Source organism: Centropristis striata, chromosome 20, assembly GCF_030273125.1.
Source record: "Centropristis striata isolate RG_2023a ecotype Rhode Island chromosome 20, C.striata_1.0, whole genome shotgun sequence".
Lineage (NCBI taxonomy): Eukaryota > Metazoa > Chordata > Actinopteri > Perciformes > Serranidae > Centropristis > Centropristis striata.
The window spans coordinates 10,024,702-10,142,240 of NC_081536.1; the positions used below are offsets into that span (position 1 = coordinate 10,024,702).

Below are 117,539 nucleotides of genomic sequence, written 5' to 3' on the forward strand. Positions count from 1 at the left end.
CAAGACATGTGGCATTGTGCCTTACTTATCTTCTCAGCCAGCGATTGTTCTGTTCTCTGATAAAAAAGTTACTACACTAGTGTTTGTTGTTAAACAACTTATGAATACTTTCACTGTAATGCTTGGAACATAGGCTGCAAAACGTTGCATGAATGCCTGTACAATATGAGCAGTCAACTATATTTGCCCTGCATCAATATGATGCCTATCATTTTTTTGACAGAGTATCGGAGAAATACAGATGCATCTCAATACATTAGAATATCATGGAAAAGTCCTTTTCCAGTAGTTCAAGTCAAATAGCCCCAACCAAGTATTGAGTCAAATAGATGGACATACTTTTCAGAGGCTGACATTTCCATATTAAACAATTGTTTTTTTGTAATATTAAAAAAAAATGAGACAATGAATTTTAGTTTTCATTAAATGTAAGCCATAATCATTATAATTAGAAGAAAATAAATAAATGAAGAAATTAAATGTTTCATTCTGTGTGTACTGGATCTATATAATGTGTGTTTTCCAGTTTTTGAATTGAATTACTGACATAAATAAACTTTTCTATGATATTCTAATTTATTGAGATGCACCTGTACATCATTTTCTGCACAACTGTAGCTTACTTTCCAGAAATGGCAAAAAAAAACTGTGCACCTGCACAGAGGCTGGACCCGGTTTTAAATGCGAGGTGCCAAACCCATAAGAGTGTTCTGTTCACCAGCAGCTATAAGAAGCAATTTGTTTCCCTTTCACCAACTGTGAGGACTTCCCGATTGGCTGAGGAAGATGAGAAAGGCGCGGTGCCACATGGCTTGCAGTGGGCTAAGTGAAGAGTGTCACACCACTGTCGACAGCCTTGGAGGAAGCAGCTGTCTTCCAGTCACTTGGGAAACAAAAGTTCCTTCCAGATGTTCAGGCGCTCAGAGCTCAGTCTGAACTAAAGACATTTGAATATGAATTGGGGAAATGGGCTGTAATTGTGTCTAAGTTGGTTAATTTCAGTAATTGTCACATTCAATTTCAAGTATTTACTTTCAATTTCAAATTGCTGTATTCAAGAAAAATTGAATTCAGCTGCTCAGTGTAAGCTTGATTAATTCATATTTATGCAGTTTGAATCCAATCTGTGCTCACACTGATCTCTGTTCATAGTGAACAAAGTGTCAAATCACATCATATCGTATAAACAGAGAGCGTTTTATTAAAGCAGGCAGCAGTTTCATACAGACTGCTGTGCAGAGCAGAGATTCATCCATATACAACAGCCAAGACACACTCAGGATACATGCAGTGTAATACACTTGAGAATTTTAATTAGTGTTAATTGGCTTGAGTCTTGCAAAAATGTAATAGAATTCAATTAAGTTGTTGCGTTCAAGTTTTCATACTAGATGTGTTCTTTTAGATCGAATGCTTAAATGAAGGTGTTATTGGATTAAAGAATGAAGAGAGAAGTCTATCTAGAATGGGTAGTGACAAAAAGATCAAATAAAAAAAATATAATCAGTTTACATTAAAGAAATCTTATTCTTATACTGCCTCCTTTAAGACAAGTTTGTAATTTCCACCACTGTTGTATGTAACCAGTCTGTAATCTGCACAACATGTTTTAATTTTCTGCTTTCCTGCAGCAAAACACTCACCCTTAACCTGCATTGGTATTTTTCCCATAATGCTCTTTAATAGCCTCCAGAATGGGCACAGACTGCATGGCATTGAGCCACAGGTTATCTCCGTGGGTGGCGATTAGAACAGAGATACCGAAAACATACTGAAAGAGAGCAAGAGAGCAAGAATGTTTCCAAGTAGTGAGCTTTGAAATGTAACACACGGCTCAAGGCTACATTCCATGATTGTTTATTGGTTGTGGCTACTTTTGGAATTAACTCTTATTAATGTAGTTATAATGAACTCTTCCTATTCAACAGTTGATTCTTGCCTGCATCATTGCTGAAGACTATCACAGTGTGTTTTAAACAGTAATATATCTTCTATATTTGTCAGGTTTTCAAACATGGCATTAACCATTTACAGTTGTTTTTTTATATTTTGCAACTACAATTCCAAAAAAATGACACTGTGGAAATCATAAATAAAAGCAGGATAAATTGTCAGGACTCAGATGGGGAATCAAGAGCAGATCCAAATAACTTGCAGTGAAAAAACAGGACAGTCCAGAAGACAAAAACAGAGTCCAGGTACAGGCAGACACAGGCAGATAATCCAGACATGACAGACAGATAACTTCCGAAACCAGCAGGATTCAACACCAAACAAAAAGTTTCTTAAATCTCTCCAATATAAACTTAAACTAAGCACTAGTCTCACTTATGTGGATTTAAGGCAACATACAGTTCACACTGTGACTAACTCAACTAAAAAGACAGGGTTTAAATAATCGAACTGATTGGCACAAATGAGGGACAGGTGAACAGAGAAAATGGCGGGAAAAGAACAATGGCAGGAAATACCAAACAAGGACATGGGCGAGGCCCCGGGCACATGACTAAAACACATGGCACTATAAACAAAAACAAAGTTCAGAACTGTCATACTTTACAACATAAATGTCCAAGTGGGAATCCTGACATAAAGTCAGAGTTCAGAGTGTATATTTACAAACATGTACTGTACTCAATTAAATATAGGTTGAAAAAGATTTGAAGATCATTGCATTCTGTTTTTTATTTACGTTTTAAACACTGTGCAATCTTTCGTGGAATTTAGGTGTATGTTCAACTCATTTGTACATAGAAAGTATTTTATAAAATACACTTTATGTTTGGCTACTTATGCCCAAGATTGGGAAAAAACAACAACAAAAAAATGGCTGTTGATTATTTACAATAGAGCTTTAAAGTACACATTTTAGGTTTTTAGGTCAGAATTGCATGTAATGCGCTTTGGGAACGCCACTGTAATGAGAGAAGACTTTGTTTCCGTACATTGTACATTATACAGTACGTTTGTATAATGATGGGTGAATCATGAGCTAAAAGTATCCGCTCAGCAGGTCATCTGTCAGGGTTGCTGACAGTACCAGCTGTCCTGTTCTGGCTGCCAGGGGTACAGGCAGGTTAGAGGGTGGGCCTCCCACAATCACGGTTCTCCTTTTTATATCAGGGGCTGGAAACACAGCCAAGCCTTGGGTTGTGGTGTGCCGTCCTCCAGAACAACAGCATAATTGATCCAAAAAAAAACAACAGAAGGAAAGGAGGAGCAGATTGCCCACGCAGCCATTCATGTCCAGCACATTACTGCAGGTCCCGAGTTCAAAGTGGGTCAAGGATGAAATATCAGAATCACCAAGGCTACAAGATCAAAGGTGTGCAAGTGTGTGTATTAGTGTGCACGCATTAGCCAGTGAAGGTATCAGTCAAAATGATGAAAGCGTGGAGATGATAAAAAATTGAAAGCCTCCTGGACATTACTGGCAGGCAGAAGAGTGTGTTTATGGGTTTTTATCTGATTGGTTATCTGTGAATATGTCCTCAAATAGTCCCTGATATCAGCATGTGTGGCACAGCAGGACTCTAAAAAATGAGTGTGTGACATAAACAAAGTTCGCTATTAAAGAGAAAAGCAGGTCAAAGAGGAAAAATAACTTTTTAAAGATGAAGGTGCCTCACTTCTGCTGACAAATGACAAATAAAGTCAAGCTACAGTTGTAACCTGTGACAAGAAGCTGACATTTACAAAGCACATTGTGAGAACTAGCAGGTAAACCAAAATAATGACTTTAAAGATAAAATAGTATTTAATCAAACACAAGCCAATTGTGAGTTCCTTTCCATCTCCAAATCTATCCATCCATCCATCCATTATCGTTAACCGCTTATCTCCAAATCTAGTAGCCTAGATATTGCATTTTATATGTGTAGCATCCCTGGCTGAATGAGGGTCGACTCTAACTGATGTTTCACAAGATTTATTTATTCAACCGTAGCTCCACCACAAGACCTACAAGGGAAAATAGCCAACATTAACATTAGCAAATAAACACTTTTACAATAATAATAATTACAGAAATAGCCACTAATAAACATGCCATAATAAAATACTTTTAAATAAACATTGTGCCCCTGTCAGCCAGTCACTATTGAAGCCTTTTGAGACTTTATATGAATTTTTGGATTACGAAGCACCCCTTATTATCCACCGCTCATTTTTCATTTCACGTTCTACCGTTTTACCTGTCACTACCTTTCAAAATAAAAGGCTATGGGGTGGTCCGTAGCGTAGTGGGTTACACAGGCGCCCCATGTGCAGAGGCTACAGTCCTCGCTGCGGCGGAGCCGGATTCGAATCCGGCCTGAGCTCCCTTTGCCGCATGTCCTCCCCTCTGTCACCCCCTTTCTATCTGTCTCACTATCAATAAAGCCTTGAAAATGGCCAAAAAAATATCTTAAAAAAAATAAATAATAAAAGGCCATATATATGGCAAAAAAATAGGCCATATATTAAAAATACACCACAAAGAACCTTGCTAAAGGTAATTTACAATATGTGTTTTACTATGATAAAGGCCTCAAGTTTATTTTAAAAATGTGCTTATTCAGGAAACTTGCTTATGCACTTTTTTTTCTTCCAGGTTTTTTTTAGCTCAACAAAGAGAGGAGTCATATCACTCACAGGTTTATGTATTTAGTACAGAGCTGGAGCAAGCAGCAATTCTGAGTCTGAAAAGTGACGCCACTGCCTTATACTTGCATTCTTTTTAATGACCAGCAGGGGTCGACTACACTGGCTGCAAAAAGAAGTCAGATTGTATGAAAGTTAATGAGAAAATGACTGTACTTCTTACTTGATTTATGAGTTCAGTAAACATTGTCCAAATGAATTCATGATCACAATCATTTTCAAATCCTTGTCATGCATTAGTAAAATAGTAGATTAAACAGGGAATGCCTCTCTGCATCTGTGTCCCAGTCTGTAGGCTAGCACCAATTACTGGGCACCCTAGACAATAAAACTCATAAATAAAAGCACAGCACTTCTTTTTAATATTTTTCATTATTTTTACAGTTCACTTTATATCTATGTTCTATCTGTTTTACCTTACTTCCCGTCTTTATGCCAAGCTAAACTAATCACCCCCTGGCTCTAGCTTCATATTTAACACAGACACAAAAGAGATCCCCTCACTCTTTGAAATACATTTTCAACGGTCACATCACTATTAAGCAACTTTATTAACTCCCTGCACATTCATCTGTTTAACCAGGCCTCTGGACAGAAAAATTTAAACTATATAGTGAAAATGTACATGTTAATTTCTCAGTGATATGTGAAAGGATTTCTTTCCTCTCTTCAGAAATTAAATTATAATGAGCCAAGTACGTTAACCTAAAACCCTATCAAGTCAAAATTACATCTTTAAAGCAGAAGTCACAGCCAAATCTAACACCTTGAAGGAGGGCATGATTAAGTGTGTCCAAAAGTAAGGCTCTAATTTTCCAAGATAATTACCCGCCCTCAGACACTTTCTGGAAGATTTAAGGGCTGACAATTAACTTTCTGATGTAACGACTCCCGTTATTAGCTTCAGTATCAGAGGATTCTCTCAATAGATAATTTTTAGAAATAGAATAATCATGTCAAGCACTTTCTAGGTAAAACCAGCGGCAAGTGAAATCGTCGAGCCGATCAGGGAGGCTGGAGTTTATTTTGGCAGCGTACCTCTGCATCCCAGCAGCGCTGAGGGTGAGAAGCCAAGCAGTCAGCTGTGAGGAGAGCCCAGGTAAAAACTGCGGATGCATCATTAATTTATCCCAGTTTACGTTGTGGCAGAGAGTTCAAAGCTTGCTTTTTTGTTTCTCTGTGTGTGTCCTCTGTCTTCCCTCTGGTCCTGACCAGCCTGGCCTTTTGGACACTGGAGGCAGGTGGAGTAGTAGGTCAGGACAGAAGAGAAAGCAGCATGGATCCTGCCAGTCACACAGGGCCCAGAAGACTGAGTGGCCAGGCCCTGCAGGACCAACTGGCAGATGGCTGCCTCAGGATAATGACCAGGTGACATCTGCAGAGTGAACAAGCCATCAGGCTAACAGACTCACCTTGACCCACCAGGGAAGCCAAGCTGCCCATTCTCAACCTCCTCCTCCTTCTGCAATTCCCTCAGGTTACACCCACAAACCAAGAAGAGTAACAGAAGTTTATTGATTTACTAAGTTTCTTAACTCCCCGAAAAAAGAGGTGTGAGAAAGTACTGAAAAAACATTAACAGATTTCGTGTGGGTGTTTGAATTGAGTTTTCTTTTATTCACTAGAGATTCAGTCGCTGCCTCTATCAATGCCAAATAACTTGGAGTAAATTTGTCTCTTCTTTTTTCTTTCCTGTAACCAAAACTCCTTCACATACCAAAATATTGTCAGACAAAACTGACTCCGTATAACTTCTGGAATATCGTCAACTCGTACAAAATAAAATAGCTTGTTCTTTTTAAATTATTTTGCCCACAGTGTTGCTATCGACAAATGGTTTTGAAAAGGCGAGGTCTGTGCCGTGTCTAAAGACTCCAACGCATACACATTGACTACGTGATGCTGTGCACAAAGGTCATCTTTTGACAGCGCTGAGATCAGGAAAAGGTCAGACTCCTTGTGCCATTTGGAAAAGAGGCAGTGTGATACCAACCTGCCAATATAATTTCAGCATGTCTTTTTCATCTGAGTGTTAACACCATACATTGTTTGCTAAATAGTTTACTGTGGCTGTATGACTGCTGCCGGTAAACTGATGTCAGGGATGATGTTCGGAAAACTTTGGAGGCGGAAAAGAAAAAGGGGTGCAGTGTTGAATGAAAATGAATCGAAAATAGCATCGTAGCTGCACAATAAGTGAAAATGAAACACGGCGTTTCTGTGTATTGTGTTCTAGTGTTGAACAGTAAGTAAGAAAGTTACAAAGTAAGTAAACAATGCATATGGTGAAGGAGAAAGGAGATTCATGGAAGCTGTACTGGGCCCCTGGGGGGACCCCTTGAATAACTTACATACAAACATAGGCACAGCACAGTGCAAGACTGTGTTATTTTGCTGCAGCCAAATACACCTGGATGAATCAGATAACGTACAGAACGATGTGCATTATGGAAATGTGTTTTGTAAACTTTTTTCCAGGATATGAACCTCAATTTTAAATCAATTAGAGTCACTCTCTTAATAACTTGCAGTAGATAAAAAGAACATTAGAACAAAGTGTAATAGAGGGGAACGCTCTGCATACTAAGTGCACTGATTACTTATTGGCTACATTGTTTTGTGACATGCATACAAATACATACAGTTCTATGAATGTGAAAGCATCCAAAGGATGAAGAAGGTAGTTGGATTACTAACTCAACTGGACTTCACCAAGACTTAACTCTGAATCAGTGTAGTTCTTTGAGCAAAGAGTCCTGATCCACACATTTTATGGTTTTCTTTATACACTGGAACACATTTGTAGCAACAAAGGTTACAGATATGAACTGAATTTTATTGCACAAGGCCTCTTTTTCCTCGATGTGTGTATATAGGTGATTAATTATATTATGTGAAGCATAGGTTAGTTAAGACAATGAAGTTGTGCTGCGTTATCTGATCAGCTGTTTCCATCATTTATTACAATCACTGACTCATTTATCAACCGTTAGACAAGACAATGTCCAATTATAATCATGCAGGTGTACGGCATTGTGTAGATTTTATGTTGTGTCGTGTCATGTCGTGTTGTGTTGTGTCGTGTCATGTCAACGAACACAACATAGCATGTCATGTCATGCTATGTTGTGTTCGTTATGTTATGTCATGTCGTGCCATGTTATGTTGTGTTGATGTTATGTTATTCTAGCCTGGGTATACCCATACTGCCTTGCACGTTCGATTTCATTTCGAACTGCACGACAGTCTGGTGTCTATGGCCGTTTCTTAGCCCTGTTTTAGGGATCCAATCACAGAACGGGGAGGGACAGCAAGACGATGGCGCATACTATTCAACAGATGGAAGCTTGTAGTTTTGTAGTTTTCTTACAGATCCAACATGGCTGCAGCAGACGCGAAGCTCTCTTTGGATCTAGCTGTAGACAGTGTTCTAGATAGTTTAGAGCCAAAGTTTATTTAAAAAAAAAGAACAATGTTTGACTTTAAACTCCTGTTTCACCACGAAAAAGGATGTTTTAGCCTTGCTTCCAACAGGATTTGGCAAAAGCCTAATCTACCAACTAGCCTCGCTACTGCTCACTGGGGGGTTCGGAGCCGCCGAGAGACCCGCAGCAGCTTGTCTATTGCCTATAAAATCAGTGGATGTGTGTGGCTGAATGACATGAGGGGGGAATAAGGCGTAAAAATAAATAATCTTGCAGAAAGCGAGAACTGGAGACGCAAAGCAGCAAGCAACACACTCTCACAGACACACACACACACCAACACTGCTGGTAGACTGTGAGCTGAAACTACAGAGCAGCCAGAGTTAGAACATGCTGCAGAAAACGTTCCGCAGAAGCAGAATTGAGCATTTTAGTCTCAAAGTAGAGATGGGCTAGTCTGGCTATGTAAACATCAATTTCTGTCGCTCTACATACGTCATCTGGTATAACTGATACGATTGGCTAAGAGCTACCTGCAGACACTTATGATAGACATTCGTAGCGCCCAATAAACGGCTCTGGAGAATCGTAATCCTCTATGGAAAAATGAATTGGTGGTAGCCAGACTATATCTCATTTGTGATATAGTCTGGCATTAGCCAGGCTAATAGTATTCATTCATGATCCTTAACTGCGTAACTAATCCCAGCTGACATTGGGCGAGAGGCGGGGTACACCTGGACAGGTCGCCAGACTATCACAGGGCTGACACATAGAGACAGACAATCACGCTCTCATTCACACCTACGGGCAATTTAGAGTCACCAATTAAACCTGAGCTTCATGTTTTTGAACTGTGGGAGGAAGCCGGACTACCCGGAGAGAACCCACGCTGACAACATGCAACTCCACACAGAAGAGCTGCAGGAGTCGACCCGGCGACCCTCTTGCTGTGAGCCCATGTTATATTAATTTATGTTATGTTATATTGTGTTATGTCATGTCATGTCATGTCACGTCATATCATTTTATGGAATATAATGTAATTTCATGTTATATTATGCTACGTTGTGTTTGTTATGTCATGTTATGTCATGTTTTGTTGTTGATGTAATATTATATGTTATGTTGTCATGTCATGTTGTGTTGTGTTATGTTATGTTGTGTGACGCTATGACTCATGTTTTTTCGCCTGTGCTCTATCATTGTCCCTTTTGTTCTTTTGTTCTTTTGTTGTTCTTCTTCTTCAGTCAATTATTTTCTTTCCTCTTTTCTCATTTTGCTTTGGTATTTTCAATGTGAACACTGGCTCTTCTGGTCTGCGTGCTGTATATCGTTTGTATGATTTTACAGTGAATCAGACTGATGTAAGGCATAAAGAATAAGTCTATAGAAATGGCCAATCTTGCCTCTACTTGTTTTGTGTCAGTTGTCTCCAGTCTGATGCAGTGAATCCTCCACCTATCAGCTAAGTGGTAGACAGTGTACTCATACATGAAATGGAAGAAGCCATCATCTCACACATATCTCAGCCAATTAAACCCATCTGCGGTCCAAATTGGTTCCAAAGAGATCTTGTGACTGCATTCAAATGATGATGGATTGTTTAGGGTTCCTTTGCACCAATAATGCGAGAGCAGCCAGTTGAATATAAATGGCTCAGCAAATGCAATGCTTACTGTACTTCATATGGACAAGATAAAGAACTGTAAAGAAAGATCTCAGTATGTGGGTTGTTGACAGTTAAACAATCTTTCTTAGACTTGATCATCTGCAGGAAACAGTAAAAGATACAGCATGCATCAGAATTTGACAGTTGTTATTTGTTTTTGTTTTTAGCCAATACCAACTTACATTATAGAGTCACAGTTGAACCTAATATTCATGCTTTGTTTTTAAGATTCCAAATAATTTTTGAAAGGTGTAGCATAATATTATTCATTGCTGTCTGGCTTACTTTCTAATCCTGCTCAGTCATATGTAGCTGCTGAAGTGCTAATATTGATTAAAAATCCACAGAATCTCAGATTTCTCTCTCCGCTCAGTCCGTCAAGAGCTGGCCGTATTTGTGCCGTTCACTCTCAAACTGTGAAGAACCACTAAACGACTTTCCCTCCCAAAGTCTCCCTAGCTTCCGTAAGCTCCTCTAGCTTATGCACACTGCTTAGGAGGCATTTTCAAGTAGTTAGCCCACTTTCTGTTCTTGCTTATAGAAAAAACATCCTTCTGGGGTTTCAATGACTTTTGTATCCAAGCGTGGCGTCTCAAGACTCTCTGAAAAAGCTGAAAAGACTCAGACAATGCAAACAGCATTTACATAAACATCCATGGTTGCCTTTGAGAATGGGCGTTGTTGGATGGGTTGCTGTAGTCGTGATGAAGCTGTAATTGGAGGTTTCCCCAACCTGGGACCTTTCTGGAAAAACAGCCAGGCTGTTCATATGAATTACGACATTTGTATTTATGTCAGGATTAGGTCAACCCATAAAGATGCAAACATACACCATATCATAACCTTAACATTTGATTGATGGAAAACTTTGGCTTAGGTTAATACTGTATATATGTAAGCGTGGGCTCTGTGCCATTAAGATGCATTCAGGGACTCAGGGATGTTGCGCCTTTGCTGACCCATCTCTGATATTCTCATATATGAGCTAAGCCTCAATCACAGGCAAATATAGCAAAGACAAGCTCTGCGAAAATCTGGAGCCGATCCAGATCCATCCAAACAAAAATACTCTCTCATTACCATCTCTGCAGGGATGTGGAGAGCAGCACTCTGATCCACTGGCATGGTTTAAATCCATTTCTTTCATGTTTCACCGACTTGTTGTTTTGCTCTTTTGCATCATTTATTCAAGTGCTAGCGCCTTACAGGATTCGTTTAGCCAATAACACAGTATTTTATTTAGACTAAAACACAACAGGTGCATGAGTGACAACTGTGTACATGCAGAGCAGACAGGATTAGGAGAGTTTGCTGAAGCGTGCTTTAAAATGAATACGATGAAGCATGCCACATGTTCTGACACTTCAGTCCTTAAGCTGGTAAACACAACCACCAGTTTGTTGAAGATTATTCAAAACGGTAAAATCAGTTGGAGCCTTTTGTGTTTTCATTACTCCAATAAAATCAGTACACACACTGAGTCTGTAGGATGTGGGCAGCAGGAAAAGGCTATGATGCAATGATAATAAGTTGAAAAGAAAAACTGAACACTACACTGAACCATACTTGGTTACTTAGACATCATATCATATGGACTTCTTATCAAAAGGGAATGTTTGGGAAAAAACAGGGGACACTATATAAATAACAAAATACACAACATCTACAAATCCTTCACCCAAATCAATACTGAATGTCATTAAGAAAATCCAGCACAAGTGACAATATTGATCTGACGTCTGACATACTCTATGTGTATTTTTGGGTGACAGCTCAGGAGATATCTTAATCTCACTCGAGACCTTCAAATGCCAAGATTCATTTCACTCTGCTCCCTTTGGAATGATGTTATTATGGTTGGGGAGATGACAGTTGTATCAATTATGCATAAGGTGAGGGTGTGTGGAAGGCATCTATGCAAATCAAGTTCACCCCATGGACGGCAGTGAAATAAATGAAAATGCTCATTTCAAAGTGGTGAGGTCGGGTAAGTTCCAGTCAGGCTCCGAAAAAGTGAAACAACCACAAAGGAACAGACACTATGGAAGTTTTCACTCATTTCAGCTGATTGTATCTCAGCTATCAATTCTTTATAGCTCTGGGGACTCATTACTGCCATTCTGAAGGACATTCTGCTACAACAAAACTAGGCGGCAAACTGAAAAGTGAAGCTCACTTGGAAGTGCCTTAAACCTGCATTCTTTGTAATGGCCAGCAGGGGGCGACTACACTGGTTGCAAAAACAAGTCCAGTTGCATAAGAATATATGACAAAATGAACTTCTCACTTGATTTATTACCTCAGTAAACATTTTCCTAATGAGTATATGGTCAAATGCCAATTTCAAGTCTTCTTCAACACAAAATGATGTTCATTCATGTAAATTATATTCACCTATCTATCTATCTATCTATCTATCTATCTATCTATCTATCTATCTATCTATCTATCTATCTATCTATCTATCTATCTATCTATCTATCTATCTATCTATCTATCTGTCTATCTATCTGTCTGTCTGTCTACTCACACATACAGGCTAGTGCACACATACATATTTACATCCATATGTTGTTTGTCTATAGGTGACAGGTGTGTGTAGAGGCTGTATGTGTGTAAGCAGAGGGGAGTGGTTGTATAGGATGGATGATCTAGTGGGATGTTCTCTCGCTTGTATCCTTCCCTGTTCCTCCATATCCCTTTCTCCTCCTAATCCTCTCACTCTTTGTCTCAAAATCTCTCTTAAAATCTCTCTCCCTGCTCCTGCCTCCTGTGCTGCACATTCTCATATCAACAGCTCCACCAACAGGTGGAAAAATGCCCACCTCAGGTTTACACCACACTCCTTCAGTGCAAGGCGCTGTCTACATTTCCCCCCTGACAGTGAAATGCAACACCACATATTTTCAAGGTCCATGCTTTAAATTTCCTGTTAACTGAGAGCTGTTATTTATTGGCATTCAACAAACAGCAGTGCTGAATCAACAGAGTCACAAGAGAAAAGAGTAAGGACACTGCACGTTTGGCAAAAAGCTGCTCTCATCCTTGCCGATGTATAAGTCAACCAACACAACATCTAGGAAATGCTCAGTATATCAGCTCCTCAACAGTATCTGTTATACTTGGTGTCTTCATACTGCCTTTCATCTGCAGTTCTGCATGAAGTCTTTAGGAAATTATGGCGTGACACCTCTATGCATTTAGCACACACACACGGATACAATTAAACTTCCATATCCGTCCACTGGGAGGCGGAGATGAGGCAGTCTGTCTTTGTTTTGTGCCTACGTGATCTGGAAACCTCTCTTAAGCATTTCACCTCAAAACGAGCCAACTGCTTTCGGCAAGCTGTGGTCTGCTTTCAAAAGCAGCTTTATGAGAATTATTCTCAGCATATGAGGATGTTGTTGGGTTTAGCAAGACACAGAAAACTGTATTTCACCTGTGATATGTGGCTCTCAAAAGATCTCTGAATATTGACAATACTGACCTTCTTCATCACCTAGAATGCTGTGTCTATAGTCCTGAAACGATCAGATACCATCAATTGCTATATTTGTTATTTGGCAATCTACATTCAGTTATCTTATGTATTATGCAATAGAATTCAGTATAGTTTCATATCATATTCCCAGAAGGTTAAAGAGACACATTTATATATTTTGGGCTCCTTGCTCACAACATGAACATGGAATAACCTGCTGTTCAGACTTCACACACATTTTATAATAGCTTGTACTATATTAATTATAAAATGTTTATTGTTCATTGTTCAAAGCCAGAAAAATACTCGAGAGTGTTGTTGCATGCAAACAGGCTTTGACTTTGAAAATGGCTTAAAAAAGACATACCAACTATAAATGAGGGAACTGATTTAGTTTACAGTAGTTGTAGTAGTAGTAGTACAAATTTATTTTTCCCTTATGTAATTAATTTTAATGTCACAGAAATTCTTTATAGCGTATAATATACAGGTATAAATATGGTACAGGTATAAAAGTGTACAAAGCCGGAACAGCCTCTGCTGGGTGGTTGAAGTCAAATATTTATGTTAGTAGGGTTACATTGTACTGTTTTTGCTTTTTAATAATTCAGTTCAGAATAATATATATACACATTCATTAAAAACTAACCAACCATATTAACTAGTCTGACAAAAAAATGTTATTATGAAGGCCAAAATCTCAAAATTGACTAGTGTATACTGCCCTACAAAGCCTAACTGCAGTAACTACGCAAAGGGTAAAACTGAAAGAAAAAAAACTGCTTTAAAGTGTTTTAACATGTTTTAACTGGCCAGCCAAATGAGTTATAGGTAGATAAGTGACGATTTATTTGACCTTTGTCCCCAAAAATGTAGTTACTGCAGTCTGGTTTTGCATTGCTGTAAAAGGTTCTTATTGTAATGCTTAAACAGAGTGCAGTAACTACAATGTTGTTGTCTCCCTTCAACTTCTATATTTTGTTTTCAGTGAATAAACAAGAATAATAGAAATTATAAGTTTATTTGATAGGGAAATTATTATCTAGATAGAGATTTAGTAAAAAAAAAAGTGAGATAATATATGTCTTAATATAATTAAGTAATAATTTAATTTTAAGTCTAAAATAACCAAATCTTTTTTTTTAAAGAGTTGTTTACCACTTTTGATTTAATTTATAACAAAATAATTTGAAAATGTCTTCACTATTCAACACAATGAAGAAATCCAAGGCTGCACTGTATCACAGTCAAAGTGAAGTTACTGCTTTGGTTTTGAGTTGGATTTTGTCGTTATTGCAATTTTTATATAATTTCTCTGAAAGAAAGCAAAATTAAAATCTAAAACTTTGTCACAAGATAAAAAAGACATCAATGAGTTAATTTATAATTATAACTCAATTTCAACCAAAAATGGAATTACTGCAGTTATGCTTTGTAGGGCAGTATAAAACACCGAGGCTTTTTCCTGCAGTGTCCCGATTTATTCGTTATTTTTTAATTATTATCATTTAGTTTGGGTGGTTGGTTGGCTGATTTTTGTTGGTGTAAAACTATTTCAATACCCCGCGTCGCCGCCAGAGGGCGCTGCTGTTATTTCAGCTCAACACTCAACCGGAACACGACGTGGCAAGTACACAGATCACTTCCTGTATTATTTTGTGCTGTGTTGACATCCGTCTCATACAGACATATCTTACGTCTGTCAAGCAGGACTTCCTGGGACTTTATTAGCAGCTTTTAATTCACTACTCAGGCCGTTGGCAGTGTGAGGTGAGCGGGCTGCTTTCTTACATGAGGAGCGGTCTGTAGGCGCTCAGCAGCCGGACAGGAGAGATGGAGGCTGGGCAGCTGCTACTGGTGTTTCTCGGGGGGCTGCTGGAGGTCTGCAACGGCGTCGCCACAAACAGAGGAGGGTATCCCTCCTTTACTGACGAAATCCCCTTTAAAATCAGCTGGCCAGGACCTGAATTCACGCTGGTATGTCTCTTTTTTTTACAGCAAGGAAACAAATGTACTATAACAGTCTGGGAAGACTGTCACCTGTGTATGTTCAGTTAGTTACAAACGTTTGTCTGTGGATTGCAGCCAGCTACCGGGGTGCTGTACAAGGAGGACGACTTTGTTATCATGACAACAACGGAGAAGGAGAAGTATAAATGTCTGCTGCCTTCCCTGACATCTGGAGATGAGGTAACAGTTTGTACTGCTTCCGCAGCTATTAGTTAAAATCCAGTGGTGGAATTTAACTAAGAACATTTACTCAATGACTGAACTTAAGTTCAATTTTGAGATACTTGTACTTGTGCTTGAGTATTTCCACATATCGTCACCCTGTTAAAATAATCGCCTAACTATTTTTTTCAGGTTTTGCATGAAACACAAAAAACTTCACCAAAAGTGTAAAATATGACATTTATTGATCATTTCACTCACAAGGATGTAACAAAGGATTGCTATTGGCATAGTAATAACACTGTGTGTAAATTATGTAACTTAAGACGAATAAATGACTTAGGCAATTTTTTTGACATGACACTTTGAAGTAACATTAATGCTCATGATACTTGTCATGTCATGTTTCTGACAGGCTTGTGTGACTCTTATGTAGACACCTTCAAAATAAAGTGTTACCATATCTTGCTTAAGTCACAAAGGCATGTTCAAAAATTGCCTAAGTCACATTTTATTTTGACTTAGGCATAATAAATCTGCTTAAGCCACACACTTGACATAGGCCATTATCTTAAAGGGGTAAAATCACATGATCTGATCAACTGAGGATGTAGGTGATTTTTACCATAGGTGGCCGGCGTCATGAGGAGATGATTTAGGCAAAAAAAAACAATTTTGACAAAAAGGCGGTTATTTTAACAGTGTGACGTTATGTAACTTTCCACTTCTTCACTACATTTTAGAGGCAAATATTTATACTGTAGTATACTTTTTACTATACTACATTTTGCTGACAGCTTTAGTTACTTTTCAGGACAAGGTTTAACATGTAAAAATATGATAAATTTAAGATTATTATGCATGTTTATAAATTGGACTACATAATAGCATACATAAATGCATAAATGATAAAACAATAATATATATATATATAATTTGGCCTAATGAGTACTTTTACTTTTGATACTTTAGTACATTTTGATGCTGATACTTTTGTACTTTTGCTGAAGGAAGTTTTGAATGCAGGACTTTACTTTCAGTAGAGTAGTTCTGCAGTGTGGTATTAGTACTTTTACTTAAGTACGGATCTGAATACTTTTTCCACCACTGTTGAAATAACATTATAGCTAATATGGCACATGCTGTTGAAAATATCAGGCATAGCAGCTAAACTTGGTGCAAATTGTGGGCAATTGTATGTACACTTTTGCACACACACATTTGATTGAATAAATGAGAAATTAAAAAAAAAGTATCTTGTAAACAGCAAACATTTTAATTATTAATTTAAAAACAAACCCTAAGCTCCAGATCTCCCTCGCTCCTAATGCATTTGTTTGGTGTCATTTGTTGACTTAGGATGACGAGAAGGACTACACTGGGCCCAGCCCAGCCGATCTGCTGGAGCCGCTATTCAAACGAAGCAGCTGCTCGTACCGGGTGAGACTTTTCAAGTTTCACTTTCAATCTAATTTCCCTCCTGCTCGCAGCGGAAAAGATGTACAGATAAGCTTCATTAGCAGAGTCATAACTAAAACACTGGTGTTATTTCTGCTGCGGCGCTGAGGGTGTGTGGTGAATTCTATAATCTTAAACTTGCTCTTGGCTTGCCAACATTGCAGATTGAGTCATACTGGACATATGAAGTATGCCATGGGAAGCATATAAGGCAGTACCATGAAGAGAAGGAGACCGGCCAGGTCAGTGTTTCGAGAAGGTTACATAACTTACAGTTGACATGCATGAAATGCCTGCAATTAGTGAAATATGTACTGAAGCTAGTCATGTGTGTTTCCACAGAAAGTTAGTGTTCAAGAGTACTTTCTGGGGAACATGGCACAGAAGAGCCAGTCAACAGAGACGGGTGAGTTTATTAGGGAATATTTGCATGTGTTTTAGTCTTTTCCTTATTGTGCTAAAACATTTTTTTTTTTCAGATAAAGGAGAAGAGGCAGCCGAAACCGTCAAACCAGCAGTTGAAACTGAAGTAAGTATAATAAGGGTTCGTACGGGTGCTTGAAATCCTTGAAAATAAATATAAATAAATTTAAATGTTGTATTTTCAAGGTTTAAAAAGTGCTTGGATTTTGGATAAAGTGCTTGTAAATGCTTGAAATTCTTACTGTATTTCTCTTGCAATCTGACTACATCCATCTATAGACTATAGATAATCACATGTTCAACGTAAAAAAATAATGAGTAGCCTATCAGAAATGATGACCGTTCCTCCTAAAAGTGTAATACCAACGCTGTTGGTATGGTTAAGTGAAATCTCCCCCTTTTAGTATGTAAGTACTCATCTAAAACATGCAATTTATAACCGGTGTAAGGTACTGGAAAAGCTTGACTTGAAAAATGCTTGCATTTGACCACTGCTAAAGTGTACAAGCCCTGTATATTAAATAAAACTGCGATAACTAACCATATTTGCCAGGCTAGGTGTTAGTTCTCACATTTGTCATCTCATTTGTGTCCAGGTGCCTACTAAGAATATAGAGGGTCAGCTGACTCCCTACTTCTCGTTGGAGATGGGGAATGGGACTCCCTGCGTGCTGAAACAGAACGAGGCTCGCTCCACAGCCGTGCTGTACGTCTGCCACCCAGAGGCCAGGCATGAGATCCTGTCTGTCGCCGAGGTTACCACCTGTGAATACGAGGTGGTGGTGCTGACACCGCTGCTCTGCGCACACCCCAAATACAGGTACGTCTGTCAACATAATAGAATTTTTAGGTTAAGATTACATGTTGATTGAGTATTACCTGTTGCCTCTTTTCTTTTGTTTTCAGTTATTTTGTTATTTGTTTTATTCTTTTATTTATTTATGTCTTTTATGATGATTTTATTTTTATGAGGGGTAAGGGGGATAAAAGGGGAATATTACTGTTGAGAATCTATGGTACTGTTTCATCATTTGTGCAGACTATCTAATAAAGTTAGGTTATAAAAATAATTTAAAAGATAATACTATACAAACAATGGTGGAAAAAGTATTCAGATCCCTTACTTAAGTAAAAGTACAAAAGTATCTGCATCAAAATGTACTGAAAGTATCAAAAAGTAAAAGTACTCGTCATGCAGAATGGATCCTCTCAGATTGTTAATTGTAATGTTATTCAAAATGTATTATTAGATTATTATTATTATTATTATTATTAATAATGCATTTATGTAATTTTAATTTGATAAAGATACGGCTCATTTTAACTACTTAATATTCTATTAATATCAATATACTGATGTTTAATTTAACTGTTGCATTTTGTCTATTCACTTTAAATTGATCATGTTTTTCATGTTAAATCCTGACTTGATAATTACTAAAGCTGTCAGCTAAATGTTGTTGAATAGAAGTATGAAGATACATAAAATGGAAAAACTCAAGTAAAGCAAACTACCTCCAAATTGTACTTAAGTACAGTACTTAAGTAATGTCACTGTAATGAGACACTGTTCGGCTAAGATTCTATCAAAATTTCACATTAACTACTAATATAAATGATCATGTTATGCTTCCAGTTAATTAAATGGTGTCAAACTAAAGTCTAACTTCTTATCTTTCAAACCAAATATTGTTTTAACCGTGTACGTTAAACGTTAAAAAAGGTTTACCAGAGTTGGCAAAAAGACGCTAACGCCGGGGAATTAGCCGTGCGCTAACTGTATCCCAAACCGCACACTTGGATCTCCTCGCTGTAAAACAATGTGGGCTGCTGAGTTTTTCGGGGGATAAATATCACCGTTATTAACACACCCGGACTGTACTTCTGTTCACAATAAAATACAGTACAGTAAAAATACAGTGTCGCCCAAGCGTTCTTACTGCTTTCTCACATCAGATTTACTTTCGTATTGTAATTAAATATGTAAATCTTCATGTACATTAATGAAATTTCACACGTAGATTGCTTAATATGTTTAAATCAATACCTACACTGGTAATGGCGATCTCATTCGAAATTACCCTGGAACACCGGAAAGTGTCCGATTAGGGATATAAGCGCCAAATGATGTCCGATTTAGGATACAGTCTCTATAAATGTACTCAGTTACATTCTACCAATGAATATAAATAAAAACCCCTCTATTGCTCGACTGAAGTGCATTTTTCTAATCGGTTTCTAAAGTTGACATATATTCTTTGCAGGTTCAAGTCGTCCCCGGTGAATGCCATCTTCTGCCAGGCTCTGGCCGGCTCCCCTTTGCGGCCCTTGCGGCTCGCCCAGTTGGACAAGGAGCAAGAGGAGCAGCTTAAACCGCCTTTCACCGCCACCACGGAGACCAGAGAGGTGAGACATGCACAGAAATGACAGAGGGGGAATACATGGGAAGGGCGTGTACAAGATGACACATGGCTCATTTATATCTTTGACATATTACAGGAGGAGACCAACCAACCGGTGAGAGAGGAAGCCTTCACCTCCACTCACAAACCCATGGCTGTGGGAGGGCAGGCGCAGGTCACTGTCGGCACCACTCACATCTCTCGTTTGACGGACGACCAGCTAATTAAGGAGTTCCTCAGTGGCTCGTACTGTCTGCATGGGGTGAGGCATTCTCCATCTGCATCACATGTGCAGTGTTTCATAAACCATTCAGTGACTTATAATCATCTTAATGTGTGTGTTTCAGGGGGTTGGGTGGTGGAAATATGAATTCTGTTACGGAAAACATGTCCATCAGTACCATGAGGTAAGAGTCCCTCCTTGCTGGTTTGAGTTTGTGCCTTCCCTGACTTTCTCTGTTGCCTATAATCACCTGTCAAACTGATGAAATGTAATCCAAAGGAAGTGACGTTTATGCTTTACGTGAGCCCTACCTCAAGTTAATTCACAGAAAATGTGTAATTTCAGAAGATATGATAGATACTGATATGGTGGCGATATATAGCATTTTTTTTTTTAGCTTTAATGAAAATAGACTTAATTTTATGTGGACTGTGCACCAATTTTTCCCCACTCTGCAAATGTACCAATAGAGCTACTTTTTCAAACATAAAACTTTATTAAATAATGTTTAACATTATTATACATCAGGTATCTGTGGGGTCTTAAAAAGTCTTAAAACGTCTAAAATCCAATCGTTTTCATTTAAGGCCTTAAAATGTCTAAAATTCTCTTAAAATCTCATAAAATGTCTTAAATACAATTTTGAAAGGTCTTAAAAATGTATTAACGTTACTTTTATTTAAAACAAATACATAAACTTCAGTGTCGCTTTTAAATGTTTTGTACTTTTGTGCCAGTATGGATGTGAAATGGGTCTTAGATTGTAGATAGATTCATTATGGTCTTAAAAAAAATTCTTTAAAAGTCTTAAAATTGACTTATTGAGACCTCCATTAGACAAACAATGTATTACATTGTCAGTCATTTCTATAAATGATAACTGAGAAAATAAAAATAAATTATTTATGAAATTATAAAATAAATGGCTAAATAAACATGAATACTGTTCAGTCTATTGCTGACTATTTATAAACAAGAATAAAAAAATAAACAGCTAAAAATAAACAGCTATTTTAGAAAAAATAAAAAGCTTTTGTGTAAAAAAACGTTTCATAACAAAACATATCGGTCAGCATATTCAGTCATGGAAAAATTATTAGACCATTCTTTTCTTACATTTCTTGTGTATTTTAATGCCCGGTACAACTTAAGGTACATTTGTTTGGACAAATATAATGAGAGCAACAAAAATAGCTCATAAGAGTTTAATTTTAGAGCTGATATCTGACATTTTCCATGTTATCATTATATTTGTCCAAACAAATGTACCTTTAGTTGCACCGGGCATTAAAATACACAAGACAGCAAGGAGAAAACAAGAGTGGTCTAATAATTTTTTCCATGACTGTACACCGATACAGGACTTTGATACCGATACCTTGAAACCGATATATCTGTCAGGCTCTAATTGCTACATTAGATTGCACTTGTACAGTGATGAAAATGTTCCTTGGTGCTCCAGGATAAAGAGCAAGGAAAGAACATTGTCGTGGTGGGGAACTGGAACGCCGTGGAGCACACCGAGTGGGCCAAGAAGAACGTCGCCCGATCCTACCAGCTCAAAGACGACGGAGTGCAGAAAGTCAAGTAGGCCATTAATACTGTATTTCTGAAGCCAAACCTAGAAGCAAATGAAGCTGCGATTGTTGCTGATTTTTTTTCTCTCTGCTCCACGACAGGCTGGTCTCCCACTTCTACGGCCACGGGGATGTGTGTGATCTGACAGGGAAGCCCAGACAGGTCATTGTCAAGCTCAAGTGAGTGAACAGTCACAGGGCGGGGGTGGAACCGTAGTTGAGTGTCGCTGTCCCTGAGTCGACACATGAGTAAGACAATACCCCGATGCTTCCCGGTTGATTCGCTCATCTCATGTCTCTTCTCTCTGTCAGATGTAAGGAGTCTGAGTCTCCCCATGCTGTCACTGTCTATATGCTGGAGCCTCAGACTTGTCAGTACATCCTTGGGGTAAGTTGTCTAGTAACCAGTGAGTCACAGTCACCAAAAAAGACACATGCTTAGTAAGGGTAGATCAGACAGCATTATTTAGCAGTTTTGGGTGGCTATTTGTAATTGTTTTCAATGTAAAGCTTGATCCTGGCTGCTTTTGCAGAGCTCAACTGGTTCTTAATACCCATCCCTGGTTATTTTTTTTGCAGTATCAAAATGTTTTGGCTCGTAAAGAATGCATGACAGAAGAAAGCTGCTCCAGCTTGTCAGTCTATGAAGTAGTTTTTCAAGAAAAGCCCTGAAAATGAATGGGAAGTTTAGACGTTCTAATACAGGTGCATCTCAATAAGTTAGAATATCATAGAAAAGTTTATTTATGTCAGTAATTCAATTCAAAAAGTGGAAATAACACATTATATTGTTCCACTACACAGAATAAAACATTTCATGTCTTAATTGATCTAATTTCTTCTAATTATAATGATTATGGCTTACATTTAATGAAGACCTAAAATTCTGTGTCTCAAAAAAATATATATTACAAAAGACCAATTTGTGTTGTGTGTTTAATATGGAAATGTTGGCCTCTGAAAAGTTTCTCCATCTATATGCACTTAATATTTGGTTGGGGCTATTTGACTTGAACTACTGGAAATGGACGTTTCCATGATATTCTAATGTATTGAGATGCACCTGTATGTTACTACTCTGTCTGTGTGTAGATGATTTGGACCAAATTCAAGGTGATTGACATCTGTTTTTTTTTCCTTCTAGGTTGAGTCTCCAGTCATATGCAGGATTCTTGACACTGCTGATGAATTTGGACTTCTGTCAATCTCCAGCTAGGCTAACAAAGGTCGTATGACGGCAACGGCTCATGAAGGACAAAGAGAGGACGGACAGATGGAGGCGCACTTGAAAAGAGAGAATATTTATCATAAAAAAGAAGGCTATTTGGTGGAGGACGATGAATGCCCGTGGCACTGCGCTAAAAGCCAAAATCAAGGTTTAACTGAGGTTAAACTCGCTCCTGAGGCTGGACTTCACGTAGCCTCGGAGCCCAGCCTCAGCTTGTGCCGCGATCTGGGCCACATCATCCAGGTACATCGCAGCCTAATTCAGCAGGCTAGCTCAGACTTGAAAACACAGAGAAGGCAGTGGATTTATTGCCTCTACTCCATATCTATGCTTCACTTTGTGTTGATTAATTGCAAGCAAAGGAGTGATGAATCAGGGGATTCGTAATCATCAGGGGAATCACGTTGTTCATGGTGGTTTTAATGTCTTTAAAGTTTATTTGTGCTTATGTGTGTTTGGTATGAAAATGAGTAGCTGCTTGATTGCTGCACTTTGTACTTATAGAAAGGGGGGGAAGAGCAAGTGTGAAAATGTTGTGCAGCTGTGAGAATGTGTGCTGTGTTCATTTATTGGATGCGTGAGTGTAAGTTATGCATTAGAGGCTGCCGTGGAATCGTAAAAAAAGTGAGTGGTTGATTAAAGTTTCCTTTAGGTTTGTTGGATGTACAGAATGTCTGTGGGTTCCTGTAAGAGGTATTCTGTGGTTTTATGAAGATGCACACTGGGATCCTGATTACTGCTGTATCACAGGGATACAAACCAATGCATTTGCAGCAAAGAATAAAACTCAAACGTGAAACCTCATTCATAGTGTTGCATTAATGCACAAAAAAAAAGTTTTACCTGACTGAGATATAAGGATACCATGGCAATAGACACCTCTTCTTGAATATATATATATACATGTCTAGTAAGTTGACATCACCTTCACAAATATTGTAATTTAATTTAGTGTAATAAGACTATTTTTCATACATTTAGTATGTTGACCTTCCGTTGATGAACATCTATTATAGTATGGTAACTTTCCATTGTACATTAAAGGCCACCAGGGGGTGCTGTTGCTACACATATAGTATAATCTTCCATTATTGAAAACCTTTTCTTTCTTTCTTTTTTTTAGTTTAACCAAATGAGTGTGCCTGTAAAAGAAGATCATGATTTAAGGCCCACTTTACACGGTGGTATAGAACAGCCGTCACTGCAGTTATTTGTATTCCTAATCTTAGTCATTTTTATTAAATAGCAGCCACTGCAAAGCTTCATCTGTGACTGTATAATGTGAAGAATACCAGTTCAATACTAATACCCTCTAAAGCAGATGTGCAGTTAAAACACTTTTATATGAATACAATCAGAAGAAGATCATTAGATTAGATTGTTTTCTTGTCATTTACCAAATTTTGAAGGTATCGTCTTTAGAGTTGGAGTGCTCAAAGCACCCTAAAAATGTCTCCCAAGCTTTCACGACAAAAGGTAAGAGAGAAAAATATGTTTTTTTGGTTTTGAGGTGAACTGTCCCTTTAACATCAGCGCAATGACCCCAGGAGTTCAACCCCAAAACACATGAGGCCTGAATTACTGTCAAGCAACCAGCATTATAATAATTTAATTAGCCAAAAATAGAGCTAGTGCTGCAACTAACCATTATTTTTGTTATCAAATAATATACATTATTTTCTTGATGAATTATTCTGTGCTCCTTATTTTACAAGAGCCCATGCTCAAATGTATTTTGTGTGACTGACATTAAAAGCCAAATATATTAAGTTTAGGATCATGTACAACAAAGAAAAGCATTAAATGCTCAAGTGTGACATTTTTGCTTGCAAAATGACAAAAATAGTTGCAGGTTATTTTTCTGTCAAAAAGTGAAAAGCACAGATTCACTGCACTTGCCAAACATTTATTGTGTTGAAAAGTCTATGAGGTTCACAAACACATTTCTCTTAAGAAGCAAAAGTTCATCAAAGTGCAACCACATGCCATCGCCAGCCTTGTGTGTGTGGGCCTGTGCAGGGTTCCATAGCAGCCCGACACTACAGCAGCATATATCAGCGCTCAGCAACTTCAGCCAGAGAATAAACAGCAGTGATGTAGCAACTGCAGTCTTTGGCTGCAATGAAAACCTACAAAGTATTGAGTTATAACGGCACATGCGTGTGCAACACTGGGGCAGATTTATGTGAAAATGCAGTATCTGTAAAAGAAAAAAAACATTCAATCCAATAACATGAAATAACTTTTTGGAACATACAATTTCATAACAAACTATTGCTTGTTTTTAGTTTCATGGCAAGGCTTATAATACTGGTTCTTTAATTTTTCCACTCAAGAAAACTTAACATGTATTTCCACGGTAGAAGAGAACAAAAGGTTAATACAGATTCCAAATACATGAAATGGGCTGTTTTTTATGTTCCTCTTTTAATTCACATTTGATTTAAAGCCATAGCGAGATTGTCCAAACCTTTATGGTTTAGCAGCTCTTTGATTAGACTGAGGGAATGGGAATCTGGTGCACTGAGGTGCTTTCAAAGTCTTGTAGTGCATCTTGGTGAGTGTGGTAGTGCATGGCTACATAGGACTTTGCAAATGCAAATGTCTGAGAGCTGACAGGTTGCAGGCTGGTGGGGGAGCTGGGCCCTGCAGAGGGGCTGCTGTTGTATATACTGTAGTAGGGCTCAATGCGGGTGTTGATAGGTGTCGAGGTACTCGGGGGGCGAGGTTTGCGTGCACCTGTGGCCCTTGGACTGCCAGCACAATCCCTGGAGTGACTGGGCCCGCAAGCCTGGTCTACCAGCCTCCTCTGTGGCTTGGGTGACAGTACATAGGCTGAGTTGGTCTCATGATGGGAGGATTTATTGCGATTGACTTCCAGGCTGCCCTTCCCCATCGCGTGCAGGCGAGTCTTTTGCTTGCAACAGAGAAAGCCCAGTGCCGCCCACTGAACACAGCATAGCACGCGGCGGCGGAGGCCTGCACTGTTGCGGGAGTACACAAAGGGATTGATGCCCGACTTGAGAAAAATGAGCACAAAGCCGCACAGTTCAAACTGGTAATGTGCAAAGCTACTTTCTGGTGACAAAACATCCTGCGCCAGTGAAACTCCCATCGGCAAGCAGCAAAGCAGCACAGAAAACACTATGACAACACAGGTGACAACTGCCTTGGAGTCTTTGGCTGTGGCCAAGTTGACTGTAGACACAAGCTGACAGCAGGTGGCTCCTTGGGCAGCTCCTGGAACCAGAGGCTGGCTGGTCTTGTTGACATAAGAGTGTGTCTGAACATTCTGCAGTTTGTTATAAGTCTGGTTACGGTACAGAGGGGGGCCTTGAACAGCACACTGCATGCTCTCAAAGCCTGCTGCAATGAGAGGTGGTGGGGGAGGAGGGCACGTGGCATCTACAGTGATGACAGGACATTTCCTTACTTGTGCGTTCTTCCTCAGTGTTTGAGCAATCATCAGATAGGACACTGACACCACGGCTACACAAAAGGCAAAGTCCGCCAGGTAGACATACAACACAACCCTGGCCTGTCCACCTCCCAGGCCAAAGTGGGGCAGGCAGGGTCCATCTCGACGTGGGTACGCTCGCATGGTAAGGAGGGCAGCCATAGTGAAACTGGATGTCCACAGCAGGGCAGTGAGGGCCAGCGTGCAGGGGAAGGAGGCGGTGCGGTTGGGTTGCTGCCCCAAAACCATGCGCAGTCTGTGCAAAGCGATGACAGCTACCGTCTCCAGGGACATGATGATGAAGCCCGAGCTGGTCAGGTGGAAGGCAAAGCAGAAACTCTTTGACACGCCATCCCCTCCGCCTGCATCCAGGAAGAGCACCAGTGCAAACATGGGAGCAGTCACACAGCAAATAAACAAGTCACAGAAGGACAGGTTGAGTATCATGAAGTCAAAGTTGGTGCGGAACTTGCGAAACACTGGGTCGAAAAATGACAGGAACACCACGAGGTTCCCATAAGAGCCCAGACAGAAGATGAAGATGAGGAGGAGGGAGCAAAAGGTCAGCGTGGCAGTGTGGATCACGGCCCAACCTGATGGGGTCTGTGTGCCCAGGGTGCCATTGAAGTTCTGCTGTCTTGGCACATCCACCAGGTCTGATGGCGTAACAGTGGTGTTCATTGTACTATTAACAATTTATAAGGATCCCACAGTCATCAATTTCAGCATTATTCCTCTATAGGGAAGGAGTACATGATGATCACGGTGTCTGCTGCTTGCGCCATTGCTGCCACCTTGGTAGAGTGCTACAAAGGATACAAAGTGATTAATTATGTTGTGCAGTAGATCACAGTGAGTACATTCATAGTTGATGAAAGGGGGCTAATTTACCATGGATCCATTTTTAATAAGAAGCTATGATGCACTACAAGCTACAGTGGGCTTTAACTATGCACCACTGCATTTGGCCAATTATACCTTACTCCCCCCCCCCCTCCCAACACACACACAGCGTCTACTGAAATCCGGAGGAAATAATGTGTACATCAGTTTTTCTGATGTAGCCTATACACATTAGGAATGGCTTGGATATTCTACACGATGAGAAAAAACAACCTACCGTCTGTAATCGATCGTGCGTCCATCATCATCATCACCATTTGCTACAGCCCATCTTGATTTAAAAGCAATTTAATAGTAAGTGAACGCACCGCGGCTTTGAAAAGAAAAAAAAACGGATTTCAACAGCAACTCGACCAAAACAGAGCAGTCCATTGACAGACACCGATATAAAACACGTCCCTGTAGACGTCTGTGGTCCTTCCAAAACGCGTTTACAGCGCAAATAGATTATAGCATATTCGTTTTCTTGGCGATATATCCATTCTTACACAGGAGCGACGGCCACTGGACGTGCACTGAAAAATGAGTATGAAGTCACTGCCTACGTATCTGGGCATGAGCATAACCACTGCATTCAAGTAGACTATCTGTAAAGACTCACCTCATTTCTCCCTTTTTATCATTATTTAGCAATGGAAATACCGTTTTTCCAATTTGAATGTCATGTCTAAAGATTTGAAAAAGACCGTTTACGATTCTGACACGTCAGATTTAGCCTATACCACCGCAGCAAACGGGTTTTTTTTCTTTTCACCATGGCAACATACTGTAGCTCTTACGAAAAATGGTGGCCCCATAATATTAGAAATGGGTAAATTACAGGGTAAGTTTACACTCATTTTACAACGTCTGAGAGACCTTTGGTTCAATATTTATTCTTAAAATATTACAAATAATTTTAGTTCCGGTTTCCCGCTTTTAAAGCGCCCGGAATAAATTTGTAAAATAATAAAAATAAAAATAAATCACATCAATACCGTAAAACTGTTCCCTGTAGATTTTAACATGCAAAAACGTAAATGTCTCATGAAAATAATTTCCTTAACATCTAGAGGAAAATATAGTGATTCATTTTAGTTTCTTTATTAACTATAAACAAAAATATTGAGAAACAACTTCAATTTAAAAAGGGAAAACAATTCAAACGCGGCTTTTGTTACAAACAATTTATTGACATCTCATTCGATAAGCAAACAGTACATCTAAAAAAAAAAAATCACTTCAGTTTTGGCACTACACTATACATAAGTGAGGTACTAAATGCTTCAATGCTTGGACTGATTTCAAGTCATCAGGGGAAAAGCAAAACAAAGTCATTTCATTTCATCCCAGTGGGCTTTAGAAAAAAAGTAAATAGTACCAGGGATAAGAGGTCACAATTATGGACAGGCGGTTTGGTTATTTTCTTGCACCGAGACACATGAAATGCTCATCAAACTGTTCTTAGGTCCTCACAGCAAACGCATCACACAGCACAGCAGTGGGGAGCTTGCCCTCTCCCTTTCTTTGCAAAAGTAGATAACAAAAGGCTCCATTGCTAAAAGCTCAGCCATCTACTCTATCTCAGTAATACCTTCTATGAAAAAAAAATTAAAACGCAGCACTTCAAAAAAGTAAAATAAATAAATAAATATGTTTGTGCCCATTTGCTATACCATGATAAACACATACATGATGCATATAATCATATATAGATCAAACAGTCACACAAACACTGTGTGTTGCAGGTTTAAGTCTAATCAAAAGTGACCATTTTTCAATAGTCAGTTCTCTGTGGCTCATAACCTAACACTTCACTATTGGGGGATAGTAAAGAGCATGTCCTACACTGGACATTGTGTTGGCTCAGAGTTGATACTTGGGACAGAATCCTGAGAAATGTGTGGGACACTGGCAGATGTCTTCAAGCATCCCATAAACACTCACACGCATACACCCGTGCACATGCACACAAACAAACCAAAAAAAAAAAAAGAAGAAATAAAACTGTACAGTAATGTTACAACTGCAGGTCATTCATCCCTGCTATGATTGATCCTTAAATATTAAGTATAGTAGAAATGTAAATGAGCTAAATACATGAATACACAACTTTTCAATCCTTCCCGTGTGCCACAACTCAGTTGCTTTGTGTGCCACTCTTCCTCCAGGGTGATGCTGTCTGTCATCAGTCACGAACTGGAGCCTCCTCCCCAATGCAGGCTGGTATCTGTACAGTCTGTGGTTGTCCCAAACTGATACAAATGAACGACAAACAAAAATGATAGTAAAAATGTGGCTCAAGGAGTTTTCTATTATCCCTATGAAATGATCCCTTCAGCAGCTTTGTTTGACCCTATTCAGTAGTGAATAATAATCAAGTCATATGTCAGTAAAACTGTGTTTTAAGAACAGTTAGTCAAAGGTTTTTACCAGGTTTTAGGCATAGTAACAGGGGGAGACCAGCAAGTCAGTCAGGACCAGCAGCTGGTCATCTGTGAACTGCTGCTTATGCTGCTGCCAGTTATCATGGTGAGTCCGTCGGAAGTTTGACAGAGTTTTCTTCACAGTCATCTGGAACACAAACACAAATTATGGCTGTTGTTAACTCCATATTCAGTTAAATAACTAAATATATAAATAAATGAATGACATTGCACAGGTTTTGTTGACAAAAAGAGCTTGGTAAAGTTAAAAAAAATAACAAGGTTGAAAAATCATCCCAGTGCAGCAGTCTATAGTGATAAATAGGTGATTACACATACTTCAATTGGTTGTGTGTCATTCAGGTGAGCACTCAGGTCCATCAACAGCTGGGGCATCCACGTGGGCACGTCATATGGGCTGGAGAGAATACACGCGCTCAACCCCAGAACACCTGCATGGCGCCGCACCAGGTCTACAAAATCACAACAGGAGGGATTCCATTAAAATGGGAGGAAACAGAATATGGAGTGTATTTTTCACATATTCTAGACAAGCTCCTTACCAGCAGAGGGTATAGTGTCCACTATAGAGCCGAGCTCCCTCTTCCTCTTCTTAGGCAAGCAAGTCTTGCATAGAGCCTCAAAATGTGCCTGCATGGGGGCGTCCATGGACAGGAAATTGCACTGAAGGAAGCCGCTGAGGGTAGTGGCGGCCATTTCTCTTACCTAGAAAACAAAGGCAGAAAGGTCTCACTACAGGGCAGTATTAATTACAACATGGACTACAATGGTGCAACCAAGTACATCAAACTTTATTTCTTTAGCACCTTTCATAACATTAAATGCAGAACAATGTTCTTTACAATTAATAACAGGTATTACAGTCCAAACAGGACAAGAACAATAATACAATAATAAACACAATAATTAATTCCTTAAAAAATGTATTTTTTAAATATACAAAAATAAAATAAATCAAATACTACTAATAAAAACAGGTTGATTATGGTATAAACAATGTTTAAATAATAATATTAATATTATATATATTTATTTTTGATTTTCTAAGTCCATCACGGCATAATCTAACTAGCGTAGCATCTCTGTCTTGTCTTTTTACTGCCCATACTAAGACCCAAGCCCCACCATCTTGCTTTCTGCACTGTATCAGACATACCATAGCAACAATGTCATTAAGCACGGTGTTTCACTGGTGTGTACACTGGCCAGCTGGATGGAAATAGCAGCCAGCTGGGGACTGGGGGTGGATATGTGTATGTGTGTACGGGGATGCTCCTCTGTAATGTCAACTAAAATGGTCCATTGAACATTTTATACCTCTTTTGTCAGTGAAATTCTCAGCAGGAAAGGTAAACTTTTAAATAGATGTGCAGATTTTTTAAGCAGCGTTCCCCAGAGAAAGACTGTATAGATTCAATAGTACCACAAGGGCTAATAGCTTACAGTGTTCCCCTTTGGTGCACTTAGGCTACAACATTTTGTATAAATAATATGACAGATTTTTTTCTATTAAATGGGATGGTGGATTACTTGTAAAGATTCCTTGTAAAGCTGGTGTTTTGTATGACGTGGGTTACTCAGAAAGGGGTCATTGAATGCGTCTTGGCACCACTGTCAGCTACACAAATTCTTTAAACATATATGTCTAGTTAAAGTGATCCTGAAGAAATGACAGCATTAACAGTGTCACGTAGCTAAGGCCTATAAAATCAGGCTTAGGTTAGCTTAAGAGGCCAAATAAAAATGGCTACTTCCATCCATCCCCCACTTCTCCTTTGTCTCTACTCCATCCCTCTCCCTCTCATCCTCCTTCAATCTGAACGTTATCTCCATAGCAACAGATTACTGCAGCCTGTGGTTTCCATAGCAACAGCTCGAGGACTGGAAGGGGGGGGAGTGGAGAGCCAGGAGGAGAGTGCTGAATCACTACAGTGAAGCTGAAAGACAGTGAGACTGCCTGCTAGCATAAACAAGCATGTACTGGCCAATAGCCTTGCGATATAATCAGACCATATGTTTGTTCATCTTTCAGTGACGGTTATGCCAGGCTGACATGTTTCAGCTTTGCATCTTTAATGATATTAATGTCAAACCGTTGTTTTTTACCTCCAGCTGCTCGTCCTCCAGCAGTCGTATCACCAGTGCGCGGACGTCATTCACTGCTTTCTGGTCACTCATGAAGGTGAACAGGTTGTAGAAAACCATGATCTGGAGGTATGTGAGCACCGTGTAGCGAGCGTGCCAGGAGCTGCTGCCAGCAATCTGCAACAAACAACAATAAAGCCATCCCACATCAGTAACATACTCTGAGCATTTTGTTTCACGGGGGGAGGAGACCATGTCCTGGATCAGTCTTTCGTTTAGGTTTTTGTAATGGAAATGAACAGTTTAATCAGAATTTGTGAGTATGAACAAGTCAGTCTTTGCATACTGTCATACCAGTTTACAACTAAGTAAATTGGCATATTATCTTTGTTACTTCTCTTAATTTAGTTGCCAGTTGTCAGAGAATCCTCCAGAATACTGTCACATATACCACATATGAGCCACATATGTCACATAAATATATATATACATATATTTCTTCATGTTCTCTCATGTATTATCCAGGTAGCTGCACACAACTGTACTGACACAATATATTATGTAACAGATTCATTTAACAATGAATATTCAGCAGGGCAGATGCAAAAATGTCATTCCGTTGTCATTCCCTTTGAACCATTCATCTTTTTGCTTATTAACCTTATAGGTTACAAGATGTGAGAGCCTGTAAAAAGCCCAGTCATGCGTGATGCAGGTGAAAAGTGGAATAACAGCCACAGTTGCCAGATGACTCACCTCCTGCAGGGCACTGAGGACCATGGGGATCTGTTCTGTGTAAAGGAGTCCCTGAGACATCAGAGACAGACATGTCTTTGCATCCCTCTTCAGTTCATCGTAACTGTCATCATTCTCAACTGGAGCGATCTGGAACAGAGGACAGAGACCGCTTAATAGGAAGGCAGTAGTCATTTTAATTCCCAGTTAATTTACGTTAATCTAAAGTCGGTAGTGACAAAACTAGGAGATCAAAGCTGTGAATCAATGAGTATTTCACCTTGAAGAGCAGCGGAAGCAACCGTAGTTGTTCTGAGACAGCAGTGGAGAAAGAGCGACCAGCACTTGCAATCAGCCACTTCAGCACTGCAGACATTTGAAGACAGGAATTATGAATTTATGTTTAAAGAATGAGCTTCTGCTTTAATTGTGGGTGCTTGACAAAAAGAGATTCATTTTCTGCTTAAAACTACTTCCAAACTGTTCCTAAAATAACCAGTACTCATTGTGACGGTTACTGACCCACCTGTTTTTAGTAGTTTGATAGCTTGCGTCCTCTCATCCTGCTCTCCCACCTCATTCTCTTCAATCACGTGGTTCTGGATCTCCTCATCACCTTCGGTTAGAGGCTTCAGCTGCAACAGAATTCGCTCGGTGAAGTCCGAGATGCGCGGGGAAGTGGTTGGCTGAGTGTATGGCAAGTTGACATCAATCATGAAGATGTAGGTGAGCACACTGGAAGGAGAGCAAATCAGAGGGGATGAGATAAAACACACAATAACAGAAGTTAAAAATTGCAGATAGTACATTCATGTTTACTCAAGGTTGTAAAAAAGGACCTCACCTGCCGATGCGTTCCCGAACATTCTTGTACACCTGTGTGAGTTTGGGCTCCAGGTATTGCAGCAGCCTGTGAAGGAGCTCCGGAACACGCCACTCCTGCTGAGCGAGGCCTCCCTGCAGCACGTAGAGACGACTGGAAGAGGAAAAAAGAAGCGCAATCATCACAGTTTGTCAGTCACATCAACATCTGCTTCAGGCAGCAGCCTTTCTACTCACCAGGCGTCGACAAAGGAGCCCCCCTCTCCGTTGACTGGAGACTCCATGAGCATCTCAAACAGCCAGTAGAGCTTGCGTGGGTCTCTACTCTCCTGTACAAGACAGAAACAATGGAAGGAAGGATGAGTGACACATGTTTAACAAATGTAAGGATAACGACAAGATGGATGTAAATGAGCAAAAGCTTACACAGGCTGTAGCAATGCAGGTGCCCCAGTCTGCATACGTTTCTATTGTGATGTTGGACAGGGCAGTACGGAGCAGCGGACACAACACCTCCCAAAGGTTCTCGACCTGTAAAAAAAACAAAACACGTTTATGTACTAACAAATTTTTATATTTGATTCTGATTGTTTATAAAATCGGGGTCATCGAGATAAACTGACTATTATCTGCATCGTGTTTTGTCTTGTATTATAAGTCAAGCACACCCCGCCCTCCCCCTGACAGGGTTATTGACTGGAATATGATGAATAAAGTTGAAAATATTTTTAAATATATGAGTAAGCATTTTCAGTAGGTTATTTAAGTGCACTTCAACTTTCTTTTTTTTAACTCTTTGTTTTGTTTTACAGTTGAATTCCATTTAAAGTTCAACAAAAGTTTTTTTTTTTTTTAAATTCAATTAAAGCATGATGTGATCTCAATATGGACTAATATAATTGTGATTATGTTTTCTGACAAATCAAGCAGCCTTAGTATGTACAGGTTTGTTCATGTTGTAGGATTTATGATTTAAAAAAGGACGCTACCACAATTATATGCAGTATGTTTATGACATTTTTACTTAAATAAATCCTGGTATCTTTTGTAGTGTGGGAAATCTCACTAAGTGAAAGTTTCAGTCCCATACCTTTGAGTAGCTCCAGTGCTTGCAGCCTCTGATCAGTCCAGAGATGATCTCCGCAACACAACGCTGCTTGCTCTCGTGGGAGTCGGCCACAAGGCGCTCCATGTGTGGTTGCAGCAGGGGAAGAAAGACATCGCTGAAATTGCGGAACAATCCCTTGAGAGAGCAGGAGAAGTTAGCAAATTAAATTATGTTTTGGCTGACTTGAGTTGCTTTCTGCATTAAACAGCGCTCTCTGAGGAATCTCACCTTGAACAAACAGAACCTGCGAGGACTGAACTTGTCTTTGCCCTTTCGGTCCTCAAGAGAGAGGAACACGATGAACTGGTTGATGAAGACTGGGTCTGAGAAGTGGTCATAGATGATCTGTTCCCGCTGTTCAAAGGACATCAAAATGTATTTTACTACATGCAGTTGACATTATTTTAAATTACTAAATGTGTTACATATTTTTCCTCACACACCTCTGTCATTTCCTCTCTGGTCAGGTTCTGTTTGGGTTGCTCCTCCAGTGGTGCATACATCATCAGTTTTCTAAACAACAATAATAAGACGATTGTAAATAAAACTGAGGTGAAACATGTAATACACACATAAATACACCAAGACAGCAAAAGAAAGGAAAGAAAATAAATGCAATATAAAATGACAACCTTGGCCAGCTGTAGTATCCCCAGTGGGTCTTTTCCACAAACACACAGCCGTCCCAGTCCTGCTGTGTGCGTGGCAGGCTGCTGCTGTTGTACTGGAGCCACTGGTTGTCTAGACGATCTCCTGCCACAATACCTTTTAGCTCCTTCCCTCCACCTGAAGATATTTGAGATGAGTAACAGAAACTATAATTAGGGACAGAATTATGTTCATACACACGAACAATAAACAAACAAAACCTTATGGTGCTTACAAAGCTCAGAGGGGCTGACAGGGACTTTCTTATGTGGCCTCTTTATTTGTTTCATTATCCCTGCCACAGCTGATATCGCCACCTAATGGACAAAATAACACATTGCAAACAAAATGCACAGTAAAGACTAGAATGCATCCACATGCTGGAGAATCACAGCACTGCTGCTACATGTCTCATTATTTGCGTATACCACACCTTGCGGACGTAGAGGGAATCGTGGTTGAGGCTTTTGACAAAGAACGTAACAGCAGCTGGTGGGAGTTCGTGGTCATCTCTCAGCAGCAATGACAGGAAGCCAATTGCGATGTGTTCAAACTTCCAAGGCCTGGAATGTTAAACGAAGCAGGTGTTTATTACGGACTAATAAATAAATATAAACAGGGGTTTGATGAAGTAAATATTAATTTAACCTACATGTTCCTGTTGTCGAGGAAGTCCAGCAGATCACCAATAAGCTGCTTGTATTTCCTACAAAAATGTAGAACAGTATTAACATTTGCACCTGTTATGTAAACCAAGTCTATCTTGTTCACATTAAGGTTGTATGCGAAGTAAGCTCATGATCCTAACAGATGGATTAGGCGTCAGTATCTCTAAGTGTTTTTTGTAGGGCTAAAAGACCGTGTTGCAAACTGGAGACTGCAAGTTAAGCCATTTCATATCAAAGTAGTTGTTCAAAGAGAATGAGCCAAATTCAAGTGAAGCTCCTTGGTTTGGTGATGATTCTTTGTCTTGTTCCTGATGTGAACTTACACAACAGACTCTGCGTTCTTGAGCGCCTGCTTTTTCAAAGCCTCTGCTTCTTCTTCCTCTGAAGGAATAGGCTCCTTGGGAACAGGATTTCCAGCGATCATCAGTTGTTTGGCCACAGCAGAGCACTCATCTGGGATCTAAAGGGACAGAAAAGATAAAACATACAGTATAAGACATCATTTGCAGAAAGGTTGGTGACTTATTAAATACTGGCTTTACTTGCATAGCGAGGTTGGGAGTGGAAGAGAGCAGAGAGTAATATGGGGGGGGGATTGACTATTTTGTAACTACTTTTGTGGTAGAGAAGTGCTGAATCACTGTTAAATCATCTTTTAAATAACTCTAAAGGCCCTTTACAACCTTTGATGTGAGAGATTGTTCACACTTGACAGTCGTAAAGATAAGAATGCCTCAGGGTGTCTCCATTTCTTCATATATGCTTATTAAAAACTGGTTTTGACTAGATTTTCTAGACAACGAGATAACTATGAGGAGCCAGAAACGCCCCTCTTCCTGTTTATGACCTTGTTTTCTTTGCAGCTTTGTTATTACTAGGCTGGTGGGGGACGGGAATTAATAAAGTGACTATGCAGCCTCTGATGTATGAGGCCTGTTTCACGGTACCAGAACTTTTAATACATGTATTTTTTTAAGGACCAGTGTTTATGAGTAACGGAGCAAGTTTTAGGTTTGTAAGGTAAAAGTTTCCTGCAGTTCTGAAAACAAAAACTCTGGTAGCTTCAATAAGTTTCTCCTGAGTAAAAGGTAAAGGGTATAAAAAGACATAAAAAAAGAAAAACAAATTGTGTGGGATAAACTATATATGTGTTGTGCATCCAAATTTTATTTTTCACTGTGGCTTAATATTTCAGAATCAACAGAATTTTACCACATATTTCCAAACCGGAAATGTAAATTATAGGATACTGATCTTTGATATACCGGTAGATTAAATCACTCAGAGCTAACCCACAATTTTAATATATCCGTTTTTGAGTTATTGAGCTTCTTCTATGAGGTAGACCACTATCACAATTGCCTTTGATTCTGTGATCCATTTGTTGAATTTTGTGAAATGTTCTTACAGAGAAGTCGACGCCGATGGTCTCATACTGGCGATGGATCTTGTCTGCGAGGTCATCAAAGAGCCGCACAATGGAGGGCTTCTCCAGAGACATGGCTGAGCTGAGGCCGGAGCGTACAATAGCGGGCCATGTCAGAGCGATGCACTCCCAGTCGTGCAAATTGGCCAGGCACACTCCACTGTGATTCCCCAGGAGACAGTACAAGGCACCCTGGAGACGTACACAGATTGTTAATGTGAAACTTTGTGAGTGTTGTAGAGCAGGACACAGAAGTGCCAGAGAGGACTGTCATACTTTGAACTGCTGCTGTGTGACGCTGCTGTTGTCCGGGTTGAGAAACTGGAGGACGTGGGGGATCAGATCTCTGCAGCAGAAATTGTATGTTCCCAGAGCAGCGTACAACACATTTTGAGCTCTGCTGCGTACCTGGACAGGAATAAAAAGTATTAGTTACGTTAACAATCACTCCAGATGTATTTTTGTGATGTGCATACCTAATCTGTAATGTCAAAAAGGTAGCCTTCACATAATAATGCATTGGTGTGAGTGTCAGGTGGAACTCACTTGACTGTAGGTGCTTGTGGAAAGCCTCAACAGATCTCTCATCAGCTCCTGGTGAATGCTCCTGTACTGACATCCCTCCACTGTCAGCTTTCGCAGCTAAAGAACACAAAGATTCAAAGTTATAAAGGGTAAAACACAACGATGCCCAACAAGGTAATTCCTAAATTAAGGACTTACCTCATGCTGGAGCATGACTCTGTCTATTAGCAGAGCTCTAATGTGCTGCTTTCTGCCATGAAGCTGCAAATACAACAGCAAGGCATTACACACTTTACAGTGTTTTTTGTTTACAGTCAGTTTTAAACATAGCATGTACTATTAGTATCACTAATGTATCTAATACAAGCATTGGGGAGAGTGAGTGCATCGTTTTCCTTTCCCAGGATAACAGTAGATAACAGTAGTACAAATGTAACAGTGCTACAATAAAATGTTAGATTTCTCACTCTGTTCTCCATTGATTTCTTCACAAGGTTGAAGCTCTTCCAGCGAGAGTCAAACTCATGTTTGTGTGAACCTTTGAACTGCAACAGGTCGCTGATAATCTGAAAGATATCAAAGACAAAATATTGACTATTCTTGGACATTAAGATCAATACATGAGCTACTGCCAATAGCCTATAGAATATTCGAGCAATTCAGCATAATTCAAATCAGTTTAATGATAACCTATGCCTACACATTGTCCCCCTTTGGTCTTCAAAAAGCTGGTATATTTTTGTGTAAATGATAGGTTACTAAATGGTGCACAGCAGTTCTGAGCCAGATATAACTTTTAAAAATGTTGGTAAGGGGTTGCCGAAATACGACAAATTTGCTCTGTAGCCTGAACCCTGATATCGACATACAATTCAACACAAACAAAGAGGCTATCATGTAACTGCCTGCCTACCTTGATGACAGAGAAAAGGGACTTGGTGTCATCTTCAGAGTGCTCCAGGATGTAATCTGCAAGAAGAGGTTAGAAACGTCAGTTGGCAAACCTGCAGTACATTTTGAGCTTGCATGTTTACCTCAATGTGACAACAACTTGGCTGTAGAACAAAAAACGTCCACAAGACTAAAAAAAGAGAGAGAGAGAGAACACTTACGCAGCAGCTGTCTCATCACTTTGCAGACAGCATCTCTGTAGTTTTCTCTGGACTCATCTGCAGACAGAGATATTATTACAGTGTCAGATTATACTCCAATAAACCCTATGATTTACATGTACTATGCACAGAACTTTTATCATCCAACAGTTCTTAAAAAGTGATTTGCCTACCGTACTCCACTCCTGTGTAGAGGGTGGTCTCATCTAGATTCACCATACTGTGGACCCTGGGAGAAAAAGCAGGTTTGAAGCCATGTTACAACTTAAATTTCAAGTCTGAAAACGTATGAAATAAAAATAGGCCTCAAAACATCTGTCTAATATTGATGTAATCACAGTGCTTAACAATGCTACAATTTGTCATTTGTTTTTCTCTTGGTCAGACAGATTTAATAAGTGAATGCAACTACTCACAATTCAGGGATGTGCTCTCCTTTCAGTGGAGGCATCAGACTCCCAGCTCCGAGGAGGCAGTGCTGAACAATGGTCAGGCTCTGTAGGACGTCATCTCTGAAAAACACAAAATTAACGCACATCATAAACATGCATGACAGAGCCAGAAAAAATAAGCAAAAATGGACTGAATCCAGTCCACACCTTGTGACTACAGTGGAAATCTAGAAATAATTCTGTAGGAGGGACAAGTGAAGATTCAGACTTGTTCCTTCGTACCTGTTCATATCCTGTTCTCCCTGTGCAAATCTCTGAAGGCGCTGAAGTTCAGGCTGGAGGATGAGGTCCAGTAAATAAAAAACAAAGGAGTTCTCTTCGACACTGGGCACATGCCACCGGATATCCAAGTTCCACAGATCCCCTGGTCGACCCCAGTCCTGCACAGAATGAAGACAATGAGCAAAGAAATATTCATACCACCTGATAGAAATGAACACAGTTTTTGTTTGTTTTGTGGCATAACTGAGATATCCATTTTAAATGTGAAATTAAAAAAAACACATGGATTTGTTTTTTTCATATCTGGTTCATATGTGGAAATAGACCAAATTGAATCCAAATATCTGTAAATAAATACAACTTTAATCTCAACAACAAACTTACCAGTTGGACCTTGTATTTGGTAAAAAAGAAACAAGAAAAAGAAAACAGTCGTCCTCAACACGTAGAGGGCATCAACAATGATTTAAAAAACAGCGTCTCTATCAACACCATTGTTTGTGTGTTTAGTGGCCATGGCAAATGTATGACTTTTAACGCCGTAAGATATAAAGAATGCCAATGCATAAACATGATTTAGAAGAAATCCAAAAAGTATTAACATTAAAAATAAAATAAGCGTAAAATATCCCCTTTAAAGACTGAAACAACACATTAAACATCCCAGATAACAACCACAAGTGAGACATTGAATCTCTCTGGTGGAAGAGACAGTAATCCAACAAAGTGATCTACTATCCATGTCTTCACCAAGGAAGCGACTTAATTGGATCAAAGTACGGTGTGTCTTCACCGACTAACTGTCTGAAGAGAGGATCGGACAATTAATGAAACAAGGTCACAGTGACTGCAGCAGAGTTGTATGGCTTAGAACAAATGTCTGTTACTGCAGGTGTTTTGTTTTTAAATATAATCTCTCACTGATTTGGGGGATGAAGACTTGTACAACAAAACAACACACATTTCGTCATGAAGTCTCAAACATAAATAGAAGTAGCAGATATGTGGGGAAAAGTAAGATTATTGTTGGCTACAAGTTAAAAAAAATGTTGCACTGATTTGATTAAGCTTCTGATATGTTCAACAAATCATTATCAGTACCTTGATGGGCAAGTAGTCACTGATTGGTTGGTGGAAGCCCCCTGGCACACTGCAGTACTCTGTGGGGTAGATGAGGGCTGTGGAGCGAAGGATGTGGTGCAGCAGGTTGCAAGCTAGAGTGTAGCCCTGCTTACACTTGAGGTGAAGCGTCAACTGCAAGATTTGGACCAAGTTGGAACGGTAGGGCAGGACCTTGTCCCCATCCACCCGGGTGACCTGAGGTGCACAAGACAAACAGGAAGAAATATAGTGAAATACAGATTTACGGATGGGAGAAGCTGTTAAATACAGGAACTTCAGGTTTGAAGTAGTAAATCACCTCCGACAGCAGCTGGAGATTCCACAACAACTCCTTGTCAAGCTCCTCGTCATTCAACACTTCCTCGTCTGTTAAAAACAAAGTGTGGGTCAGGCGAATAACAAAGACTCATGGAAGAAAACACGAGTAATGAGTCGTAAACCTCTTCTAGAGGAGCTTATTCCTGTGTGGTAGGTACTTACTGACAGCGATTTGGTTTATGGCATTGCAGCAGTGTGGCACAAACACCTTTAGTGACTCTGCAGGGTGACACTGAAAACAGAAGCACAGTGAGGATGATGATAGTACACTATTAAACTACAAGAAAGCTGATGCTTAGAGACCACATGAAGAGTCTGAGTGGACTCACTTTGGAAGCAGCTCTGCACATGTCCGCCACCATTCTCCCAGCTACACGCGTCTCAAAGATGTTGGTGGTTGCAAAGTTAAACACCTTTTCCAGAGCCACCTGTTAAAACAATGTGACAAATGTGTTCAATATAGTACATAGAGTATATCAATGGAAAGGTGTAATATGTGGAATGACGTGTGTGTGTGAAAAGTCTTAACCTTGAAAATGTCCAAGGAGCACTGTGTGAGGATGGTGCTGAAGGTGGAAGACAAGCCAAGCTCTACCAGACTCTCCAAATGAGTCATTTTCTCTGTTTCCGTTTCCTCACGAGTTTGTTCCAGAGTGCTGCTGTCTATCAGGGCAAAGCATCTGTGCAGAAAAAGTGAACAGAGAAAATACTGGTGCTTATGAGGCCTCATCAACGAATGCATTTCTCAATAATGCTGTAAAATCAATACTTCCAATTTGTCAGGTTCAGTTAACTGGACTTTTGCCCCTTAGTTTATGTAGATGGGCGTCAATAAGTTTACCTAACGAATCCCTCCAATCACAACTGCATTACAGAAAGCAACTGCTCATGAATGACCCGTCTTTTAATGTTCGTCTTGAAATCTTAACATACCTGTCCATGAACTGAAGCACAAAGTCTTCGAACTCAGCTGAGGCTGAGCACATCTCTCTTTCCACCTGAAAGTCATACAGAAATATTAAAAAAGCTATACACAGGGAGCTTTTAACACCTTGTATTTATATGAGAAAAACAATTCACCTCTGTCAAGTCCGTTCTTTCATGTAGGGCAGACGAACAGTCCACCAAAGGCACAAGAGTCACAAACGTAGCAATGAATTGGAATGTGATCTGTGGGGACAGGAACGTTTATCAGATTTAAGAAGTTTAATAAAAATGAAAAACACCAAAAATACAGTCAAGAGTGTATTTCATGAGTGTGAAGATATTGTTAATAATACTAGAGCGCACCATGCACTTGCTGAAGTCATTTGGGTCAACACCCGGCAAAGCCCTCATGAGTAGGGGCAGCATGTGAGTGGGCCCCTCAGGAAAGCGCTGCCCACCTGACACTAGGCTCCGTGCCACACCAATCATGCAGCTCAGAGTGGCTGTCAGCTGGTGGGGCTCTGTTAGAGTCTCCAGAGCAGGGTATGTTCTGTGATAGAGACAGAGAACAATTAGCCCTTTGTGTTCATTCAAAATGTGGCCTTGTCTCCTATCGAAAGCAGAAAACTTGCAACAGTGCTCCAGATTCCTGACCCCTTTAAAAAAAAAAAAGCTGCTCTGATAAAAAAAATTCCCACATAAAATTGTATTAAATTCCACATTCATCAAGTTCAATATTTTAACCAGATTCTGTCCTGATCATAGCTACCAAATATTCACTCATTTTCACAATTTTAAGCCTTTAAATGCAGGCTTGTTTACACAACGCCACTGTTGATATGAACTCCAGATTAGGCTCTAGATTGAAGGCATGATATAACAGAATGCATGATTTAAGCTTTAATGGGGTTTTAATGGCTTTCATAGGGGCATTTTTGTCCTCAAGGCTCTGTGTGTCTGTATTTTGGCGACATTGTTTATTATAGACTTATTAAAGGAGCTAAAGTAAAAACATTTATGCCAAAGCATTTACACAGCTAACATCAAAAAAATTGAAGAGCCAAAAATGTTCCTAGTGAAGTACAAGAGTTCGAACTCGGGTCAAAGACTTATCTAAATTCTCCATTTCAGTACAGACTTACTTCTCCAGCACAGGGGGAATGACCAACTCTGGCCTCATTAGAGCCAGGTTTTGCAGGGCCTGGGCTGCGTCGAGACTGCCCGTCTTGCTGAACATTGCCAGCAGCACCGGCTGCATCATACTGTCCACAAAGTCTGTGATATCCTCCTCTGTGAGCTTGTGACTGTCCGGTATTGGTGTTAGCCATGTGGGCTTTCTGTAGCGCTCTCGGTGCAGCCGCCGTACCACGCTGGCTGGGAGACGTTGCAACAGCTTCATGAGCTTCATCTGGGCACGAGGACAGAGGGACAGAAAGACAGGTACATTACAAAGGGGCGACACACAGGTGGAGCGTGTGCCTTCAAGTAGTTTGGACGAATGGAGAAGTAGATGGTGCATCGAGCATCCGGAAAAAATGTCTACTTGGCTCTTGAGTTAAATAAGTGAAATGGCATCAGGCAAAGAATAAAACTCATTCTGTTAAACAGTGATATGAAGGTTATAATTTCCACTTTTCCTCCAATGAATGGCTAATCATGGAATGCCATTTAAGTCTATATTAACGAAATCCATGAGATAAAAATATAAATACATGTGTTTATGAAAAAATAAATATAGTTAAAAAATAAACAATATTAATAATAGTGACATTTTTCAAAGGGCAACTTTTATTTATTTTAGGGGACTTACTTTGATGTATGTGCCACAATTATTTCACTGTTTGTCTTACCATTTTGTTTATTAAAAAAGTATGCAGTGGTTATCTCAGATTCAGACAAAAGCAATGAGCTTGCACACTTTGCATTCCTTCCGCCTCATTCACTGCTGCGCAGACTACTAAATGCAGAATTATGAAATAAAGTCCTCCTTAATTAAATAAATGTGAAATTATGAAATAAAGGTCCCCGAAAATAAATAGATGTGGAATTATGAAATGTCTCCTGAAATAAATAAAAGTAATCCTAAAATAACATTTTTTTAAATTAAATCAATGCATTAATTTTTGAATCATGTTAACTCGTCTACATATATTTTTAGATATTCATTAATTGTCTCATTTATGTATTTCCATTTAATTTAATTATATATTTTTATTTATTTATTGCCTTATTTAGTTTATTTCACAGCCATGTTTATATATTTATGTATTTATTTAATAATGACCTAAATATCATTCCATGCTAAAAATCTGAAAAGAAATTAACTATAAATCATAAACTGACCTCAGTATTTACTTTTTTTATTTATTCTTAGTTGATTGCAAAACACTGTTTACACAGGTAAGTGGATGACCCTCTCACATGTATCCAAGCAACAGCCTAGAATACACACAAACTCATGCCCCTGCCAAAAATAAAGGTTTGTGTATGAGGACATGCTGCTGCCAGTGGTGCTTCAAATCTAGTAGATGGGGAACCTCAAAACAGAAAGGCATTTGGCCCTGCTTCAGTGACCTTTAATAGCATTGCAGCCATCTCAATCACATGTCCTCTTGTTATTTCTGAACTTGATACAAAGATTCAGGAAGCTTCCTAGAAATATGATGATGAGTGTTACGCACTTTGTCATTGTGCTGCCGCTGAGTGTCATGGAATGAACATGGTGTTGGAATTGTGCTTGGAACAAACTGGCTGAGTGATGTATCTAAACTCACTGGTAGCAGTCAAACCATCAGGCCTCATGTCTATATTATCGTTCTATATTTTATGTTTTCTGTGCTACTTATTAGTTTGAATTGGGTAAACTTCAGTTGGAGAAATATGATGTCATACATTTCTGTGCACCAATCAGAGCATTGCTACATAAATCAAAATGACAACTGTGTTGTTGCTTGCTTATGTTGCTGCCACCGACACCGAATCAAATCTAATCAAACAACACTTACACAGTTCTGATTAAGCAGATAAGTAGTTTGGGAGTGTTAATCTCTTAATTAATAATAGTACATATTTAATGCTATGTAGAGATAATTCAGATTCTTTTTTTTAAAGTCCCTTTTACTCTATTTATCAGCTATTATTGTACCATTTGCTAACCAAAGATAAATAGATCTATGTCTGACCTGGTGACCCAATTAGGTCACTGAAAAAGTTGTTGATGCAGAGCTGAACTACTGTTCGAGAACTCTCTAATTGACTGTGAAATTAAGCAATCCCCATCCTTTAAGGTTTCTTCTATTCCACAGTCATCCGAAAGAAATGAAAAAGTTACTCACCAACCAGCGGCCATGGTTTGATGGGTGGAAGAAGGATGTAATACTGTTGAAAAGGCCACTGAGTTGTGCTTGAGCCTGCTTGCTGGGTCCTCCCTGAAATTCACATGGTAACAGTCAATTTGACAATACTCTTAACACTAACTGTGGCTGCATCCATTTACTAAAGACAAAATTTATGAACAATGAACTAACCAGGAGGGATGAGACCCAAAGAACCACATGGCTGATGTCGTAGGCATTCGTGACATAGCGTGGTACCATCATCTGACTGGTCCCCACAGGGAGATTCAAGCTCCTCAAAATTCTTGTGAAAATCTGAAATGTGAAAAAACAAAACAATTTGGGTCAAATATCCATCACATCATTTTGATGTGGACTTATTTGTTGTATAACTGACAAAAAATACATGTTACATTTAATTTGGCTTAGCAGGTCAGGAATATGTTTATCATATGCTTGCGTTGTCAAAAAGCATGGATCAAAACATTCACTATGTTGAAATGCAAGCATGATGCAAGTCTGTTCCCTTCAGTGACCAAGAGCAACAAGGAAACATGATAGTTTGTTTCTCTGACAAGCAGCACTCACAGGCTGTGAAATGCACACCATGAGCTAAAATCATAAAGCAGGTGACACAAAACTCCACACAAACAAGTACTGAACTGCGTAGTGGGTAGTTGAAAGAAAAAAATAACAACAAACCTTAGGGATGTAAGGGTCCCAGTCAATGTAACCAATGTTGTCATTGGCCAAGCGAGCAAAGATGTTGACCAGATGCTGTAAAGACGGAGGAAAACATGTTACACAGGGTAAAGAAATACTGACAACTTTCCATTCAGATATCTTTTGAACAAATTAATCTACTCACCACTTCCCAGCTTGGAAGATTTTGCACGGACAACCATAAGCTGATCAACTCATCGAACCACAACCTGTCAAACAAACAAATGGTTAAAAAAAAAAGCAGAAGACAGCTCTACTAATAACATACATGTGACATCTAACAGACAGGCGTCATAGGGAAGTTTCAGTTCAAGAGCTAATGTCATTTACTTCAACAGGCCTTTACAATAGTTTTTCTCTCATTTACACTGCTCACATGTGTAAAACAAGTTGAGGTAGAACTTTATTTTGAAAAGGTCCATATGTTTCATTTACATACCATGCTATTTCATTTACTTTAAAAGCTTAGGAGCGTGTATTTAGGTTTATCAGACACGCATACTGATGCTGTCAGCAGTCACTCATTTGAAATGCAAGCATGATGCAAGACACCTCCCATGAGTGACCAAGAGTGCTTGATTAATTGATGATTAATTAATAATTAACATGAATTAATTGCTAGTTTAAGATAGATTGCACAAGTCAGGTGAACATAATAAAAAAAATGGACTGCCATAATATTCAACAAATATAGGCATTTCCCAGGAAACGTATTAATAAATGATGGACCTGTAAAGTAAAGAGTTACCCAGTTTAGTAGTACCTAGATTTTGCCCAGTGCACAGTTTTTGCCCAGCATTCTTGCTGCCCAAGCCAAAGGAGCTCTATTGGGTTGAGATTTGAAAAAATACACTGAAGACACTGTCATGATCCTGGAAAAAATCTTGGTGTATTAATTTAATTTGTTCCCCTGGTGTAACTGTATGCTTTAGGGGGACGGACAGTGGTCATAAAGGGAAGCATCTGGTCAGCAGTTTGCATTATGTTAAGGCATTAGGTAGGCGGTGAGATTTAAGGGATGCTCCGGCAGGATTAAGGAGCCTAAGAAATCACTCACCACATCTCTACACCATAGTGTGATGAGGTGGGAGGAATGGAAAGCCAGACAATATGTTAATGAATACAAAAATGTCTTTATCAGGAATCGATGTGGGTGTTATACTTGAACAGGTTAGGAAAACATAGGAAACAAGAACTGGATCTTGGTTCTCTTTCATTGCACTTGTTTCAATGTCTCACTGCGTGTTACACCCCCTCACATATTCAGAGGCACTTTTTTCATTATGCCAGCCCTGAGCATCTGGCAGTCATAATGTTTCAGTCGGGACCCTGTGCCTTTATGTATGGCTGACACAGCTTTGCTCATCCTTTATTTTATACATCTTTTCACGCTGCAGAGGCCTAGCCATTCTTTACTAGATCTCAAGGCTAACTATCTGTCTTTAGACTAGAGCAATCTTGGATCTCAACCATATGTAGGACACAATGTGAAGTTTCTTACTTGAACCCCTTGTGGTGCAGCTCTGGAGGCAGCGTCGTGGGTAGAAAGAGTTCAAAGTAGCTGATTGCTCTTTGCATGGTGACATCAAAGGGACAGAGGAGTGGTCTCCACTCATCCAGCATCTCCTGAGTAGCAGATTCTGAAAAGTATCTGTATGAACAGAGACATAATAACAATTAGATTTTTGTACAAGTAAGCATGTGGTAACAGGAATACTATTAATATCATTTACCAGCTTATGAATATGTATATATGGACACTTGAAGCATCCCGAGCTGCTTAGAGAACACGACAAAGATGCACAAGCCTCTTAGGACCTTGACAAATCACATCCTCACACAGCAGAACATGCACACACACGAGATGCTCAAGGCTGATAACCAGACTTTACTGTCAGACTTTAATAAAACTAAGGCTACATTCATATAAAAATATGGTTTCAAAGCAATAGCATACAACTGTTATGTATACAATCGGGGTTCTTAAAGCTATTTTAGAGTAAAATTTAAGCAAGCACCATCCAAAAAGATTTTCAATGTACCTACATCAAACATTTTCAGACGTTCAAAGCATTTATCATTACATCTACATCATCTTTCCAGAGTAAGTGATCAACACAGAACTTGATCTAGCGGTTACTGTAGCTAACTGAGCATGTCCAACATGAGACACCCAGACACTGGGGTTGTGTCATTTCAAATGCTTGAAGATATTTTGTTGGAATACTAAAATTTCAGTTACTGCTGGGTCATGTGTGTTTCAATTTTGGAGCACAATGTTCGTGAGAGTACAAGTTATACACCTGGCACATTTTTAGCTGTTAGGGTAAATCCTGTGGTTTCTCTTGGCTCAGAGGGGGGATTTTCATGGGTCATTATGTGCTTGTATAAACCCTGGAGGTTATTTCAGGTCACATAGCCTCTTCAGCGATTCCACATCTATTGGGTGCCGTGAAAAAAAAACAACACTTCCAGCCAAAAATACTTCCTTCTGCTGATCCACAGCGTCTCAGCAGCTGACCAGACATCACTCTCTCTTCTCACAGTGACAGGAAATTTTCACACAAGACAGAATTAGATGAGATAATAGGATTAGCTGCCTAAGCACAAACTGAGGGACGAGTCCGAGGGCTTTCCTAAGATATCTGCACGCGCAACGAGGGTGAAAACATTCAGCGACCAGCTGTTAATAGCAAAGCTTTGGAAGGATGAAGCAATTCAGCAAAATCTAATGCACAGTACTCAGATTTTTCATCCACTACAGCATCTAGAATATAACCAACACTTGGAGGTCTTCTTTCCTGTCAGCTCAGCTTTATAAAAGAGATCCCTGTTTTGTCAATTTACCAAAATCAATATTGATGCAATCAATTATTTCTCTCTGATATACCTCCAATTAAAAAATAATAATAATAATTTACCAGTTCTTAATAATACCCTCCAAAACCCTAAATTTAAGAAGAGACAGTCAAATACATGACATAATGACTGAGATGTACTTACGGTCTGCAGCTTTTCACAAGTGTTTTCAACACGCCTTCCACAGAGCTGTGAAGAAAATGAAAGGGGAATGTCATGTCATGTCAAAACAACCACTGAAACACTGATGTTAGACAATCTTCACACCAATGCAACTTGACTTTGATTGCATGCACACAGAAACTTCTTTACACGCCTGACTTGTGTACGGTGAATGACAAAATCTTACGATCTGGTGTGCAGTGACGAAACTGAAATAAAACATTGTTAACAAACTGGCATCACTTCACTGAAAATAAACACGCTATTTGTTGTCAACCATAGTTGACCTTCCTGACTGGCCTCATGCCAATATATAGATTTATAGGTTTCACTGACTCATTCACAACTCGTCCCTTGGAATTCAATCAGTGCTTTAACACTTTGTTTGTGGTGGCTGTGAATTGGCAACTAATAATAAAATGTCTTGCACATCACAAACTCCTGACATGATTATCTTCACATATAGGCTGCATAAGCAGGACTGTGGTCACATAACAGTGTTGAAAGCTCGAGACCGATATAACCACAGCTTTTGAGCTCCCCTCCCACAATCCCACCGATCTGCTCGCATGCAAGCTCAAGCCATGCCTTGTTGGAAATGCCCTACCAATCCCACTCAACAACTGGTCAGTTATCTCTTCATCATCCAAGTCTTTTTGTAGCTGACTTACTCCACATTTAATAATACTTTTACAACGGCTGAATTATGGGCGACACTTACTGGTGCAAGCCAAACTGCACCTACCTAAATGGTTCTAGCCCAGTGTTTAGTGCTGTAAGCCCACAACAAACAGGCCACAGACCAGGGTCAAACTCATGCACTGCGGATCCAACAACAAGAACACGTCAAACTGAGTGTCTCATTACAAAGTGCTCAGACACTCAGGCAGAAGGTACCCCAGACTACACTTTTTGACCTTTGTATCTGAGTTGAAGTGAACCCTCACATTCACCCCAACGCATTCCAGGAGGGGAGGAAACGTGACAAGAGCTTGCGCTCCTCCATGACTCCTGAAAATGCTGAGTAGTAGTGCATGGCTAAACGGGGATAACTTACAGCAAGAACTCTCTTGAACATGGCCCAAAATATAGGGAATTGTTGAGAGATCTTTAATTCTAGCACTAATGACACCGCTAAGCTAAAGAGTAGGCCAATACATGTTATATCTGTCATATAAAACAGAAACTATTTTACTTCCTAATATGGTCATCGTCATCTTCTTTTTTCTATATTGCTGCCACATAATCCACTATAGATAGGAAGGAACTACACATTTTTTTGTCACTCTCTCATGGTTGATATGGGGCATAGGAGGAGGGTAAAAAATCTGTTAGCTGCAGTGCGACAGTCTCCAGTATGAGTGAAATGTAAACATTGCCCAAGTCTTGATTTTTTTCCTCTGTCACAATGTGGGGTGTCCAGTTTTTTGTTTTGACATGCAATGTATTGAAAAAATAATAAAACAAAAACAAGTAAGTGCCTCAAAGGATGAATTCAAAGTAAAACACAAAGAGAAGTATTGTCCTTACCACCTCTGAACCAATTTTAGCATTATGAGTTTAGAGGATGAACGAGGCCGTGGAGAACTGAATGTGAAAGGAGACAAAGGCATAAAGAACACATTCAGCACACGACAAAGTGCCAATCACTCAAAAATATGAACATACTATGCATCATCTTATACAATTTATTATCAGAGTATCCTGTTTTGTATGCATTAGTATAGTTTTGAAAGAGGTGAGCTGGCAATCAGCCAAAGCAGCTTGTTTTCATCAGCTGTAATGTAAAAGTGATGTGCTAGCAAGGCAATTATGTGAAAAACATACAATGTTCCCATAGCACCATAAAAGAGCACCTCGCACTGCTTGCTACTTCACTGGGAATTTCTAAGGGTGTTGAATGGAATAAACCCACTCAAAGTGAACATTGATTCTTGTAAAAAAAAATAAAAATAAAAGTACAGTTATTAAAGGTATGTGGTGTACAAAGTGTTCCCCTTGTTCTACAACAACTGGTCCAATTACACAAACACAATTTATTTAAACTCATACGTATACTCTACAATATACAATTATCTAATAATAACCAAAGTTATAACAACATTGGCCTTTGGAACAATTTCCCTTGATATACCGATATATCCATTTATCAATGATGACTTAACTTTTCTCTGTGTACATTTCATTAAAGTTAAGTTGCTATATCACAAAATTAACAAATGAATATTATAATAATATTCCAACCAAAGTTAAAATATATGTTAAATACTTTAACTTCAAAATGGGGCTACCAAAGATTATCTGATGCACAATACAACCACCAAATTTGTGTAATTTAAATGTAGCGATCGCTAGCCTGGAAACCAGATGAATCTGCAGAGCTCATTTTTTATTTGCTCTGGCAGATGAGTCTGGCACTCTCCCATTCAGACTGATTTCCCCCCACATGGCCCCCACCGTGCCAATCACAACAGTTTATCTCATATAAAGTGGGTTTGATCAGATGACTGACGTCCAGCGCAACTCACAAAACTCAAATCAACTCAACTGTCAAACTAGGCAGCACTGGTCAAATGTGAATCAAGATTTTGTAACTGTGTTGCCCATTTCTCACCTTGAATGTTTTCAGAAACACATTTAGGGACTATTTAGCTGTATGAGAAAGTTTCTGACCAGGCCACCATGTTTGTCCTGCTTGAAAACAGACCATGCACAGCTCCAACTTGCTTCTGTCACCCAGTGCTTGTTAATGCTCCAATTGGTTGGGGGTCACAATTTGTTGCTCTGATTGGTTGTAGGTTTATTCAGAGGTATTTCTGTCTGCCCCTGTTGATAATGCCTCTTGGAAATCAAAAATGAACTGAGAGGTTCCAGACTAATACGCATTTGTGAATTAGTCAGGCGGTGCCAGGCTAAGTGATTGCGCCTTCCTCATTAGATGTCAGTAGCATTTCCTAAACTCTATGATTAAACATGCTTAAAAATAAATAAATTAGCAAACACAGAAAAGGACAGAGGCCTACTTGGGAAACCAGTTGAGGCCCAGGTGCTCCGTCTTAGAAAAAAGAATCCTGTCATGCAGCTCATACAGTGGTCTCCAACTCAACTCAAGGTCCTCCCTTGAGAGTAGTTCCCTTTTCCTGTTAGATGAATGCAGATAGATCAGAGTAAACACATAGATCCTTGCTGAGCATACAGCCTTACCCTATGAAAAGATCACACAATGTATTATCACTGGTAAAGTTACAAATAACTTAAACTTAGTTCTTGTAGAAAACAGAAATGACTCAAGATAGCCTCTCACTGTAAGATTTTAAGGGTTAAATGTGTGCAAGTTATTGTTAAGAAGAGATGGGGCCCATTCTTACTTGAGGAGGTTGATAAGAAGCCGTGCAAGGCCCTGCATCATGCTTATCTCAAGTTTAGGGATCGTCACTAGCTCATAGAGCAACTTGATGAACAGGACATGGTCTTCTTTGCTGAACTTCCGCCCATACAGTCTCATGTACCTAAAAAAAAAGATACTGATTTAGGGGGGATTGCTCCATTTTCAACATTTTCACCATCATGAAAAACACAAACTTAAGATTCTTATGTTCTTTCTAGAGCCTGACCAATTTACTGGATGACCGATATTGGTCTGTCACAGACATATCGATATTGGCATTTGATGTTAGTTGTCAGATATGCAGTGAAATGAAAACTTCTTTTACAGAAAACATAATGCAGAAAATTATGCTTAGGGTGGTTTGGAAATTGAGTTAGCCATTGATTATGTTTTTTCAGTTTTAATTCCTAGAATTGGTTGACAATGTAATACATTTAAATATTATGTATAATAATTTTAAATATTTTCGGTAAAGTTAATTGTTTAAGAGAACAGCCTTCTGAGTACCTCATATTAGTGCTGTTTGTTTACAATCCACAAAGAAAAGGTTAAATTTGACCATTTGAAATGTTATTAATCACTGTAAAAGTGCCAAATACCAATGAACAGTATCTGGGTCAACCCCACACTAAACTTTCCATCTCTCTGAGCCGGCAGTGACTCACTCTTAGACAGTGCAATGAGCCAGCATTGGGGACTGAAAAGGATTAAAGTCAGCCCGGCAACCAAGTACAAACAAATTAAACATTACTCTAAATGTGTGTGACTCATTACAAAACACCTGAAATATAAATGATGAACCATTGTGACTTGACTTATCTTTTTAGCAATAACTTTGAACAGATAACTGATGATCAAGATCTCTACAAACATCCACTGCATATCAAAAGCTGGATGTAAACATTCAATTCAATTGGTGGAAGCAACTTCCCAGGGAAACTTAGAAGTTCAGAAAATTAAATTCTGTTATTTCTATGTTGAGATATCTGTTGAGTTGTCAACTGACTCGCTAACTCAAAAAGAGAATGTCAAAGGCGAACTACTAGCACAACAGTAATGACAATGGCCTGCTGTTGTGCTCACTGCCTGGGTCAGGTTGGGTATTTGACACTCTACTGGCCCGATTATGAAACCCTGACCGTCCCTAATCACATTCACTGGGCAGCTTGCATGTCACTTTCATGGCATAACAGCTAACGTTAACACTTAACCTCAAAAAACAACCAGGCTATAAAGTAATACAGATTTTTTTGTATGAGGTTCTGAGCCTGCCATGGCCCAGACTTTTTCAATGTGTCCCTACAGCAAAATACATAATTTAAGGTTATACAAAGAAAGGTTGCACAACACGCACAACAAGGTTTGTTTACTTCCAATGGCGCAGGCCCGAAAACATTAAAATAAGCAACGACTGTAAACAATTCTCTTATGTGAGGATGCAAATGAGCTACTGTTAATGTTTAGTTACTTACGTGGAAAGTTTCCTTGTCCAGAACAGCACGCCGGGCCATATCTCTCTGAGCTGAACCGCTCGGCACAAGTTTCCTTTTATTTTACTCAGAATTTCATTAGATTCATCGTCTAGCCTATCCGCGTACGGCAGAAGTTTGTTGTATACGATGTCTTTTTGAGGAACAAACCCCAATGTATCAGACTGTGCCTTTTTCATATTCCAAAGTCCAGCCGGCTAGCTCCACTATGCTAGCAAATATTACTCTCTTTCACTTCGTCCGGGTTCTAAGTGCACGTTGTTATGCTACCTGGCTAATATAACGGCTAGATATTCCCCACCTAGCTACCTTCTCCAATGAATCGTTAAGGTTGTTCTGGCCCACACAAGTTATGGGATTCACAAGTTGATGACCCGCTAGCTAGCCATAGCTTAAGTTAAGTTAGCTTCCTTTACCAGAAAACATTAACATTACCAATGTCATCTTTTAAAAGTATTAAGGCTAACATAAAAACGCGAGTTTGTCCACAAAACGCGTTGGCACTCGATTTTCTTTCTTTCGGCTAATCCTAAAAACCAGGCAACCAGCTAACGGTCTAGCTAAAGTTAGCTCTCTACTACAAAAGCACAGTCATATCCCAAGGACTGTCAACGTCGACTGATTCATCCAACTACGGTAAAGCAGACGGCAGACGACACCCAGCTACAAGCTACACAAAACACAGCCGTCATATCCGCTGCCTACTGGGGGGACTACTACATTTCCCAGCATTCAATTTGCCATTCATGCTGTTTTTAACTGTTGATCCTTAGCCTCTCAAACAGGATGAATTTAAATCCACTTGACCCCGCGTCCTCTAATGACTTTTGTACTAACGTTACAGTGACGCTAATTAAGCCGAAATAACAACTCTTAACATTTTAATTTGCTGTATCCTTTGCGCATATATGTATGTATATATATATATATATATATATATATATATATATATATATATATACATATATATATATATATATATATATATATATATATATATATATATATACATATATATATATACATATATATATATATATACATATATATATATATATATATATATATATATATATACATATATATATATATACATATATATATATATATACATATATATATATATATATATATCATATTTCAACATACAACGACATACAACAATCTATCTAACATGCAATAATTTATTTTCACATGTGCAATATGTATGCATTACGTAATACTCTCAGGAAAACCCTATGTGCAATTTTGATAATAACGTTTAATAGCAGCCATGTAAGTATTCTTAAATAGTGTATCTATATTTACGTATGTATATAATGTTTTATTTTTATTATTGTCATTATCATTATAACTCCAACCTCTGTATCTTAAGCTGCTGTGACGACTGAATTTCTCCACTGCGGGAAAACTATTTAAAAATTATTTAAATTATTCACATAAACACACAGTGGTGTAATGGTAAGCTCTCTCTAATGAATGTATTATGATATTAATATATATAATCAATACTGTCCACAGAGTCTGAACCTATGGTCTGAACTCGTTATAGTATTATCGTGCAGTTTCCCCAAAACTGGGGGATGTGATTTTTTTTTGGTATAGGATTTCTTGCAATTATTTATATTATTTTATCTATTCAATCAAAAAAAAGGAAGAAATTAATTCGTGATATATATATTTTCTCTGTGATTTTTTATTGAATTTAGTTGTATTTTTTAACATCATCATCATCATCATCATTAGCATCATCAATATCATCATTACTATTATCATTATTATTAGACTAACGTGTCTATGATATGCACTTCAGTGACTACAGGTGAGCAATTAGCGCCACCTTGTGGTTAAACCGTTGACTGGTTCAACGCAGAGGTACAAGAAGAAAGATCCCATGAATAAACACGAGAGAGGTCTCACTCTGACTGTACTTTTTAGTACCACTGCGGTCAAATAATTTAAAGCCACAGAAAAGTGTTTGGAGATTTGAAAATAAGCGTTAACGATGCCAAACGTATGAAGAAACCATTTGAGAGGCAGCGTATACATATACATTTTCGGGATTAGTTTTTCAATAGAATAATACTTAATAAGTCTGACTGCATGATATTTCTACGTTGTTTTTTTAAAACTTATGTGTGAAACGTTTCTTTCAATAGACAATCTGTTGTAACGGAAATGGATGTGTCCTAGCAACGTGCAACATTAGTACACTTGATTCACCTGAAATGACTGCGTCGAAGAAACTCCCTGTCCTGCAGACGTTTGCCCAACATAAGTCAATTTTTTAATAACAATTTCTTAAACAAAAGTAACAGAAGTGCAGCATGTGGTTAAAGACAAATCCCCTGCCACGTTAAGGGCAATTAATTAGCATTATAACGTCTACACAGACGAATTTTCTCCTGACAGGAGCAAAGATGGTGACTGAAAAGCTCAGTTTAACTTGTGACAGACTTTTGTCACACCGACAGCTAGCGTGTTGTCGCTCCTATTCTGGTATACCACTGCATGGCAAGGAAATACTGATTCACAGTAATGTGGATATAGAGCAGAAGGTTTGTAAACAAACTTGTGTTACTGTTATTTATGTGCAAAATAGCTTTCCAAGTATTCGTTTGCTAGCTAGCTAATCTTAATGACCCACGTGTTTATAATGTCTTTGCGATTTAACGCTGGCTAGGTTTAGCATTAGTCCTCGTGTATATTGTATGGGAGTATGACCTTTTTTATATATTATTATGTTCAACATCGTCACCCTGTTAAAATAATCGCCTAACTAATTTTTTCAAGTTTTGCAGGAAACACAAAAAACTTCACCAAAAGTGTAACATATGACATTTATTTTTAATAACACTGTGTAAATTATGTAACTTAAGAGAAATAAATGACTTAGGCAATTTTATGAACATGCCTTTGTGACTTAAGCAAGCCTGTCAGAAACAAATATCATGAGCATTAATGTTACTTCAAAGTGTCATTAATGTTCATGACACATCCCATGTCATGTTAATGACACGCTCATGTCACTCTTATGTAGACATCTTCAAAATAAAGTGTTACATATCTTGCTTAAGTCACAAAGGCATGTTAAAAAAATTGCCTAAGTCACATTTGATTTTCACTTGATTCTGCTTGAGTCACACACTTGACATAGGCCATTATCTTAAAGGAGTAAAATCACATGATCTGATCAACTGAGGATGTAGGCGATTTTACCATAGTTGGCCGGCGTCATGAGATGATGTAGGCAAAAAAAACAATTTTGACAAAAAATGACTTAGGCGATTATTTTAACAGTGTGACGACATGAGGTGTAACCTACTTGTTTTGTATAGGCTCAACATTATGTTATAAAACATTAATTCAGAATACAAAATAAACGTAAAACATTAATATTTGCACAAATATGCCACAATCTAGTAAGACAAAATAACTTCTTACAGTGCAGTAATATACATTTATTTCGATTGATTAATAATCTATTCAACTATGCATTACTTTATATATCATCCTGGAGCCATGCACTGATTGAATTTGTTATAATATTAACATTTTACTGGAGTCTAAATGTTTGTCCACAGCCCCTGCTGCTAACTGGACACCATGGTGAGATCAGTGCTATGACCTTTGGGAAAGGAAGCGTACCTGTTCTCCTTTGCTCTTCCTCTCCTGATTACATTATTGTCTGGAATGTTGAACTGTGCCGGAAAAGAACACAGGAAGGTAAGGAAATAGTTTGTGTGCATAATATTGCAATGTAGAGTTTCTACCCTGGTCAGAGTTGGATCCATTGTCTTCACTATTTGTTTAATTCAGTGTAATTTATTTTTTTTCTAAACTCAAAATGTTCCCATTCGTTATAAAGTCCTACCAGTTGAATTGCTCACTTACTTATGAAGCAACCTTGTGGAATATATTGTATCATATGTTGCACTGTGATGGTCATTTACCTCAGTGAAAATCCTAACAAGCCTGCCATCTAGTGGAATATTAATGACAGACCACTCATATCTACTTTAATCTTAAACTTCATTTGTTTTTGATATAACAGACCAACTGATTTGTTTGCAGGTAAAGTTGCAGCTGGAACAGTTATCGGGTCTTTACTGGGTGAAGTCGTCCATCTGTCATTCTGTTTCTCTGATGAACGAGTGGCTGCATGCTCAGGAGCAACTGTGTATATTCTCAGCTCGAAGGTACAAGATGGTGCACATTTTCCCAGTTTTCCTTGGTGCACATAAACCCTTGTTGAATACATGTGGGCTGCTCAGTTGGCTCACTATGTTACTTTAGATTGTTAATGTGAATTACAAATATAGTGTTTAAATACTGTACTTTGTTCTACTTTGCTATGATTTATTGGATGTACACATCACTTTATCTTATCCCAGTTTTATTGTTGTTATCCACATCAGAGACAGGAAGTTATCTCTGCCTTAACCAGCCACATAGGACCTTTAACATCAGCAGAGTTTTGTCCCTGGAATAAAGACATTCTTGTCACCACGTCAGAGGACCGCACTTTTAAGGTACTCAGTTAGGATTTACAAATGAATCAACGAGTCAAAAGTTATCACACTTGATTTTCCCCAAATATAACACACACTGTTATTACATTTAAATAACATAAAAGTTCATTTCCATGTCTCTATTCAGGTGTGGGATTTAAAAACAGAAGCTGTTTGCTACCAGTCTTTTGTGCTTTCAGGTATGATATTACTATTAAAAATAATGTTGGAGCAAGTTAATTTCCCTGTCAACAACATCAGTCATTTCACATTCATGCGCATAACATCCTTCCATTAACTTTGTACAGTAGAGATGGTAGAATCACATGTACTATTTGGATTTATTTGAAATCAGGTTTTGCTAGTATATACACATTAGGTACAAGTAAACAAGTAAAGGCGTTAAGTTATATTTAAGCTATGGTATGGTTTAAATACAAGCACTATAAGCCTTTTGAATAGCATGTTTTGTATAGTGACTGCTGTAGAGGAGACAGGGCCTTGCAAAATGATTGAAATTATATTCTCTGACCACAAAGCTAAAGAACAAATCTTCCATTCTTTAGCATCTCCACTGCTCAGTTTGTTCCTCTCAGAGGAGAACAGGCACCTTATCACCGGCTCAACTGATGGACAGGTTAGTGACTGCCAGCTCATAATCACTTTCACTGGATGAAATTCCAGTAGTTGTGTAACATACTTGTACCTGTTTGCTTTAGCTGTGGTGCTTTTCTGTGTCTGATGACAACAAGTGTCACCTGGTGACCAAAATGGACCTTGAGAAGATGGAAAAAAGACATCAAATGCACCAAGGGACGGTGAGCGATCAAGCAGGTGATTTTACTGAGCTATCAAACGAACAACAACAAATGCCTTCTTGTAAATCCTATACCTCTTTACAGCTATAGGATTGAAATTGAAAATACATTTTTTTCAGCTGAAGATAAGGTGGAGACTTCAAAACCTGTCCTCAGAATGGCTTTATGTAGCTCACTCACTGATACCAGCAGTGAGCACAAAAAGTAAGTGAATAATCTACATTTAAAAACTGTGTGGAATGTTTATAGAAGTATATTATTTCAGGGCCTGGTTACCACAGGAAAATCCTGGGCTAATGGCCTACCCAATAGGCCATGTTAAGCTGGGGTTATTGTACAAGTGAGAAACTGATGCTGAAGCCTACAACTTTCAATGTTGTCTTTTTCCAGGACTATTTCCTTGATCCATAGATAATAAGAGGGGGAAATCACATGGTCCAAGGTGGACTTTGTGTCAGCATAGAGACCAGGCTCACTCTCAAGTGCTCAAAAATGATTAATGGACCTTATAATATGACTTTACCACAAGGAAGAACTGTTTTACTTCATTTGTGACAAGGAATCTTAATGTTGAAGCAAGACATGATACTGTCAACACTGGCCATTCTCAAGGGCTCAATTTTGGTTTTATTTCCACAAGGTAAAACATTGTATGTGATCCAGGAAAATATTACACAAGCAATTCAAACACAGTTGTCACAAAAAACAATAAATAGCTGCACATTTCTGTCAGTAACACTACATAGATGTCATACTGTCACAAATGCCTGGAAAAATTCCTGAACTCAACACCACATCTTTATGCACGTGTCCACACAGTTGCAGAGAACGTCACAGGAAACTTCACACATCGCAGGAAACTTTGCAGGCTGGTAGCATAAACTGTTTCAGGCTGTTAAAACATTTGATGTTATGACAGGAAGCAGGCACTTAAAAAGCACAGACATAACTCTCTGTGTATTTTGTGGACCACTGGAAATGAAATGGACTTTGATTCCTTATTGCTCGAAGCAAAGCATATGATCTCAATGCAGTATCTACATCATCTTTACTTTTGAACCAAACTGACACTTTAGCCAGAACCTAAACACTAATCTATCATGATGTCCATCTGCAACCACTGTTTTACTGACTGGGCAGTGGTGAAGTTAGTTTTAAATAGGATATTTGACAGATTATGCTCCGGATCCAGCTGCGTCTTCTTACTCAGTTTTTCCCAGTGTTGGCAGAAAGAGGACAGTTAGCTTGCTCGCTCGTAACCACACAACTTCACTTAGGGACCTTCAATAACTTATAAAACGTCTTTTTTTTTTTTTTTTTGTTCAATAGCTCCCATGTCATGTGACCCAGTGACTCCAGATTAATACAGAATATATTACTTCACTGGACAAATTGGACATACGTCTTTTTATTGAACTTATTGCTTCTATTTTATATTCATATTCATATGAAAAAATGAATCTTATTTTTTCAATTGCTCCCATGTCATTCGACCCAGGGACTCCAGATCCGTATTGAATATATTAATTCACTGGACAAATAAGACATTCCTCTATTTATTGGATTTTACTAATTTTATTTTATATTAAGTTTCCTCAAAGGAAAATCCATGTTTCTTTTTAAACAGCTCCCATGTCATGTGACCCAGTGACTCCAAATGGATCCTAGATATTACTACTTCATTGGACACAACTGTTCTTATAGGATATTATTCCTTTTTGCACATTTTGTGTTCATCTACTAGAACATGTTTAGATGCTTTAATGTAATTATTGCATTATTTTTCTCATACTGTCTGAACACATCATCTAGTGGAAAAGCTCTGTTATAGTATAGTTGTGACATTACAACCTTACATAAATCCCTTTGGCTTGTATAAAGACACAGTTTCTGAATATGTGCTGTGTGCATTTCTTAGTCAGTTGAGCAATTTAATGCTTCCACAGTATTTATATAGCCTCTAGAGCTGCTTTACCATTAAAAAAGACATGTAAATCTCCCTTTTTACAATATGGGGTTTTTAATGCCGCTCTGTATAATTTAAAAATCCAACTTTGGCGCTCCCCAGTGGTAGAATATAAAAACTTTGTGGATTACACTAGTGAACCCTACTCTACAATCACAAGACTATAAACATAACAAAAGAACAATTTGAACGATGCAATATCACATAAACTTCCAAACAATGGCTGTAATTGTCTTCAGTCTGTACAGAAGCATACGCTCAGCATGAAAATAATGATGTACTTTAATGTAACATTTGCCTAACAATATTATAGTCTCAGCATGTAGCTCTTTGCAGGAAGTGGATGAAAAGGATCCTTCAGACTTTGCTTCCTCTTCTTTCTGCTCTGCGTGGCAGTAGTTTCCATCTTGCTGGGTGTACATAGTTTAGACTACATGAAGTCTAAGGAAACCTGAATACAAACTTAGAGTCCTATGGTGTGCATGCCTTGCCACTCCATCACATCAGTATGTTTTTCTTTAGTATGGGATTACATTTTCAAAAAAGGGAAATCCTTTAACACTGTTTTTCTGTACTTTTCTGTGTGGGCCCCTGCAGGGACAACAGCTGGTTATGTATTGGAAGCTCTGATGGCCTGTATGTGGTGGATCTGGCTACCTCAGAACTTCTTAAAGCACTATATTTCAAAGGTGGGCTGGTGGTGACTTATCCCATTGTTACTACACTGCTTTAATATGTTTAAGCATTTATACACAACCAGTGCACCATTACTCTAGATTTTTTTGGTAAGAAATACTGATGGATTAAAAACTCTAAAGAGAATCTAGTGACACCAAACTCATGACTAATGTTTATTTTTCTAGATTACCCCAACTTGAGCATCACATTGGCTGGGTCATGGTCAATCTCTCCAGGATGGGATAACTCCGTGAGTAATTCCAATAATATCTTGATAAACGTCATTAAGACATTGTGCTGAACTATCCTTTCAGTTGGCCTATGTCATTGTATGAGTCAGATCTGAAGATCATGCAGGCCTACTGTTGTCATTTCTGATGAGTCACATAAAAATAACTACTGTATTATGAAAAAAAATCCACTGAGACAAACCCCTTTCAGCATCTGGATCTTTGTGGAAATTTTATTGTGTTTATTTTGTGTTTATTTTGTTTCATGAAGTAGTATTACATCTATTTTCCTCAACATTGTAATCTCTTTTTGAAACTATTATGGAGTGGAGAATTGTTTAAATGTGAATTTCTTTTCAAATTCGTTGCCACACAGATGCTGTTTTTCGTGAGCTCTTTGTTCACTCCATGTGTGGTCCTGTTGGAGTTGCATCTGCATGACCTAAGGACGACCTGGGCTTGTGGTGAAGGCTTTTCGGTGTTCCCGAGGTAAACCTGGAGTTAAAGGCAAAGATTTGCTGACATTGAGTTCACTGTCAGATATATGGGCACAGTAGAAGTTATTATTATTATCTAACTATTAACCTGAGTTACGTAAAAGTGTAATTATTTTAACTCAAACCATGATCTTTTTCTAAATCTAACCAAAAAGTATTGTAAATGATATTCAGTTATTCTGTCATTTGTTTACTAAGTGGCAATAGTACATTTTCATGAAGGTAAAAGGAAACAACTGCTTTTCTGTAAGTCACGTAATCATTGGTTCCAGCCAGGAACTGCTCTGCTCGGTGAATGACTAATTTCTGAGAACATTTTTTATGTGGCTAATCTCTTAAATCAGTATTGGTTTTAATAAAGTTGTCCGCACTAAATGTACGTGTTAATCAAGAAAATCACACTTATTACTCTCACAATAATGTTGCTTTATAAATGCCAAAAATGTAAAATTGTCCTCTGGGGAAGGAATGAAATGAATTCAGGTATTACCTGTACCTCCATAAATGATTATTTAGCAAAATCCTGCAGCACCTATAAATACTGATAATTTCATTAACGTTATGTGTTTTTCTGCTTTAACAAATTTGCAGTTTATGAGCCAAAGCACAATCACGTCAGCTTGTTAAAAAATTGTGAAAACAGTGCAGCTGTCTCTCAGACACTGGTCACCTGACCTCACCAGCAATAGGACCAAAAAGTGTGGTCTGTTTTTCAATTGGCCTTTTGCCTGCAGCTCCCTACGGCTCGTGACATTTCCATATTAACTTGGCATATTATAACCATTCTTGCCATCTGGGTTTTTCATGAGTCAACAATATCACGGTACTGAGAATTAGAAGAACTAATAATCCACAACGCTGGAAAATGCTTTGCTCCTTCAATTCCAGTAACTCTTTTCCCCCCTTTGCACTCCTCCCTTATTTTCAGCTCTCCTCCGCTGCCTGAATCTCCTCTGAATGCAGAGTTAAAGAAAAAGGCGCCTGAGCATCCTAAAAAGAAAGGTCAGCATCTGAACACTCACTCCCCTTTCACTTATGCTAATGCCTGCACAATAAAAAGGATCTACTGCTGTTTGATGACTGTGGGTTTTAAAAGTATGACCCATTTTATAGTTCGCTCCGTGTCTGGCTCATTGTCTGTTTTGCTTGGACACAGATGATTCTCTTAAATTGTACTTATTGTAGGTTTATAGAGAGTCTGTTTGGCTATTAAGAGAGCTACTGAGAACCTCCTCATTATCTGTAAATACATAGGATGGAAAAGATTCCACACTTTGCACTGTGGGAGGGTTAATGTGGCTTTTATAAATAAATTTCCATCGTTTTCATTTGCCACATAGGCAGGTACTTTGCACAGTAAAAAGTGTGAGTACAACACATTTTGATGGATAAATTAATAATCTCACTGTGTTGTACTGTGACTTCTTGCAGTAGTGGATTTTTAGGTGAAGAGAGTCTATGTGGTTCTTTTTTGTATCATTAGGATCTGGCAGCTTGAAACCATTCTGCTGGAGACCTACCGTACAGTGTACTGTGGTTTACATGTTGCTCTTACTGTGTTACTGCTGAGAGAACTGGTATTAGCTGGGCTCCCCACAGCTGGAGTGAAGGCAGCTGCCCATGCCAGACTAGGTAGGGGATCTTCAGGGGGGCCCAGAGGTGCTACGTGACTGCAATATCGGACCAAAAACCACAAACACTTACGGACTAGTGCAACCACCATGCTGTCCACATGCATCGCTATATGTTTAAAGATATCTGCAGAATTGTATACAAATTGCACCATAAACCTCTGTGATTCCTGGAAAGGAAAGCGTTCTTCCATTGTAAGTCTGGCCCAAGACCGATGAAGCTTTTTTAAAAAGAACTGGAAGTGCAGATTAGATATCTGTTGTCACGTCACACTGCCATGTTATATAATCATGAAGTGAACCAGGACTCTTGGCTTTGTGAGTTGATGATAATCAGCTGCCATTACTTGTTCAATGATGTCACTTGTCTGATGTGTAATGCCTGGATTACGTTTTTTTATAGTCAGGATATCAGGGGACTACTAAAGCACAATTGGAGTTGAATGGCCTTGATTGCATGTTCAGAACTCAGAGCTGAACGTAACTTAGTGTTCCATAAAAAGTTATCAAATCCGTAAGTAAGCAAACAGTAAGCAAAGAAATACAAATGAAACTGACACACTAACTTTTCAGTGTTTTCCTGTGTCAGGAACATGTAACTATATAGATAAAGGTTGTCTTCATTTGTCCATAGATGCCACCAACATCTACAGGAGAGACAGGCTTAGATTTGTGGAAAAATACTCAAATAAAATATCATCAGATTGACTTTAAGATTATAAGATATTCCCTTATTTGTCTAACAATGGGGAAATTCAACCTCTGCATTTAAACCCATCCCTTTACACACCAGTGAACACACACCATGCTAGGAGCAGTGGGCAGCACATGACTGTGCCTGGGGAGCAGTGGTGGGTTTGATACCTTGCTCAAGGGCCCCTCAGCCCTTGACCCGTTGGTCCTGGGATTCTAACCGGCCACCCTCTGGTTACAAGCCCGATTCTCTAACCTCTAGGCCCCTGACGTCTGCAAGACATTTGCCATCTTTGACATGACATAAAGCTTTAAGCATCAATGTCAGTCTTACTTTTTAGAGCTCTTTTGTTAGTTTAAGGTCAGTGAGATGGGAAACAATCTGTGACACAGAGAACTTTGAGGCTTTGACTAGTCCAGTTTGAATAAAAGAGGAAAGTCTGTCATGCTTCTGACTATTTGGTTAATTGTCACTGCGTTATAGCAACTTCTGTACAGACCCCTTATTGCAGGGATGGGCAACTGGAGGCCCGGGGGCCACATTTGGCCCGCACCCTCACTTGAAGTGGCCCTCAGTACAACTACATGCATTTGAGCATGAAATCTTAAAAGTGCAGTGTAAAAATGCACAAAATTACTTCTTGCATTAATGTTGGCCTGCTGTTCTTGCACTGAAAAATAAGAAATCACAGTAAGTGGTTTTTTTTTTTTTGCTTCAAACCTTTTGTATTCCTATTAATACTGTTATACATGCATTTGAGCATGAAATATGTTGCACTGTAAACATATTTAAAATTGCATATTCATCATATCTGGTTAAGTGCACGGTCCTATATGTGGCCCTGTGGTAGTGGCAAGAAAAATTGTGGCCCCCTCCAGCATTTAAGTTGCCCATCCCTGCCTTATTGTTTAGTGACTCTAGTTCACATCTAGCTCTATATTTAGGCTTGATATTGCGGTTAGTATTTTATACACATAGCTACATGTAGTAGTACATTCTTTGCCTTCTCTGTACATTTCCCTTCAGTATGCTACACACATGTTCCACATGTTCCACATGGCCAGCATATTGTTCAGGTGCTACATGATTTCTATTGCTGTCAGACTCTTAGTTTGGCTCCGTATTCATAATTCCTGTCAGTCTTCAGTTACTGTGCCTCTAAAACCTTTTTAACTTTTCTACTCTCGCTCCTTTCTCCTACTGTGTGACCCATTTTTCACAGGTCAGTGAGGCAATAACTCACACCAAAGACTCTGGTTACAGTCAAAATAATATTTTAAAGACATGGTGTATATACCTATGGTTTATACATTTATAGAAGCTTGAATTATTCCTTTTTCTTTTTCTTGGGCCACATTCAACAGCTAACTCTGAGGTAGGTCTGGTTTTTTTTTCTCATCCCCTGTTCTCTCTCAGAGAACAAGAGTTAGTGGTTTATTTTAGAGTAAACTCCATGGATGGCCTGAACCATGTCTCTTCTAATGCACACAATCCAAACTGTAGAACACAGAAACCAAAAAAAGTGAAGTATATTTTAAGTCTGGTTAATTCAAACATCCTAACAACTACCGGTACTTATGGTCATTTAGTTGTTGCATCGGAAGCTAAACATCTGAATGTTTTGAGACGGACTGATAAATTTAAATATTATGAACTTTTTTGATAAAGACAATGTAGACTATGTCTTGCATAATGGGTGCTGTAAAAGTAGAACACAGCAAACGGCTGTGATTTAACACAGATTTGACTTGACTTGGAAATTTGTCTAAAACTCTTGCTTTGCTTCAAATAGCGTCTAGTGTTAAGTCAGCGCAAATTATGAGTTTTTTACTGCCTCATAAAACTAAATGGCTATTATATATCACCAGGGGGTTAATAGGGCTGTTGGGTTAGGCCAAGTGATTGTGTTGCCAGGTAATTAGATTTCTGGCCTAAAATGCTTAGTTTCCTGCATGTAATCTGTTCTGGATCAAAAGCTACTTACAGTACCCCACCTCGCACACAACACAGTGGAGGAACGGAGGGTGCCACATGTGAACGACCAGTGTCACAAGGCCTTTTCCCAAGACCAATTCTCAAGCTGAAAAAGCAATATCTCATTTTTCATGTACTTTTTTCGACTGTCTTTGCTGATTGATTCCATACATAAACAGTCTGACCTAAGTTAAATACCAGGTTCATGAAAGCTTTTATATTTGCTTTGTAAGCACCTGGTACAATGAAGGTCTCCTCATGGAAAAAATATTAAGGAAGGAAATAAGGCTATTGCTTTCACAGAAGCAACATTAATATCAGTCATAAGTATCAACAGCATTATCCTCCGGGGCTGGACAGATAAAGAAACAATATGTACCTAAACAAACTCACATTTCACTTCAATATCCAACAAAAAGGGAACAGAGTAATTGTTGAGAAGTTGTCTAGTGTACTTTACAGGAAAATACCCTTCAAGCCAAAGCTGGAGTGAACATTGGCACTACTGATCAAAGATGAAAAGCACTCTCAGATAAGAGAGGATTGAAAAGAGATCCAGATGTGCTTCTTTTTTTTTTTTTTGACTGGTTGGTTTCACTTGTATTAAATGTATTCTCGTGTTGAGAAATGTGCCTATGCTGAGTTGGTGAAGAACCGAGGGAGGACACCTAACACTGAAATACCATGTAAATGACTCACAGTCAGGTGCTAAGCTGTTCAGGATTGGTCATTTTAACAATATATTAGCAAATTAGAATGATTGATTTTATTTTAAGATGTTGCTGTTTCTTCTTGATTTAAGGTTATTCATCTGAGGTTTGGCCGCAGTTATTGACAGGTTTACATCTAAAATACAGAATAGTTCAAATGCCAAATGTAATTTTGACACATCTGTGTGACCAGATCGGACCACAATAGCAATCAGTCTGTGTTTTTTAAGATCATGTTCAACAAGAAAAGTGCAAGTATTACTCAATGCAAAAAGTGTAGATTGCAGATATTCGGCTATATATATATAATCTCCTGTATACCATAGCTCTGATCAACAAGCATTTTAATACTTTGAGTTGTAATATGAGTTTAGAATTTGTAGTTATTTTCCCATATTTTTGATCCTTCTATTGCAACTACAGATAATAATAATAATAATCATCAAAAATAAGTAATAATCACACAAAATGGCTCAAATAAACAGTTGATTTTTCCAGGTTTACTTCTAGTTTGTAATGTTATTGGTCGACAAATGTAAATGAATTGATGAATTAATGCTTGATAAATCCTGTGGAAACTTATGTTAATAAATTAGTTTTGAGCCACAGCCAACACTTTAAACCAAATCAGTACATATTTTTTTCTGATGCAACTCAAGTCTTATATTGCTGCTCAAAGATTATGTGACTTTTTCTTGCTTCGCTTGTATTTGACAGGAGAACAGTTTTTGGAAAGCCTCACACATTTTAATGGTTGTGGAAAAAGTGAGCTCATTGTAATATAGTAAAAGCACTGACAGCGAACAGGGAGCAGAATGAGCCATCCCATAGTTTGTGGCTGATGCACTTAATGCTCACAGCACGAAGTGGTCGCCCAATAATATTGTATCTTCTTTTCCTAGTATAATCCATAAAAAGCCACTACAATATAATGAGCAGTTCTATCCTAATTATGGAAAATAATAAACAGAGGATTTTTTTTCCTTTTGACCTCTTACTCATCTACCCAATTTTAAATGGACTGTTTCTTTTTAGTATCATTAAACAATTTGGGCTTACATACTGTAGATTATGTATACTTTTGCATTTACTAATCAGTCAATAAATTGCCTTATCTTTTTTTTTTTACAAAGGAGGAATAAAGGAGCAGCCTCTGGTTTTCCACTCGAAAGTGAAGTCATCTGGATATACCAGTGCCCCAAGGTCAGTTCACAAAGTAACTTTTCCCCTCGTAGAAAATTGTAGTTTATTGCGTTGTTCAAAAGATTGGATCAGGAAAGACTTTCCTTTTATTTAAAAAAAAGGATAAATTAAGTTTAATGACAAAAATCCAGTATGAAATGACATTTCATAATGTAATAAACTGATGCATGAAACATCACAAGAATATTTGGATTTTGCTTTGCTTTTCAGGAGAATTTTGTTTTCACCTAAAACAAATACCCAGAAGAATCCTTCCTTTAAAAAGGCCAACAAAAAGAGGTAAGCAGTCCAATCATTTTTTTTTTTAAAGGATTCTGAGAAAGTTTTCAAGTGTTATTTTTAATGCAGAAACTTTTTTTGTCTTTTAGAAGTTTACTCCTCAGAGATTATCCAGCAGACAGTGCAGCACCTACTATTCCACACATTCATCTGAGCATTGTCAACAAACCAGTCAACTGCCTTCAGTATTCAGGTGAGATGTTTTAACTGCGGCAATACTGACAACATTTTTAATCAGCAGTTAGAGTTTGATGCATTGCACAGAAGACAGAAAAGAGTTGCTTCAAGTTTTGTCTGTCCTCTACTGGAACGGTGAATTAAGATAAAGCAATTATATAATGAAGTAAGATTGGCAATAAATTATGATCAGTTTTTTGTTAGAGAATTGTGTTATATTTTAGGATTAATGTCCCTGTTTAAGACAAAACACCTCACTTCTATTACTCCTTTTATGGTAATAATAAATCGGCTGTTGACAGAAAATTCGTAATAAAACGATTCTTTGTTTCCTTATTTCTCCCAGGCGACGGAAAACAAATCCTGTGTGGTCTTGGCGACAACTCAGTGTTACTGTACAAGTCCTCACTTAGTGGCAATCCAACTGCCTACACAGGTGCATTAAGTGGTCATGAGTATTCATACTGTACCTTAAAAACTTTCAGGTTGTACCGTGCTTGCCCTCAGTCACCTCAGTGATGTCAGCAGTGCATTGAAACTTAATTAATTGACTCCTCACAAATTATGCTGACATTTCAAGGGGAAGATCTTACCACTAAAGACAAGGGGAATGATAATACTAAGAAGTTCATCCTCCGCTCAGATTTATGTCAGCTTTATTTTAGATAGTCTGATTAACATACTTTGAAATGGATCCATGGCTTAAGATGAAAGAATCCAGGAAATCCAAATATTCACTTAGTCAGCGATCACTGTCCAACTTGTGGATAAAAAGTTATTTTTACCAGAAAAAGGTTGGTTTGGTTTTATTCCAACGCAAGAATTTGGTACATACCGTCTTTGTTTTTGCCAGACAGTAAAACCTAGGTGATGATAGATAAAGAAAGATGAAAAGGGCACATTGTATTTTGAGGCCAGCTAGGTTCGAGCTAACATCATTTCTCACTATTTTACACAGCATTGAAAATGATGGTCAATGCGGTCTGTCCCCCAGCCGTCTTAGGCAGTAAAGTAAACACAGACAGGCAAAGAAAGGATAGTCATCCATGTCAAGCATCTGTTTCACACTCTGCTCAAGTGCAGCAGGAAAACAGTCTCCACAGGGGGGCAGCAGAGATAAGAGGACTGTAGTTGAGGTGACCAATAGGTCACTGTGTGTGTCTTCTCTTCATTGTGCCTGACTCTCTGAACAGCACCATAAAAGTAAATGTTGCAGCCACACAATGTTTCCAGGTTAATTTCAAACCCCTCATTTTATAAGCAGGACATGACAAGCCAGTGAGCAGTGTGAGCTGGAGCCTCAACAGACAGTGGTGGTTGAGTGCGTCCGAAGACCAGTCACTAAGAGTCTGGACCAGCAGCCCAGAGCCTGCCATTATCATGGTAAATGTTCCCCACACTTGTACCTATGTATTTTACTTTTATTATAGATTTTTTTTTTCAGTCCCTGTCACCCTTACTTTATCTTAAGCACTACATGCTCTACCTTAAGTTCTTATCAGACATCACTGACTCATTATTCTAAGTACTAATCATAAAATAACAAATGAGGACCAGCCGGAGTGACCTCATATTGCAAAAATGTCCTCCCTTTGAAGCTCTTAAACTCAAATTGGTTTTAAAGCACAATACAATAACTTCAGACACATGCCATACACATTTATCACCCTCACTCCTGTCTTCAAATAGGGTTATAATTGCTGGAAGGATTTTGCTCCTAATCGCAGTGTTGTTAATGAGGCAATGGTGCCACACTTGACTGGCAGTAAATAGGTGGATGCCACTGTATCCACAATGTTTTCATTTGTTGTTAGAAAATGTCTCAGGTTTATATTCTGTGATTTAGTTACATATATTATATAGAGACACATAGTGAATTAGGGGTGATATAAGTCCACTACATCATACTTTGCAATGGTGTAATTCAGGTAAAAGATGCTATGTTGAAAGTCCTCTAATTTATTTTGTCTGTAACACATTAGAAACTGGCGCACCTTTGTAACAGAGCTTCTTCAGGGGGATTTCTGTGTAATGTTCAAAGTGTATCTTTGACATATTGATATTAAACTTGCATAATTCACTTTTTCCTTTTCTAATAAGAATATCCTCATGGAATTAAAAAGGAGAAAGCTAAATTAATTGGGATGATGAAATTGTGTGTTTCTTGGCCCCGAAATGGGGACTTTGTCATTCAAAGCATCTGCTGGACTCAGAGCATCCAAAACTGTGATCATACGCAGACCCTCCTTACTTCATTGGGTATCACATTTAATAGGACAGTCAGAAGTGTATTTACTTCCCCATGCCAAGTGCAAACAAAGTCTGGGGTCTCCCCATAGCTGATGCTAACCACCCCTCCACTCAGTGAGATTGTTCTGAGCTTGGCCGGGTCTGCAGCCTTTGACTGCTTGATGTTCTTGTGAAGGAATTGGCAACAAATGCAAGTCTTTTCAGGGACAAAAGTTCTTTCGGGGTTAGCCAGAATTACAAATAGCTTTGCACAGTTATAATTGAAAACTTTAGAAAGAAATAACCACAAATGACCACATATCTTACAATTTATTGTCATTGGAAGTCTTAAAAGTTCAGATAGTTGGGAAAAGAGATGTAGCTAATAGCTATAAACCTCAGAAAAAACAATCTGTTAGCGGCTTGTACCTTGATAGACTTTAAATATGCAGCCTGGGGGTTAGAACAGTTAACCCAGTTAAATACTTTTTTATTAAATTTACCACCTCGTCTTTTCTGTGAACAAAAAAAACGAACAAAAATTAAGACATGTTGGTTGTTATAGTGTTAGAGCACACATTTGATATGCCGTTGAGGCCCAAAGGTTTTCTCTCTTGAGTTTAATGGATAACCTAGACCGTATACGATAGACATGATATCTTGTGCCAAAATGAGAAACTTTTGTGCACTCATTCAGAATGTGATGCATTCTTTTATTATTTATGTCTTGCACAGCGTCCCAACATTTTTAAAATCAGGGTTGTATATTTTCTTGCGTCATGAATGCCTCAATAAATCCAGGAGATTATCTTGATTTTTGTCTCCTTTCTTTCCTCCTTTAGGACGACAGGATGTTCTCCAAACCTATTAGGAATGCTCAGTTTTATTACCTCGATAAATTCCTGCTTCTGGCATCTGGACCCTCTCTGTACTTGTACCTGTATAATGTGGACGTCACACGTGATGACATCAAACGGTAATTACAAGGGATTATTATATAGAAGAATTAAGCATTTATACTTTATAGTGCTGTAAAAACTATGGGTTATCAATTGGTTTTACTTTTGTATACCATTTATTTTCCCCATAAAAAATGCACAATACTTTTTAACTGCAAAGAAAAGGCTGAAATTGTATTTTGACGTCAAGCCAAAATACTAGTTATTGGCCAGAAATCAAGAATGAAACTAATTATGACAAATTTTTACACAATTGTTTAATAGGAAGAAATTATGACATTTTATATCCAAAAGGTCAACTTCTGTCTTACGTCATAATGTTCTGCAAAAACTCTTTATTGGCTGTTATTTATTGTTATAACTCAGGAACAGAAGGGGAGACATTTGGTGGGATACTGAATTGGTGACACTAATCCAAACCAAACCAACACAAGGAGATGTTTCTTTACCTGCTTGACTGTTTGGACTGAGCCTCCAATCTTCCTCAGAAGTGTCATTACTAGTCCTTAAATTCAATTCATTATGAATGTGGACTTAAAATTATTGTTTTATTTTATGGCCTTGGTGCCTTGGCTTTTGGCCTTTGTGCCCTCAAAAAATTGATAACATAAAAGGCCTGGCAGGTACTCAGACTTTTCAGACCCCCCTAGCGACTGTTTTTCAAAAAAGCGACTAGCGACAAATCCAGCAACTTTTTCTTGTGTTACCAGAGACTTTCAGAGAGGAGTAAAAAAGATTCGAAGCAGCACAGTCTCTCCCAGCTGCAGTCACAGAGCCGGAGGGGATGTAACCCCTTAGTCTGCCGCTGGCTGGTTTACAGTCAGTGTCTCTTTTGGGTCACTTTAGCCGGTCCCAAGGCCGGATTAAGGAGGAGGATTTAAATTGTGTCAGAAGACAGGGCACTTGCAGTTCTAAACATATTTAGAGTGTGTTTTACTCACTTTTTGTCTTCCCCACAACGTTATTCCTCTCTCCTACAGCGTCCATTACAAGTACGTGCACATGGTAAATTATGCAAATTAGGCAATGCCTTCATTTAGCGACTTCTAGCAACTTTTTGGACAGCCAACAACTACTTTCCTTACTGAGAAATTGGCAACACTGCTCATGGCCACGGACACAGCAGCACCGCTGCTGAAAAAAATTCTAGGGGAAACACTGTATACACACACACACACACACACACAAACACACATATTGTACATACATACATACATACATACATATATATATCAAAGGGCTGATCTCTTGTGCCATCTATGAAGGAAGCAGGCTTTGTTGCATAAGCTTGCTTTGTTGCTGATTTGATGAGAGTCTGGCTTTATTTAGCTGCTACCACACACCGCACACTGCTGACACTCATTACCACCTGAACTGCTTGACTGTGTACTGTAAGCTCCCAGGGCTTATTCTGGAGTCCAGGGAATTACAATAAAATATCTCCATACCCTCTTTTAGCAGTACATGTTCTTTTTTACATCTTTTTCCTCTTAGGTAGTTATTCGTGTGATGCATCGTGTGAATATAAATGCTTAAATTGACAAAACCAAATCAGAAATCCGCTGTAAAGAAGCGAATTCTCTGATGCTGCTTATTATTTTTCTTCTCAGATATCAGCAAAGGAGTGTTGTAAAATTGGCAAGATCCATTACGACAACATCAGCAACAGACATCACTGCCTTGTCTGCAATCAATGATTTCTTCTCTTGTATCCTTTTTCTTGTTGTTCTGGTTGTTCTTACAGCATTGATGCTGTGGCGGGTAAAGTGAATATGTGTTGCCTCAGGCCTTCCACTGCCAACTTTACCTGTAAATCATTTAGGTGTCTTTAATTTTTCAGGAATGTCTGCATTCCAGACCCTTGTTAAGGGTTTACAATGCATTTACTTTCCTATAAATCTACTGAAGTTGTCTACATTGTGATGAGTGAGATCCTGTTATTATGCACCACTGTGCGTAGGAGTGGAGAACGGATATATGTTTTACAGTGATTATAGTTTTTTTTTTAAAGAAGTAAACTGAGAGAGTTTAGATGTATGCAAAAGGAGACTCACTTAAATAAATATACTAGAATCCACATTCCTTTAACATAACAGTAAAACTAATAACTAGTAATTACTTTATGAAAATAAATGGTTTTATTTTATTTTTTTAAATCTTGATTTTATGTTTATCTTTTGATTCAAATATCTGTTCTCCATGTGAGTCAGATATTGTGTAAAACCTAAGCATAAGAGACTATTTCGAAGGTTATATACAACATTTTGCCAGAGGACGACTTACATTTAAAACTGATACTTTTGCATCACAGCATGGAATACTTAAATATCAAATATCAATATCAAATATAGATACAGCCAACCTACTGTACTGTACTGTTTGGAAATACTAAATCTCATGACTTTTCTTAAAATCTGATTCAGACATAGTTCTGGTGTGTGGTGCAGATCGGTCCATTCAAGTATTTGACATGAACAAGGGTATAGTTGCCTCAGAGCTGCCTGATGCCCACAGCAGAGCCGTCCACTGCATTACACAGAACAAGGTGAGGTTATTACATTTTTCTTATTAAAAAAACTGACTACCTAAATCGTTACTGTATGGATAATTGGAAATCATTGAGCAAGTTTTACCCCTTTTAGACTGATGTGAAAAATACTCAATAATCAAGTTCAAATTATTAGTATTGTTTTTAAACACAACTTGCTTTCCTCTTACAATCAAAAAGCATTTTTGTGAGTGATTCTCAAAATGCTAAATATTTATTGTATACTAACTGAATTAAAAATGTGTTGGGGAAAAAAGTTGCCTTAAAGGGGACATATTATGCAAATTTTTCAAATTCAAACATGTATTTTGGGTTTCTATAAGAACATGTTTACATGCTTAAATGTTCAAAAAACACATTCTTCTTCTCACACTGTCTGTCTGAATAAACCCTGTATTTACCCTCTGTCTGAAACGCTCCATTTTAGCGCCTGTCTCTTTAAGCCTGCTGCCCCACACATGTATATAAATTCTTGTCAAACCTCCTTCACAGTGTCATACTGTTTTTCTTACTTATAGTTTGACTAAAATGTGTGACAACCTCTAACCTCTGTGAATTGATAAAGGAAAAGGCATCTCATCACTCCACAGGCAGACTGAGTGACATTTAGACCTGACCCACACAGCAAAGAATTTGCTTGGCTTGTCATCAATTGGTAGTATGATCCACATCTTCCATCTTACTTTTGAAGGGTCTACAGTTTGGCAGATGTTTTAGTCTTACATAAGAACTCTACGAGTGTTGCGTGAGTTACATAAGGAACAGCTTGTCTTTGAGGGAATAAAAGTGTTAGTTTGTGGTGTGAAAGAAGAAGAAGGTCATGGTTAAAAAAAAATGTCATGGTTACCCAAAAGTTTCCATGACAGACAGACAGGTCGCACCATCATCAGTATCATTCATCTTGCTGAGTATTTGAATGTAAATCCCTGGTGTGTCAGGATTAAGACTGCCATAGGAGATGGCAGGAAGAGATTCCATGCTGGATGATGGCCTTGGAGTAATGCTGTTCCATGATGCAGTTTGGGTTTATGTGGCCTTACTCCCACATCACTGTCTTGGACCAATGTGGGCCCAATTTGCTGTTGTCTAACAAGTAGACAGCTTGGGCCTGTATCCATATCCATTCTGGTGCTGTGAAGAATGTAATAATGCATCACTCAAAATGAGACTATAAATATCCATAATGAATTCATGCATTCAGTTCTGGTTTATGCATATTATTTACATTTCTGTGCAGCTATACAGTATATCCCATTACATTTGACAGTGAAATGAAGGTCTCAGTTTCTCTTCATATATAGTCATATTAATGTTTGCCAGGTTTGAATTAGCAACAAATCTATTCATTTTGATCATTAAAAAAATATGGAAATCTTACAGATGCTTATATAAGTTATTGGAATACAGAAAACTGCGTTTTTATGCCAGACAGAGAGGCGTGTACCCTGTGACCCTGGGATTCTCACTTTTTGCATGTTGACCTGTTCTCAAGGCCAGCCTGGATTAGCTGGACACACTGCAGCTAGTGGCATGGATTAAATGCATCAAACCACTCAACTGCAATGTACTCTTCACACAGCTGACTATACTCCTTCGACCCAGAGGTGCCTGCTCTTTGTCACGCCAGCTATTGTGTGCCATACACTGTGGAAAGCCTGCAGTGTGTTGTTTCAGCTTGGCTATTGCGTCAATGTGGGGTCCTCCGCCTGGGTGCCCGAGGGTCTTTGGATGCTGTAGGGTTAATACCTGTGGATCAGAGGGATTGCCCCTGCCTGGAGACTGCACACACAACATCACTCTTCCCTCCCCTCTCACTTTCTCGTCCCGACGCGGACCAAACATCAGGAACTGCAGCATGTGAAGCAGCTTTTCCCACTTCAAATTTCCATCGCCTCTTCTGCAAAATTCACCTGGAACTCATCAGAGCAGAGGACTTCTCGGAAAATGGAACTAGAAATGCCCTCTCAGACTCCCGTTCTCACACTCTTAATGGAAATCTAAACAAAAAACACCCCCACCACTGCACTCTCTCTCTCTCTTTCTCCCTTTCATCCACACACACACACACACTCCGCTGTCTCATCTAACAACTTGAAAGTTGTTAGGTGTGAAAGTTATATATCTATATTTATAATATATATATATTATATAACTCTATATCTCATAGTGGTATATAAAATATGGAAAATGACACAGGAAGACAAATAAACAACAATTTAGCTTTCATTCCAGTGTTCCTTCCAGCCTCACTGTGCTTAGATTGTCTTTAATTTCACCTCCTACTTTTAGGAAGTAATAATGCTACTTGGAATAGAAATCTGAAAACAGTTTGCCAATACAGGATATCCAGCAACAAACTTTTCCAGTAGTGGACAATAAGACAAGCTGATTTACAACCTATTTCAGTCAAGCATGTGCTGACTCGTCTTTTTTTTGTATGTGTATATTTCACAGGGCTCCATGTTCAGCACACAAGCACCAGATTCATACAACCTCTTCCTCACAAGTGCAGTAACGGATGGAGTGAAGATGTGGGACCTCCGTACACTGAGGTTGGCATTTATATAGTCTATTCTGTTGTATTTGTAAATCAGTGCACCTTTAAAGTAAAAATCGGGCAAGAAAAATGCAATTAAAACACAATGTTTATTCACATTTGCTGAATACTGATGTATTCTTTTCAGAAGTAACTTTAATGAAACATATGTCATTACTACCCCGTTAGATTTATGCTTCATTACAAGAAATCTAGACTTCTGTACCTCCTCTTGGTTCTGTTTTCAGGCTTTGGAAAATCTAGCCTGTGGTGTGAGACTAGATCATTCCTATTGGCTGTTCTAAAAATGCAGATGTGCCTGCATGTCCCTTCAGACCTGATTCAAAAGCAGAAAATCCTGATAAAATAGTTGCTATGTCTAATATAAGTTATCCTGTTTATGTAGCTAGCTTGAGCCTCACTGTCTGTCATCTCAAAGGGCTTTACAGGCCCACAAGTTTACAAGTAATAGAATAACTGCATAGGGATCACAATCACAATGAATGACTAGTACTTGTACAGGTTACTGTATAAGGTGTGTTTATATGCCCATGCTTATCTCGTAGGAGGTGCACACAGGGAAGAAGGAGGGCTGTATTTTAAAATTCTGCCGTTTTTTATGATAGAACTGCCTACCCTACTTTCAAGGAATAAACCAATATTGTTTTTTCCTTCTGTTATTCCAGGGATAGCAAAATTATCTTATATTCCAATAACATCAACATATTTTCTTACATAAACATTCTTCAGCTGATGATTGAGTCTGCATTTTTTAAATTTCCAAAGTACGTAACTGAGAATATTTTTCTTTGGCCCTTAGTAGCAGATGTATATAAGGCGGAAAATTATCTCGCTCTCTTGGATTTCAAAATGTTCTTTTTGGCCCTGTAGTAGGCATTTTTGAGTATTTTGTTCTTTCATGTCTGAGACTGCTTCCATGTTTAACTCCTCATCTCAGACTCAATCAAAACCTTATTGCTATCTGATAAATATTTGTGCCTGGTTTCCAGGTCAACTTCTGGTTCTTAGAGCTGTCATCACGCATCCTGCAGCAGATGCAGTTCCTCTGAGGTGAAACATATGGATAAATGAAAACAATATGTAGAAGCAATTTTTTTTCAATTTGTTCACTCTCTTAATTTTATTTCCCTCTTTGATAAACTGTATGTGTCTGTTTTTGTTGCTAGTATGAACCACAGAAAGAGTTACAGCTTTTCTAAATTGATTTATTTTTAATGTGTGCCGCTAATGGAAATAGTTAAGCCAGTTGTAGGTTTTATGTTCATCAGAATCTCCTCATGACATAATAAGGCAATATAAAATTTCTTGGAAAAATGTGTTGCATGAGTAAAGCTTACATAAGGTGCTCATGTGACTGATCCTCTTGATAATCAGGTTGTTTTTAGTCAGTGTCAGTGTAGCTTTTTCGTCTAAATGGAGCAATACTTTGAGTGACCATTTCACTTCACCTCTTAAAACCCAAGTCAAACAAAAGTGTATATAAATTTGGCTGGCAGGTGGACAGTAACATATCAGTTGGACTCGACATTCTCTCACAAGACTGATTAAATAAGAGGCCATGTTTAGTTCAACATCTGCATTTATTTTTTCAGGTCATTGCTATTTTATCAAGAAAAATGTAATAAATGCTTTGCAATCGGGGTCATTAACAGAGTTATTTTATGACTTAATCATGCTTGTCCATAAACACTGCTGATGAATGACTGGGTAAAAGCTTTTCTTTTACCCATGATCATACTGTATATGGCTATGGCACCGTTAATGGAGTAGTGTTTTCATTAGACACAGAAACGCAGTAATGCTTACAGTAAGTTGGGACAAAATTGAAGTCAATATTGTATTCCGTCTTCAGTTGAACAAGAAAGCTTCCAGAGAAGCCACATTGGGAAATGTACATTTCACTCAGTGGAAACTTCTGAAACTCAATCTTAATTTTATTTTGCTCAGTCACATGAGAATCCCCAGCACTTCTTGCTCCTTCCTTTTCAGACAGAAGCACAAACATTCATGATACCCATGTGTATCCAGCGAAGATTGACTGAGGATAATGGTTTATGAACGTTTGCAGCACTTGAAGAGTTTTATCAGAAATGTAAGCCACTTGATTGGTTTATTTGTAAAGCCTTCACTCACCCCTTGTATTTCCAAAATGTGTTTAAGTGTGCAAAGTTCCACTTTAGGGCTCGACATTGCAGTATTTAGCATAGTTTAAACTCGCCTCACTCAGATACTGATTCTAAAGATAGAGAGAACAGATGTTTCTCTTTAGTCCAGTGGTGTATTCTTCTTAAATCTGGTGGAATTACCACCATCTGTTACATTGATGCTGTGACTAAATAGATCAATGATGCATTTACATTAAATAAGTTCAAGACAAAGCAAGCTTTCACCTGATTTGCTCTGACACAGTTAAATTGGGTGAAATATGTTGGCTGCAAATAAAGAGCTATGATTAGCCTGCTGATTACCTTGATGACTGACACTGAATACCCAGGTGGATTCAGTAACTGTATAGGCTCCCACTTGTGTGGAGCAGACCCTCCAGTATAGTCTGCGTTAGTCATCAGGCAAATGCCGGATAGTCATCACTCACACAACACAGAAAATGTGTGTGTGGGGTGGGGGGGGATTCAGCCAAGCATCTCCGCTCTAACATTAGATCCACATTCTGACCTAGAAAACCAGATGAGTGTTTATTCTAACTTGTTAAACTGCTTCTTATCAGTGTGATAGTGACAGGTTGTGTCAGCTCTTCTGCAGACCTGAACGTCCAGATACACTGATTGGGATTTAGAAACAGACTCTTCCCATCCATCTTGCTATGTATCCAAATGACAAGAAATTTTTTTCAATTTTCAATAATTTTGTCATGAGTAACTCTCACACCGGAGACAATAGCCCTGTTATGTAAAAGTTCTTGGGGAGGATGGAGGGGGATATCAATACAGCATTGTGTTGCGATATTTTGCATGGATATATAGGATTGATAGCTTTTTATATGACATATTATTTTGTAAAAACAACTATAACAAATGCACTAGATTCATAACATTAAATGCATTTTCAGTCCACTAGATGGTGCTTAGTTGAGAAATTTTATTTTATTTAGATTTATCAGTTATTTATGTTCAAATCCCCCAGCTGCTGAAGGGGCTGCTTATCTTGTCTTGTGTGTAAAAGTTGCATTGTTTAAAATACCTGATAATCATGTCAAGTCAAATTTATTTCTAAAGCACTTTTTTTTTAAAAACCCTCATGTTGACCAAAGTGCTGTACAAATTGTATAAAAATCACAGTCAAAGTAGTATCTGATCTGATGGAGAGGGGGATGCTATTATATTAGGGTCTCGGTGCTGCAACAGAAAAGGCGCGGCCCCCCCTTGAGCTTAACTTTAGACCTGGGAACAGCCAGCAGCCCCAGGTTAGATGACCTTGTGCGACCTGGAGGTGGTGGGTCAAGAGTTCCAAGATATAGGAGGGGGCCTTTCCATTCAGGGCTTTAGAAATGAACAGGAGGACCTTGAAGTAAATTAGAAACAGCACTGGAAGCCAATGGAGGAAGGCCAGAATAGGCTCATATGGTCTCTCTTCCGGATACCTGTCAGTAGCCTGGCAGCGGTGTTCTGGACTAGCTGCAGGCAGGACAGGGACATCTGACTGATGGTGGTACACAGGGAATTGCAATATTCTAGCCGTGAGGTTATGACAGCATGGATGACTTTCTCAAGATCTTTGGATGAGAGAAAATACTTTATCTTGGCAATAGTGTGTAGCTGAAATAAACTGGCTTTTACAACTGCATTTACCTGCTTTTCAAACTTAAAAGAGCAATCGAAAAACACACCGAGATTTTTCACATGGGGTTTGACAAGAGGGGCCATATTTCCTATGCTGTTGGAGATTAATTTAGTGTAGTAAGGGGGGCCTGAAAGGAGAACATCTGACTTGCTTTCGTCGTTTTGTGCCATTCAACATTTGATGTCCAGGTGGAATCTTTCCACTATGTTTTCTTGGTGTTGATAGTGTAACAGTTGACTGAGAATTACCCTTTCAGGAAACTTTGACAGAAATGGGGGTTAAGATATTGGTCTGTAGTTACTAGCAACAGTGGGGTTTAAATTGGGCTTTTTCAAGAGGGGGTGGACCATGGCAAGCTTAAAGCAGGTTGGAACGATGCCAGTGGTCGAAGAGCTATAGATATCGATATTGATTATCGAGAGGGTGCTGGGGCCGACTACGTCAAAGACATCCTTCAGTAGAGCAGTTGGGACAGTTAGCAGAGGGAAGGTTGCAGATTAAATGGGGGAGACTATCTCAGTAAGGGAGGGTAGTGTGAATCGTCGGACAAGAGCTCGTCGGCATCGGGTCCCGTCGGGTGATGTGTGGGGGCCTTTACACGCCAGTGAGACAGCGAGGTGTGTGGAGGGATGTTCATTCCGTGTCTTCAACTTCATTTGTGAAGAATTTTAAAACACTGTCACACTTCATTGAAACTAAGCTAACACTTGTGGCGGGACAGATGACAGTTTTGATAATACTAGATATGGCTGTCAGATTATGACAGTTGTTTGTGATGCGCTCAGAGAAGTACTTGGCTTTCACAGCCTTAACTGCTGCCTGATAGTTGATAAATCTGTCCCTCAGATTTTCAAAGGAAATTTGGAGCTTATCATGCTTCCACCTACGCTCTGCTACTCTGCATGCCCTCCTCAGGGCTCTGGTGATGTCATTAAGCCACGGGAGACCTCTGGCTTAGGCTTTTTTACTCTAAAGGGGGGAAACAGTATCCACGATGGAAAGGCAGGTGGTGTTAAAAAGGGAAGTAGGTTCGCCAGTGCTGAGATGGGGAGAGGACTCAATAGTGCAGATGTTGGAAGCAGCTATGTGGGACTTCATAGTCCACAGACATTTGCATTCTGTTAAGGTGGACTATGTAGACTGTAATACAAACTGTTCATTTTGTCAGGTGCATGCAACATTTCCGACAGGCTTTTATGACAGTGCTGGTCAGTCTGTCTATTTAATAGTCAACAATTTTTCTGCAATATAAATGATTGAAGTGAGATGAGCAAACTTTATCTTAATAAATAAAAGAGACAGATGTTAAAACATTTTTGCTTTAAGGACATGATATTCAGCTGAACAAAAGTATTTACTTTGCAGTATATTGCAATATGTGCTAGCGGAATACTTAATGTATCACAAAATGAAATAGTTTCAGTATTAAAAAAACATTTTCCTTTTCAATTTTCAGTGTCTTCTTGCAAAGGGCTTAGTAATTATCCACCATCAAGGCTGTGACCCTACCAGCAACATTTTTTTCCCCTTCTTTTTAGTCAGGTGGCCCTTTGTGCAGCATTGTCGAGACATTTGAGGTTTTTGGCTGAACCAACTAAGTCTCATGAGGTGTTCGGTTGCAGCCAGCGAGACTTTGTGACTTACTCTTTTTAAGGCTGTATGGGCAGATGGCGCAGTCAGCTGACAGTGACAATATATTGGAAGAATGAGAGGAACACCATACAAAAGAAAGTAATGCCAGTGAATACGACCTTGTAAAAAATGTCATAGAGTTGAATTGAATCAACAGCTCTCTGACACAGTCTAAACAACAATCAACATTATAAGCTTTATAAAGTTTGCTGTCGTTGCTTGCTTTTATTGAACTTGCTCAGTGTATTGGATATATCAAATGTCTTTATGATCACTAGAGAATTTGACCTACTTTTAGTCCAGCTTAATGACATTAGCATGTGAATGTCAAAGACATGCTCTCACTATATCCTGTCAAAGCCCTGCCAGCATGCCAGCCCATACAGAGACCTTCACTCAGCTAGCTGTTAGTAGCATTGTAAAGACATTACATGCTGTTGCAAACCAAAAGAAACAGCACAGGAGTGGCACGAGGGGGCCATTCGTCATCTCCTACCTTCTCTTTCCAGTGTTTTGCTTGAGTCATGCTCAACTACTTGTCCTCGGCTGGTTCAAATGTTTGTAACAACGTGAAGGCTTTTTGGTTATTCCTGTCCAAGTACATTATACTATATAGACTTGGCATTTTCATCCTACGACACATTACAGCAGATTCCCAAAAAATGGCTGAACTTGTGCACTACTCATGTCCATACTACAAAGATATGAACTTTTCCAAGCATAGTTTTTAGATAATAATACAGTTTTTTTGTTTTAAGATGGATTCAATAAAATATGACATGCTCTTAATATGACTGTTGTAATGATCCAAGCCAGGTGACTTTTAATTCAATTCCACAGGGACCCCACAAATCTAAGAATGTATTCATCACCAGTCAAGTTTTTAGACTTTCATGCATCTGCTCTTCAGGTGTGTTCGGCGTTATGAGAACCATCTAAATCGCTGCCATCCGTGCTCTGCAGCCGTCTCACCATGCGGCCGGTTCATTGCTTCAGGCTCTGAGGATAACTGTGTAAGTCTTAATACTCTTGTCTTTCCTTACTGTGTGTGTGTACACTTATATATATACTGTATCTCAGCCAGTTGGTTTTCTTTAAGTATAATTTCACAAGATGATAATCAGACATTTGGGGTGTTAAAGTGTATTTGCAGTTCACAGGTAGGCACAGATAGGCATAAGCTGCGAAGTATTCTGAAATAATGAATTATTTTAGACTCAAATCTTACTGTTTGACCTCATAAAGGAGAAGGACATTAGGAAATCAGCAGCATATATTTATCAGTTTCTTCTCCATTTAAGGTGAGAAGAGTTTGTGCTTGACGCAGAATTTTTTATTTGGACTCAGGCCTTTTTCCATAGAAGTCAAATTCAACATTTATGTTGAAGCAAAACTGTTTAATTGCTTTTCCAGACTGCGCCTTATACTTGCCTTCAAGACATTTTCAGAAGACTGCCTCCCTTTTCCTTATCCATCTCCCTTTTTCGTCTGGTGTACTTGCCTGTTGAAAGCAGTGGAATAATATATGCATGCTGCTGGTTATTATTAATTATGGGGACTCAGCACAGCACGGACATTTGAGAGCATCTCTGTCGAGATCGGACATTTCCAACGCTTCTTGGAAATCAGGAGAGTAGTGGTAGTAGTGAGCTACACCGTATTTATTTGTAGCTGCCCAGAGACTTCCATAAGCCAGACACATTTGTACTTGTCTTAATATATCAAAAACCAATCATGGAAAAATAGAATCGGAATACTTTTAAAAGACTCCCTAGATCATATTTCACATTTTCCAAAAAAAACACAAGGCCAAAAAACGATCTAAGTGGAATATCATTTCAGTGTGGTCGATATTAACCTGTTGTATGTTGAAATATATATTATTTTTACCCCGTTTTGAGTTCCCCTCTTATCATCTGACATGAATTTGATTGTTAAGAGGATAAAAGTTTTCCTCTTCAGTTTTCATAACTGCAAGCCCTATTGCCCCGATCTCCGCTTCAGTTACAGTGGATATAAACTGATACATCTGGGGATCCATGTGATATTTAAGCATTCCTAAAAGAACTTTTTTTATTCCAAGTATCTCATGCCCTGTTAGGCACCACACACGTCATATGCCTAAGACAGGAGACACTCTACCCATGGACGGTTTGACGGAGCTCACTTGAAGCGATTTTCAGGGAAACATAATCCAAAACAGCTGCAGGAATCTGATGAGTCGTCGTCTGGTAACAAACATCCCCACATCTGTTTTTATCTGTGCTCATGGCACTGAAGCAAATGAATGGGTCTTAAAGCTCACTGATTGTATTTAAAGAAAAAAAAAACTGCTAACAAGCTGATAACACATTAAATATCAACTCTAACATTGCAATTCAAAGTGTTGAATGTAGGACGTCTATACAAGCAGTATGAGAATGTCCTTTTATGTGCCCAAACCAAGCGTAAAATCAACACCTACTTAACACCCACAAGTGAAGGGATGATCAACGAGGCTTTTACTGCCTAAAGTACAAAATAACAGTAATCTATCTGCATGGGCTCATTAGGATTGTTAATCACTCAATTGCCACTTAATTTGGTAAGTGCTTAGTGTTTGAGTACTTTGAGTGTCTTTTGATGTTGTGCAATCTGTGCAAGAGTTTTTACCATTTTTTTCCCCATTTAAAGAGTAACTTAATTCAAGAAGATCCTTGTGTTTAACTCCCTTCTATGATCATGCGCCTTGCTGCAGGGATATAGAAGCGTATCTGAGTTTGTGCCTGTACACTGTGGCATTGCTGTCGGGTATGGTGGTTAGAGGTGCAAGAGAGAAAATTTCTGACAGCACCCATCACTAGCCTCGTTTCTGTTTCTGTATTATTATGCATCTTTTCAGGTAATATATCTAAAATCAGAATCTGGTATTTGATGGAAACTTATGTGCAGCTTTTTTAATCAGAGCACACCTGTGTATTGAAGTGAGCATCACTGTGGGTCAACTTAACTAATTTTATATACATTCCACATCACTGCATGGTTACAGTTCCTACCTGCTTTTATTCGTGTATTCCTCTCATTCACTTCAGGCCTACGTATATGACATCCGCAGCAGCAGCTACCTACACAAGCTTCAGAAACACTCCGACACAGTGCTCAGTGTGACTTTCAACCCCGCCACACCAGAGGTAAGAATCTGCCTTTTGTCTTTGGGGTTTTGTTATTTCCAATTTAAGTAAATGTTTCACTTTCACCTTGGGCTGGGTGCTATGATAATTTATATATATATAAAAAAAAGTTTTCAACATTGTTTCTATTTTGATGTCGAAAAACAAGTGGCCAAACAGTTTTACAGCAATATTTATGTCATTTGGACGATGCATTACATTCAGATCCTTGCGTGTGAGAGCAAAGCTGGAGCAAAGTGTATGGAGTATATAATAATAGGCTCTACCATGTGATTATTTCATATCGACTATTTATTTATCAAATAAACATTTTGATAAATATCATTATTGAGATATTAAATTACATATAATATGATACATTTTGGCCATATCACCGTGCCATACTTTCACTTTTTCTTGCAAAAATCAGATATCAGACATCTGAATTTACACCAGAGATTGCTTTTACTTTCCAGTTGTGGACATATGTTACAGTCTGCACACTCCAGGGGAAATGCATACAGGCAACAGTGTTAATGTGTGTTTACCCTCCACTCTTCTCCTAATTATGAATGCAAATCACTTAAATCTTTATCTCAAGCATCTTTAAACAGCGTGAAAGAAAAATGTTTGAAAGTAAAGATAAGAGGTCACTGTGAGAAGCAGTGTCAGTCAGGTCATGTCGTCTTCAGTCTTCAGCCCTTGTCTTAAGAGCTTGAATGAAGATGTGTATTTTACTTAAATTGTATTTTTTTTTTTTAAATACACATTTCAGAAGAGAATATAGGAACTGGGTGCAGTGCTGTGGAGAGGAATGTGTAATTAACAAAATAAAAATACTGATATGTTGTTTTTTTAGTCATTTTCTCGTGATGTTTTTATAAACTCACAATGTATTGTTTGAAAGTCATTTAAACATAATTTAGATGAATATCTTATCTTCAGTTGGTCCATAGTCTGCACCATCTCTACTTGCTATGAACCACATGTGTACAAGTGCTTGCAATGAAGGAATGATATCCTCAGGCTGAGGTCACATAGCAGGGCTTATTGAGACCATCCCAAAGTTCAGGACACAGAATTTCTACTCGTAGCCAGGAAAGAATTCAATATGACGAAGACGATAGAAATAATAAGGAGCTCGGATTCTTGTTGCGTTTCATATGTGTGGTATGGATTAATTTCTATGTGTATGTGTGGGTGCATGCACTCAATTGTTTGTCTAAGTACTGCACAATATACTGAAATTGTTAACATAACACAATAGAATTGCAATGTGTATAAACCCCAACTAAAATGCTGCTGGCATATACAAACACTACAACAAGAATAAACTTTTTCTTCTTTATGTAATACCATTTTCATTTAAAATGAATATCTTCCAAATCACTCTGTGGTTTTAACCAGTGGTGGCCAGTTTTTATTCCAATCAGATAATGACTACCGCTCTATCGTGCCACAACCCTGTGGGATCTAGCAACTCGCTTTGTGCACTGTGCTGATCCACGTCTATGACTGGCTGCCTGCAGGGTTTTCCAGCCTGTGATTGGCTGCACAGTTCCACAGTCAACAAAGGATGTATACAGTGTTTTTCTTGTTCAGTTCAGGAGCTACTTTCCAACATTTCTGTTGATTGTTTATGGAATTTCTAACTGGATTCATTGTAGTTTAATTGTACTCCGGTTTTGTTGCACACTGTCTTAAAGGGATGCAGCAGAGACAAAAATCTATGTTTATGGTACTGTGTGAGCAAAGAAATGCTTTGTATGCATCAATTTGTGATCTTTTTACTTCAGCTTGTTTGCATAATGGATTTAAAGTTTTTCTTTGCTTGGCCTACAAACAATCTAAACAGGAAGATATCAATACAGTCCCATCAAAGGAAACCTTAAGTTTAAACACACAGCATCTTTCATTTAAAAGACTGGGCATGGGATCATGGGAGTTTTTGTCTTCTTTGTTTAACAGCCACCATCGGATATGAACATTTGACAGTCTCAGACTGACCGTTCTCGGACGAGTTAATGTATTTTTATTCACATTACATTTAGTAAAGTTTATTCATGCTAGGTAATTTTATTACAGTGAAATAGCCGAACCTTAACTTGCTAACTTTACCATTAGATGTGTCAGCTATACTCATGCTGCTACTCTAGCTAATGTTATGTGGTGAATTGTGGGGTAACACAGTGCTGTTATCTGTGGTTAGAACAGTCATACTCAAAATAATTTCCAAGTTGTCTTAAATGTAAAAAGAACATTATGATAATTTGCTAAATCATTTTTGACATATATTAAATTGAAAACTGTATATTGTAATTGTACACTTATTCTTAATTTGATGCCTGCAACACGTTTTTCAAAAGTTGGGACAGGGGTATGTCTACCCCCATGTTCCATCACCTTAATAATAATAATAATAACTTTATTTATATAGCACCTTTTAAAAACAGCAGTTTACAAAGTGGTTCAACAGAGAGCAGTTAATCACTAGGAGAATGATGCCATAAGGCTAAAAACAATTCTTACATTAAAAGAAAAACAACAAGACACAGAGCAGGAACACTCAGAAGACATTCTCAGATACACCGAAAATAAAAGGTAAAAGCAGTGAAAAGTGAAGAAGTAAAAAGGAGTGGTAAGATAGAGAGCATAACATAGAAGCAAGTCTATAAAAATGGGTTTTAAGAAGTAATTTAAAAGAAGTTACTGACTCTGCACGCCTTATCTCCTCAGGCAGCTCGTACCAAAGTCGGGCGCTCTGGTGGAGAAAGCCCGGTCACCTCTGGTTTTTAGTTTTGACTTTGGAACGGTCAGAAGGGCGCCACCCGAGGATCTAAGGACGCCGGTCAACTCGTATGGAATTAGTTATTCTGTTAAATAGCTATGAGCCAGACCTAAAAGAGCTTTAAAAGAGATCAGTAAAATCTTAAAATCAATCCTAAAACAAACAAGGAGCCAGTGCAAAGAAGCGTCTGTTAATGCTAAGAAGCCGAGCTGCTGCGTTCTGAACCAGTTGGAGGCGAGAAAGGGATTTTTGGGAGATGCCAGAGAGGAGGGAGTTGCAGTAATCTAAACGAAAATCTAAGAGTATGAATGACTTTTTCCAGGTCAGAGGGTAACAACATGGGTTTGATTTTGGAGATGGAGCGTAAATGGAAAAAACAGGACTGAACAACTTTTCTGATGTGTGGGTCAAAAGCAAGGCTTGAGACGAATGTGACTCCCAGATCTTTGGCGGAGGACTTTATGTTGGTGGATAGTGGACCGAGATGATTTTGGAATTGACAAATTGTGTTTGGAGGACTGAACAGTATGATTTCAGTTTCGGAGTTATTGAGGTGAAGAAAGTTTTAGGCCATCTTGTCATTTAACACACAGAGACAGGTCTGGACTGCAGGCAGGCCAGTCTAGTACCTGTGCTTTTTCCTTCAAATCCATGCTTTTGTAACATGTATAGAATGTGACACAGCATTGTTTTGCTAAAATGAGCCGGATGGATGTTGTTGATGTACAGCTTTCACTTTGCATGACAGTAGGGTCTCAACTTGCATTTGTAGATGCAGTGGCAGACTGTGTTTACCTACAGTGGTTTTCTGAAGTGTTCCTGAGCCCAATGTCCTTCATACATGATTTGGGATAATGTAAGTGGACAACTCAACAAAATGGACAGCATGGGTATAGTCGGTTTTTTGTTGTTGCTTTTTTTTTTTTTTTTAAACAAATTTAATGCAGATATGATACATATTATACACTTAACACAGGACAAAGACATTTAACATCTTCAATTGCTGTTACAGGGAATAATTAAAACTTTACTGCTGTAGTTTATACCAGCATCCTTTCAAAATCTCCAGAACATTTCTTGCAGAGAAACATTCCTTTTTATGTTTTATTGTCCGATTAATGATTTTCTTTTGGAACTGTTCAAACCAAGTAGATTTGCAAAAGAATCCCTTTAAAATACAATATCACAACCTTGGTTGGACATCTCATGAGACTTGTTGACTGTCTTTTGGACTCGAGGCATATGTTTTAAATCTTCATGTCCATCTGTGTAATTTCATTCAGTTAAACTTTGCAGCACAATGTTACATTCAGATTTCCAAGTTTGAAAGTGGAAAGTTTGATCCTTGGCCATTTACTGGCTGTATTACAGTAATCTGCAGAGTTTGAAGGCACACTTCATCAGTCAGAGCATGCTTGCTCCCCACCAGTACTTCTGCACATTGTGTTTTGTATGATAGCACATGCTCTCAAAGCGTAAACTAAAAAAAGAAAATCAAAATCGTTACTGTGTTGTCCACTATAGGTCAGGTGATAAATTAAGATATTGCTTTAATCGTTATCAATCTTATTTCCACATGGAAATCTGGACATAAATGTTCAAATGTGTGTGAATAATCAAAACCATCTCCTTTCAGTGTAATATCTTTTTCACAGGGTCATCTCCTATTGGCCACCACTTGTTTCTATTCTCAGATTTGTGTCACTAACCATCTCATACTACATGAACTTGCCAAGATCCTAGCAGATTGAAGTCGTAAAATTCACAGATGTGTGAAAAAACTGGTGGGCTCCATAGGGTCTGCAGCTAAATAAAGAGACATGATAAGTTTCCACCTTGAGAATCAAAGCATGCTAAGAGTTATATATTCCTCACATAGGATTTATGTTGTGTTGAGAGCCATATAATCATAATAAAGAAACTTAAGTTTAAGGTAAAATACCTAGTGTGTGAGTAGAATTTTAGAGACTTTCAGTATACTTTTACTATTATTTTAGGCTTTATGTTTACTTTGGTACTGTAGTTGTCTTTCTCATTCAGATTTTAATTGTAAGAACAGAAATAGTTGCTCATTAAATCAACCAGCCTGGTCATACTAACCAATAACTAGTATTGCTTTAGTTTATTGAATTAACTGTCTGCTCCAGTGTTTGTCAAGCAATTTTCTGAATGCAATTAGCACACAGCTGCACAGTCATGTGCACTCACCACTGAACAGCTACCTTTTTGTCTGTCCACCCGAAGGGAAAGGGCTGTTCTTGATCAGTGACTGAAATCAACATTCACTGTGGCCTATTTAATCTTTCTCAGGACTTTGTAGAGGGAGGAAGACCTCTGAAATTCTTAGAAACCTGAAATGAAACTTTATGAAATTGAAAGATTAACATACTGTGAATGAACTTGTCAGGTTTGGTTGGACAAAACAAACCCAACCCAAGGTCTACTTATTAGTTTTCTACTATCTCACACAGTCTTCATTCGTGGACAGTTTGTTCAGTTGTCATAGAGAACTTTCTGTTGACATGTGTGCTCAGTAAATGTTGTGATTCCATCCAAAGCACTTTTAGGACTTCTTGTCCGTGTTAGCTTAAAGTGAAGAGTGGACATTCATACTTCATGCTTTCAGCTCAGTCTTTAGGAAATAGTATTCTAACTGAACAATCCCTACTCATGTCCACCTACTAGCATTTTCCACAATATTTTTCCTCAGTTTGCTAACTGGTCAAGCAGATGGACAGATATCTCTCATTGACCCATTATATCTATACAAATATTATGTAAAATCATTACCTCCTACCAGTACTAATGATATTATTACTTCCAGCAAGAAGGGTTTTTTTCAACTCAGTGGCCCTCATTTATCAAACGAGCGTACGTCAGAAAGTGAGCGTAAAGTGGGCGTAAGATCATTTCTACGCAAGCCTCGGTATTTATCAATTTGGACGTGAGCGGAGGGTACGATCAGATCTCACGTCTGCTCTCAGCTCGTGTACGCACATTTGAGTCAGCGTGAAGTTGGAGTTGGAGAATTGATCTGAGACTATAGTATCGATGCCTGGAGGTGATCAAACTCTGTGGTGTTTTGATTTTTAATAGTGACAAAGCAAAACATGTTTAGACTACATCATTTATCATTAAAACATAATCCAAAATAAATACACCCTGCGATCCTGAAATTCTTTAAACAGAATACCAGCCGAGGATATTAAATGTTGTTGTCTTCTGCTGTTTACTGTTATCCAGCTCCGACACTGGAGCGTCAGCGTCTCCTCCAACACCAGAGGTGCACGAATATAAACATTTCCAATCAGCGCTGCCACACGCTCCTCTAACTAGGACATCATTCTTAGTAAATGTAAAGAGGTGAATAATATATCTCCATCACAATAATAGCAATATTCGGATATTATATAGATTATTAGGCTTTATATATAACGATGTATAAATGAATTACTCAAACTTCGCCGGGAGTTAATGGTCCGCTACTCTGCTGACAGCACCACTGATTTCCTTCCTTTTCACTTTTTATGCTTTGTATTAAAACTTACCTTAAAACATTGTTTACCTCCTTCAACCAAAAAGCTGTGGAAACTTTTAAGTCTGTGCTCCAAATGTAAAATATTCACTGAACTTGTTTGAGTTTATAACTATAAGTACTTTTATTTAATAAACCTCCGTCGCTGCGTATTTCTGTAATATGTCTATATTGCCCCTGTTGTTATTTGTAACGGTGCACTTTGATAAAAAAGTTGACTTTGGGGGGGGATCTTCTTTTTGGCCATATTGCGTCCTTCGGTGTCGTAAACTCTGGAGGCGAGCCTTCTTAATCGGGTATATATTAGGGCGTGACATTTAAATGACGCTCGTTTCGAGCCACCACATTTATCAACAGCCAATCATTTTTACGCTGTGATTGAAGAGATGTTTAATAAATCCCAAGTGATCCCTGTCGTAAGACGAAATATACACTCAGATCTGTGCTCGTTCCTACACTCGTTTGATAAATGAGGGCCAGTCTGTTTGTCTGTTTGTCAGCAGCATTTAGGAAAAACTGCTGGCCTACTTTTCATCAAATTTGACAGAGGGGTGACGCATGGGCAAAGGAATAAACTTTTGGAGTGGGTCTGAATCATATGCCAGATACACAAATTATTTTTGTCTTTTGTCAACATTGCAAGATTGATGCATTTGTACTGCATTCATGTGGTGTTGGTATAAACAGAAAGATGAGTTACCAACTGTGAAAATTCACTTGAACGCCCCCTCAAGCTGGAATGTGTGTGAGACAGGGCATGTCTTGATGGAGGTCTGCACTCTCTGAGTGCCCTTCTCATTCGCATTACATTTACATAGTAATATTATTTGTATTAAGATGGGTAGCTTCAAGTGTAATCGTGATCCATTATTATGCTTATGATTTCAACATTTGACATCCTGCAAAGTTATATAAATAAAAACACTTGATAAGCAGTGCAGGATAAATTGTGTAGTTTTTGGAATTTGGTGAAGAAAAGGGCAAAAATACAGTAAACAATTAGTGAAACATTGCTGATGCATCCTACACTGCTGCAGATTTACATGGCTGCTAAACATGGTATGGACTTGTTGTACAGCTCACAGATGAAAAACACTGATGGCTCAGAGATAAAAGTTCCCTTCACATTATATGAAAACTGTTTCTTTCCCATTCCTCAGACAGTAGATCGACCGATATATTAAGTTGTTGGCTCAACTTGTGAGGCTGCTTCTAGTTAAACTTGATACGCTTGATCGAATGTCCGACTGGAATGGATGCAGACATATCTGTCTTTATTTTCTACTGTTTGTGGCCAAAAAAAGAGCCGTGTAAATAAAAAAGGGATTAGAAGTTCAAAAAGTCCTGGGAAATGGCTGGTCAGTCTTACAGTTAACTGAGACCAAGGCCATGTGATATCATTATCCTAACATGTATTTCCTGAGCCTGCTCTTTCTCCTTACCAAAATATGATGTCAAAATATGTGCAAAAAGTGTCCCCAACCTGTGCTCACCTTGCTTTTTAGCCACATTTGAGGCCCAGATGTTCTCCATATTTACTGCTGTGAGAACCCTCCGATGCAAGGCACAGACAGATAATGCAATGCATATTTTCCACTCATTTTTCACTCATGTTTTCCACTCGAATACTTAAAAGACCATCAAGCAGACTGATCTACCTCCGGGGTTCATTCCCTCAGGTTTATTCTTGTACTTAGTCTGTAATGAAAGATCCCAACTTTTACTGTCACCTCACTTTGTTGTCTTGTAAAATCCTGTGGGATTTCACATTGCATACCTCTGTAAAGTTTTGCAAGCGCTTCTGTGTTGGACCTACATGTGCTACCATAAAAGTAGACATGCAACTTTTACTTGCAAAGTATTTACACACTTGCAGCCGGAGTGATATTATGTCTGTAGGTTCAGCACATAAGTTGTTCTTTTTTCTTTTCTTTTTGCGTTAGAGTTGTGGCAGGCAAACTAAGCTGTGTCCAATTTGAGTACCGCATGGAAACAAAGAAATGATTATAGTGTATCTAAAGCTTCTTCTTCCAATGATTTTAGGGATTTTAAAACTATTTTAAAGCTTTATGATCGAAAGTAAAGGTAAAAAAAATGTTGTTGCCGGAGGCGAATCAACAGTAACTTCAGAGAAACAGGTTACTAGGTCAGACTAGAGAAATAGACTTTATGGGGCTCTGCTCTATTTGGCATACTAAGATTTCTGGACTGTCTCATCTCAAGCTGTCAATATCTCCAATTACATTGTTCCACATCAGCAGTGAAGGCGTCTTTGTAGTCTCTGCCAAAAGTCAGCATAGTGAAGTGGGTTTTTTATTAAGGACAGTGGAGTGTCCTGTCTTATTACCTTTGCCAAAGAGGTGATCTTTAGCGGTATGGTTTGTCTGTCTGTCTAGGTCTGTCTGTTTGTCAGCAGGATTACAGCAAAACTACTGACCCCATTTTCATGAAGACACATGTTCCTTGGTGTGTCAGTGTTGTTTCTAAATTACGACTTAAAGCTCACAAGCACTCCTAAGTTGGAAGAATGACTTTCTTCTAGCCTTTTCGGAGGTCTGCGCTCTTTGGGCCTCATTCATGAAACGTTAGTAGATTTGTGCGTAGATTTGCACATAAAAGCCTACGCTACTAAAAACCTACTCCGGATTCATGAACGCCGCGGGAAACTCAGATCTGATCGTAAACACGTGTGTATGATCATGAATGCCAATCCATCGTAAGGTGGCAGCGCGCTCCCGATAATCAGCAATTAGCATGAACCCCGCCCATGAATTGCTAATGACCACCATATAAGGAGGTGTGTAGAGGCATCCTGTCGACCTGTCAGTCATGGCACAAAGAAAAAAAGAACGAGAAAGAAAAAAGAATTTTTCCGAAGCGGAGATTGAAGTTATTTTGGGAGAAGTGGAGTCCAAAAAAAATTTTTTATTTTCATCTGTTAGTAGTGGTGTGACAGGGACAGGCAAAGCGAAAGCGTGGAGGGAGGTGACGGACGCAGTAAATGTGGTTTCTGTAGTGCAAAGAACTACGTCCGAGGTTAAACGTAAATGGTTTGACATTAAACTTGACGCAAAGAAACGCATTAGCGCACACAAAAAAAGTACATCTGCCACAGGAGGAGGACGCTCAGAGTCCAAATACCCCGTTGGTGCGCTCTACAACGGCCCGAGTAGCCGCGTGCGCCTCATTGTATGCTCCTGTGGTGTCTGCGGGCTGGCCAGTGGGGTCATAAGCCACGGCGTCAGTGGGTAACCCCTATCCCCTATGGATATAGAAAGGTAAGTCCATATATAACACACACATGTGATTATGCAGGCTATATTCTTACCAATGAGCCAGCCGTCTCTCACAGCTCCATCCTCCAAACGCGTGCCAACTGCGCAATTACGCAGGATGAATGCGTCATGCGTCCCACCGGGCCACCGTGCCACAACGTTTAACAACACACACTTTGCGTCACAGATCAGTTGCACATTCACGGAATGAAAGTTTTTCCGGTTAATGTAAGCAAATGCATCACCGGATGGAGCCTTGATGCGTACGTGTGTGCAGTCTATGGCACCGATAACACCTGGCATGTTTGCAACTGCGCTGAACCCCTGCATTACTTCTGTCTGCCGTTGTGCGCCGTATGGAAATTGGATATCTGGCATTAATTTAATGATACCTCTGAGAACTGCAGGCAGGATGCGTCAATTTACATAGATAATTCACAATTATGAGTTTAATCTGAATCTTAATCCCGCCAATTGCCAACTAATTTAACTAAATATGTTATATTTTTAATCGTTTGTCATGTTTATATCACATGTTTCAAAGGCATCTGCGTATTGTGTACATAACAGAACGATTTATGAATTAAAATTGTAATTTCCAACAGTGACGAGCATTATTTATATGCGTTCTTAAATTTACACAAGCACTACGTGTGGTCAGCAGCATGTGTAGATTTTGTTAGTAGCTACGAAAAGATCGGAGCTACTAAAATATTGATGAATGCGGAGATGCACGTAAATTTCCGTCTGCGAACGGTTTACACACAAATTCGTTCTGCTCACGTTTCATGAATGAGGCCCTTTGTGTGCAATCGTAGTTCCTTAATTATTTTGAATGCTGACAAAACTATTCTGGCTTATTTTTGAAAAATATATAAATTGTTGAACCTCCTGTCTATTGTTACCTCGATGGAGTTTTAATTGGTGACCTTTTACATTAAATATGATTTTTATTTTATTGACTAATAAGGGCTTCTTTGTATGTTTTGTCTGGGGTTTGGGATGTGTTTGCCCTTTTGATACTGAATCACATGAGCATTGAGATTGGTTACAAATCAGCCTTCATATATAACTGTAAGTTCTCTTTCAGATATTGATTTTCTACCACCTTGTTCGTGTAAGAAGAGATTTTTTATCTCTGAGATCATAAAGAATGGGTGTCGACATCTGAATTTTAAGATACTAGGACCTTGAGGAACATCATAGAAAAATCAGTGCTGTGATCTGACCCCTTTGGAAATGGCCATGTCAGGGTTTTTTTTTAAACTTTGGAGCACTATTTATGCCCCTTATTGACAAGATATCATGACATGGTTAATATATATGAATCATGTCTAGTTTCATATGATACCAGTATCATCACTGTAACCTTAAAACTTAGCCTGCATCAGCCTCTGAAAGACAGTAAATATCTGTAAGTAAGTGTGAAATGAAAAGGTACTTTTTCTAATGGAAACTTACAATGGATTCAAGAGTAAAGAAAGAGAAGGCCTTGACATTGGTGTAAAAGTTTATGTATGTTGTGTCAGCCTTTATGAGACTTTACTCATGCTATACGAATCGGAAAATTTGTAAAAGTTGTAACTTTTAGCTGAGGGGGACTGGCTGGATGTGCACAGGATGGTGCAGTAAGAGATATTTACAAGCCAGAGCCATCAAATGAAAACGGAGTCTTTAAGCAATCCCAAACCAGGTGCACTTGTTTCAGGCAGAGTTTTGAACAAACTTTTTGTTTGCTTAAAAGTCAATCTAAATTTAGGCTTGAAAACTATGAAACAAACTGTTTTTTGACATGAACAAAATCTCCAATTAAAATGGGTTGAAAACAAGCAAACTTAAATCATGGCCAGCAAGGCTTCCTGTTGTTTAACAAGTGTGTTTGTTTCTGTGAAAGTATCCTTGAGCAAAACACTGAACCCCCCTCCACCCCAGAGACACCGCTGCACTCTGACATATCTGGTCAGTTTTTAAACGCATCCATGTGTGTTTGTTGGAAGGGGATCCGGAAGGAAACAAAATCCGGTACTCTTTAAGTATTTTTATTTCAATAGAAATAGGATCAGACTTAAATAAGAAAGTATTAAACATAAATGTTTTAAGATTCTTCCTTTGACTTGGTGGGAAGTTTCTGAAGTCATTTGCACTTCATGTGTTGGAGTTAGTGTAGGACTGTGACCGCATACTGACACAAGCAGCTGTCTCTAAAAGTTAACATGTTCTATCGTCCCGACCAGGAAGATGAACAATGAGTGAATCATCTCACTGGATTTCGAGCTGAGTGCTACTCTTGTCTCCATATGTCAGCATGTATCATCTGTGCTCTTTGCAGGCAAGCAAAAAATGCAGCTGGCCTCCCACTAGACCTTTTTACTGTATCTTTTCATTTGTGGCCATTTGGCATTTAAAAAAGCCATCTACACCCCTTGGTCTTTTTTTTTTCTTCTCATATTTTATCTCTTCCTTTCCTCTCTGTTTGACCCCAGAGAGCAAAACGCTCTCCTCTTACTGTAGTGGCCAGACAGCAAATACAGAGGTGGACTCTGCCGTCTGCTCCAGAATGTCACATTAGAGTGAGACACAGACTGAGCTGAGACAGCCTCTCCGAAACCAACTGGCCTGTGTTCAACACAGCTGGAAGGCAATGAACAGGAAGTAAGAAAATAAAGACTTTGGGTCCAATTGCAAAATGTGTTTTTCTTAAGTATCATTACTTTTAACATGTAGTAGACAGCAGTTTCAATCAACTTTATTTATTTATTTTAATCAACTTTATTTATAGAGCCCTTTAAGACAGCGTTAGCTGATACAAAGTGCTGTACATGGCAGGACAGACCAACAATAAAAACAAAACACGCAAAAACAACTAAAATAAAGCGAGTCTCATGCTGGGTAAAAACCAATAAATAAAAGTGGGTTTTAAAATGAATCTCAATTTTAAAATTAGTCTTAATTTTAAAATGAATCTTTATCAGTTGGTGTTAGGTACTAGTGTGTTGTCCTTTCTTTGCCTCAGCATGTGCAGTATGCCTTGTCCGAAATTCAATCTGGGAACCCATCAGCTATCATTTGATGGTGATTTAGCTTTTTAATCGCTTTAAAAAAATGTATTTATCTGCAGTCTTAGAAACAGAAAGACTGTCTTCATCGAGAGTATCTGAAATATCACCTGGATTTAAAACATCTACAAAAAGTATCAATGGACTTGCTAACCGGACTCTAAACAATGACCAGTCAGTGGTATCCAGCTTCTCATAAAAAGTCTTTATCATACCAATATATGGATACAGAATTAATGATTAATTAAAGTGTGTAGAAGCTACTTGAAGAGGAATTTAAGAGAATATGTGTTCAGTAGACTACCCAGTCAGTATTTCACATTCATTATCCAAACATTTTGGTAATGGCAAAATCGCGTGTGAGTGGCAAAAACAAGCACTTTTAGTGGATGCAGATTGACGGCACACGCCCCGACTGCAGCTCCCTCGCTTTAAAAGACAGAAGTTCCCCTTTAGACTTTTCCTCTGAAATGGCTGAGATATTGACAGGGTTAGCACTCCAACACTGTCACATTGAAATAATAACGTGTTCTGTGATTGTGTCAGCCTCAATAAACATTAACTATTCTTTGTATTTTGGGTGTTTCTTCGAGAAAGAAATTCAACTCGAAGCGTCTGGAGCAAACCCATGGAATGCTGTCAGTCTGATCGTATCTGTGTTTCTCCGTGTTGGCGTAGATTGATCTGTCCAGGCCTTATAAATGACATCTACCTTGACTGTCAGAGACAGATGGATGAGCAGGACAGATATAAATGGACTGATACTTTCTTTATTTAGATTGTTTTAATTGCCATAATAATAAATAGGATAAGAGCTAAGAGTTCGATTAATTCCAACTTTTATTAACCCTTAAATGGGCAAGCACATGTAAAATTTTGGGAAAAATAATTAATTGCTATTTTCTAATGTATCTAGGCTAAAATAACACAATTTCATAATTTTTTTCAAAATATGACCTTTATTTTTCATTTTACAGTTTGTATCTCCCAGGATACATTGTCCGTTTAGGGTATAAATTTACCATTTTACAATTATTCAAATATTTCATTTGGAAACTTTAAAAACATATTATAAGCAATTCATTAGCTACTCTTTTTAATGTCTTGTATACAAAGTTTCAAAAAAGTGGTTGATGGTGCTTCCAATGAGCTGACATGAATACAAGTTTGTCTGGTGAGCAATAGTCTCAAAGATGTCGTCGTCAAAGAATTTGGAGAAGTATGTCAGTGGAGTGGATAGCTCATCTGGTGCAGTGAAGCAACTTGATGTAACTGTACACTGGTGCTCAAATTTAGTTTTTCTCCACCTATTGAAAAGGAAAAAAAATATACTTCTCAGCCTCCCCGGAAAAGTCTGCTCCAGGGTGCTGGAAAGGAGGCTCTGGCCGATTGTCGAACCTCAGATTCAGGAGGAACAATGCGGCTTTCGTCCTGGCCGTGGAACAACGGACCAGCTCTTTACTCTTGTGAGACTTCTGGAGGGGTCATGGGAGTTTGCTCATCCAGTCTACATGTGTTTTGTGGACTTGGAGAAGGCCTACGACCGTGTCCCTCGGGGAGTCTTGTTGGGGGTACTGCAGGAATATGGGGTACCGGGCTCGTTGCTACGAGCTATCCGGTCCCTATATAACCAAAGTGAGAGCTGTGTCCGCATACTTGGCATAACGTCAAACATGTTCCTGGTGGGTGTTGGCCTCCGCCAGGGTTGCCCCTTGTCTCCGATTCTGTTCGTGGTTTTCATGGACAGGATCTCAAGGCGCAGCCGGGGGAGAAAAGGATTCGGTTTGGTGACCTTAGAATTGCATCTCTGCTTTTTGCAGATGATGTGGTTCTTTTGGCTTCATCAAGCTGGGACCTCCAGCACTCACTGGGGCGGTTTGCAGCCGAGTGTGAAGCGGTTGGGACGAGAGTCAGCACCTCCAAGTCTGAGGCCATGGTTCTCTGCCGGAAAACGGTGGTCTGCCCCCTCTGGGTGGAGAGAGGTACTGCCCCCTCTGGGTGGAGAGAGGTACTGTCCCCTCTGGGTGGAGAGAGGTACTGCCCCCTCTGGGTGGAGAGAGGTACTGCCCCCTCTGGGTGGAGAGAGGTACTGCCCCCTCTGGGTGGAGAGAGGTACTGCCTCAAGCGAAGGAGTTCAAGTATCTCGGGGTCTTGTTCACGAGTGAGGGTAGAATGGAGCGTGAGATGGACAGGTAGTTTGGTGCGGCGTCAGCAGTGATGCGGGCGTTGTACCGGACCGTCGTGGTGAAGAAGGAGCTGAGCCTGAAGGCAAAGCTCTCGATTTACCGCTCCATCTATGTTCCAACCCTCACCTATGGTCATGAGCTTTGGGTAGGGACCGAAAGAACAAGATCGCAGATACAAGCGGCTGAAATGAGCTTCCTCCGTAGGGTGGCTGGGCTCAGCCTTAGAGATAGGGTGAGGAGCTCAGACATCCGGAGGGAGCTCGGAGTAGAGCCACTGCTCCTTCTCCTCTAAAGGAGCCAGTTGAGGTGGTTTGGGCATCTGGTTAGGATCCTCCCGGAGTTCCAGGTCCAACTGGTAGGAGGCCCCGGGGAAGACCCAGAACATGATGGAGGGATTATATCTCTGACCTGGCCTGGGAACTCCTCGGGGTCCCCCAGGAGGAGCTGGACGTCTGGAATGCCCTGCTTAGCCTGCTGCCCCTGCGACCCGGCCCCGGATAAGCAGAGGAAAATGGATGGATGGATGGACAATATCTGCACCAAAATCACTGGATCTCTTACAGAACAATTCACTATACTACTCTTTTCGTTACCTGAACATCTTCCCTCTTTTACTGTGGTTTGCTCCCTCTTCTGCCTCGTCACTTGAGCTATCACTGAGCTGGTCACTGCTGCTACTGTCCTGATTCTGGCCCTCTGTATATAATTCATCTTCCTCATCTTCTTCACTGGTTCCCTCATCTGAATCAGATGAACCATCAGGTGGCAACACAACAGATGCCACCTCTCTCTTTCTTGCACCATAGAAAATTTCTGGTAGAAATTCTCTGAAAACATATGTACACTGGTGAATTAATCAGTAATACACATTCAAGAGTAAAATAAAGTGTAATCAATATTCAACACATTTATATTATTGATTATCTGTAGAGTATAGGGTTCAAAACATAAGTATATCTGAGAGTGATTATGCCTGTTTTTATACCCCTATCTGGACAACGTATCCCCCAAGATACAGACATTCAATGCCTGTTTATGAAAGACATGTAAATGTCATTCATTATTTTTCAACAAGAATACACAAAATTATGCTTAAAGAACAATATTTTCAAAAACAAATTCCCCCAAAACATAATTAACAAGAAAAATAACAACTCTTGCCTCATGGCCAGTGTCTCTGTCCACGTAGGCTGCCATTTTGGAGTTTGACATGAATGTATCAATTTAGTTTTGAATGCTGCCATTCAGTCACATGACTTGGGTACTTGACCCACCCCCACTTAAAACTTTCTCATGATATTAAGTGCAGATACTTGATGCCCCTCCCCCCTACAGCCTGCCAAATGTCTGTATCCCTCAGGATACAGAAACCATTTAAGGGTTAAGAACAATAGCAAAATATATTAAAGAAAAAAAAATCTGTGAAGCATTTAATGTCTCTGATGTGATGCAAGTTTTATTTCCCTGAAACTTTTGTTGCAGTTGAACAGTTTCTGAATGAAAAATGTGTTTAATTCATTGACAGTATCGCTGGTCATTGCCTTTAGTTAACACATTTTATTACAGTCAGTTCCCTCATTGTTAATAGACATGATAGTTAAGAGACATGAAAAACAATCTTAACTGGAATGTAGATTTATATAGGACTTCATATATTAATTTTAAGAATGGATAAACATTAGAAGAAAGTTCAAAAGATATTCATGGGATAGTATACATAAGTTACCAATAGCAACAGACTATGTATTTCTTTCTTCAACAGTTCATGTACTTGTAAACTCATCAAACAGGTGACCCTGGTGACCGTCTGCTCTTTTTCCCATCTCTCATGTGGATCTTCCTTTCCCTCCCAGCATGTACACTGCAGAACATCCCGGTATGTTGGCATCTGTGACGTCTGCACTTTTCAACTGATGAATGATATCCTTTGGGAGGGAGAACACATTGCTTCTTATATCTTCAAAGTCTCAGCTATTGTTCAAACCAGTTTCTGCAGACGGCACACTTTCTGTTGTCTGGATTCCTAATATTTGTGTTCACCACTGCAAATCCAACCCACATTGCAGTCTTAATCAGGATTTTTATTCCCGCTTTGATCTTTTGATTTACGGTATTTTTCCGTGGTATTGAGCCAGCACACTTGACAATAACTTAGATTATGTAACATGTGTGAAACGTTTTAATCTGATTTACAATCCCTGAGTTCCTAAAAAGTTTTGAATGAGACTCATTCATATACTAAACAGAAAACAAATAAACAAGTAGAGCATTAAAGAGGAAGTAGCCAACATTTCCAACATTGTTTCTCATGGCTTTGAGATTATTAAAAGTCAAATTTTTCATAAAAGTAAAAAACATATGCTTGTAAATGACGTGAAAAACGATATATCAGTCGTGACAGAGTTACATAAGGATATCTGCCATTGAAAATAAATCTTTACAGAGAAACCTATAAAGACTGTGTTTCCTAGAATGGGATGTTGAGGAAAGACAAGCAACTCACTTGTGATGGCCCAGCATGACCCCCATGCTACACGTCTACAGTGAATCAGCACGTTTGGACTTCTGACCCTGAAGGTCGTGCAAAATCCTCAGTCCTCATCAGCTTGACTTGTTTCAGCCTCGGTGAACAAAGGTTGAAGGTTGTAGAGATGGAATGCGTCGGATTACAGATGTTTGCTGCAAGCATAAGACGTTAAAATTCCAATGATGTTGTAATCAAGTTTTTAGAAGCCAGCGTGTGACTTCAACTCCTCATATCATGTTTGCACGGAGAAGTGTAATGCCTAGTCGATTACACATCTAATGGTTTTGGATAGCTGTTTATGAAGAGAGCAGTGGTTGCTAATGGAGCTGCTCTCTGACCCTCTTAAGTTTTTAAGTGGCTATTTTAGCAGCTCCGGGGCAGGACCCAGACAGCTTGGCTATTGTTCATTAAGGTCATTGAGCAGGAGTTCATGGAGAAAGAAGACTTCTTGAAAACAAAAGAGCTAGTGAAATGAGCTGTCAAACTGTTTGTTTCATTAGAGAGCCTTTTTTTTATTATTTTTACATGCTAAAAAACACCAGTATACCACATGCTTATGTAGGTGTAACATGTTTGTGCTTACTTGGCTGCTATTTGCAAAAAATCCTCTTGTCTTCGGGCTCCACACACACCTGCAAATCCTGTATGTGTGTGTGTATAGGAGAGAAGCTGCAGCTATCACCCGTCAAAAGAACATTAAATCCAACCCAGTTTTTGTATGTTTGAGTCATCCTCAGCTATTGTGACTCCCATTCCCAGCACAGGCATCTGCTTGCTGGTAAAAGATGATTTCTCCTGCATAAAACAACTTTAGTACATGGGAAAAAATGTTGGACTATTGTTGTTACCAAATGTGGTTTTTATCACTGCTTGGCAAATGGTTGTTTTCCGAGATTCCCGCTGGTAGTATACTTTAAAAGGATACTCTGTCTTTACAACCACCTAAAAAATCTCCGGAATCACCATAAATGAAACGTATGCTCCACAGTAGATCTGGACATTCACCCAAACATTCCCCTTTGTTTTGCAACTTGTTGGATTGTTTTAACTTATTTTTTCATCATGTAGGTTTGTGAAGTCCAATAAGACATTAAATCAGTACAAATAACCATGGCTTGAAGTCATATGAAATAGATTTGAAATGGTTTGTCAGACACCCTGGTCTTACACATCACATATATGTGAAAATATAGCTGTTTATGAACAAGGGTCTTGAGTTATGATTGTTCCACAATATCATATTCTGTACATTGAGCAGCTGCAGATATGAGTATATATCATGAGACTTATTCTCAACCCCAAATGGAGGGTTTCCTATTGCTAGTGCTGCTGATTGGCTGTCACAGTGTTGAGGTAATGTTCCCTCACCCTCATCTGCTCTACTGGCTGATAGAAACAGATGAGATAATCGTTCCTTCTTGCAAAGAAATATAGTGAACAAGTGATTGTGTACATGTGTGCTTGTCTGTGTACTGCATCCACATGTCGGTTTGAGTGTGGCATGTGTGTGTGTTTGCATGTGTGTTTGTTTAAATGGGTTTGCAGGGCGTGGGTTGATGTTAGTTTATTGATATGAGGGTGCTGTATTAATCTGTAAACAATTGACTCATGATGACTAGTGCTGGCAGGAACCTCAAGTCCCACTTTTGATTAAACAAAGTTATATAACAAAGTTCAGGCTGAGAGGCTTCATGTTTTTGTGATATATGGCAGGTATGGAAAATCAAGAAATTCTATAAGAAAGACAATATGGATGTTGACCTCTGTGATGCTAGTCTTCTTTAAGCAAGCAGGTGCTGTTATGCAACTTGGTCCTCTATTTAGAGAGTGATGCGTGACACCCTGGGAAATATCCACAAGAGTAAAAGCTGATGTAATTCTTTTCTTTCTTTCTTTTTTCTCTTTGTCTCTCCTAGCTGCTAACTGGGACCCTGGATGGGAAGCTGAGACTGTTTCAGTCCAGCAGTGGGGCTGTCTCATGACACCAGTGCTGCTGTGCATAGTGTCCCCAACATGACTGCGTAATTACAGCAGGCTGCTGCAAAGACCATGCAGGTTTCATTAAAGCAGCTCCAAGCCTCTGGCTAGGCTTTTACTGGGAATGGAGAAAGTAAGGGGTTTTGTTTTCAGTTATTGCTTCAATAAAGATCAAAAATAGATACCAGTTTAAAGAGGTTTTGTTTGTCTTGTTTTTGTGCCTGTTGTGTTTTACTATTTCTGCGCTTCAATTAGTGAAAGCTCATCTTTGTTAAACATTCAGTTTCTGCATGATAAGAACGAGAAATATCTTTCATACAATGTATTAAACCATATTGTTTTCAGGCATTATGGATTGAATTACAGATAATTACAGATAATTTGCCAAAAACATTTATCAGTAGTTATTCTCCTCCATCTGGCCACATTCTGTATGGTCAAGCATCAGATTTTGTTTCTCCAGTATGTGGAGCAGATGTATTTCTATATCACTGGCTGTGACCACTACTTAACAGATCAACACACAGAGCTATGACATCAACTGGGTGCAACCTCTTGGGCTGCCAGACACACAGATGCTACTACTGTTGTTCATTCTGACACACCCGCTCGCATTGTTTGAGCTGTACATTTAGTATTCTCTCACAGTGTGTGAGAGAGATAGAGAGAGAGAGAGAGTGTGTGTGTGTGTGTGTGTGTGTGCACACATAGTATGAATGCAGCCGTGTTACTGCATGTCTGTTTGTATAAGAAGTAAATAAGGTGAGCCTCAAGGTTTGACTTTAGGACCTCTTATGTTTTCTGTATTTATGTACAGTATGATCTTCCTTCAATTTTCTGTGATTGTTATTAGTTACTATTATATATAGTATGATGCATATATTGAAACTATTATTTATACATGTTTTTTTCAGCTAACAAAATCAATAAAACAAAGTCACACACACAATTCTCTTTTGTGAGACAGAGCCTCAACTCCAAATCCAGGTCTCTGGTTTTAGTTTTTAATGACAGTAAATCTCTCAAGAAAGTCGATCAAATGAATTGTCTGAGTTTACGGGTTGATTCTGGACTTATTGAAAAATAAAAAAATAAATTAATATTATTGTTATGCATCATTCAAGAAATTGTTTTGAATTTATTGTCAGAACTAGACTTCAGAATTTCCATTCAAAGTTTTTTTTAAACCAGTTTTCTTCCTTTTCCTTTCACTGTCATCTGTAAAATATCTCTGTGTTGCTGGTTTGTGTTGCTTATCAGTTTCGTAAGTATAATCCCACAATTAATAACTAATAAATATTTCCTGATGACATTTCACTGGCAACCACTTTATTTTCTTTAACATTTCCATATCGTTTTCATTTCTCTTGCCCAGAAAAAAAGCTTCTGCTATTTCCTACTATGCTGCCATTATCGCTGCCGGCAGGCTCTAACCCACAGCTGTCTTAACCGAGTCTAAAGGAAAACTCTACCTATCTGGAATGGAATGAAATTTCAAGCGTCACTCATCCTCGGTCCATTAGGAAAAGTTATTGTATTTGACGCATTATCTGACGCTGACACCGATGATAGAATGATAAATCCACCGATAAGCTGCCTTGTCTGAACTCCCTCAGACGGAGGTGAATTTTCAGAAGACTGCTCATCTCTGCCTTGTCTCCTGTCCAATATTCTGCATTTGATTTACTCACTCTTTTTGGACTGTGGGCTTTAATTGATACAGAGGCATTTTGCCTGTGAAGATTGTTCTCTGCGCTCCACCAGCCTCAGCTCGGTCAGATGAAATATTGCTTTGAAGTTGCACAATATGAGTTGCCAGGTTTCCTATCACAAAACTGATGTTCTAGATAACACAAAGCAGGCTGAGTCTGCATAGGATTTATGGGGTGGTACCTCTTCTTCGGTCATACAACACATATACATGCATGTGTGTGCATGTGTTTCTTTATGCCACAAAGATAGGTATGTACTGGCAAGGTTGAGTCTGCCCTGTCATGGTAAGCTTTAGTGTTCCTGCAAGCAGAAGAGACTTTCTACTGGAACAAAACATAATAAATTGTCTTCGGAGAAAATTTATGTAGCCATGTTCTTTCTCCATTTTAATGTGCTGGAATGTTTGTGTGTGTTTAGGAGCCAGTAGCTTCTCTTGAATGAATTAACCTGCTCCGCTAAGATTCAGTGAGCACACAAACCAAAGTGATATATATAAGTGTACACGCACATTCCTTGTCTGTGTGAGGTCGCTTTGGGAGCACTCCCTACATTGATCTCACCAGTAAAGAATGACGTGTTTATACTTGCAAATAAAAGGATTTTAAGGAAAGCCACACCCGTACATCGTAACACAGTCTGGTCCAAAGTTTTATCTCTTACAAAACTTTGTCATTCAGTTTGACAAGGAGAAGAACTTAGTCTGCGTCCAGTTTTGCAGAATACAGAACAGAGTGGGGGAAGATACTGTTCAGAACTTACAATCTAGTTCCTCATTTTGCTTCTTAGAAACATCTACAACTGAAGTACAGTCTCTGCATGCCTGTGACATCCATTGCCTGTAAATTTTTTGGGTAATTCACTGGCTTTATGGACACTGTCCTGAACTCTGAAACCACTTTCTCTCATGGGTACTTTATATAAAGAAAACCAAGATATACATCACGAGGCACGTGCATCTTAATGACCCCCCAAAGACTTCTTTGGATTTCTGGTCTTTTGTTTTCATGAACTCAGTGGAACTCATATTCCAGGGAGGGGAATATTTGTGCACATGTCAAAAACTGCTGTCATATAGCTGTGACTCATTCAATGTTGCGCAAAGCTTTTTGGACTATAATTTAATGTTCTGTGAATTATTTGAAAAAAAAAGTAGTCAGACTTATGGACATTAAAGTGATAATCTTTGGCATGAAGAATGTTTGTTTTGCTAGGTTTTATTGCTGACCGGACGAGCATAACAGTAATTCAGCTCATAGGCGACTTGCTGGATGGGAGCCTCCACATTTTCCTCTAAACACCTGTTGTAATGTAATGCAAGGATCAGATAGTGGTGTCAGGAGGATCAGTAAAGTAGGTCCCTCCTTTCTAATCATCAATCCATGATCTCTTCCTATACCTACCCAAGTAGTTCAGTTTCTAAACGTTAACCACATGGCTTAAACTACAACCGTTTTGGGACGTAAATAAAAAGGTCATATATGTGGTTTTGGGAGTCACTAGAAAATGACATATATTGTCAGTAGGGAATGAGACCGTGTTGGATAGGGGCCATTCAGAATAATTATAACCTTTTCTTTTTATACTGTAGTTCCTTTTACTTAAGAACTTAACATTTTTGCACCCATACTTCTCTTGAAAACAGTAGTTTGGGCAATTAGCTTAAACAGGAATAGCCATTAAAGCCAAACAAGCAAGCAAAGCAATGCCACATGCAGAAAGTCTGCAAAGAAAGTCACTATAGCAACCAAAAGAAATATTTGAATAGAAGTATCTGTGAAAAAACACCATGTCACCAACATAAAGATTGAGCATTAAATACTTGCACCCAATTAAGCTTATCAATGTGCATCATTTATCATTCATAACAGGGAGATAAAAGAACTACTGAATATGAAAATACCATAGCTGTATGTGGAACATTGTAAGTCTTCCCATACACATGTTCATGTTGCTGTACTATTAACATACATATTTTTGTAAATATGTTAAAGCCGTCACATCTTGAAGAAATGGCTCAAGGGTTAGCCGGCCTGTGTTTCTCCTTATGTGGTCAACGAATTACACAGAGTCATACTTTTGGCTTGAATGATACAGCACATGTCCTAATGTTCAGAAACTCTTTCTGACTACAGTATACAATGTAATTGTAAAGGATGAACATGGATGGTAAGTGGTTAGAATGACTGGTGAATACCGGTGAAAAATCCAGATGGATCCTCACAGGAGGAGCCAGACAGGGAAATTAGTGTCTTTGTACTTGACTCTGTCCCGAGCTGTTCTGGGCTGGAGTGTGCAGACAACGACGGAAATACAGATTAGTAGCAGATGGTGTCATCCAGGGTACAAGGCATAAACATTTGAATGCTTAACACTTAGATAAATCAACACGAGACCCTCATGGAGTTTGCGGGGGGAAATGGGGAAAACAGGAGTGCGTAACACGAGGTGCCAGAACGCTGAACGAGACTGGGGGCCAGGAACCCCGTCGAGCTTTTGAAATCCCTTCACATCATTACTCTTTGAATAACAATCTTGGTCTTTTAAAAGTTGAAAAAATAAAATGATCAGTTTGCTCCATTAAATCCTGACTCGTAAGTCCAAACAAAAGCAGCATCATGAAATTTTTGCTGCATGAAATGTTATTGCAAGTTTTCATTTGAGTCACCACTTTGCTAAGTGCACAGTCTTACAGTCCGGCAGCTCCATTAAGCCAAGGTGCAAGGGTGAGATGAGATGATAGTTTGGCATCTGAGTATAAACCATCAAGTCTCTGCACATTTCTCAGGCCCCATCACCCTAAACTCCAACCTCTCACTGACACTAAGATAGCATTTCGACATCAACCTCTACCATTAGCAAATTCCTTTGTTTTTATGACTGAATTTATCCCCTGAAAGAGGCAATTTTATGTTTTCCTCTCTAATCATGTTAAACCAAGCTGGAGAATTAACAGCACATGTGGTTGAGCTTCACTTCAGTGTATGGATGTCATTGGCACGGTTGTATTCTGTTAATCTTTCTGTTATCAATTTGTGATATTGCTGTTGTTACGTAAAATTTGTTTGGTTCTTAATCTTTTACTTCTGCGGTAAAACACACAAAGAAAAAAACGCTTTGAAGAGAATGATGTGATCGGAGTTTCTCTTCGGGTTTAGAGGGCTGGCGGCATTTTTTAAATGCATCAAAGTGAGCAATATAAAAGACCAAATATATTATCTGTCATTCTGTACTTGAACTTAGTTTTCATGTTGTGTGGTTGCCAACCAGCCATAGCTATCACCTGCCTGACTAACTTAAATTTGAGGAATAAGGTTGAGGCATTACTCTGTTTCATATTGTGCCAGGTTTTTATACCCTTAAATGAACTCAAAAAACGACAGCAAGGAAAATGTCTCAAAATCCAGTTTGCTTTAGCAATGAATGCAATGGCTTTTGCAGGTATGTAGACAAATGTTATTCCTGCACCATGGCTGCATCACACTTATTTACCACAAGTGCTTAAAACTATCGGTGTGCAGACAGAAGTGGGATGCCAGCTACAAAACCTGGAGTTAATAATGAGCAGGAAATTCTCCTCTGGAACATTTGGTATTCTTCAACATATCATTCCTGCTAAATGCACCTATACCCAGTGTGTTTCCAATGATTTTGTTCTTGTATCAAAGTAAAAAAAGTGCAGCACATTCTCTTCTCAACTTGACAATATGTACACCCCAGGTGCTTCAATTTATAACTGTGCCAACAGCCAAGTCTTATCTCATTTTACTGCTAAAACTAAAAAGCCATTATTTGTTGGATTCATGGCCATTTCTGCCTTCAAAGATCTGGTGAAATTCCATGTTTTTCTTATTGTCAACAAATCCCATAAAAAACACAATGAAGTGATCGAACTAACAAGTATTGTCTGTTTGGCCGAAGCAAGATAACTGCAACCCATTGCTCTGAGCCATAGACCTCTATTGTTGTCAAAAACCTATTAAAAATCAGTCGCACCAGTCATTTTCCACAATCTTCCTGACAAGCAATCAAACAAACCGAGCAATTTTCCAGTAAGGGCTTAAAGACCTTTTAGATAAATAAGTGCCAGTGGTTATTAAGTCTCTCAGGCAGGGAAGGTCAACCGACTTCATCATAAGAATGCAGTGGTGAGTGTTAAAAGATAGAAAAATAAACCTGAGGGCAGAATGGTGAATGTAATTCAGTGTGGAAGCAGCATATATATGACATCCACATAGAGATCTGCCTCAACAACTGGGAACTGTTTGTTTCTGCTCAAAAAGCCAATGTTATGTCATAGTTTACTAACAAGCACTTCTCCATGGTATTTAAATGAGAGTTTCCCAATAAGCCACACGCCAAGATATTTGTTTTCTGTGACCCTCTCAATATTAGAACCAGTCAGGGTGGACTTTCCTAGTCTTAGTGAGGACTCCACATTCTGAATCAGCTGCAGCTGTCTGGTTTGGCCTTTTTGGAAAGACCTGTAAAGTCAGCATTACAGTAGCCTATTGAAGATAAATGCATGGACAAGTTTTTCCAAATCCTGCTGAGAGATAAGTGCTCTAATTACTAATATACTATAAAGGTAATAAGGTTGGTTTTTAAATGTACTTAATGTGGCCATTGAAACTTAAGTCTGAGTTCATGACTACAGCAAGATTTGTCTGGCTTTTAAAAGTTTGTATTTTATCCCCAAAACAATTACTTCAGTTTTATCTTTGGTTAATTGAAAAACATTTTGCCACATGCAGTCACTGGTTTGTTCAATGCACCTACTCAGTGCATGTATTGGATCAAAGTCACATGATGATGTCATTATATATAAATCTGTGAGTCATCTGCATATTTATAGTGAGAGGGTCTGACAACATTTAACTCCTGGGGGATCAGGACAATTTTTATGGGGCTCGGGTGTAGCCAGCAGATATCCAGATAACGGTCCCAAGACCTCATTGCTTGTGCGCCAGTCATTGTTTATAGTCCCGATTAGCAAGAATGATTCTGATGGCCCTCATGTTTTATCCTGTCTTTAGGCCGAGGTGGTTTTCTTTCAACATTTCTGGCTTGTTGAGTTAGATATTGTGGCTGTTGTGATTCCTTTAGTCTTTTGTCCTTGTAAGAGTGTAAATTACCTTTAGCAAGGTTCTTTGTGGTGTATTTGTATTATATAGCTTGTTTTTCATGTGTAAATGGTGAATGGTAAAATGAAAAACGTAAATAATGAGTGCTTCATAATTCATATAAAGTATCAAAAAAGCGTCTATAGCGCCTGGCTGACAGTGGCACAAGGTTTGTTGGGGTTTATTTTCTTCTGTCCTATATATTAGTGGCTATTTTTGTTGTCTTAACTATTAAAACTAAAAGTGTTTATTTGCTAAGGTGCCACTGTGTTTGCTATTGTTTTCCCATCTCGTAGCTCTTACGGTGAATTCACAAGGTGGTCAAGGAATGTCTTTTTTTATTTCATGGAGCTACAGTTTTGAATAAATCTTGTAAACCTTCAGTATAAGAGTCAACCGTCAGTCAGCCAGGGATACTACACAGAGGGAACAGATGGGCAAAACAGGAAGTAACATAGGTTTGAGATAAATAATGTTAATCCTGACTTGTTTAGGCAAAGTCCATCAGTCTTAAAAAGAAGTTTGTGGTTGAAAATATCAATGAAGTGCACTGAATGAAAGGTGCATTCAGTGTAAAGCCAGGTGTTCAGAGACAACAATCTGCTTTCAACTCCTCCTTTGACAGTAGCATTCAAGGAAATGGGTGTGTTTAATAGATCACTAAAGTCTTGTTACAGTACTTTTGATTGTTGCTTCAAAATATTATTGGTCCCCATGTGCAGTATGAAGTTTTTCACAGTTGGGTGTGCCAGGATATGTGGGATTTTTATGTCATGTCAGACACCATATCTCTGAGAAAGCAATATATTTTTGTGTTCTTAGTGCTCTTTTTTGATCCATTACAGAAAAATTCCCCACACCCACAGTTTGTGTCAGGCTTTCCCTGTAGACCCTCAGTCCTTACACTGCTCTGTGTGGATGAAAAGTTATCCAGGTCATCTGATGGAGAGCCAGGGTCCTGCAGCACGGGTGCAGATCTGTTTTCAAGTTCTACACTGAATTGTTGGCGAAGTTTGTTGCTAGTTCTCCCTTTTGCAGCTGTCCACGGCTAAGTCCCACGTAGCAAAGGGGTTGATGAGGCTGTCTGCATAGTTAGTGATGCAGGTCAGCCAGTTGTATTACATTTCAGGGTACTGGGCTCTGGCTATCACTCCTTCTACCCATTTCCCAGTAAAAATTATTTATCATTAAGCGATGCAAAAAGAATGGGAGAAACACTATATGCTACGTGCTAATTAGCTGTGTGTTATCATTCTCAAGTTTAAACGAGATTTATGTAAAAGTTGAGCCACAGCAGAGGCAATCTCCTATATATAAATGGTGGACAAGACAGGTACCAAAATGGACCAGTTGGTTGGACCCTGTTTAGGTCTGACTTTTGCAAAGTCAGCATTTCCCTCCCTTCTTCCACATCAGGAGTAAACTAGGGGCTGTGTGATTACACCTATCTTTCTTTTAGCTTGTCCCAAAACCACCCATATCTAATGTCTAATATGAAATAATGAGATTATCGAGTAAACAGCTTATTAATAGCAGAGGGATGAGCTAAAGAGAGTGTATACATTCCCTCTGTAAAGGTGTCATTTGTCCCTATAGTTATCTTAAGAGCCAACAATTCAAAACATTTTGGGAAAGCAGCAGCATGCAGTAATGCGACTGGAAAGTGGGATTTTATATTAACTGCTACTGCATAACCCCACTCAGTTCTGTCTATGCCATGCACATTAAAGCCATCAATACCACCTTCTAGTCCTTAATGCTTTTCTTAAGTCATGTTTCAGAAAACTTAGTGATATCAGGATTTGCCTGGAACAACAGCATTAAGGTGATCAAATTTTTTTATGAAAATAGTCCAACGCAGGAGACTTTTAGAACCAATGCATTTCATTTGAGATTTTGGGACATACAAGATTGTAAGAGATTTAGTGTGTCTTGGTTAAAGTTTTTAAATATTGAAGTTGAGGGTTAAAAAGTATTTTACGCTATACAATTCATAAGGATACAGACCAATATAAGCATGAATCATTTACTTAATGTATCAAATATTTACTCTCCCTTTATTTCTGTTTTGGTCCCTACCATCTCCAGAAGAAGAGTTTTTAAAAATCATATGGGTACTTCACTTAATAAAAAAAAGCATTCATTTTTAAAATCTTAATTTGCAAAGTAACTTGAAACTTTGTGGACTTAAAAAGTGTAATTTGTACCTCTGAAATGTAGGAAAGAAAGTAAATGCACCAGGATATTTTTAGCCCTGGGGCAGGGTGCTTTGTTGTGAAATAGATGCGGTACTTTAACATAGTTGTTAACTTGAACATAAACGTGTAGTTCAGAGTTTATATAGGCAGTGGAGCTTCAGCTATGCTGCAGCACCTTCTGTGCCCAGGGACCCAAGGCCAGAGCTCCTCCTCCTCTCCGCTACACTGAAGAGATCTCACTCTCACTTTGTTCTCTCTCTGTCTCACACAACACTCTTCATGGTACTTGCATTCACTGTCCACACACATCAATCTTTCTCTAGGTCTCGCGTTGTTGTTCCCTCCAGATTTCTTAGTCATACTTGCACACGTTTTCTGTAAAATGAGCCCAGAATTCTCAAGGTTCTTAAGCGCTTATAAATTTGCTCAATATATCTTACTGCTCTGCCATAACTCTACACATCTCATCAGCACAAGAGGGAAAATGGGGCTCTGGAAGTCATTACAAATGATTGCATCTCAGAGATGAAAATGCAATTGTGAGGGTGGAAGTGAAATGGTGATTGTTGTTATGTAATTGCCCACCCATTAACCTAAATGTAGGTACATTTGCGTCAAAGTAAATTTGGGGAAACACTACTATTACTAGTACTTTATTTTATTGTAATTTATTTTATACAGCCTGTCATATTTATTTGAAGTTTAGAATGCCGGCTTGATATGTCAGATGTGCAATTTGGGCTTGTGTTCAATTTCAAAGACACATCTGGAGATAAGTCTTCTCCCACTGGATTGGCTGGAGGCCTGATTACATCATTTTGACAAGCAACGATGCATAAAGCTGGCAGTGTTTGACCCTCGCTAAACATGAGCAACCAGCAGGCAATTAACAGGGTTCTCAGTCTGCCATCCTCCAACAGTCCTGCAGGCAACAAAGGAAGTAAACAAGATTCCCCTTGTTCATCCTTCCGCTTAGGATGTTGGCCAAGCACACTAACAAAGGTTTGGCAGGTCGACGTGTTGAGCAGCATCGTCCCATTTCATACTCTTTGCGCTGTTATGATCCCAGGCATAATATCACCCAGGAAATATTTTGTTGTGTTGAAGTTACAAATCACGTATCAACAAATCCCACTCACGTAGGTCACATATAAACCTTTGAGAGAAGAACAAGTCAAACACTGGTTATCTCACTTTGATGTAATGCCTGGTCTCAGCCAAGGTATGTGAGCCATTTTTATATGAAAACTGGAATTAGATGATTTGAAAGCAAACAGGTGGTATCCTGGAAACAAGTACTCTTTTTTTCCAAGTTCTTCTACATACTAGACTCTGTAGTTAATGACCTTGTTTACACTTGGATTAAAATGCATGTTGGGCAATCGGATCACAAGTGGAGAGATGATACACATCGCTGTTTACACCTGTGTGTCTCAGCCGTCTCCAAGGGTGTCCAGCTGACCACTTCATTACTACCTATCCCACTTCTGCTAGAAGGTGAAATTGCCCCACATACATTTATTACATGGATAATAACAACAGCAACAACAACAACAACAACAACAGCAACAACAACCTGAGTAATTAGACGTCGCTAGTTTCTGTCTTGCTAGCAGTACCCTATTAAACTGGCCGGTACTGATAAGAGATTCTGGCCTGGTTTCACAAGCACCCCAACCACGTACATCAGTGCTCCACTCCATTCTTCTGAATGTTGGCGCACTGTCATTAAAACAACCACCACACGGTGTGCATTGATGACACATTTTTCTGTTACATCCTTGTCGGGGACTCATCCTAGAACACCTTGGCAAGTGATTTTAGTGATCCGATTACGCTTTTATTTAGCGATGACCACTTGTGATCTGATCGCCCAAGAAACATTTTAAAACCAAATGTAAATGGGCTCAATATGTATTATCACCTAATACTTCCAACATAGTTCTTGCATTGGCGGATTATGAGACAATGAGTCCGTGGGCACCGATGTGCAAAAGGCCCCACCACCTCTCCTACAAGTAAGATACACCTATTGTTTTAGTCTTTTTGTAGTTATGCTTTTGTCTGTAGTTTTCTTTGCCCTCGGTATCAGTCAGTCTGCGTCTTTTTGTAGTAGTTTGGGTCTCTTTGTGGTCATTTGTGATGTTTTCCCCCTTTGTTTCTTTTGTCTCTTTGTGCCTTTAGGTAGTTGTTTTGGTAGTTGTGCCTCTTTGTAGTCGTTTTATGGGCCTGTGCCCAGTAAGCTTGTTCAGCAATCCATCCATGAGTTCTTGTCCTGTTATAGTGCACACTTTGCTGATGCTGGTGCTACAGATCACCATAAAATCCTTTATTCCAGTAAAAGATAACTTCTCATAACAGCCTCCATCTGTTGAAAGTATAGGATGACTTGTGGACAGCAGTAGTGTGTCAACATCCAGTTAGAACTTCCTTCAAAGCCAGAAATTCAAACTGGAAGTCCTGCAGTGTTGCGATTTCATGATTAATGGTGTGTACCGATCAGCTTGAATGTTTTCCACAGTTTTCTTGCTCCCCTGTTGACTTCTCCATTGCCTCACAAAACCTATGAGAACAATTCTCGGGGCTCTGTTCTGTAAAATGAAGCCTGTCGAGTGACTCAGATGCTGTTGTAAATTACAACCTGTAACAATCTGTCTCAGTATGAGGGCAAATGCTCTGTGTGTCCTGTATCGGAAAGAAGATCAGGACTTCTAGACAGGATTATCTTTAAGCAGGACATTCTGGTTATATTTCAGGAAGCAGAGGGATATGTATCATCACAATGTCATTTTACGCATAATACAAGAATGTTGGTGGCTGAAGTGATCAAAAATGACATCACATGAGCCAGTAAATACCCACATTTGGTGCTTTTGTCATAAAAATGTGTAAAAGTGACAGACAAAATCTCTGGTTGAAATATTTTGCTGGTGAAGATTTGCTTTCTGCAGCCAGAGGCTTTGATTGATGGTTGCTCTGATGTGGCTCCATACATCAGCTCTAAACAAAACACTGTGTCATCAGGTCAAAGCAATATGCATGGTAGGAAGATACATCTCGTCTAAAGTTTGCAGCAAGAAAATAAGCGAGAGCACACAAGTGTTTAAATTTAGTGAAAGAACAAAAACAAATGACATCAGTGACTGTGAGATTTAAATGACCTGTTTTTGGCGAAGGGAACACTATAATATTTTGACAGTGAAAATTGCTATTCTGAGAACACTTGAAGAAAACGTCTGAAACTCCAATCCTTTTTTTTTTTTAGCTTCTTAGTCTAGCAGCTTTGTGTGGCTGTACTTACAGCAC

The 117,539-nt window shown here is 38.8% G+C and overlaps 4 protein-coding genes across 5 annotated transcripts; 2 read left to right on the plus strand and 2 right to left on the minus strand.

The window, feature by feature from the left end:
- Positions 1-14,843: 14,843 nt before the first annotated feature.
- erlec1 (endoplasmic reticulum lectin 1) lies at positions 14,844-23,509 on the plus strand. The gene is made up of 14 exons (XM_059359867.1): positions 14,844-15,199; positions 15,308-15,412; positions 16,754-16,834; positions 17,017-17,094; positions 17,195-17,258; positions 17,332-17,381; positions 17,872-18,095; positions 19,540-19,681; positions 19,775-19,939; positions 20,025-20,084; positions 21,363-21,487; positions 21,580-21,657; positions 21,790-21,865; positions 22,622-23,509. Exons 1-14 carry the CDS (start codon positions 15,056-15,058, stop codon positions 22,691-22,693), a joined length of 1,464 nt encoding a protein of 487 aa, XP_059215850.1. The 5' UTR covers positions 14,844-15,055; the 3' UTR covers positions 22,694-23,509.
- A 1,086-nt stretch (positions 23,510-24,595) lies between these two features.
- Positions 24,596-27,767, minus strand: gpr75 (G protein-coupled receptor 75). Its single transcript, XM_059359866.1, has 2 exons — positions 27,283-27,767; positions 24,596-26,968 (listed from the first exon to the last, which is right to left on the minus strand). Exon 2 carries the CDS (start codon positions 26,841-26,843, stop codon positions 25,200-25,202), a length of 1,644 nt encoding a protein of 547 aa, XP_059215849.1. The 5' UTR covers positions 26,844-26,968; positions 27,283-27,767; the 3' UTR covers positions 24,596-25,199.
- A 449-nt stretch (positions 27,768-28,216) lies between these two features.
- psme4a (proteasome activator subunit 4a) lies at positions 28,217-54,369 on the minus strand. 2 transcript variants are annotated; one of them, XM_059359019.1, is made up of 48 exons: positions 53,601-54,369; positions 52,109-52,249; positions 51,764-51,880; positions 50,271-50,327; positions 48,723-48,767; positions 47,221-47,370; positions 45,865-45,928; positions 45,699-45,773; positions 45,189-45,311; positions 44,997-45,089; positions 42,804-43,069; positions 42,025-42,211; positions 41,815-41,904; positions 41,668-41,732; positions 41,264-41,414; positions 41,064-41,162; positions 40,897-40,966; positions 40,715-40,782; positions 40,396-40,611; positions 39,295-39,452; positions 39,037-39,132; positions 38,794-38,849; positions 38,621-38,677; positions 38,422-38,477; positions 37,976-38,074; positions 37,707-37,769; positions 37,530-37,625; positions 37,260-37,391; positions 36,966-37,175; positions 35,881-36,017; positions 35,542-35,595; positions 35,323-35,452; positions 35,125-35,206; positions 34,874-35,027; positions 34,685-34,754; positions 34,470-34,595; positions 34,224-34,376; positions 33,560-33,664; positions 33,371-33,462; positions 33,156-33,287; positions 32,838-33,046; positions 32,592-32,677; positions 32,333-32,461; positions 31,598-31,753; positions 30,034-30,196; positions 29,810-29,943; positions 29,478-29,618; positions 28,217-29,299 (listed from the first exon to the last, which is right to left on the minus strand). In XM_059359019.1, the coding sequence occupies exons 1-47, from the start codon at positions 53,795-53,797 to the stop codon at positions 29,484-29,486; spliced, it is 5,544 nt and encodes a 1,847-aa protein (XP_059215002.1). In that variant the 5' UTR covers positions 53,798-54,369; the 3' UTR covers positions 28,217-29,299; positions 29,478-29,483. The 2 variants fall into 2 exon arrangements, with proteins under 2 accessions (XP_059215002.1, XP_059215003.1); XM_059359020.1 differs by lacking the exon at positions 50,271-50,327 and having other exon boundaries at positions 53,601-54,368.
- A 1,303-nt stretch (positions 54,370-55,672) lies between these two features.
- Positions 55,673-105,532, plus strand: wdr27 (WD repeat domain 27). The gene is given in 25 exon segments (XM_059359021.1): positions 55,673-56,176; positions 57,203-57,344; positions 57,693-57,817; positions 58,037-58,150; positions 58,278-58,329; positions 58,696-58,766; positions 58,849-58,963; positions 59,067-59,151; positions 61,511-61,602; positions 61,777-61,841; positions 62,198-62,310; positions 63,247-63,320; positions 68,461-68,530; positions 68,741-68,809; positions 68,899-69,002; positions 69,333-69,422; positions 70,251-70,369; positions 72,058-72,191; positions 73,785-73,882; positions 74,598-74,719; positions 77,177-77,274; positions 83,620-83,722; positions 85,781-85,879; positions 105,142-105,194; positions 105,196-105,532. Coding segments are annotated over 25 exon segments (2,400 nt in total). The 5' UTR covers positions 55,673-56,038; the 3' UTR covers positions 105,251-105,532.
- The last annotated feature ends 12,007 nt before the right edge of the window (positions 105,533-117,539 follow it).

What these genes read in the sequence shown, in the direction of transcription:
- erlec1 (XM_059359867.1), top strand. Translation starts at nt 15,056, where the DNA reads ATGGAGGCTGGGCAGCTGCTACTGGTGTTTCTCGGGGGGCTGCTGGAG. An exon ending in GAAGCAGCTGCTCGTACCGG is followed by an intron (nt 16,835 to 17,016) that starts GTGAGACTTTTC and finishes CCAACATTGCAG; the next exon opens with ATTGAGTCATACTGGACATA. An exon ending in AACCAGCAGTTGAAACTGAA is followed by an intron (nt 17,382 to 17,871) that starts GTAAGTATAATA and finishes ATTTGTGTCCAG; the next exon opens with GTGCCTACTAAGAATATAGA.
- gpr75 (XM_059359866.1), bottom strand. Translation starts at nt 26,843, where the DNA reads ATGAACACCACTGTTACGCCATCAGACCTGGTGGATGTGCCAAGACAG.
- psme4a (XM_059359019.1), bottom strand. Translation starts at nt 53,797, where the DNA reads ATGAAAAAGGCACAGTCTGATACATTGGGGTTTGTTCCTCAAAAAGAC. An exon ending in CTGCACCACAAGGGGTTCAA is followed by an intron (nt 45,929 to 47,220) that starts GTAAGAAACTTC and finishes TTTGTTTGACAG; the next exon opens with GTTGTGGTTCGATGAGTTGA. An exon ending in CCACAAGCACCTACAGTCAA is followed by an intron (nt 37,392 to 37,529) that starts GTGAGTTCCACC and finishes ATTCCTGTCCAG; the next exon opens with GTACGCAGCAGAGCTCAAAA.